This window comes from Sceloporus occidentalis, unplaced genomic scaffold, assembly GCF_023333645.1.
Source record: "Sceloporus occidentalis isolate IW3139 unplaced genomic scaffold, rSceOcc1.0.p SCAF_6, whole genome shotgun sequence".
NCBI lineage: Eukaryota > Metazoa > Chordata > Lepidosauria > Squamata > Phrynosomatidae > Sceloporus > Sceloporus occidentalis.
Genome location: NW_028316986.1, coordinates 31,551,525 through 31,677,512, shown reverse-complemented (window position 1 = coordinate 31,677,512; position 125,988 = coordinate 31,551,525). Strand labels below are relative to the sequence as shown.

General features: G+C 39.7%; 3 protein-coding genes across 6 annotated transcripts in view; 1 reads left to right on the top strand and 2 right to left on the bottom strand.

Annotated features, from left to right (window-relative positions):
- Window positions 1-4,367: 4,367 nt before the first annotated feature.
- On the top strand, window positions 4,368-73,341 carry UBR2 (ubiquitin protein ligase E3 component n-recognin 2). 4 transcript variants are annotated; one of them, XM_089529213.1, is made up of 47 exons: window positions 4,368-4,481; window positions 19,684-19,943; window positions 20,837-20,915; window positions 23,146-23,259; window positions 24,019-24,149; window positions 26,244-26,382; window positions 28,515-28,577; window positions 29,919-30,039; window positions 30,669-30,776; window positions 31,629-31,717; window positions 33,008-33,106; window positions 33,932-34,095; window positions 34,182-34,281; window positions 34,454-34,582; window positions 36,469-36,652; window positions 37,263-37,324; window positions 38,696-38,806; window positions 39,724-39,789; window positions 40,513-40,635; window positions 40,800-40,863; window positions 41,274-41,398; window positions 42,071-42,123; window positions 44,826-44,928; window positions 46,478-46,526; window positions 47,773-47,927; window positions 48,034-48,136; window positions 48,820-48,929; window positions 49,032-49,112; window positions 49,876-50,057; window positions 51,470-51,669; window positions 52,319-52,412; window positions 53,818-53,979; window positions 57,182-57,279; window positions 57,519-57,597; window positions 58,719-58,867; window positions 58,967-59,022; window positions 59,922-60,018; window positions 61,033-61,100; window positions 61,809-61,944; window positions 62,452-62,539; window positions 63,304-63,434; window positions 64,433-64,541; window positions 65,895-65,951; window positions 66,363-66,440; window positions 69,156-69,326; window positions 69,585-69,686; window positions 70,698-73,341. In XM_089529213.1, the coding sequence occupies exons 1-47, from the start codon at window positions 4,404-4,406 to the stop codon at window positions 70,837-70,839; spliced, it is 5,262 nt and encodes a 1,753-aa protein (XP_089385339.1). In that variant the 5' UTR covers window positions 4,368-4,403; the 3' UTR covers window positions 70,840-73,341. The 4 variants fall into 4 exon arrangements, with proteins under 4 accessions (XP_089385339.1, XP_089385337.1, XP_089385340.1 ...); XM_089529211.1 differs by having other exon boundaries at window positions 49,032-49,118; XM_089529214.1 differs by lacking the exon at window positions 33,008-33,106 and adding an exon at window positions 32,838-32,936.
- Window positions 73,342-79,837: 6,496 nt separating this feature from the next.
- Window positions 79,838-112,966, bottom strand: LOC149310571 (peripherin-2). Its single transcript, XM_089529210.1, has 3 exons — window positions 112,128-112,966; window positions 102,098-102,344; window positions 79,838-83,239 (listed from the first exon to the last, which is right to left on the bottom strand). Exons 1-3 carry the CDS (start codon window positions 112,706-112,708, stop codon window positions 83,006-83,008), a joined length of 1,062 nt encoding a protein of 353 aa, XP_089385336.1. The 5' UTR covers window positions 112,709-112,966; the 3' UTR covers window positions 79,838-83,005.
- An 11,896-nt stretch (window positions 112,967-124,862) lies between these two features.
- Window positions 124,863-125,988, bottom strand: part of LOC149310570 (tubulin-specific chaperone C-like) — a 3,843-nt gene continuing 2,717 nt past the window's right edge. Inside the window, exon 1 of the mRNA XM_089529209.1 lies at window positions 124,863-125,988. This exon is cut by the window's right edge and continues 2,717 nt beyond it. The gene's annotated coding sequence lies outside the window, so the exon portion shown is untranslated.

Sequence of the window (125,988 nt, the reverse complement as noted above, 5' to 3'; positions counted from 1 at the left end):
TCATACTCATGGGAGCTGTAAGACAAAACATCTGGAGAGACTTCTTATACATAAACAAATAAATGTGTTCAGTGGCTTATGTACACTTGATCAGCCTTCCCCACCATGATGAGATATGTTATATTTATAATTAAATTAACGTAGTTTTTCACAAATTTGAAACAATTCAATTTATTATATATATGTATGATATATGTGTATTTATATGTAAATCTGTGTTCTTTCTTGCCCTGTTTTTTTTAAAAACAACAACAACAAACAAATAGCCCCCCTACTATTATGGTGTCCCTAGAGAGACTTGCATGTCTACTTCACAGCGTATTTAAATAATAATGGCTTTTTAAAAGAAGGCAAATGTGGTTGAGGATTCATATGGTGTTCTTGTTAAACTGTCTCATCTGTTCTAAAGTCAAGTATGATTTATTATTGTTTCAACAGTTGTATTATGATTGTTTTACTAACGGATGTTGTTAGCTATCTTCAGGACCATCTACAGGAAAGGCAGGATATGAATAAATCAATATGCACCCCATTGCTTACAGCAACTACTGAAGCTTTGAAATTTTGTGTTAGTTTTGTTTTAGAAAGGGGAAGAATGGTATTTAGAGAAAAACTTCCCCAGATATCTGTCATTTCTGTTTGTGTAGAAAACAGACAGAAATTTTCTGGCAGTGCGTGTTTAATTTGTTTTGTGTCTTAATATATTCTACATTCATAAATATGTAAATTGTTTAGGATGCCTGTAACTTTTACCCTGCAGACAGTGCTTTTGTAAAACTAGGTGCCTATTTCTGAGAAATGGGTACACTGCTGCTCCCTACAGGATAAAGTGTCAAATAAAATTCACTTGCTATAACTTTTATGATTTAAAGAAACATTTTATTTTAAAGAAGTTTGTGCTGAAAAAAAGTAGAAATGCTGCTTTGGGGTCAATTCAAATTTGACGTAAAAAGGAGTTGAAAAAATATTGTAAAAACAACATTTTGTTGTAAATGTAGGGATGTGATACAAATGTAAGACTGCAATCTTGTATATACTTACCTAGAACCATAGTAGCCAGCATGGGTTCATCAAGAACGAATCTGTCAAACTAACATTATATCTGTATATCAGGTGACTAGTTTAGTAGATGATGGGAATGCTGTGGATGTCATTTACCTGGAATTTAGGAAAGTACTTGATCACGCATGTAGATTTCTCTACAAGTGAATGTGTCTTTACACAGGGACGGGATAAGAATGGGGTCATTCCCCTGTCCGTATCCCGTCCTTAACCCTGATGGCACAAAAGGCTTTCAAATTGGTGCGCTGATCCCGTCATTAAAGCGGCATTGTATTCACACAAACTTCTGTTAATACAAAATACTGGCCAATGTTGCTTAAATGATGGATTAATGGTAAGTTAATGATGAGATCGGTGCAACTTCATCACAAAGCCTTTAGCGCCATCAAAGTCATTCACCCTTTCCAGACAGGAGAAGTGCAAATGTGCTGTGAAAACCCTTCCCGCAATTACGCAGGAAGGATGGGACAGTGACAAGACAGGATGGGACATCCCTCATTTGGTAAAATCTCCTTTGACATATACACTCATCCTTCCATATTTGCAGGTTTGATATTTGCGGATTTGATTATTCATGGATTTGATAAATATGTTCTCTCTAGAAATATCTAGGTCCTCCAGCACAACTCTTTAACTAAAAGTTGCACTGAAAGACCTAGAGAATCCTAGAGAGAATACTCTACTAGGCATTTGTAGTTCTATGGTCAGTGTCTGTCGGACGTTGGTCACAGAGTTGCACTGGAGGACCTAGGGATTCCTAGAGAAGTGTCCTCTCAGGTAAAAACATGGAGTTTTTGTTATTTGCGTTTTTTCCATATTCACAGGGGTCTTGTGCCCCTTATCCTAGCGAATATGGAGGGAGAAATACTCATCTTTTCCTTCTTCTCCTATTCCTTTGAAACAAATCATATCCTCCAGTTTTTATATTCCTAGAGGAAAGTCCTGTTGAACTCAATAGAACATCTGAATCAACATGCAGAAGATGGAAACATTAAGTACTGTAATGTGACTGGAAAAATATATAATATTAAGTCATCAGAGAGGCTTGGTTGGCGTTGTCTCTGCTATCTTTTCATCCATAGGCAATAACCTTCCTATTTAAAGAGGTCTTCAGTCTTTAACTGGATAGAAGGGAGTATAGTTTACGTTTTATAAGAAAACTCATGTAATATGTTTCATGTGTTTTAATTAATTTAAATTAATATTTCAACATTTTAATCGGATTGATTAATCTTTAAAACCTTTGTTTTAGCTGTTTTAATATATACGTAAGCCATTTTGGGTATCATTTTGCTAGAAAGGCAATATATAAACCAAATGAATTAATGTGGCAAAGAGTTCTAAATATGAAAAAAAGAATGACAAAATGTTCTAAATGCAGTTTAAATTGCGAAGATGAAATCACGTGTTTTAGTGCCATCTTTTGAAATGGCACAATCTTGTTTGAGCATCAGCATAACAGATTTTGTCAGTCCGTGTTTTGAAGTTTTGCAATAATATATTAAGAACAAAAAGAAACCCTGTGCAGGAGGCAAAAGCATGGCACTCCTCAGAGAGATAAAATGCACAGGACAAAATTGTGCCAATAGTAAGATTTGAAAATTAAAAGGCAAGAGTAAAGCTGATTGCTTATTTCACCTGTTAAACCAACAGGACTTTAGATCAGCAGTTCTTAACCAGCGGTCCTTGGATGTCCGTGGGATGCTATGTCCTCATAGTGAGTCTATAAATGCTTTAAGAAATGCTATCAGCTTTTACAGATGAACGACTTTATCACATGTGGATACAGCTTTCTCACTACATCACGCTGATCCTGTCATGTCCATCAGTAAAGTAGAATTTAATTAACAGGATATTCCAATAATACCAAATGACGGGAAATAAGGAGACAATTCCACTTCATTTACGGGTTCAGTGTGATGTAATGAAAAAGCCTTTCGTGCGATCACTTTCCCTCGTGTTTTCTGGACGGGATAATGTTCGGATAAGAACGATTTAGTGCCAAAGTACTTGCTGTGATTACACGAGAAGCATGGGATAGGGACATCCCCAATGTGATAAAGTCCTAAGTCTATCCATCTGGCTTGCAGCCTTCCTCTCTTTCTACTGGCCTCTACCTTCCCCAGCATCATTGTCTTCCTAATGAGTTGTGGTTTCTTCTGATGCATCTGAAATGCAACAGCCCAAACACACTGCGCACCAGTCGTTCATGGTTCTGTTTCTGTTCCTGTCTCCCCTTTCTTTAGTCTCTTGTCTCTCCTTTACTGCTTAAAGCGCTTCTTCTGTTATCCATTGTTTCTTCTCTTTCTTTTTGGCCATAGATATGTCTTCCTGCATTTGTCCTTGATTATGTCCCGGCGGCTTCTGTCCATTGAAGTCATTGTTCTATTTTTCTCTCGACAGTAAAACCTCTGCCTTTTAATCTCTGTTTGCCGAAATCTATTGCAAATAAAAGATTCCCTAGTTTTTTTGTGGGTTTTGTCGGGCTTTGTGGCCATGTTCTGGAAGAGTTTATTCCTGACGTTTCGCCGGCAACCGTGGCTGGCATCTTCAGAGAAAGCTACAGACGCTGGAGAAACGTCGGGAAGAAACTCTTCCAGAACATGGCCACATAGCCTGAAAGACCCACAAAAACTATGGATGCCGGCCATGAAGGCCTTCGACATCCAAGTCACACTCTCTCAGCCTCAGAGGATGGCAGTGGCAAAATCTCCCTCAGAACAAATCTTGCCAAGAAAACCCTGCGATCTGTTTCACTTTAGGGTCTCCGTAAAGTCGGAAACGTCTTGAAGGCACACAATTATTATTATTATTATTATTATTATTATTAATAATAATAATAATAATAATATTTATACCTCACGCTTCAGCCCTAAAGGCTCTCAGAGCAGCTTATTATTATTATTATTATTATTATTAATTACATGGTTCCATTAGATTATTTTAGATTGTATATATTATCTTTTTAACTATGTTTTAAACCACAAAGTGGGCAAGGGCTTGAAAAAGGCACATTGGCAGCCACCACAAGTGTTTCAAAAACTCCACTGCGCATGCGCAGCCAGCCAACGTCGCCTCCTGGTTCAAATACTGGGGACACGTCACTCCACTGAAAGGCGCAGAGTCCTTCCCCCTCCGCGGGAGTGACTACACTTCCCAGGATGCTCGGCGCCGAACCAAGATGGCGCCCCTTCCGCTCAGGCCGTTAGCGGATAGGCGGAAGGAGTGCCCGACCGGAAGTGGGTTCTCCTGGCAGTGAAGCCACTTGGGCCCGCTTCCGGTTGTCACTTACTGGGCGAGAAGAAGAAGAGGAGGAGGAGGGAGGACTAAGCTGAGAGAAGATGGCGGCGGAGTTGGAGACGGAGGTCCAGGCTATTGACAGGAGCTTGCTGGAGTGTTCCGCTGAGGAGACCGCCTTGGTGAGGCTCTGCCTCTGCGGAAGAGAAGGCAGCGGGCGGTGGGAGAGTAGGAAGAGCGAAGGAACCATGGAGGCTGGAGGAGGAGGAGAGATGGGAAGCCTGCTCTCATTATGGAGGAGCTGGCTGGGCTTTGTTCGCTAGTTTTGTAACTGAGTCATTGGTCCCTTCAAAGGAATAACGAGAATAATGTCTGAGTCAGATTAGATAATAAGCCAAAGCTAACAAAATGAACTTCAACAGGGAGAAATGTAAGGTGCTGCACTTAGGGCAGAAAAATGAAATGCACAGATATAGGATGGGGGACACCTGGCTGAATGAAAGTACATGTGAAAGGGATCTGGGAGTCCAAGTAGACCACAAGTTGAACGTGAGTCAGTGTGATGGGGCAGCTAAAAAGGCCAATGTGATTCTAGGCTGCATCAATAGAAGTATAGTGTCTAGATCCAAGGAAGTAATAGTGCCACTGTATTCTGCTTTGGTCAGGCCCCACCTGGAATATTGTGTCCAGTTCTGGGCACCACAATTAAAAAAGGACATTGAGAAACTGGAGCGTGTCCAAAGGAGGGCAACTAAAATGGTGAAGGGTCTGGAAACCTTGCCCTATGAGGAACGACTCAGGGAGCTGGGGATGTTTAGCCTGGAGAAGAGAAGGTTAAGAGGTGATATGACAGCCCTGTTTAAATACTTGAAGGGATGTCATATTGAGGAGGGAGCAAGAGACTAGGACCTGGAGCAATGGATGCAAGCAACAGGAAAAGAGATTCCACCTCAACATTAGGAGGAACTTCCTGACAGTAAGGGCTGTTTGACCACAAACGAAATGGTGGAGTCTCCTTTCTTAGAGGTCTTTAAGCAGAGGCTGGATGGCCATCTGTCGGGGATGCTTTGATTGGGATTTCCTGCATGGCAGAATGGGGTTGGACTGGATGGTCCTTGCGGTCTCTTCCAACTCTATGATTCTATGAATTAGGCTGCATCCACACATAAACAACAGCCTGGTTTGGCACCACTTTAACTGGCGTGGCTCAGTGCTAAGGAACTCTGGGAACAGCACTTTGTTGTGGCACCAGGAAGGCTGGTGAAGGGTAGTTAGGATGACATCACTTTAACTTGTCTTGCTCAGTGTTACGGAATTCTGGGAACTGTAGTTTTAGTGAGACATTTAGCCTTCTCTGACAGGGAGTTCTGGTGCCATGACAAACTACAATTCCCAGGATCCCCTAGCACTGAGCCATGGTAGTTAAAGTGGTGTCAAAGTGGATTATTTCTGCAGTGCAGATGGAGCCTATGGTCCAAAACCCTCAGCAGAAATAATCCAGTTTGAGACCGCTTTAACTGCCCTGGTTCAGTGCTAGGGAATCCTGGTAATTGTGGTTTACTGTGGCACCAGAGCTCTCTAACAGAGAAGGCTAAATCTCTCACAAAACTACAGTTCCCAGAAACACTTAGCACTGAGCCAGGGTAGTTAAGGCGGTCTAAAGCTGGATTATTTCTGCATTGTGTTTTGGACCTATATCATTCTCAACTATCCTTCACCAACCTTTCTCTGTCAGAGAGCTCTAGTACCACAACAAACTATAATTCCCAGAATTCCATAGCACTGAGCAGTTAAAGTGGTGTCGAACTGGATTATTTCTTCAGTGCGGATACCGCCTTAACGATGTGAATATTTTGACAGGAGTCAGTAAATTATATCTGGCCAGATATAATAATTAATCATTATTATTCCTCTAGACGGGTTATAAAAAAAACAGTGTTTGGTTGTGAAAGCTGGAAAGTGAAGAAAGGTGATAGGAAAAAAATAAACTCATTATTAGTTAGCCATTATTCCTATTGACAGGTCACATAAACCAGTCCTGTCACAATATTACTGTACCCTCAGTTACAAAAATGATATTGGTTTAGGCATTAAACCTTTTATGTTGTACTATGCTAGTAAAATTAAGACTATTTTAAAAGCTTGGGGGGGGCGTAAAGCAAGCTTAGACTCGCTGCTATATATATATATATATATATATATACTATATATATCATATATATATATATATACTGTATATATGAGCCCTGGTGGCGCAGTGGTTAAATGCCTGTACTGCAGCCATTCACTCAAGACCACAAGGTTGCGAGTTCAAGACCAACAAAAGGGCCCAAGCTTGACTCAGGCTTGCATCCTTCTGAGGAGGGAGCTAAAATGAGTACCCAGACTGTTGGGGGCTAATTAGCTTACTTGCAAATTAGCTTACTTGCTGTTCACCGCTATGATCTCTGGAATAGCGGTATATAAATAAAATAAATTATTTATTATTATTATTATTATTATTATTATTATTATTATTATATACAATTGAGTGTAAAGACCTCTCTTTTCTATTTCTGCGAAAAGAAATATCAGCATTAAGAAAAACCTAAAATGATCTCTGGCATCAAAGTGTTCCATAGCATTGAGCCATGGCAGTTAAAATGATGTCAGACCGGATTATTTCTGCAGTGCGGGTGCTGCTTTATAGATGTGAATATTTTGACAGGAGTCAGTAAATTATGCCTGGCCAGATATAATAGTTAACCATTATTATTTAGACAGGTTATTTAAAAAACAACCAAACAGTGTTTGGTTGTGAAAGCTGGAAAGTGAAGAAAGCTGATAGGAAAAAACAATAAACTCATTTGAGATGCAGTGCTGGAGAAGAGTGCTGAGTAGACTGATAAAAAAGACCACTGAATGGGTCCTAGAGCAGTTCAAGCCCAAACTTTCCCTGGAAGCAAAGATGACTACTAAGTTTATCGTATTTTGAGGATATCATGAGAAGAAAGAACTCACTAGAAAAGTCTATAATGCTTGGAAAAGTAGAGGGCAATAGGAGAAGACGAAGACTGCATTCCCGATGGATAGTTTCAATCAAAGAGACCATGGCCCATGAATCTACAGGAGCTGAGCAGGGCTGTTAAGGATAGCGTGACTTGGAGGTCTGTCATTCATTGGGACACCATGGGTCGAAATCGATTTGAAGGCAGTTAACAACAACACATAGCTTTGGATATTCTGCTTGGCTCAGACAAAAGTGGAATGGTTTGTAAGCAAGAGAGTGAAACATCTGAATGAAGTGTTAAAATGGGATATGGGCCATCAGAAGTTATGATATAATAAAGCATGCTTGAGTTTCAGAAGAGGAGTTTTTAAATTTCATGGGGTTATGCAGCAGGCTTAAAGGGAAAATTATTCTAAAACAGGCCAGGAACAGCTAAAAAAAAACTACAGGATAACAAGATAACAAGAGATCCCTTGCAGTTGTATTGATTTCATATTGAGCAAAGAGTAGGTTTGTTATATGGACTGTGTAACCAGGCCAGGCTTCATTTCATCGCACGTATTCACTTGATATATGTAGCTTTGTGTTTAATTTTAAAATCTATCAGAAATAGATTCCCAAACAAAATTTGTACTTTCCTTTGTACTGTCAGGATTGCTTTTATTGCATGCTTATGTATGGCAGGGGTTGGACTCGATTGCCCTTGTGGTCTCTTCCATCTCTATGATCATGATTTATCTATGTAACTTATAAACATACAAATAACTTATACTGTGTTATCACTAGTGGGTCAGTTTTTATAAACAGGGTGTTGTGGTTTTAATTGAAACAGTGAATAGTCAGTGGCTTATAATGTTCTTCTAATTTTAAAGTAATCTTAGGAAATGTGAGATTTTGGTTTTTTCCATTATACCCCTACATTTGGCAGCTGGATCTTTATGTAAACAGAACTTCTGGGCACTGTTGAGTTTGTGCTTCAGGAGTCTAGTACTGGCAGATTGTTCAAGTGCAGTTTGCCCCTTCTGGGAATATTCTTTCAAGTCAATTCTTGATCAGACCTCCGTGTTCTAAAGTTGATCATCTGACCTGTCTTTGTTCATATGACCAACAATTAGGAAGCAGGTTTGTTAGTGATTTGGACTAGAGCCTCTTGGTAATTAGCTGTCTGCCTGAGGCTTGAAAGACTTCCTTCTGGACAAATAAGTTGCTAGGCCAACCGCTCAGGCAAAGTGCCAGATAGGCAGTCTAGTAAAGTTATGAACCTCTGCAAGGTGAAAACAGAATTCAGAATGACCTTAATAGATTAGAAAGCTGGGTCAAAGCTAACAAAATAAATTTCAACATGGAAAAATGTAAGATTAAGAGGTGATATGATGGCCCTGTTTAAATATCTGAAGGGATGTCATATTGAGGATGGAGCATGCTTGTTTTCTGCTGCTCCAGAGAATAGGACCCGGAACAATGGATGCAAGCTACAGGAAGAGAGATTCCATCTGAACATTAGGAGGAACTTCCTGACAGTAAAATGCTTTGATTGTGAGTTCCTGCATGGTAGGATGTTGGATTCGATGGCCCTTGTGGTCTCTTCCAACTCTGTGATTCTGTGTGAAGAGTGTACATATTAATATGATTGCTTTGAGGTTTTATGGATGTTTTTAATATACACATATATATGAATTAGACTTCATATGGACACTGTTTCTAACAACTTTCCCAAATGTGACCAATTTTGAAATTTGAGATTAATAGACACCCAGAAATATTGTGAGTACATGACATTTGAGTCAGATGTGTGTATATGGAGTTGGGGTCTAGTGATTTGAAATGCTGAGGAGGGAAGTTTCCATAACTTCTGGCCAGTTTCCTCACTGATCCCTGGCCTTAAACAGGCTGGGCAGAGGTGATGTGGAGAAACAGAGACATGGCGGGGATACCCCTCACCATCTGTTCTCACGGCTCTCATGTGCTGCAAAGCTGTTTGCAGAAATCCCCTGTGCTCCCACCATGAAAGGGGGCAGCTTTGGAGGAGAGGGAGAGTCATTGGCAAAGCCAAGACCTTTCTCCAATCCTGGGAGTCTTTGCCATATTAAGTCTTTCTTCATGCTTCCAAGGCAGTAAGAGAAATAAAGAGAAAGAAAAGGACTGGAGTGGCTGTAGTGAAGAAGTTGCAGAGCAACAGCAAACACATCCTACTGGAGTGATAGATAGGCAGAACAAGACTGGCCTTCTAGAGTTAGCTCCACCCATGTGGGGTCACCAGAAGGTCTCTCTCTTTACTTCCTGCCTATTGGAGTGAGTGGGAGGAGCATAACCCAAACTACAGGATGTGGGGGTCTTATCTACTGGGAAATATTTAACAGCCCAACTACTGATTATCTGTAGCATGTTGCACTTTCTCTCTCTATCTCTCTCAATCTATCTACATCAGGCATCGGCAACCTACGGCCCGCGGGCCGGATCTGGCCCGGGGAGGAGCCAGATCCGGCCCCCGCCTGGTCCTGCCACAGGCGCCGCCACTGCCAAGGACTTTGGGCCAGTTGGCAGCCTCCTCTGCCTCCTCCTCCTCTTCCTGCGCCTCTGTGCTCTCCTTCTCCGGGGCCGGAGGCACCTCTTGCGAGCCCTTGTTTGCTTGCAAGCCCTTGTTTGCGTGCGCGCACGCTTACAGGACTTGCAAAGAGCAGCTCCTTCTCTTCAGGGCGCCTGGCAGGGGCTGGCCAATAGAAAAATGGTGGGGGCGGGGCTGTTTCTAGCCCCACTCTGCCATTGGCCAGCCTCAATGAGGAAGAGAAACTTGTGAAGACCAGGAGGATGCGGAGGAGGAGGAGGACCTCTGGCCCAGAGGGAAGGGAAAGAAAGGGCCGTTTCCCAAACCCATTTGGCTCTGAAAATGAGCAAGAGGAGGAGGAGGAGGAGGAGGAGGAGGAGGAAGGTGCCATTTCCAATATGCATTTCCCCCTGGATTTAATTATATTCCCATGTATATTTCCCCCTGGATTTAATTATATTCCCATGTATATTTTCCCCTGGATTTAATTATATTCCCAAGTATATTTCTCCCTGGATTTAATTATATTCCCAAGTATATTTCCCCCTGGATTTAATTATATTCCCATGTATATTTCCCCCTGGATTTAATTATATTCCCAAGTATATTTCCCCCTGGATTTAATTATATTCCCAAGTATATTTCCCCCTGGATTTAATTATATTCCCATGTATATTTCCCCCTGGATTTAATTATATTCCCAAGTATATTTCCCCCTGGATTTAATTATATTCCCAAGTATATTTCCCCCTGGATTTAATTATATTCCCATGTATATTTCCCCCTGGATTTAATTATATTCCCAAGTATATTTCACCCAGGATTTAATTATATTCCCAAGTATATTTCCCCCTGGATTTAATTATATTCCTATGTATATTTCCCCCTGGATTTAATTATATTCCCATGTATATTTCCCCCTGGATTTAATTATATTCCCAAGTATATTTCCCCCTGGATTTAATTATATTCCCAAGTATATTTCCCCCTGGATTTAATTATATTCCCATGTATATTTCCCCCTGGATTTAATTATATTCCCATGTATATTTCCCCCTGGATTTAATTATATTCCCAAATATATTTCCCCCTGGATTTAATTATATTCCCAAGTATATTTCCCCCTGGATTTAATTATATTCCTATGTATATTTCCCCCTGGATTTAATTATATTCCCAAGTATATTTCCCCCTGGATTTAATTATATTCCCATGTATATTTCCCCCTGGATTTAATTATATTCCCAAGTATATTTCACCCAGGATTTAATTATATTCCCAAGTATATTTCCCCCTGGATTTAATTATATTCCTATGTATATTTCCCCCTGGATTTAATTATATTCCCATGTATATTTCCCCCTGGATTTAATTATATTCCCAAGTATATTTCCCCCTGGATTTAATTATATTCCCAAGTATATTTCCCCCTGGATTTAATTATATTCCCATGTATATTTCCCCCTGGATTTAATTATATTCCCATGTATATTTCCCCCTGGATTTAATTATTTTCCCATGTATATTTCCCCCTGGATTTAATTATATTCCCAAGTATATTTCCCCCTGGATTTAATTATATTCCCAAGTATATTTCCCCCTGGATTTAATTATATTCCCATGTATATTTCCCCCTGGATTTAATTATATTCCTATGTATATTTCCCCCTGGATTTAATTATATTCCCAAGTATATTTCCCCCTGGATTTAATTATATTCCCATGTATATTTTCCCCTGGATTTAATTATATTCCCATGTATATTTCCCCCTGGATTTAATTATATTCCCATGTATATTTCCCCCTGGATTTAATTATATTCCCAAGTATATTTCCCCCTGGATTTAATTATATTCCCATGTACATTTTCCCCTGGATTTAATTATATTCCCATGTATATTTCCCCCTGGATTTAATTATATTCCCAAGTATATTTTCCCCTGGATTTAATTATATTCCCAAGTATATTTCCCCCTGGATTTAATTATATTCCCATGTATATTTCCCCCTGGATTTAATTATATTCCCATGTATATTTCCCCCTGGATTTAATTATATTCCCAAGTATATTTCCCCCTGGATTTAATTATATTCCCAAGTATATTTCCCCCTGGATTTAATTATATTCCCATGTATATTTCCCCCTGGATTTAATTATATTCCCATGTATATTTCCCCCTGGATTTAATTATATTCCCAAGTATATTTCCCCCTGGATTTAATTATATTCCCATGTATATTTCCCCCTGGATTTAATTATATTCCCAAGTATATTTCCCCCTGGATTTAATTATATTCCCATGTATATTTTCCCCTTATCTATATATTTCCCCCTTATTTATTGATATCAGTCAGCTTTTGAGATATGGGCCCACTCTTTCTGAAGCCGAGAGAGTGTGACTTTCCAAATTGTCTTTCTGTGCGTTTTTTGTCCTTATAATGCTGCCTTGTTGTGACAATGATGGTGGTGGGGTTGATAGTGATATTGATATCAGCCAGCTTCTGAGGCACGGCCAATGCAAGTTGCTCTGATTTTTACAAACTCATGCGCAGTGAAGAAAAACCAAAGTCCCTTGACCAAGTACACACTTCTGAGAAGTATAGTTGGTGCAAGACACATGAAACCGAGGGCAAATCACTTCTTGTTAAACCAGCTTTACATTGTCAAATATGCATAGCCATGTGAACTCATGTTCAGTGTGAAACCCAAAGAGTTTGGTTATGCAGTAAGCCTCTGAAATAGGCAAGAGATTGCCATGTTAAGTAAAGCCATGTTCAATGCCCAAATGTGCTGTTTGGAATGGGGGAGGGGGGTTGGCCAAAAGGAAAGTACATTTCTGTCATCTGTCTAGGAATAATGCCCAAATGTCCTCTATTTTGATCATGGCTAAGAAACATGCATTTATATTAACATTTTTAAAAAAGCATCAATTTTTTTTGCATGTCCTCCATTTAAAAAAATGTGTCCTACATTTGAAAATGTTGTCCTATATTTATTTATTTATTTATTTATTTATTTATTTATTTATTTATTGGCTTCGGCCCCCCAGTTGTCTGAGGAACAGCCAGCCGGCTCCCGGGTCAAAAAGGTTGCCTACCCCTGATCTACATAATTCACATGTGCATAGATACCATTGAATATCATTTATATATGTAAAGCTATATTTGTTCACTGTATAGGCCAGGGGTAGGCAACCTTTTTGAGTCGGGGGCCAGGTTGCTGTCCCTCAGACAACTGGGGGGCCGAAGCCGGGGGTGGAGCTTCCACCCTCCGGGGCGGAGCCACATGCCAGGGTGGAGCTTCCACCAAAGCATCATCATCATCATCACCACTATCATTGTTACAGCAGACCTTTGTTACAGCACTTTGGAAAGAAAGTCACACTGTCTCTCCTTCATAAATAATAAAAATAATGAAATGAAATAAAAAGCAATAATAAAAATAATTAAATAAAAAAACACAAAGTGTTATATATTTTTAAAAATTAATGAAAAAAACCCAATGCAGACCTGAAATCACTCACCTTTCCACCTCCTCCCCCTCTTTCTCCTCCTCCTCTTTGTCATTGAGAGGGGATTTTGCACAAAGAACACCCAGGGCAAGTAATAATAATAATAATAATAATAATGAAGTTACAAGCAAGGAAATTACTAAAATGCAATTGAAAATAAACTGCAGCAAGCATGCACACTGTGTCAACCCAGAAAAGCCACAAGTTGGTGAGGGGGCATTTTGCAGAAAGAACACCCAGGGCAAGTAGTAGTAGTAGTAGTAATAATAATAATAATAATAATAATAAAGTTACAAGCAAGGAAATTACTAAAACGCAATTGAAAATAAACTGCAGCAAGCATGCCCACTGTGTCAACTTTTTTTACTTTTTTCAACTTTTTTCTTCTTCAACTGTTTTTACTTCAGCTCACCCCCTCCCCCAATGAACCTTACCAACCTCTCGCTGTGGCTGTGGCTGCAGCTGCCGCTCTGGCTCCCTTTCTCCCTGGCTCTGCACCCCTTCTGCTTCCTCCTCCTTTCCCTGCTCTTAGGGAGGAGGAGGAGGGCGGAGGGTGAGGTGGAGCCTGCTGCAGGCCCACTGCAGCCCCTGGAGCCCTGTTGGAGTGCTCCAGGGGCTGCACCGGGCCTCCTAGAGGGGTGCCGCCATTTTGTTTTTCAAAATGGCGGCCGAAGTATCGCGTGAGCTTTGCCATCCTGAGGTCACGCGAGACTTCAGCCGCCATTTTGAAAAACAAAATGGCGCCCGGAGCGGCAGAAAAACGGGGGCGATCGGCAGCAATCGGCGGCAGGACTGCGCAGGAGCTGGCAGGAAGGCCTTGGCGGGCCGGATCCGGCCCGCGGGCCGCAGGTTGCCAACCCCTGGTATAGGCATACTTATAGGAAATGTTAATAATTGCTAGTTATCTTTTTTCATTCAATGAACATACAACAAGTTACATTTTTCTTTTAATTTTATATCTTTGCCAGCTTGAATCAAAAGAAATGAAATGTTATTTATTCTACATTAGAATACAGTATCAGTTTGTAATTAATACTATTATGCATTCACCAAGGCCTGAAATAGATGGGCCAAGTGACACGGTTTCTTGCTGCCTTTGAGGTGTAGTGCTCGCGCCAGACCCGCATCATTGCTGAAGAACTGGGCCGAAAGGAGGACACATGCCCAGCCCCAGCGCGAACAATGCCACCATGGCTTCGCCACAGTTATTTCGGCCTGTTTTGGGCACAAATAAGCCTAATATTAATTGAGTGCAGTAAATAAGTATAGCTATTTAAATTTTGTTGCAAATGTATGATTATTAGATTATGAAAAATAATCATGCCTCTTCAGTTTAAAGTTAGATCCCATTTTAGTCTCTAAACAAAATAGATCCATTGAAATCAATGGGTTCACTTTAGTTGGGATTAAAATTGGATCTCCAATTGAAATCAACAGGTTTTCAGTTAGTGTTGATTTACAAGTCCCACTCACTTAAATAGGTGTGCTTTAGTTGAGATTTAAATTGGATATAACCATGATTTATCAATGTGCAACTGTGCATACAGTTAAAATCAAACAAGATTACAATTATAACATAGAATTTAGTTTTTCTTAGAGATTATTTATCACCATTTTTGAACTGATGAGTATGATTAGTCAAATCTGTTCCATATAACTTTGCATATAGATATCATAGACTTCTTAGTTTTAAGGAGTAGTTTACAGAAATGGTGGCTGTAGCTATAGGAAGCTGATTGCCCAAATGCTGTCCACTCACCACTCTGGTTCATGGAGGTGATTCTTTTGGAAAAACGCAGCAACAGCTTTATTATTATTATTATTATTATTATTATTATTATTTGTATCCTGCTCTTTTCCCAAAACTGAGACCCAGAGCAGCTCACAATATTAATATAATAATAATAATAAAAGTTTATTTTTATCCCGCTTTTACAACTTTGATCAAAGCGGTGTACAGATTTAGATAAAAAATACATCAAGATAAAACAGTTAAAACAGCATTTAAAAACAATCACAATAACAACAATAGGGTCAGCTGAGTGGGAGGAATCCATAACATTGGAAGGTCATCGACAGAGGGGGTAAAACATAAAGCTATTAAGCACTAATAGATAAATACTGTAAACGTAAATGCTTTTCTGCTAGCATGAAGAGAATAGGTAGTTCAGTCAGGGTTTTCAGGTGGCCCGGAATACATGTTTGCTGAATCTGTGTTACACTGACGAGTTGTTAAAAGGGATCCAGTTCATGACAGTTACTACAGTTGCCGTCGTATTTTTCAGTTTTACTGACTTTTTACTTCATTTAGCTTTTTGACCATAAGATAGCTTTTGAACACATTTTAAATTTGGCAAAATATCAGGTTCTTGAAGATCAGTAGATTAAGGGAATATTTGTGGTTTTACTAGTAACATTTAGTTTAACAGTAAAATTACAGTTGTCTTTTCATTGATGTCTGTTTTAGGATTAAAAACTAAATCAACAGTCCCAAGATTCCTTTTTTTTAAAAAAAAGAAGACTCATAGCATCATAGATACGTTGTGGAAAAGACCACAGGGGCCATCTAGGCCAACCCCCTACCATGCAGCAATACACAATCAAAGCACTCCCAACAGGTGGCCATGAAGTGTCTCTTTAAAAACCTCCAAAGAAAGAGACTCCACAACCTTACTTTGCGAGGCAGCGTCTCCCACTGTTGAACAGCTCTTACTGTCAGGAAGTCTTCCTAATGATTCCTGATGTTTTTTAAAAAGACCTTTTGAAACATTAAAAACATTACAACCATACAAACAAAACAGAGGGGGGAAAAGTAAAATTGACAAGCAAAAAGAAAAAACAAAAAGCAAAGATTCACGAGAAGCAAAAGAAATTGGTAACTGGCTAAAAGCAATTAATTTTGGTAGCTGATATTCTGCATTAAATTACCGGTACACGATACTATACTGCAAATATTTGAATTATGTGGCAACTGTGTATTTTGTTTTCTGATCACTTGAAAGAGCTGTATGATTTAACCAATCATTCAGAGGACTAAGTTTTCTTAGGTCTTTTTATAGTATGCATTGAATCTTATTTATTCTGAACAGATTATCAATCCGAGGAAACTGCCACAAAACGATGTATAGAAGAAAGTGTTAAAACATATTCTGTATTTAACCAGAGCATGCTTGCTACATGTATACAAATTAATGTTTATACTGAATTTCTTAGATCTAGTGAAATATGCCACTTGGTGATTCCTTGTTCACCTGGCTCTTGTTCGAAGTGCTTCCTCATATTAGTCAGAGGATAAAGACATGACAACTGTGTTTTCATTTTCCGGGCAAGCATCATGTTATCACAGAACCATGTCTTACTCAGTTAAAGCCAGATCTGTCAATTTGAATCCCCTTGTGGCAGTTTTCATGCTGCATATACCAGGACATATTTTTTTCTTCCTCTTGCCTTATTCTGGTTCATGTTGTGAGTCTTGTCTATACATGTCTAGAATAGTATGTATCAGGATAGTACACTGGTAACTAATATGGGCAAAACAGGACTATAAGAAGGGAAATGAACTGTCAATTTCAGCAGTTAATGGGCAAACATCACTGAAGTATTTAGAAGGGCGAGAAACACTGGAGCAAAAGCAAATTGATTACAGATTGAATCTCTCTCACCTGAAATGCTTGGGGCCTGAAGTGTTTGGGATTTTGGATTTTGTTTTAGATTTTGAAATTTCAATGTTTGCATATATGTATGTACATAATGAGATATCTTGGAGACAGGACCCAAATCTAAACACAAAATTCATTTTTATTTCATATACACCCCATACACACACTTGGAAGGTAATTTTATACAGAGTTTTAAAGAATTTTGTGTGCATTAGACAAAGTTTGTGTACATTGAAGCATCAGAAAGCAAAGGTGTCACTATCTCAGTCAACCATGAAAAAAACTTTGGTTTTTGGAGTATTTAGGATTTTGAAATTCCAGATAGGAGAGATTCAACCTGTATTTTTAATTGTACATTACTGTTATTGTAAATTTTCAATGTTGCTGATAATTTAATTACATAGTATTGTTAGTTTTTTGTATGATTTAGTTATCCTGTATCATTTTTAATGTGTAAACTGCCTTAACCCCCAGTTTAGAGGGGAAAGGCAGGATGATGATGATGATAACAATTCATTTGCTCTTTTAGCATTTAAAATGTCAAATGCAAAAAAGATGTTACGTTACGCTTATGAAATTATGTCATTGTTTGCATAAGCTGTACATAGTTGGCCCTCTTTATTGGCAGGCTAGCCATCTGCGACCAATGTGGTCACGCACACATTGCACCTCCATTGACATAATGGGACTTGAGGTCCTATGATATTTGATCTCTGTGGAGGAAGGAGGGGTCTGGAATAGAACTGCCATGGATACAGAGGGCTGATGGTATAACTATGGAAGTGCTAGTCTCAGTTTACATCCTGCTTTAAATGTCTCCCTCCTGCATAAGATAGCTTGGAAGGCAGACATTGATGTTTATCACACTATACTCTTAAAGTGCTACTATTCCACTTTGACTCCTCTAGCTGCCGCCTGTTGCATTCTGGGATTGGCAGTTTTAAGGAGGGGTATTTAGAATTCTCAGGCAGAGAAGTTCTCTGCCTGAGAATTCTAAATACCCCTCCTTAAAACTGTAAATCCCACAATGCAACAGGAGGCAGCTAGAGGAGTCAAAGTGGAATAGTAGCACTTTAAGAGTATAGTGTGATAAACATCATAGTGAATCTGGCCCCCATCCCCACCTGTACTTGAGGCTATTGGAGGTATTTTGAATAGGATTTTTTTTTTAAAAAAAATAGTTTCATAAACATTTTCCTCCTTGGGTAGAGACATGGGGTGTAGACCTCCAAGGTCCAGTGTGAAGTCAATTGGACCATGAGTGGTTGGCTAACCCATGAGAAGTTTGGTACAAATGGCAGAATATTAACGTTACCTGTACTTTCGTGCTAAATTAGTGACATTTCAAAGGTATTTGGATGGTGCACATTAGGAAAGAATTAAACTTGGGCTGTGAAAATTAAACTTTGCCTAGTGCTTATTCTCTTGGGTTTTTTTATTATTTTGTTTTGATGTGGACATTTGGCACATTTAGGGACACATCTTCAAAGTCCTGTGAGAGGTATGTGCGGACTCTAGACCTTGTGTGGTTGTCTACCACTTCAGAAGTTCTATAGAAGTAACAGAGTATTGCCATCAAATTTTGGCCAGGTTGTCTTCTTGTTGGTTGATGTTAGAGAGAAAAAAATAGGCCTCATCTTGATATAGAAAGTTAGTTCTTACATTCTCTTTTTTTATAATTCCATGATAGGCTTACCAGTTCTTTTTTTCTTCATTCCTTTATCTCTGAAAAGTACCTGAACAAAGTTAGAAGACCTCTCAAAAACATTTTCCTGTATTGTTAGTGGCACTGTTTTCTGCTTGTTTGCTTTTTGGAAAATAGGTCCCTCCAGCTTCCAAATTTCTTGTTAAACGCAGTTGTGCACTGCCTTTCACCTTTTTTTCTTGTTGTTATGCAAGGCACTGCATAAGTGCCAGAAGTCCCAACTGGGGTTATTTGGGGCCAGGCCTACTGAAGTTTATTCACTTGGTGTTCCTGGCAAGCCTTGAAAACCAACTTGCTCAGTCTTTATTGTTTAACCACTATAGTTTTGGTTTTTTTTTTAAAGTACAGTAGTAATTTTTTTATATCATGGTATCCTTTCACCCTAGTTCACTCCACATAGTTCTCCTCCCAACAACATTTCCCCCCACCAGCAATCCTGAAATTAGCAGTGTCAGTGAATTTCATTGAGGAAATTTTCAAAGTAGTAAAATGTCATTGACATGGGTCTTTTAAAATGTAAGCTTATTCCACTTACCAGAATAAATCATACTATTTAATAAGTATTATGAATTTATTTGTATGGCCTTCTGAAGTTTTTCTTTTTTGTAATCATTTTGGAGGCAAAAACTGGCATCAAATAATCCTACAACTAGTTGTGCATATCCAGGGGGTCTTTGAGCTTACCGGTATATTGACTGAATAACATACAGTGTCATGCCTAGGTCCAGGGCAGGGGAGAAGCAGAGATGCTATTAAAAGACACGGGGATTAACAACTCATTGAGCATACATGAGACCTTTAGGATGTTCAGAATACTTCTTTTGATTTTAAAACATTAAAATCAGTTGTAATATTTGAAGTATTGAATTATGCAGAAAACATTTCTGTAATTTAACTGGATTCTTTAAAAATGTTGGGTAGATATAAAATATTTTATTTTTGTAATCATGCTTTTAAAACTTTTTTTCTTAAAGAAATGGCTCCAAACCTCTGATCTTCCTAAAGAAATATACAAGCACCTAGCTTATTATGTACCCAAGATATACTGCAGGGGTCCTAATCCGGCCCCACAAAGAGAAGACATGCTGGCCCAACATGTTTTGCTGGGCCCAATGGAATGGTATCTATGTGGTGAAGATCCTACATTTGGCTTTCAGAAACTTGAGCAGTCAAACAAACCATCACATCTTTGTGGTCGGGTTTTCAAAGTTGGTGAACCAACATACTCTTGCAGGTAACCGTTCTGCATGATCATTTTTATTTATTTAAAATTATTTTTAGGTTGCCTTTAAAAGAAACTATTCAATAAAATAGTAATATTACAGGTATCATCATCCCAAAAGTATAGTATTTTTAAACTATCATATGCAGTAATATTGAAATAGTTTAGGCTCTGCATAATTAAAGTCAAATTAAAAGCAAAAACATTTGTAGAACGTTGCTGCAACACATCTGAATTTTATGTTCCAAATGGCTGGTAAATGGAAAAGAACCTCTGTTAATAATGCTATTTCTTAAAAAAATATAACTATTAACAAAAGTTAATGGAAAGGAAAGATTGATTTTTTCATTTCTCTTTTTATTTAAAGACAAGGCTATTAATAATAATAAATAAACATTTATTAAAAATTGTAAAGGTATATTTATTTATTTATTTATTTATTTATTTAGAGTATTTATACTCTCCTCTTGAGCCACAAAGGCTCTCAGAGTGGCTATCTTTTCTTATACATGGGCATCCCAGATTTTTATTTAAGAAGCATACTTTTCTTCCTTTAAATTTCATCAAGTTAACATTGCTAAGAGAAAGAAAGCATACATGGGTTAATTTAGTCTTTCATCCGAGAAAGCACCCAAATAGTATGCTTCTGAAATCAACATTAGCTGCCTAACTCTGAAATTCTGTCAGTTGTGTAGAAGAATCTTGTCAATCTTAGTGTTAAGAATGCTAGTGCCATTTGGGTGATAGAGTTTGAGTCCTCATCCTTGGTCCACAGGGGAGCAAGTAGTGTCTTGGATTGTGTCTATTACACTTTGTTGGTTTTCTCTTAAACTATTCCATTGTTTGGTATATTTGGTCACTGTATCATCATATGTTTTCTCTTCCATTTACTTCTCTCCTCACAGAGATTGTGCAGTCGACCCAACATGTGTATTATGCATGGAATGTTTTCTGGGAAGTGTTCACAGAGAACATCGATACAGGGTTAGTGACTTTGTGTTTTAATTAGCATCTCACTTGAGAATGGGTGAAATAAAATAGTATGGTTTTTGTCAGTTCTTTAATCTTGAACCTTTGCCTTCTTCCGATCTCACCTTCGCTCAAAAATGCATTTATTGTGGAGAGTTCGTTATAGTACAGTGGGCCCTCCCATTACATGGGGAATCCATTCCAGATCCCCCCGTGTAAGGGAAAATCTGCCTATGCTCGAGCCCTATAGGAAATAATGGGGCGCATGCATGTGGCAGCGCGCAGCTTCTGCGTAAGCAGGAAGCTGTGTAAAATGCATCTGCGCATGGCACGGGCACACTGTATATAGTAATACGTAGGAGGTATTCTGTTTGTATGAGCAGTCCTGAGTCTTTTTATTATTAGTGTTTATTTATATAGCACCATACGTTTTACATGGCACTTTATACACTTCTTTACTTTGATTAACTTTAAACATTAGAAGCGTCTGTTTAATGTAGAAGCAACATTTGAGTGGCAATTATGGATCTCTATAATGGCTGTTTGGTGCTTATTCTTGGTTGGCTGGGGAAGGGGGAAGCAGAGCTGTGCCTACAGGTTAAGAGGACTTTAATATAGTCTATGGTATGGCAGGTAGGTGAAAGACTACATGTGGAATACATTTCTGAATATAACTTTTTGCAAAAGTATAAAAAGGACAAACTTGGTATAATCCCATATTTCAGTGCCATGATGCCCCTTTCAATTCGACTATGAGGTTTATGAAGGTGGAGTGCAGGAACATGTATTTGATTATTTTAGTAGTAGACAATAAATGGAATATGTTTACCATGTTACAGAGCATTTACTTTGTGCTTACAAATTATTCAGCATTGTAATTTCAAACAAAAACTTAACAATAAATATGCTTGTAGTGCACATCAGTTGCTATTAATCATAGTGACTATAAATTCCTCCTGTGTCACAGACAGTGTGCACAATTGAACATTTGTTAAACGAAGATTCTTCATCCATCTGTACTTTACACAGAAAAACAAACAGTTTGATAAAGATGTTTTATCAATTAAATGGATAGCCTGAAGCTAGAACCATGTTTTGTTTTGTTTTTTAAAGGAGAAGAGTATCATACTTTTCCTCACTCTACTTTGTGTTTCTTCATTTTTGGTAAATACTCCTTAACAGTTCATGCTAAGGTACACAAACACATTCCAAACATATCAGTTAATTCCCTGTACACATAACCTAACCCATTCACAGAATTTCTAGATCTATGTACAGAGGTACCTACCTATCAGAAAAATTAGGCTTCAGAAAAGTCTTCCTATTTCTCCCCCAGGTGTACCCCTACCACTGCAATTAGGCTTTTAGAAGCTTTGTGTTAGTGCCAGTGGATAGCATTTTGCAGTCTAATTGTTACATAAAATGGGAAAATCCTATAACTAGTTCTGACCTGTGAGCCATAAGTTCTCCACCTTGTTTTAGGTCATGTTGATTCTGTTGTCTGCCTGACTAAAATAGAAGGCTGATTCTGTTTCCTGCAAGTAGAGGCTTGGAATGGCAATAGCTTTATGACATCTTTTCTTTTTTTTTAAAAAAAGAAGCAGGGCAGAATTAGAATTATATCCTGCTTAGTTTGAAGAAAAAGGAGAAACTTGCTTTACATAGTTCTTAGATCGCTTCTTTGGCCCCAGGGACAAGCCACCTTTCAGCCATTACAAAAAATCAGGTCTGGGAGTGAGAAATCTAAGGTATTGTTTTAGAAATGTTAAGGGGGTAAACAGACCGGCAAAATGCAGTGTCTTCCCGGGAACTTGGGGGCGTGGTGTATGCACGACACATGCCCCTAAGCCACAGGGAATACACCATGAAACCTCTCCACTGCCCACACAGCAGCAGTTTTTCGGTATGCGGCTCCACAGCGGCCCTAATCCGGCATTTTAGGCCCATCTGTTTCAGCCCTGAGTATAAATAAACAAATAAAGTTCCATCCTATAGTCTCTCCCCACTCTGAGTATAAGTTTGAGATCTGAAATATTACTTAAAAACCTTCTACACTAGTCATCTAACTTTCAGTGTGTGACATATGGGATGTTCCACGCTGAAACCTGAACTGTCTGTTAAGAGTTTTGTTTTGTTTTAGTATTTGATAGAGTATTCACTAGCCTTTGTGTAGAAACGATATCAATATGCATTTTCACTTATTAAGCAGACTTTTCTGTCTTAAGATTTTAAAATTATACTTTAGATGACAACATCTGGTGGTGGAGGTTTCTGTGATTGTGGTGACACAGAAGCTTGGAAAGAAGGTCCTTACTGCCAGAAGCATGAACATAACACTTCAGAAACTGAAGAACAAGAGGTAAAATAACAGTATGATGTGAGGAAACATAGAGAATAAGAATTGGCCTACTCATGTCACTGCAAACTTCATCTACTATTCAAAGCCTGAGAGTGAGAGGGATTTTATCAGGTTTGTTATTTCTCTAGGATGGGAACAGCTCATGCAAGATTAGATCTCCACTTCTAGAGGGGATCTTTTTTGCACCCTTGGAGAGGAGATCTTTTCTGCTCTATGCCCCCTGAGAGACCTTCTCAGAAGCTTTAGGACCGAAACTTTAGTTACAGTTTAAGTTTAGTTAGAAAAAAGATGTGTTCCAACATATCTTAGCATGAATTTTGCAGATGTAGGCATTTTTAAATTAATGAAAATTAAAAATAGTGGGGAATCCTCAGAAAAAATAAGATGACAAAAATGCCTTTGTAAGGTTGGTTTATTTTTTTTCCCATCCCTGTTTTCTTTTAATTTGTTTTTTCTTTTAATATTTATTCACATCTTACATTTTTTTACTTCTATAATGTGGCCTGTTTAATCTCAATTATTGCTGGGAGAAAAAAGATTGAAGGGGAATTAAGGTGAATATTGCATAAAATCCAGAGAATCTATTAGTTAAAATCAAGACACATTAATAGCGGTAGTTAATAAACATTAAAAATAACTTGTTTCACACCAACTATACTTGTGTAATGTTCAACAACATACTTTTACAGTTTCTTTGCTATAGCAAAGAAACTATATAATGTGGTCTTGCTGTAATATTTCCCCTCTGTTTTATTTTAGGATCCTCTTGTGCACTTGTCAGAAGATATGATAGCTAGAGTTTATAATATATTTGCTATCATGTTTCAGTATGCTGTAGATATATTAACATGGGAAAAAGAAAATGAGCTGCCACCAGGTTTAGAGACAGTGTAAGTATAATTTTTGTTTGGGCTTTTAAGATTGGCATGGACTTCTACATTAAGTTGCTAATTCACATCATGATGTTGTGTACAGCCTCACTGAAATAAAAAATGGGAAGCATTTTATTGTGTGCTGACCTCCTATAGATTTCAGTAGGACTCAGGTATTAATTTTTTCTAGATGGATGAGTAATTACATAGTGCGTGGGAACCAATTTTTACCTGTGCCCTCCTGCCTCGCAGATTTTACTCATCTATTTGGTTGCATTAAAAGTGATGTCATGCCATTTCTGGGTAACATTTTTGGCTGATTTCAAGTCTGAAAATGAAAGAGTCAAGGGGAGTTGGGATTCTGTGGGGTGAGAAAAGGTAATCACTATATTTGCAAGTGAGGCCTGAATACTCTAAAGGTACCAGATCCAGTCTGATCTGGGACCACCAATACCAGTTGCTGTAGGCTATATTTCAGAGGAAGATACTGGCAAAACCACCTTGGAGTATTCCTTGAAAGGAAGATTTTGGATATGATTAACCATTATTTATTGTGTCATCAATTGCAATAAACTGCTGAATTACCTGGTGTAGTAAATGTGGCTAATTTTGAACAAGCCAGCTTCAAACCCTTTTTTCTTAAGCTGGCTTGTTTGAATAACCACAAAGACGATCAAAATAAATAGTAAAGGACAAAAGGGGGAGAAAAGAAAAAGTTTCACCAATAAAATGTTAATGATAGATTTTGAGGATTTTGAGATTTGTCTCTTCTTCAAAAGCTTCCTAAAGAGCTGCAGAGGAAGACCTCATGTTCAGAAACATGAGCTAGAAGTGAAATGGTCCTACTTCAGGAAGCTTTTCAAACAAATGAAGTATTTCGCTTGATGCAGACACACTTCTCAAAATGTATCACTAACAGCTTTTTTCTTCAAATTAATTGTAGTTAGCATTAACTTTAGGGCTCTACAGACAGCACCTTTTCGTGCTGAATCATGGCCATGTGCGCCATGTGGAGTGGCACCCAACATCATGGTGTCCTGGGGCAGAGTCGGGGCGTGCGTCATCTGGTGATGCTCTGACTCCGCCCCCAGGCCAGCCTCAATTTCTAGTCTGAAGAGGACCTTTGTTTTATAATTGATATGGCTCAGGAAGCCATAGTTAATTGAAAGTGGAAGTTCAGATCTTCTCAGTCATGCAGGTTCAGGAGGGGTTCCAGTGCTGAATGCAGGTCTTGCTAAACTATGATTTTGCATTTTGTTCAAATACATCTTCAGACTTTGTTCTTTTTTGCAGCTCTGAATTGGGTAATTGTGTAATAGTAGCTGTGTAAGTGGGAGCTGAGGCAGATGGATTGTCAAGGCCACATAGTACAGTAATTGCAAGATAGATACAGATCAGTTACTTGCTTCCCAGTTGCACCTAACCGGCTACTTCTGGGAACAGGAAATTAGACTAAGTAGATCTTTGAAAATCCAGCAGATCATTTGGAAACTAAGGCCTTGTACAAACGGGCAGGAAGGGGCAGCGAGATGCCACCCCTTTCTACCCCAGATCGGTGCCATGGCACCGATCCAGCCTCTACAGAGCACAAAAGGAGCTGTTTTTTCCGGCTCTCTTTTGTGCCTGTGAAGAGGCACTACAGCTGCTGCTGGGCAGCTTGTTCACTGTCCTTTGGTGTGGCGCTGTTTGGGTGCTGCGTTAAAGGGACATCATCATTGCGCATGCCGCCTGAATGGCTGCGCGCCAAGCTGGCACCTGGGCTGCGTGGGGAGGGCTCTGAGTGTGGGAATGCTCAGCCCTCACCCTGCCCGTAGGATGGTGCTTTTTGCCCGTCTGTACTGGGCCTTAGTTTGGCAGAATTCTCACCTCAAAGAAAAATGCTAGGCATGTTTGTTCAGGATAAAACTTCAAATGACCTGTTCAGATAAAAAGCCAATAAAAATAATGATAGACTCCACTCATTATAGTGTATGCTAATGCAATTTATTCTCAAGATTCCTTCATGTTTTATTGCCCAATTCAGCATATAAAGATCCTAATATGCATAATAAAGTGATAACAACAATAGTTTGATTTAAATGACATTTATTATTTGTAATATTGTCTTCACAGCAAAAAGAGTGATACTTACTACTGCATGCTTTTTAATGATGAAGTTCACACATATGAACAGGTTATTTACACTCTCCAAAAAGCTGTCAATTGTACACAAAAGGAGGCCATTGGTTTTGCAACTACTGTGGACAGAGATGTAAGTATATTTTTAGACTTCTGTTAAAACTCTAAATACAAATGAGTTAAGACTGAGGTTTAAGTTAAGACCTTATATGATTGCTTTATTCCTTTGTGCTGATTGATCAGAAATAAAGGAGACTGGGCATTTTCCAAATAACATAGGAGCTAAACAGACTGGCTTGAAACGCTGGCATGGGGGAATGGTGCTTGGATAATGCATGCCCCCACGCTGGCTTCATGCTGCCTGCCTGACTGCAAGCCATCACAGAGCTCCTTTGGCATGGCGTTCAGATGATGCACACTAAAAGGAGCACCGGAAAGTGCCGCCATGGTGGCAAAGGCGTCTTTTTGCCGGCTCTAAAAGGAGCAGCACTTTGCCATTTCTTTTAGAGCTGGTAAAGTGCAGGATCTGGCCCGCAGTGTGCAGTTGCTGTGACCCGGATTCGGCACTGAAAGGGGAGGCGGGATGCTGCTCTATCAAGACAGTTTGTTTTGCCCCATAGTTCATCATCTTATATTCATTATGGTAATTAGCCTTCTTTACTTTTTTCCCATGAATAAATTTATTAAAGTGTAATTTGTTGTTGTTTTTTCTCCCTTGCTTTCCAAATAATGGTGTAAATGTAGGGGCATTAAGTGAATTTCTTTTTAGTTAATGCTTATTCAGCAGTAGATTGATAAGCCCTCATCTTTGTGTCTCTGGGAAAGCATTGTTCTCTTTAAAAACATAAGCACACTGATCCCCATCTAATGTTATTCATCAAGTTTTGCCTAGCCTCTGGTAATAGACAAAAGACGCATTCAAAAACAAAAGTGGGTCAGTTTCCCAGCTTTATAACAATTACTATTATAAAAGGCAGTGTGACCACTTTGCTCCTCTAAAAGTTGATGTTACAAAAAATGTGGCTATGACTAGACTACTGAAATTTGTTTAAAAGTGTTCGGAGGAAATTTCCTGGAACAGTAAATAAAAATAATAGCCAGTCTGCATTGTACAATCAGTATAGTGACGATCAATGTAACCTACACCAAGAAACACCTTTTTAGTGGTCATTCATCCTCCTTTTTTCACCAGATGAGTTGTCTGAACAATCTTACAAGACTGTATTAGGTTTATTTTTTTAAAAAATGGAAATGAGCTAATACTGTTTCTAAAACATTTGAATTACTTTAAGGAAAGAGTCTCTTGGTTTAAATGAAGTGGTGCCTATTTTAATTGATTTTTGTGTGCCTTTTTGAAGCTTCCTCGTTTCTTTATTTGCTGGTGTGAAAAGAACAGCTTTTCATCTCTTTTCACTCTCTGACACCCTCTGCTGAACTAACAACTGATAAATGAAAACATTAGCCCTCATGAATAATGTTACTGAAGATACTAGACACTGAACCAGAGATTGTTACCATAGAGTGAGAAGAGATTAAGGTTGTTGCTGTCCTTAGTTGCCATCCTTAGCTTTAATCGCTTAGGTTACTGTGCAGTACGATGGCATCATAGTGACACAATGATATCTGTTTCTTATGAGACTGGATAATTTAAAATACCTTAAGAGTTTCATAGTCCTGTTTTCTACAGGTTATATTTGCTGAATTTGTAATGATAGAACTTAAATGATAAAATATACTTGAAGCCTAGTTATTTCTTAGATTACAAAATTGTAGTACATAGCTGCACTGGATACGAACAGTCAAAGATATATATTTAACACACATTGTGTTAATAACACTGTAATTGCAGGTTGAATATCCCTTATCCTGAAATCCAAATTGCTCCAAAATCCAAAACTTTTTTTCATGGGTGGCTTAGATAGTGACACCTTTGCTTTCTGATGGTTCAGTGTACATAAGGTTTGTTTCATGCATAAGATTAGTTAAAATATTGTATAAAATTAACTTTAGGCTATGTTTATAAGGTGCATATGAAACATAAATGAATATAATTTAAAGGTATACAATGTAAGTGACTTAAGACTGCAGTTCTACACATATTTACCAAGGAATAAACCCCATTGAATTCAGTAGTGCTTACTCATGGGTAGACGTGTATAGAATGCAGTAATTTAATTATTTATTCAATGTCCCATTGAAAGGTAGTGCTTAAAGTTTTATTTGAATTTTTAATTTATTGCTAATAGTGATGTAATTGTGTAACAGGGACGTAGGTCAGTTCGCTATGGAGATTTCCAGTACTGTGACCAAGCCAAATCAGTGATAGTGGTAAGTTGACATTGCTTTATTTCCCATAGCTCAGTGATAAATTGCTATTCTATCATTCTAGCATATCTGTCTTTTATATATCTGAAGTAATGATGCATTCATTATAGAGTGATTTCATGCCTCTTGAGCGTCGTGATCCCTCCTTGTATTCCATTTCCTCCATTCATTTAAGCCTTAAAAATATACATTCTGTTCTCTAATAACAATGTGAAAAATGATCTTGCAGTCCACTCTGTGCATGATTGCCTTTGAATATGACATGGATATACACATAGCACAAACGATGAGCATTAGATCTTGATATGACTAACCAACACTTAAAAGATCTTTATTTGCTCCCTGTGTATTTTGGGGGACGCTTCAGGCTTATTTTCAAAACCTTTGGTGCTCAGACTGGAGTATTTGAAAAATTACTTTCTCCATATTAGCCTTTCTTCAGGTTAAAGTTTTTGGAAGTCTCATCTAGTTGTCCCTGTCACTTGGAGCAGATCTGGTGAAGATACAAGTTAGGACCTTCTCAGTGGTGGTGCCCTAGTTGAGAATGCCTTCCCCAAGGATATTTGTGTATGGCTGTTTTGTTACCTTTCTAGTGCCCTTTTGATTTCCCCAGATCTTAGCTCCCACTGGTACTGATTTAATTTATTGATGTTAACATCTCATTTTTATATTTGAGTTTTTAATTGATGATCATAAGTTGTTCTGGAAAACCCACTTCAAAGGGCAGAGTGATTCTGAATACTAAATGTATGGCTTGCAAATAATGTATGTTTATGTGTGTATGTGCCTTCAAGTCAGCTGTCATCTTATGATGACCCCATGAATTTCATAGGGTTTTCTTAAGCAAGGAATACTCAGAAGTGGTTTTGCCAGTTCTTTCCTTTGAAATATAACTTACGGCACCTGATGTCCGCTGGTCTCCCATCCAAGTACTAACGAGGACTGACCTTGCTTAGCTTCCAATATCTGGTGCCTATAGAGTGTTCAGGCCTTAGATAATGCACAGTAGTAAATAACTGCTTGGCACTGTCCTCTTTTACTGTTTCAGCTGCTTGCATGATGGAAGTCAAAGACTAACGTCTCCTTGGATTCAGCACATTTCTCTCCATTTATGTACCGTCAGTGCTATCGGTATACATCAGTTCACCTACACTCTGATAGTGTGTTGCTGCATTCATGTACCTCTATGAGTCCAAAAAGTAGAGAATAGTTGAACCTGAATATAATGTTGAACTTGCATTAAATATTCCGTAGGACATTCTCCATTGTAGAACTCTTACTGAAAATTGCTGTTCTTGCAAAACCTATTAATGGCTTTCCTTCTCCTCTTCTCCTTTTCTAAAGAGAAATACCAGTCGCCAGACTAAGCCTCTGAAGGTTCAAGTTATGCATTCATCTATTGTCGCACATCAGAGCTTTGGTTTGAAGCTTCTGACATGGCTGGGAAATATTATTGGATATTCAGGTATTGCTAATTTCAAACATATTGTTAACATGAAGGAAAACTTCTGTGATTGAAAGCAGAGAACCATGTTCCAGGGACAATGATAGGTTGTCCAGGATAACACCATTTTTTATTCCCTAATTTCAAAATCATTGTCTTGTGGACAAGATATCAATATCACAAAATATACTCAGGACAATTACAGGTCATGTTTACACAAACCTAAGGTCCAAATTATTTATGGTGTGTGTGATTCTCTGAACATATCGCCCCCTCCAAAAATAGCTGGAAGTATACAGTGGGACCTTGCTATTCATAGGTTTGCCCTCCGCAGATTTGAGCATCTGCAGATGGCAAGCTGAAATTGACTTAAATGATGGCACTTGCCATTTGGGATGCCAACGCCATTAGAGGCTATGGGACTTGAGGTCCCATGTTTTTTCATATCTGCCAGGGTGTATGTATCTGGAATGGCCTTTTAAGGCTGATGTTTAAATATAAAAGGTATAAGGTTGTATGCATGTACAGTATGTGTGTTCAAGTTGCCTATCTACTCATGGCAACCCAATTAATTTCATATGTACAACCTGGTTATTAAAGCAAACTCATTCCTCCTTTTCATCTTTGTGTTGCCTTTTGTTTTTAATTAGATGGCCTTCGAAGAATATTATGTCAAGTTGGCTTGCAGGAAGGACCAGAAGGAGAAAATTCTTCTCTTGTGGATAAACTGATGCTATCTGATTCCAAACTTTGGAAAGGTTGGTTATTGCTACTTACCTTTTTTCTTTAAAAAAAGGAAACTACAGTTCTGCACCTAGAAGCTCCTCCTCTTCCTCCCTGCTTGCTTAAATAGTCATGGATAAATAGCAGAGAATATAGCAGCTAGGAAGAGAGATGGCACAGAATTTAGATGCCCATAGCCTATTTCCATTTTGGTTTGTCTACTTCTGTTTTACTACAGATTTGAAAGAGGGCATCATAAAAAGACATGGTTCTTGGGAGATTATAAGAAGCCAGGCAAGGAATGGCATGGCATCCATATACGGCTAACACAACTGTTAACAAAACCAAGCATTTACAAGTCAAAATTGCTGGAGTAACAATGTTGTTTGCTTTGTAGTGCATGAAGTGCTGTGTTTCCTTTGGACTACACAGCAGTGCTTTTCTCTTTTGACAGTCTCCTGTAAGATATTTGTAAGATCCAATTTGTAATGAGCCCTCAAGGGGTTGCAGTTTGGGGTAAAACAGCTCTAAGACTAACAGGAAAGACACATTAGGTTGTAAGCCACTTTGCCCATACTATGACCTGTTTCTGAGAAAAGGCTATTGAGTACGTAGGCTATTGAAAAAGTTTCAGGCTTGTGTCTTATGGAAATAAGATTCGAAGCAGTTGCTTATAGAGCTTTTTTTAATGCCAGCACGCAACACTATGTAAGAGCGTCAAGGCCCATTTTGATATCAGTGACAGGTTCATGTGGTGGAAAAATTAGTCCTGGACTTGACAAAGTATTCTACCCCTTTTCTAAAGCTATTTAAAGTTTATTTCTGTGACAGACTTCTATCATATTACAGTTGATATTAATGTGTACTTTCTTTTTTTAAAAAAACAGGAGCTAGAAGTGTGTACCATCAGTTATTCATGAGCAGCTTACTTATGGATTTGAAGTACAAGAAACTTTTTGCTATCCGGTTTGCAAGAGTGAGTCATTTGTTTTTACATCTAATACAGCATATTGTAGAATGCAAATTCAAATATTTTCCGTGTTAGTGAGAGGTGGAATCCACAGAACTTAGGTTTCCACCATCACTGCCCAGAGACAGCCAGGAAGAACAATAAGGTCTTATGATAGCTAAAAAAGGCATAATTGATGTTGACATCATTGCGGAAGCCTTTTTCTATTGGAGCACTTTATGCACATTAGAATGTTTCAGATTAGATTCCAGAGTTTTGAGAATATAATTTGATATTGGAATATAGGTTCCTGTGTAATTAGGTCTCTTGGCTAAAATCATTTGGCACTCCAAATGAGCATTATGGTTTGAATCCAGTGTTGTATAAGTAGATACCCACTAGTGCACCAGAATGTTTTCCCCTCCCTACTGCAGCTCTTTACACTATTTTAAAATATGCTCCGGAAACTTTTCTAATTCTCCAGAGCAGATTTTAAGGATTCATGAGGGGCTGCTGGAGGAGGTGGAATCCAGCTTCCCTCCCAGTTCCATTGACAAAAGCAGTTCTGTCAACAGAAGGACAGTATTGGATTTCACTCTGTACTTTTTTTCTTGTATACCACGAGTTAGACCTTGTGGCCCTCTCAGTGTTGTTAAACATCCAACTATTGGCCATGTTAGCTAAAGCTGATGAAGAGTGGAATCTGACAACATATGGAGGGCCACAGATTTCCCAGTCCTGTTGGATAATTACAGTTGCAATAGATTACCATTTGGTAACTTTTTCTCAAAGCCAGTTAAAGTGAGAAGAGAACGAATGTATTTTAATTTTCTCTAATAACCATTGGTAGTCTTTTCAGTGCTTAAAAAAATGACCTGTAAATATTGGCTTAATCCAGTAACAATCAATACTTGTATCTTTCCTAATTAGCCATCACCCCTCCCCCTTTTTTTTACCCAAATAGCTCTTGCTACTTTAACTGTGCCTTATTATTGGCCTGTTAAAATTATAATTATACTGCAAGCTTTTTGTTCACTCTTTCTGTGCTAATGCAGTTCTTGCACAGGATTTCCCCACCACAAACATTACCTTTAGACAAAACATTCGGTCAGTGTGGGTTAGAGGTGAATTTCCCCTTGTTGTTTAGAATTATCGGCAGTTGCAGAGAGATTTTATGGAGGACGATCACGAGCGGCCAGTGTCGGTGACTGCTCTCTCTGTTCAGCTCTTCACTGTACCTACTCTGGTGAGTAGTGCTGCCCTTTTTTAAAAACTGATAGCTGGCACCCTTTGCCTTTTTTGCCTCCTTCTTAATAGAATTATGAGCGATTGCAGAATGATTATGTGAAAGATGACCACGACAGAGAGTTCTCAATTGCTGACCTCTCAGTACAGATATTCACAGTGCCTTCACTTGTAAGTACTTAAAATATTAAACGGAGCCCTCTGTTTGCTCTTGAATCCCATTTAGATCTCATGCAGATAATTTATTAATGTTTACACAGAAGTGTCAGAATGTTCAAAATCTTACAGATTAGGGTTACAAGGCTGGAGGAATAAAATAACTATTTAAAGTGACTAAGGGGCAAAACAAACCACCTGTTTGCGCTGCCATTTGGGTGGCTTCAGAGCACAGTGTGTTGGCGCCACACGCTCTGAAGCCATCCACATGTGGACTGGCTTCCAGCTATCTTGAGGGCATGGCGGTTACACGCTGCAAGCCCCCAACACACCAGGAAGCCACTGTGGGGCTGTGGAAGAGCTACTAAAGGCGGCTTTTTCACAACACAAAAATGGAGTGGTTGAAAACTACTTCTTTTGCAGCTGGCGCTGCAGCAGATTAAATATGGCCTGAAACACATAGGCAAAAAGCACCAGTTTTGGCTGCATTGGGAATGTGGCATTTAGATGACATATGCCCCAAACGTGGCCAGAAGCTGTGCTGACGTCACGTCAAGCAATAAGAACTGTTTATAATCCACTCCTTCTGGCGGCCAGGTCCAGAACCGCAGCAGCAGCCTGGATCAGGCCTGGGCCCATGCAGTTGCTGCAGACCCAGTGAAGTTGGTGCTGGCGGCATCCTGCCATACCCCTTTTGGCCCATTTCCATTCAAGAAGTTGTTATATCATGCCCATTAGACACATAATGGTCACTTTTTAAATTATTCCTCTATTGCTTGTGTCTTCTATTTTGGTTAGCATCAGACAATGAGATGATGTTTTAATTGTATTTTGACGTAGGCTCGAATGTTAATAATAGAAGAGAACCTTATGACTACTATCATCTCAACATTTATGGACCACTTACGACATCGAGATGTTCAGGGCAGGTTTCAGTTTGAACGGTATACTGCATTACAGGCTTTCAAATTTCGCCGAGTCCAAAGTCTTATTCTGGATTTAAAGTAAGTGCGTTTTAAATCAAGCAATCAAAATATTTCTACATAGGCACACATGAATTATTTTGCAAACTTGTTTCTCTTCTGTTTAGGTATGTATTGATAAGCAAGCCAGTTGACTGGTCAGATGATCTGAGAGAAAAATTTCTGGATGGGTTTGATGTCTTCTTGGAGTTACTGAAATGTATGCAGGTAAGTTTTTTTCTTAAAGGTACTGTATACTAGTGTTTGAATCCTTGCATGAGATTAGAGTGAGCAGTTCATAACTGTAGCCTGCAGTTACCCAGCACTAGGAGGCAACTGCTAGCTAGAATTTACTGACCTTGCCCTGATAGCATGTTTTGCTTGTTAACTGTGTTTCTAGGGTATGGATCCAATAACCCGTCAAGTAGGGCAGCATATTGAAATGGAACCAGAATGGGAAGCAGCATTCACCTTGCAGATGAAACTAACACATGTGATCGCAATGATGCAGGACTGGTGTGCTTTAGATGTAAGTTAAATCTCATTAAAATATGTTCATGTTTTGATTGAGTAGCTAAATTTTCTTAAGATTTATACATATATCAATAAAGCTAACGTATTTAAATATGGGGTCTCAAATACAGTACAGTATTTTTATGCATGAAAAATCAGAATTGATTGTTCTGTAAACTTTAAACTACACACCAATGTAAAGTTTAGGTGGTTACAATATTTCTTGAGAGGCAAAAGGAAAAGAGAGTATTTAACATCAGAAAAATTATTTGTTGCTGTCATTGACAGGTCAGCTGGAAAAACAGTTATTTGTATCCATTTGTTTCCCCTCTTCTTAGGGAAGGTTCTTAGATGCGTCAAAGAGATTTGGTGAGATTATGTATGCTAATTCTGTCTTCCACTGCCCCCTATGTGCTGTAAAGGATTGGGGGAGCTTTTGGAACAGCATTACAGTACATGGGAGTAGAGAAAGAAGGAAGGATTCCCCTGCTTTCCACTCTCAAAAGCTTTCCCTGGATTTTCCCCTGGCATTGGATGGCATAGAATCATAGAATCGTAGAGTTGGAAGAGACTGCCATTCAGCAAATCCCAATCAAAGCATACCCGACAGATGGCCATCCAGCCTTTGCTTAAAGACCTCCAAAGAAGAAGACTCCACTACACTCTGAGGGAATGTGTTCCACTGTCGAACAGCCCTTACTGTCAGGAAATTCCTCCTAATGTTCAGGTGGAATCTCTTTTCCTGCAGCTTGTATCCATTGCTCCAGGTCCTGTTCTCTGGAGCTAAGGAAAACAAGTTTGCACCCTCCTCAATATGACATCCCTTCAAATATATAAACAGGGCTATCATATCACCTCTTAACCTTCTTTTTTCCAGGCTAAACATCCCCAGCTCCCTAAGTCATTCCTCATAAGACATGGTTTCCAGACCCTTCACCATTTTAGTCACCCTCCTTTGGACACGTTCCAGTTTCTCAATTTCCATTTTGAATTGTGGTGCCCAGAACTAGACACAGTATTCCAGGTGGGGCCTGACCAAAGCAGAATATAGTGGCACTTTTACTTCTCTTGATATAGACACTATACTTTATTGATGCAGCCTAAAATTGCATTGGCCTTTTTTAGCTGCTGCATCACACTGTTGACTCATGTTCAATTTGTGGTCTACTTGGACTCCTAGATCACTTTCACATGTAGTCTCGTTCAGCCAGTTGTCCCCCATTGTATATCTGTGCATTTCATTTTTCTGCCCTAAGTGCAGTACCTTACATTTCTCTGTGTTGAATTTCATTTTGTTTGTTTTGGCCCAGCTTTCTAGTCTATTCAGGTCGTTTTGAATTTTGATCCTGTCCTCTGGAGTATTAGCTATTCCTTCTAATTTGGTGTCATCTGCAAATTTGATGAATATGCCCCTAATTCTGTCATCCAGGTCATTGATAAAGATGTTGAATAACACTGGCCCCAGGACAGAGCATGCAGTTTCCCATTTCAAAATAACTCCTTACAGATAAGAGAACAAACAGTTCTCTTTGTTCTTGGGCAGAGAGGAATTAAAGCCAGGAATGCAAACAGCTCCTCAAAGAGCACTTACTTGATTCTAGTTGACTTGTTTTACACTATGGGTATTTAGCTCTGAAGTGCTATAACATACTATGCAGAACTGTTGTAAATGTTTTGTTTCTCAGTCTTCCACAAGTTTTTGTGCAAACCATTCATGGAGCAGCACTAATGTGAATTTATTCTGCTTCTCTTTCTTTGACTCAACCCAGTAAGTTGGGAGAAGTTTTTATCTTGAAATGATTTCTCAGTTCATCTGTTTTGTGTAAAAATATGCTCCAAGTTTGTTAAAGTGTTTTGGATATTTGTCTTTGCAAAATTTTAACTGCTTTTCAAATTTTATAGGAAAAAGTGCTCATTGAAGCATACAAGAAATGTCTGACTACATTGATGCAGTGCCACAGTGGTTTTACTGATGGAGAGCAACCTATTGATCTCAACATGTGTGGACACTCAGTTGAGACTATTCGGTACTGTGTCTCTCAGGAAAAAGTTAGCATTCATCTTCCTGTGTCTCGTTTACTTGCAGGTAAGGACTGAATTGCTTGGTTGTATGCCGAGTTTTTTGGAGCAGTTCATGCAAGCCCAAGGTCCAGCCATTTAAATATTTTTTTCAAACTATTTGCATTTGGAATTTTGTCTTACGACTGCCATCATCATGTTTATTCCTTACTCAAGTGAACCTACTCTGAATATTTTTAAGGAGCATTGCAAAGATTATGGCATGAGTCTGTAAAGTGCCTAAACTATTTTGTAGATTCTGCTCAGAATATTTGAACAGACTTATTTTTTAATATAATGCATATTTTCTTTGGAATTGAACCACTTCATCAATATATTATGCCAAAGGGTAGTGATTGTTGTTCAAATAACTAGGATATCAAACTTTGTACAATACAGACCAAGCCAATTGTGTGTTTTGCCATAATAGACCTTGGCAAACTCCCTTTTTATATTAACAGACAAGCTGCAAAAATGTGAATTGGGTAGCAGGTCTTGAGTGGGTGTGGAGGCAGGCCTGTCTGCTCAGTCTCCTAGTAATCTCAGTGGGTCCTTCCCCCACTATTGATTATATTGTATGTAATAATAAATGCATATACTCTGTAATTTATTTTTGTTGTTTTTTGTTATTTATATAGGTTTGCATGTACTTCTCAGTAAAAGTGAAGTGGCATACAAATTTCCAGAACAGCTGCCAATGGTAGGTAATACTCAGTTTAATGTGTGTGTGTCTATGGTCCCATACACCACTTTGGAGGTGTGCTGTTTAAATGATGCATGCATACTAAGAGTCCAAAAGTTGCACCAAAGCTGCACTCCAGTCCTTAGTATTGGATTGTGGCTTTGGCATGGCTTCCGGACTCTTAGGACGCATGCATCATTTAAAGAGCATAACTCCAAAGTGACCTGAAGCAGCTTTATTTTGGCCTGTCTGTATGGGGCCTAAGATTGTGTTTTTTCTCCCCTGATAAAATTCCTTCAGATATGAAGAGAAATAGTAATACTAATAGTAATGGAGTACAATGATGTTTCAAACAATGTTGATTTTAGGAGAAATTATTTTGTCCTTTTTTTAAAATACTCAGCTTTGAAGCCATAGCTGCCACAATGCTTTTGAAGTAAACTAGTATTCAGTGCCTCACAGAGGCATTATGTGGGCATTATAATTGAAGTTCAGAAATTGTGAAGATGTATAGCTCACAGTGGCTAAGGTCCAGTGAAGCATTATGTTTTGCCATGGTTTATTGCCTTAAACCTGGGTAAGGTCTGAGCTATGTAATGAATTATACCAGTAGTATGATGTTACTTCATACTGATGAAGTAGCCTGTAGGGAGTGACCAGTGAGTTGTGTGTTGTGTACCTTCAAGTTGTTCCTGACCTGTGGCAACACTATCATGTGGTGCTTCTGGCAAGATTTGTTCCTCTGAGGCTGAGAGCATGTGACTTGTCAAAGGTCACCCAATGTGTTTCATGGCTGAGCTGAGGTTCGAACCCTGATTTCCAGAGTTGTAGTCCAACATTCAAACTACTATGCCATGTTGGCTCCTACAGTTTAACTGAACTGTAGTGTTATATTCTAGTAGAGACCGATTCCATGAAATTTATATTGAGGTGGGTATACATTTTGGAATGGGCGGGTGGTCAGCATTGGCACCTGAGCAACCTTTTTGGGCCACTGTGGTCAGTGCTGTAGGTTGAGATTTAAATTTCCCACCTTAGCTCAAGTGATCCTTATCAAAATATTTCTTTACTGCTAATAATGGTGGTGTGGATGTTCTTGCCCCTGCCACTCCCCTGATAAGGAAAAAAATGGGCATGGCACTTTGAGTGTCTATGAGCCAGAGCTTGAGCAGCTGACAGTTGTGTCTGTCATATATGAACAAAGGGTGCTAAAAGCTAAAGGATGCTAGACATTTAATTCTATAAGGAGAATAAATTATTTGAAACATGTTCCACTTTTTTTCAGAAGTGCTGTGAGATTTCATCCCATTCATGTGTCATTTTAAGTATTTATTTTAACATATACATAATATTTAAGGTTTTTTTCTGTTTTGTGTTCAATTAATGCAGAGTGAACTTAGTCCACCTATGCTAATAGAACATCCCCTACGATGTTTAGTTCTGTGTGCCCAGGTACATGCTGGTATGTGGAGGAGAAACGGCTTTTCGCTTGTTAACCAAGTAAGTGCAAAAATCTTGTGCGAAACTGAGATTCACAAGTCAGTTTGCGATACTCACCCTTTTAGAATTAATTGTCCTAGAACAATTAAGAATTCTCCTTTTCTCTTTCCTTATACACATTTACCAGGAAATGACTCATTAAATTAACAGTGCTCATTGCTGTCACCTGTATGCCAGTAAACAGGAATGATGACTTTCTAGAATTACATTAGGAGCTTCACTAATGGGAATTATGTAAACATTTTATTAGAATAAATTAATATATTTTAAAGAATCTTTATTTTAAAAGATGAGTTGGAAGTGTAAAGAAAAGGCCAGTATGGAGATGGTGACATCTGAAATCCATGAGCTACTGACAAATGAAATGTTAGTGCTGCAAGCTATACCATTTCATTAGATCACCCTTTGGCCTGTTACAGACTGCCAAAATAAAGCTGCTTCGGGTCTCTTTGGAGGTATGCTATTTAAATGAGGCATGCATCCTAAGAATCCGGAAGCTGCACCAAAGCTGCATTCCAGTGCTTAGGAATAGAGTGTGGCTTTGGCATGACCTCTGGACTCTTAGGACCCATGCATCATTTAAATAGCATACCTCCAAAGAGACCTGAAGCAGCTTTATTTTGGCAGTCTGTAACAGGCCATAGTTTTCAAAATAGTCCTGAAATAAAGCTTTATGTACATTCATACTGACATAGATTAATATGCTAATATATTACAACAACTCAATGCCTTCATCCTTATGGATCAGCTTGGCAGCAATATATCTGTATCTTTCCCAGTTGTTTTATTGGGCTTGTCAGACATGATGAACTAATCTTCCAACCACGGTATCATTCGGATATGATAAAAATTCTGTATGTTATTTGACATGTTTGGATAACCTCTTTATCAAATTATGATTTTTTTTCCTTGAACAGATATACTATTATCATAATGTGAAATGCAGAAGAGAAATGTTTGATAAAGACATAGTAATGCTTCAGGTAATATTGTTTTAATGCAATTTATGATTATACGTTTCCTATGAGCTCAGTTTGGTTGTATACCCTAAAACCATCACTAAGGTGATTGTCTTCTTTTTTCTTTCTTTTCTTTTCTTTCCCCCTTTTTCCCCATATATCCTGAGATTTTTACAAAAAAGAGTTGGGTGTTCAGGGACCTGAAGGTTTCCTATTCTAAATTGTTTGGATATGTGCATATTTTCCTTGTCTAGTTCTTGGAAATGAGACATAATGCTGCAGTCAAGCTTTTGTCCTCATTTGTATTCAAGAGATCCATTGTTATGTGTGACTTTTCCTCTTGTCATATGCCCATATTGAAGATAAATCTACTTGTACAGTTTGGAGGAAATGCCATTATTTTGTCAGCCTCCTAAGATAGCTGCAGTATTTGTGTTATGAAAAATCCATATACACGAAGATGTTCTAAACCATGGTTTAAAACATTTTAATCTTTGGAAAACATTTGTTTAGCTTGCTGTTTGTTTTTCCTAGCAAAGGTCAAAAAACATTTTTATCAGTTAAAACACAAATTTAAATATTAATAGACCAAATAATGCAATATATCCTGTTTCCAACACAAACATAATAAATTTTGTTTTGAAGAGCAGGTAGGTGACTTGTTTTTCTCTTGTCAGTACTATACTGAGAAGGACAGGATATAAACAAATAAATAAAAATAAATATATACATTTTATTTTTCTTTAGACAGGTGCATCCATGATGGATCCAAATCACTTTCTTATGATAATGCTGAGTCGTTTTGAACTTTATCAGATATTTAGTACTCCAGATTATGGCAAAAGATTCAGTTCTGAAAATTCTAATAAGGTATGTTATGAGCTCTTGAAAATTAAATCTCATGCCTTTAAAATGCATCAAATGAACTCAGTATATTGTAGTTGAGAGTTCTCATCTATAATTGCTGTATTAAGCGTTTGTTTTTTTAAAAAGTAGAGCATTTTGTTGAATATATGCATTTATTTTCCTTTCAGGATGTTGTTCAGCAAAATAATACACTTATTGAAGAAATGTTGTACCTAATTATAATAATTGTTGGTAAGTTTGTATTAATTTTGTATTGTGTGGGGTTGACAGTCCTTTTATCTGTGTAGCTTATTTGGCTTTATTTCTTTATGTTTGCTGTGGTTCGTTGCTTGACTGAAAGGGAGATTATTTGTTTTTCCTCTTTTTATTTTGTGGTATAATACCACTATTGTGAGATGTGGACACTGCACATGCCTCTTGTAGTATGAAAGTATGAATTCTCCCTACAGATGTTTAATATGATTGCTTGCATTTTCTTCTCCCATTCCATATGTAATTAATATTACATACTGAATATGTATGATACAGAATGGAGGATGACACAATTGACCACCCCATGTGCATTTATTCTGAGTTAAAAATGTAATATATGAATAATAAAATTGATTGAAGCTTTCTGTAACTATTGGTTTGTTTGGCAGGTGAGAGATTTATTCCTGGTGTTGGTCAGGTCAGCGCTACAGATGAAATCAAGCGGGAAATTATCCATCAGTTGAGCATCAGACCTATGGCGCACAGTGAATTAGTAAAAGCATTGCCAGAAGATGTGAGTTTTATTAGAAATAAATTCAAAATAATTTTAGAAGTTGCTAGAAGGCCTTTATGGAGGGTTGTGACCTACATGGGAAGCTGGGTTAGGGGTGGTGAGAAGTTTATTTTTGATAGCAAACAGTAAATAAAAATAGTTCTTTTGAGACATGACATTCTCTGAACAAGTGTGCTTTTTGTGATATTCTTAGACTCCTCCACCACACTATAGTCAGTATTTTGGAGTTTCCTCAGCAGCCTAAAGTTATTTTATCAGTGTTGAAACCCAGGCTCATTGGAGAAAGCTTATTCTGGTAATGAGCAATGAGGAAATGAAATATAGGAGAGGTTCAGAAACATGGGAGATAATAGCTTGTTTACATTCTGTGTTATCATGCTCTCTGAACAAATAGAACCAAGCTGCATTCTGTAACTGCTGCGAAATGTTGCATTCGAGGAAAGTAGGCAAATAGGACAGGGATTATAGTTCCTTGCTACTACTTCCCTACTTGTAATCAGAGTTAAGATAGAGGGCAGGTTCATAAGATTCTTGAACATGCTTATCTGTCTCAGTTTGATATATTTGATTATTTAGATATACAAATATTAGGTAATATATTAGTGCGGTGGTGGCTGGTCATATATGTATATGTAGTGATGCATGATTTCTGTTTCTTCCTGAATTTTTCAGGAAAACAAAGAGACTGGAATGGAAACTGTCATCGAAGCTGTGGCCAGTTTCAAGTAATGTACTTCTTGAAATGATTTTGTTAAATAATGCTCTTTGGTGCTGTTCTTAAAACTGCATTTTTCAAATAGTATGTACTATAACTTACCCTTTTACTGTCTCTATCACTCACAACATTGCCTAGTATATAGGAATCCAAGACTAAGATGTATTTGTCCACACTGTCTGAGAGAATTCTATTCACCAAATAAATTTTACCAAGAACAATGTACAATTGCTTGATTTAAGGATTTAAAAGCAAACCCTTTTCTTCAGTATTATATACACAATTATGTGAAAGAAAACATTATTTGGGATGAGTAGGCATGTTGGCATATTGTATCAAAAACAACAGTAGTACTTAAAGAGTAACAGATTTATTATAGTCGTATTCAGAAAGGATCTAAAGAACTGGATTGATCCTGTGAAAGTTTATACTAGAAATTTGTTCTTCCCAATTAGTGTAAAGGGTAGTAGTGCATTCATTTACAAATTTATTATGGGATAAGCATTTCTTGGTTGGAATCCATTCATGAGATACAACATGCATCTAGTAAAGTAGGCCAATGGGGAGAATTATAAGGCGTTCCAGATGTTGGGGTGCAATTACCAGTATTCCTTATCATTGATTATGCTTGCAGCTAAGTTTGCTGAGAGTTGCAATTCAGCAACAAATCAAGAGCTGCACATTGTCCATTCCTGAAGTAGACCCTAGTCTTCAATTGTGTACGTCTAGGATGAGGAAGCTATGTCACCCCCGCTTCTTTTCCTGTCCCTGGAATGAGAACAGAGCATTTTTAAGCATAGCACTATCCAGGTCTGGGGTGGAGCAGCAAGGACCAATATCATCCGGATTCCTGGTAGATTATCCCCAAGGGATTTTAACCTTTGACAGGAGGAAAAAATCACTATCCCTCGCTTATAACATAAAGTAGTCTGGAAGTTGCTAATAGATTTCTTTTACATGAAAATAAAACAAAGGGCAAGAGATTTTACAGCTCTTCATTGGTTTGATTATTGGTCAGAGTAGCAGCATCCGCCCTTTATGTGCTGCACCTTCCTGCACTGTCTATTAGAACACTGGGCATGAATTATTTTAGGGGTGCTATTATAGTCGGCCCTCTCTATCTGTGGGGGATCTGTTCCGGATCCCCTTGCAGATTCCAAAATCTGTGGATGCTCATGTCCTGTTATCCTCAATGGTGGTGCAGCCCCGCAGCTGCACCACTGTTGAGGACAATAGAACTTTGCTGCACTGGCCACCCGAAGCCCGCCTTGCTGCTCTCACCACGGCGAGTGGCAGGGGACTGCCTCCTCTTCCTCCTCCCTCCTCCTCTTCCTCTGCAGGCCCTTCCTTCTCCATCCTCCTTTTTCCCCCCGCCACTGCCCAAGTAGACCACAAGTTGAACATGAGTCAACAGTGTGATACGGCAGCTAACAAGGCCAATGCAATTTTAGGCTGCATCAGTAAAAGTATAGTATATAGATCAAGGGAAGTAAAAGTGCCACTCATTCTGCTTTGGTGAGGCCCACCTGGAATATTGTGCCCAGTTCTGGGCACCACGATTTAAAAAGGATGTTGAAAAACTGGAACGTGTCCAAAGGAGGGCGACTAAAATGGTGAAAGGTCTGGAAACCATGTCCTATGAGGAACGACTTAAGGAGCTGGGGATGTTTAGCCTGGAGAAGAGAAGGTTAAGAGGTGATATGATAGCCCTGTTTAAATACTTGAAGGGATGTCATACTGAGGAGGGAGCTGACTTGTTTTCTGTTGCTCCAGAGACTAGCACCCAGAGCAATGGATGCAAGCTACAGGAAAAGAGATTCCATCTCAATATTAGGAAGAACTTCCTGACAGTAAGGGCTGTTCAACAGTGGAACACACTCCCTCTGAGTGTAGTGGAGTCTCCTTCCTTGGAGGTCTTTAAGCAGAGGCTGGATGGCCATCTGTTGGGGATGCTTTGATTGAGAATTCCTGCATGGCAGGGGTTGGACTGGATGGCCCTTACAGTCTCTTCCAACTCTATGATTCTATACCTTTTCACCTCCACTGTCTCTTCCTGCTCTTCCTCCTTCCTCATCTTCCGCCTTATCCCCCTGCCTCCTCCTCTTCCTCCTCTATTTCTTACTGCCACTGCTACCTCCTCCTCCTCCTTCTCCTCTTTGTCCTCTGCCGCCACTCTCATGGGCTTGCCATAAGCTGATACTGGAATCCTCAGATGGCAAGTCCGCGAGTACAGAGGGCTTACTGTACTTCCTCTGGTAAACTGGTTAGAACAAGAATAGGCAAAGTGAAACTCCCCACAGCCCAGCCATTCTCTAGGGTGGTCCTTTCTCTGGGAAAGAAAGGTCAAATGCTTCTCTCAGAAGCTTCCAGAAGCAGCTGCTCATCTTTTAAATTGGTCTTACGTCCACTCTGTACTGTTTTAACATAAACAGTACCAGTTTGTAAACGCTAGAAGTGCACTTCCAGCCACTTCCAGTTTTTGTTTTGTTTCCATTTTTGGCAGTTTGTGTGTTTCACCCAGAGAGCCCTTGGGATACAGAATATCAAAGAACTTGCTGAAGTTGCCATCCTCCAGTCTAAAGAACAAGAATATTTCTGTGCCAGCCTCATCCTCAGATTTCAAAAGGCTTGTGATTTCATGCTCATGTAACTTTTGTAGAAGCAGCATTCTGTTATTAATGTGTAGATTCTACATTTTAATTTGTTTTCCAGAAAACCAGGATTAACAGGCAGAGGACTATATGAGTTGAAACCAGAATGTGCTAAAGACTTCAACTTATATTTTTATCATTTTTCAAGGGCTGAGCAGTCTAAGGTAATTATGGAAGATAATGAGATTATTCTTAATGATATGATTATAGTTGTTCACAAAATACATTTGTATTCAAGGAGCCAAATATCTGCTACATAATTCTAGGCTTTGGACCTCAAGCATTGAAATCTGTATAGACAGCAAATTATCTAGAATTCAGTACAATATTGCTGACAGTGACCGCAAAGCATCAGTGTCTTTTCTGTTTGGACAAAGGAATGATTGAGTGTTCCTGCATGGCAGGGGATTGGACTGGAAGACCCTTGTGGTCTCTTCTAACTACGATTCTATGGCCCGTTTCAGACAGACCTAAAAGTGCGCGCTCTGCACGTGCTAGGGTTAGAAAGGAGTGTCCTTTCCAGACATTGCCAACCCTAGCACACGCAGAGCACACACAAAATGGCAGCGGCCGTTCCACACGGCTGCCGACATCACGACTGCACTGCCTCCAAATGAGGCGGCGCAGACGTGACGTCCTTGTGCCGCGTGAGGGCGCTTAGAGTGCCCTTTACGTGGCGTAAGAAGGAGCTCCAAAATGGAGCTCCTTCTGGAGTTTGCGTCGCTGCCGTAGCCTTCAGACGGCTGCGCCAGTGGCGCAAAGGAGAAAGGGGCCAAGCGGCCCCTTTTTCCTCCTCCCTGCTGCTTGAAGCCCCAAGGACACCCCATCCAGGCCTGGAAAGCGGCGGATCAGGGCCTCGGAGGCTGCCGGTCTGGCAGCTGAGGCCCCGATACTGCGGGGAAAGGGGCGGGTGCAGGCCGCCCCAAACGGGCTGTCTGTAACCTGCTTATGATTCTATAAGTGTGTCCTAGTTTATATGCTAGCATCTGGGTTTATTCTACAACAGCAGAGTATCAGTTTTGTGAAAGAAAGAAAATTAATTTGGATGTGAGCTAAAATGTATAAATAGGAAGAGTGGTTTGGGATAGGGTCAAAAAATTGGAAGCAGGAATTCTTTGCATCTAGAGAATTGAAATAGAAGGGGAACTTAGGGGTTAATGAGCAACAAGTTCAAAGGAGCTGTATGTAGGGTTCAGAGCCATTCAGTTTCTTCATCAATTTAGAACTTTAAAAACAGAAAGACCACATGAAAATATCTACATATTTCCCCTAGTATTTGCACTTTACACAAGTTTCTAATATATACATTTTGCATACTGCTTTAAGGAACTGCAACTGGGTGTTTGGTTTAGGTTGTGCCACATTGCTATTACTAGAATCTGAAAGCAATGCCATGTATTGAAGTCAGCAACATCCGAAAAGCTAGCTGTAAATTGCGGTGCAAATTTAAATAAAAGAAAAATGAGTCCACTGATCAGTGTTTAATAAAGATGGAGGCATAAGACTGACGCAGCATAAATGCAGTGAGGAAACACTAAAAAGGAATGTGAATTGTTTGTGGTTATATGCTGTCAAGTTGACTTTTGACAACTCTGTGAAAAAGAACACTTGAAGAAATTCTGTTAAATGGTAGTGTTTTTTATTGTACAGAAATAATATGTTGCTTTTAGCATTTAGAACCCTAATTCTTCTCTCTTTTTTTAAAAAAATAAGGCTGAAGAAGCACAAAGAAAACTAAGACGACAAAATCGAGAAGATACAGGTAACAGTCTTGCCAGTTTCTGTGTATGTTCCCATAGTTTTTTCCCACCTGTTAATATGTATCCCTTGCTTTCAAGGATAATAATATGTATCCTTTGCTTTCAAGAATCAAATTAACTTAGGCCTAGTTAAAAGATTTTCAAGATTGCCAAGAAAAGGATACCCAAGAAAACTGCAAGAGCAGCTTGGGTTTTGTACAGATGATTTTGTACAGATGGTTTGAAATCTGCTTTCAAAACTCAACAACAATTTGCCTTGTTGAGGACACTGCAGCAAAGCCATAGAGAAGGCCCCAGCTTAGTTCTTTAAACCAGACTTGACAGTTTGTGACTCACAGAGCTGAACAGAGCTCAGCTTTATAGTTGCTTGTCTATCCTTCTGTCTCTGCAGGCCTAGGTAGACATATGCAACTTTTGACTCAACAGATCTCCTGTTATGTTGCCAGATATGGCCTTTGAATGGAGTTTGCCTAGGAGGGTCACAGTTTATGTCTGTTATAGTTGAATGAAACTTCTGTTGTCAGAGTCTGTACTTTTCTCAGCGTGTTCCAATTAGATGTCTTACAAATGCTTTGTATTCTTGTCAAAAAGTTTCAAATATATATATGCTTGTATTAAAGTATGTAAAAATGTTGCATGGAAAGGTTGATATTTAAAGTTTGTAGGAAAAAATTGTAGATCATAATGTTGAATGAACATACCTGGATCCTTTACTGTTCTAGCAATGTTTTGGTGATGAAAATCACATGAAGCTCCCATGTTGGTTGAGCAAGCAGTTTTGCATGCACTGTCAATAATATGGGATGTAGCAAGCCATGGATACTCCAATCCACAGAGGCCTAGCCCACTGATATGGCAGACCCACTCTAAAGGATGGTGCTTTTAAAGAACAAAATAACACTGATTTGTATTTGTCAATTGGAGAGTCCCAGGACAAGTTCTTAAATACAGTGGACCCTTGTTATATGCTGGAGTTTGGTTCCAAGATCCCCTGTGGATAACAAAATCCGTGGATGCTCAAGTCCCATTAAATATAATGACATAGCAAAATGGTGTCTCTTATAAAAAATGGAAAATCAAGGTTTGATATTTGAAATTTATACTTTTCTGGAACATTTTCAAACTGTGGATGCTTGAATCCGTGTATGAAAAATCCATTTATAAGAAGGGCCAACTGTATTCCATATTTGTTGTGGATGCTGTTAAATCATAGCCGTACAGTATTTCATATACTCCTTTCTGTTTCAGCACTCCCACCTCCTGTTCTACCTCCATTTTGCCCTCTGTTTGAAAGCCTGATTAATATTCTGCAGTGTGATGTTATGTTGTGCATTATGAGAACAATACTGCAGTGGGCAGTAGAGCACAATGGCTATGCCTGGTCAGAGTCCATGCTGCAAAGGGTGAGTTTAACCCTTTAGCTCTAGTTTGTTAATTTGCTCATGAATTTCAGCAAATTATACTGAATACATTTTAAAAGTATAAACTCTGAGGCTGATTTTTTCTTAGGTTCTGCATTTGATTGGAATGGCACTACAAGAAGAAAAACAGCACATTGAAAATGCTAGTGAAGATAATGTGATAACATTTACCTTCAGTCAGAAGATCTCAAGTAGGTTGATAGTTCTACACATATTTCAAACTTTCTTTTTGTTTTCTAACAAAACTCAGTAAGATGTCCAGTTTTTCTGTTTACTTGTCTTCTGAAAGAAGCTGTTTTTTTAAAAAAATGTTTGTTAAAGATGATATAAGATTGAACTTTGATAGAACAGTCAATTAATCAAATGCAAAAGAGACTTGCCTTAAACTTTAATGCTTCACTAGAAAAAAGCAAACAGAAAATTCTGAATAAGGTTTCAGCTTCTCTGTGTTCTGTGACTGAAGCATTAAGTGTTGTTTGATGCGCTAGCATTTTATAATTAAATTTACTGTCGAGTAGGCACTAATAGCCACTTGGAGACAAATATCTAAAATAGAAAATAGAACTATCCTTTCATAGTGTTTCAAACTGATCATAACTTTGTCAATCATGGAAGAAATGTGAATAAAAGGAAATGTCCTAATAGGTTGTTTGTAATGGCTTATAAGAGGGCAGCTTATCTTTATTTTTATTTTTTGCTGCACTTTTAAAGAAATTAGTACAGAGATAGTCTTTATGGAAAGGAAAAATGTCATGAAAGTAAATACCTTTTGGATCATTTTTCTCTCAGACAGATGTTAAGCTAGGAAGATGGAGTAAGTAAATATATTGGTGTGTATATAGTAAGTTGTTTTCTTTGTCTATGTTTGAATTAGGGCCTGGTGATGTACCTCGCAATTCTCCAAGCATATTAGCTATGCTAGAAACTTTGCAAAATGCACCCCATCTAGAAGTGCACAAAGACATGATCAGATGGATTCTAAAGGTAAATTGTGTTGCATTATATTAACATCTGTATGGATAATATAGTTTATTATATGGTATTTAAATGGCAAATAGTTTTATATGTATATATTTCTTGTAACAGGCTTTTAATGCTGTTAAGAAGCTCAGAGAGAGATCTTCTACAAGTCCTGTATCTGAGACAGAAGGAAACATTATGGAAGAGGTAAAAGTAAGGAAACTAAAACATACATAACTTGTGGATTAGGCAGTATAGATCAAAAAGAACATGAACACCTCACTTAAGAGATTCCAAATGTAAAGTGATAGACATGGCCTTTTATGAACATAATTTGGGACAGATTTTTCTAATGTGCATCTGGTATGTGTATCAAGTGGTATGACTAAGTACATATATGTTATGCAAGGAAGGTACAGTTTTGATCTCATTCCATACCAAGTAAAGCTTTTTTTGTTCTTGCTAGGATATTCAAGTGAAGCTGTTGTGTGCCTTAAAGCCATTTCCAATGTATGGTGATCCTATCATGGGATTTTCTTGGCAAGATTTCTTCAGAAGAGGTTTGCCATTGTCTTCCTCTGAGGCTGAGAGAGGGTGACTTGCCCAAGAACACCCAATAGGTTTCCATAGCCAAGCACGGCTTTGAACTCTTGTCTCCCAGAGTCGTAGTCTCAACACTCAAAACAGCTACACCATACTGGCTTTTTAAATGAAACAGTGGTGGATGGTTTTTCTTAAATTGTTCTTTGTTTTTCTCAGTTAGGCAATGTTCATATTAAATTATTTCATGCTGTGAAAGCATGTTTCACTTTGAGTGCCATGACTGTTAAGAAAGGGAGAGTGGCATGTACATTGTTGTATAGTGCTTGGCTTATTTGGTTTAACTGTTTTTTTATTTAATGCATATATTCGTTTTGCCACAGTTAAATGTATAGGTTGTGACTAACTATTTGTCTGTTTATATACTTAGTGCACCCGAGATAAAGAGAAGGCTGAAAGAAAGAGAAAAGCTGAGATTGCTAGACTGCGAAGAGAGAAGATCATGGCACAGATGTCTGAGATGCAACGACACTTCATTGATGAGAACAAAGAGCTTTTCCAACAAACTTTAGATGAACTTGAAACATCTACCTCCAGAGTGCATGATAATAGGTAAGATGAAAGTCACAAGAAGCTTTGAAAAACTGATGAGTGTCTTGCTGGTTTTCAAACAGGAAATCTTCACATCTTGTCATAGCTTTTTCCTCTGATGCCTGTATTCTTAATTTCTTTGTCTTGTATCCTATATAACTTTTTAGAGCAAAGATGAACATTGTTTGACCTTTCAGATATTGTCAGAGTTTAAATATTGTGAGCCCTAGCCAGTAGTGAGGGATGATACAATTTATAGACCAGCCTCTGAAGGGCCACAGGTTGCTTGGCCCTGCTAGTGAATGGTAGGGCCCCCATTCCCAAATATAGATTTCAGATCTAGCTGAAAGTCTTGTTTACAGAACAGTGGACAGTCTCTGTCTCTGTCTCTGTCTCTGTCTCTCTCTCTCTCTCTCTCTCTCTCTCTCACTCTCTCACACACACACACACACACACACACCCCATGCCATCCTGGAGTTGATCTTGAGATATGTAGAGGAAAATGGGAAAAGTCACATCTCCCCTCTCACACCCATTCCATCTGCTGGCTGTAGTCCTCTATAGTAAGTAATCCACCCATGAGATTTTCCTGGTGGTGAGAGGGAAGATTCGAACTATATTAGCTTTTTAAAAAGTTATTCTTTAACAAAGAAAAACTGTTCTAGAGTGATAGTTTTAATTGTGGCCACTATGTGGCACAATGCAGATCTTCTCAGATCTTCTGTAAGGCTCCTCTAGAATTGTATGCATGGCACATGCCAATTGTTAGTCAAATGAAGTTGTTTGAACTCACATATGTTTGAACTCCTGATTTCTTGTGGGAACACCTTCTCCCATATCATCCTTCCCGCACTCTTCGTTCTGCTGGGAAGAATCTGCTTCAACCAAAGAGGACTAGACTTTTGGCAGTGACCCAGCATTCCTTTTCAGCAGTTGCTCCTAGACTCTGGAAACGACCTGCCGGACGAGATCACTCAGATTACCACCTTGGAAACCTTTAAGAAGGCTATTAAGACGGAGCTCTTCTGGCAGGCCTTTCCAGATAGGTCCACCTCCATTTTCCTGCCTCCCCCCTCCCCCACTTCACTTGTCTCCTCTTTTCTCCATCCCCTTTTTCATCCTAACTGGACCCCTGCTATACACTTCTTTTTTACAGTTCTTCTATTGATTTTAACTGTGATTTTATACTATTGTTTTAATATCTCTCTGGTTTAATCTCTTTTTAGTATTACTATGTTTTTATACTGGGGGGGGGGGAAGGAATAGGGGTTTCTTAGAATTTTAACTGTATCTTGTTTTATTGTTGTAATCCGCTTGGATTCCAAGTGATTAAGCGGAATATAAATAAATATTATTATTATTAATACAGAGATCTATTGTTTTACTTTGGAAAATACTTCAGTGAAATACTTACTAATATCATTTGATTCTAGTCCTTCAGTTTCAGATACCAAGCTTATTGCCTTGGGTCCTGAACAGACAAAAGTGATTGAGCAAAGGCAAGTAGTTACCTGTATCTTATGCCAAGAAGAGCAGGAAGTTAAAATGGACAACAGAGCTATGGTCCTGGCAGCATTTGTGCAGAGATCAACAGTCTTGTCTAAAAATCGAAAGAAAGTGATTCCAGATCCTGGTAAGTAGCTATTATGGCATTACATATGCATCTTTGTCTTTATGTGCAATTTCAGGTTGGCTGCCTGGATTTCAAGTCTACAAGATTCTACCCTAAGATAATAACTAAGAGGTTTCTTTTGTTCATGGTATAATCATACTCAAGCTCTACAAGTAATATCATTGCTAGTTTAGTGCACTTGCCTGAAATCAGAGGTGAGCAATTTCTTAACATCTGTAGGCTTTATCCATCCTCCAGAAACTTGGAGGACCACAGCTGTCCTTCTATCCTCCACTGCAGAAATAAAAAAAATGGGGCATCTAATTGGGTAGGCACTTTGGTTTTGGAAAAAAGCAAACTGGTTGGTGAGGGGAGAGAGCAGGCAAATCACACCTCTGGGAGGGCACCTTTTTGGCCATTTGGGGCCAAAATATTTTAGGCTGAGGACTGAACATAGTCTGTGGGCCATGCTTTGCTCACACCTATCGTCAAACATTAGCATTTTACCAGTTCCTGAAAATAGTGTGTAGACACTATCATGGAGTACTAACCATGGCAGATAAATTTGCAAGTATAACTTGGACCTTATGAAAACATTTTTGAAGTATTCCTTTATTGTTAATCTGATTATATGAATTTCCATTTTAAATGTTTATATCTTTACATGCAGAAAAACATGATCCATTGTTCATGCATCCTGACTTGTCATGTGGTACGCACACTGGTAGCTGTGGACATATCATGCATGCCCACTGCTGGCAAAGGTAAATGACTTTTTCAGTTGTCTATCATATCATATGGTGCACTTAGCCAGGCAATAATGTTCAACCCATTCATGTAATTTATGATGTTAGTGGGTCCTTTCAGGAAAGATTATACAGTGGGCCCTCCACATTCACTGGTGCTAGGGGTGCAGGACCCCCAAGAAAGTGGGAAAACTGCAAATAAAAAAAACACTATTTTTTTAACCTGGGAGAACAAGTCTCTAGGAATCTCTAGATCCTCCAGCACATCTCTGTGGTCAGCATCTGCCAGAGATTGACCATAGAACCATGCTGGAGGACCTACAAATGCCAGGAGAAGTGTTTTCTCTAGTATTCTGTAGGTCTTCCAGCCAACTCTGTGGCCAATGTCCAGCAGAGTTGCTCTGGAGGACCTAGAGATTCCTAGAGAATGTATTAAGCAAATCTGCAAATAGTCAAATCTGCAAAAGTCAAAGCCACAAATGTGGAGGGCCAACGGTACTATGTTCATTCAACTTTTAAAAATTCTTGGTTGTATATTAGTTGTCTGATCATCGTTTGGTCCCATCCGCTTCTTTTAATGTACATTAATTACAAGATAATGTGGAGGTTAGGGTTGCTCTGGATAAAAAAAATACTGACATGGGTTAGAAAATAAATTTCAAGAAAAAAGAATTCTATATTTTGTAGAAAACTTTCAAAAAAATTTGCAATAGAAAGAAAACAGTTGAAAATATTTTTCTTCTGATTTAGAGAAAAAGAACATGAGAAATGAAGTGCATTTTTTTGTTATGTTAATCCTGCCAAGACAATATTGACCAGTTTTATTTATATTGAAGCAGTAGATAAGTTACAACAAGTTTCAATTGGTTAATTGTTTTCTGTCAGGCATATCTTTGAAAGAACAAGAAAAAATATTAGAATTAGTTTAATAAATTCCAACTAATTCTAATTTTCCTTTAATACAGGAAACGTGTTCTGTGTAGCCACTGAAACACTTCTAATGTGATGGTAGTTTAGGGTGAAAATACTTTTGTTTGCTTTAGGGTTTGTAACTTCTTTTTCTGTTTATTGTTCCCCCTCCCGCAAGTACAGTGATCCCTTCCCTTACACGAGGGATCCATTCCGAACCCCCCCCCCAATTCCGTGTATGCTCGAGCTGCCGCACGCCATAGCCACATTCCCCATTACTCTTTCCAGGGCACAGCACTGCGTTTTCCGGCGCAGGCACACTGTATGCATATAATCAAGCAAATTTTCTATATGTGCAATAGGTTGCCTAAAGCAGAAAACCTAACAAGTATATGATATATTGGTAAATGTGTGTTCTGCATTGTCTTGATGAAAGTAGTATGGTAATATTCAGTGGGGTTTCATGGAATGAGCTTTGCAAAATTAATTTAACACTTTCTGTTGCTCCCTGAAGGTACTTTGATGCAGTGCAAGCAAAAGAACAAAGACGACAACAAAGATTACGAGTCCACACGAGTTATGATGTAGAAAATGGTGAATTTCTTTGCCCCTTGTGTGAATGTTTAAGCAACACTGTTATTCCTCTGCTTCCTCCTCCAAGGAGTTTATATCCCAGGTTAGTTATTCTTGGTAAGCATCTCTGTTGATATGAAAGAAAACTTCTTACTTGAGTATTTCAGTGATCTAATGTATATAGTTTCAACAAATCAAAATACTATGCCTGTTGATGAAGTATTGCAGGGTCAGGTGTTTTGTGTACTTCAGATTACATCCTTCGTTCTGCACACTTGCAGGATTCAGTCAATCCTCTCTAAAAACAGGGAAGTCTAAATATTGTTATCACATTTGGATTTTTATCAAATAAAATATTTTATTTGGTTTTATGTTAATGAATAAAACTGAACAGTGAAATTGAACAGACTGTACTAACATAACTGCTCTCATAGTGCAATGGTAAGGAAATGGAAGTAAGAGAAGAGAAAATGAGAACTGAGGCAGGAGAAAAGCAGACAATCATTTGTTATGCAAAGGATGATTAGGAAATAAAGAGTGAAAATAAAAATACAAAAATGTTGCACAGGGAATGACACATTTAACAACGACATAATATGCAGTTGAAGCGTGGCACAAGGCAAGGGAATACGTAGCATTTCTATCACTTGCAAGTTAATATTCCCGGGGGTACATTCCCAGAGATGATAATTAGTTGATAATTAGTTCTGTGAGGCAGTTCACTTGGTTAGGGGCATTAAATGTTATTCAAAGTGGCATAAAGATATACATGTACACCTATATATAGGGTGGGTTTCTAGCAAAGCATGAAATGATGAAAGGAACAGCAGAAGGAGAGGAACATTAGCAACCCCTCCACCAATTTCGCATCAGCCAGAAAGTCTTGAATCAGCACTAGCCATTGGTAGGATGAAATACTGAAAGCAACTAATCATGTGGGATAGACAAGATAACTGTTACATGCATTTGTAACTGGTTGACCGGCCGAACCCAAAGGGTGCTCAACAGTGTCACCTTTCCATCCTGGAGAGAAGTGACCAGTGGGTTCCCACAGGGCTCTGTCCTGGGGCCAGTGTTATTCAACATCTTTATCAATAACCTGGATGGCAGAATTGGGAGCATACTTATCAAATTTGCAGATGACACCAAATTAGGAGGAATAGCTAATACTTCAGAGGACAGGATCAAAATTCAAAATGACCTGAATAGACATGAAAGCTGGGCCAAAGCTAACAAAATGAAATTCAACCCGGAGAAATGTAAGGTACTGCACTTAGGGCAGAAAAATAAAATGCACAGATATAGAATGGGGGACACCTGGCTGAATGAGACTACATGTCAAAGGGATCTTGAAGACCAAGTAGACCACAAGTTGAACATGAGTGAACAGTGCGATGCGGCAGCTAAAAAGGCCAATGCAATTTTAGGCTGCATCAATCAAAGTATAGTGTCTAGATCAAGAGAAGTTATAGTGCCACTGTATTCTGCTCTGGTCAGGCCCCACCTGGAATATTGTGCCCAGTTCTGGGCACCACAATTTAAAAAGGATGTTGAGAAACTGGAGCGTGTCCAAAGGAGGGCGACTAAAATGGTGAAGGGTCTGGAAACCATGCCCAAGAGGAACGACTGAGGGAGCTGGGGATGTTTAGCCTGGAGAAAAGAAGATTAAGAGGTGATATGATAGCCCTGTTTAAATATTTGAAGGGATGTCATATTGAGGAGGGAGCAAGTTTGTTTTCTGCTGCTCCAGAGAACAGGACCCGGAACAATGGATGCAAGCTACAGGAAAAGAGATTCCAGCTCCACATTAGGAGGAACTTCCTGACAGTAAGAGCTGTTCAGCAATGGAACAAACTCCCTTGGAGTGTAGTGGCGCCTTCTTCCTTGGAGGTCTTTAAGCAGAGACTGGTTAGCCATCTGTCGGGGATGCTTTGATTTGGATTTCCTGCATGGCAGGGGGTTGGACTGGATGGCCCTTGTGGTCTCTTCCAACTCTATGATTCTATGTGTAAAACATTTCTTTATACAAATATATTTTGTCCTCCAGTTAAGAAAGAATTTTATATTTCTCACAATACAGATGCTATGTTTTATCTTTTTTTGTCTTAGCAGTACATTTATAATGAACGTAAAATATAATTGAGATTTGTTTTATAAGGCTTTTCTGATTTTAACTTACGTTTGATTTGCCCTAGAAAAAGCTGCAAAGGGTTAGCAAGCTAGAGTCATACATATCAGGATCTTAGCGTTGATAGGTAAACATCAGTAATCATCTGCTTAACAGGTCAGAGAGCTGTATTAAGAGATTTGTTGTGACAGAGTAGAAACTGCCATACTCAAACTGTGTCATAGGGATTATCTATTGAATGCTGCCTTATACATTGTGGTCACAGAAATAACAATACTGTTTGCAGAAATTGAGGCTAAACTACCAGAGTCACTTCACTTGATCCATAGAGTTGTACTTAGTAATGATGCTGTTTCTGTTATAGCCAAAGCTCACATTCAGTACGTTTTATACCTGTGTTTTGTTGCAAGATGTGGGGAGAAAGATTTATAAAAGCTATAGGGGCCCCCATACACCAAGGACTTTTTCACACTACGTAGTTATAGCACTATGATTCCACTTTAATAGCAATGGCAACATCCTGTGGATTCATGGATTTGTCATTTGGCAGAGAATTCTTATTATCCTTCCCTAAACTGCAATCCCAGGATTCCATTCAATGTTGCAGTAGCTATTAAAATGGAATGATAGGACTATAACTGTTTTGTCTAAAAGGATCCCTAATGCCATCTGATTTCAGTGGCTAAACATGGTCAGGCTGGTTAATATTTGGATCCCTGAGGATACCAGGGATCTCAAGGTAGAATTAGAAGAGATTCCTATCTGAAATCCTGGAGAGCTCTGCCAGTCTGAGTTGTCAGTATCAGGCTAGATGTACAAATGTTCTGACTCACTATAAGGCAGTTTTCTCATACATTATTTTGTTTTAGTCCTTGCAACCAGTATTAACTCCATGTTGTGGAAGTAAATGTGTGCTGAGGCTCAAAATTACTTGGCTAAGTTCATACAAGAGCCCGTCAAGATTGGGACCAGAGGCTTCCTGAATTTCTAACTCTGTTCTGCATCAGTTCTCATGAACTGTTAGTCTTTTCCAACAAAGCTATTTTCATATCTTTACATGTTTGCTTTAACTTATACCATGGTTTCTACATGTAGTTCTTTTTCACATAGGCATATTTCAGTACTGTATATTGAGTACTGTATATAATGTATGTCTGTGTATGTTTGTTCTTGACAGATTAGATTTTTCAAGTCAACAGAATCTAGCTCAGTGGATTAAAACAATATCTCAGCAGATCAAAGCACTGCAAATTCTTCGAGATCAGGAGAGCACAGGTAAGTGTGAAATAACACTTACCTTCTCACTCACATTCTCAACATTGGTCAGGGCGGATGATGAAAAACTACTTTTTGTGTGGATAACAGGCATTTTTGTTTGAAATGTTTGCTGTAAATTAATAGTTGTTATATCTGTGAATAGAAAAGATTGAATCTTAAAAATGTTTGTAAACTTGCAAGCATGAGCAATACTTTTAACTTACAGTTAAAATAATATATTTTGGCTTATTCGTCAGGTAATCCCTCTTGCAGTAATTCAGACAGAATGGATGAGCTACAGCTACCTGAAGGGTTCAGACCAGAGTTCCAACCAAAGTATGTATTAGCTTTATTAATTAATTTTATATAGTAGGAGTCACTATTGGAAATAGATGGAATTTAGTGATTTAAAGAAGGCAGCTTCTTTGTCCATTGTCAGGTAACAAATATATTATTACACAGATAATGTACATATTTTGTCTGGCCATATAATCGTTTATATATTCTAGGCCATTACAGAAGCCAAGTGAATATACTTAGCCTCTGGGTTTCTCTCAGTTTTATAAGAAACAGTATCAAATTACTAACATATGTGTAAGGGGATTTTGTGATACTTTTAAAAAACGTGTAGATATATTTCAGCTGGATAAGCCAAAAATGTTGTGTTAGGAAATTTGAGTATTGGATGCACATTCATAAAAGCCAATACCCTGGAATTTTTTGTATATACATAAAAAAAGTGCTCATAGGTAGTTAAAAGTCTAGACCTTCTAAGTAAGAAGCTATTCATCATGGAAATAAGCTACCAATAGAGGAGTTTTAAAATAATAATATGGGTGGATGTTTTATGTAAAATGGGATCCCTGGTGGTACAGTAGTTAAATGCCGGTACTGCAGCCACAATGTTGTGAGTTCGTTCCCAGAGGGCTCTGGGTTGACTCAGCCTTCCATCCTTTTGTGGGTCAGCTTATTGCGAGCAATTGGACTAGAGATTGTAAACCACTTACAGAGTGCTGAGTTCACTATGAAGTGGTATAAAAATGTAAATGCTATTGCTATTTCTAAAATGAGGATGTTTTATTTAAGTTGATTAAATTACTATTCTACAAATACTGTATATTTGATTGCCCAAAGCATAGCACAGCCAAGATTACTTCAAGGAGTGATATGAGGTAACTGTTCTTCTTCTCTAACTATAAGTATTATCAATCAATGGATTACTTACTGTTTATTTCTGAGGCATTTACTTTCAAAAGTGAGTGATGGTTTGAAAAATGCATTAATAATAATGTCTGGTTAACACGTCATTTAAAAGGCTACATCATGCAAAATTGGAATAATTTATTTGACTGTTAGGCTATTAGACCAATTAACTCTATAGCTCCTAGCCAATGTCTGGCTTCTAAAATATGTTTTAAAGTTTGGAGATAATGTTATTTCTTGTTCATTTCTGCAAGGAATCCATATTCTGAAAGCATTAAAGAAATGCTGAAAACATTTGGCACTGCAACATATAAAGTGGGCCTGAAAGTTCATCCCAATGAAGAAGATCCACGTGTACCTATAATGTGCTGGGGCAGTTGTGCATATACAATACAAACAATAGGTGAGTTATTGCTTATTTAAATGTTGGAACTCACCCAAGGGTGAGCAATTTAAATGCTTTGTACATCTCCACTGAACTGCGACATTTTTCTTTCCACAGAACGGATTTTAACTGATGAAGAAAAACCATTATTTGGTCACTTATCTTGTAGACAGGTACTGTGTAAAAAAAACTTGTTTGATTTGCTGAGAAATAAATACATCTGATTGACTCATAACTTTTGTTTTGGCTCCCATATAATATTGGAAAGTAACTATTATGAGAAGGCTATCAAACATCATGCAATCATGCATCATGGTGAATTATTACAGTGGTCCCTCCACATTCGCTGGGGTTAGTGTTGAAGGACTCCCATGGATGTGGAAAAACTGAAAATAAAAACACACAATTCTTTTACCTGAGAGAACATCTCTAGGAATCTCCAGGTCCTCTAGTACAACTTTATGGTCAACATCTGCCAGATGTTGATCATAGAATCCAGTTACAGGACCTACAGATACCTAGAGAAGTATTTTCTCTAGGAACTTCTAGGTTCTCCAGCAAAATTCTATGGTCAACTTCTGGCAGAGTTGCGCTGGAGGACCTAGAGATTCCTACAGAGAACATATTACTCAAAACTGCAAATAATCAAATTTGCAAAAGTCAAAACCACAAATTCAGAGGGCCAACTGTACACTGTTTCTTAAGTGCTTACGTGAGAGTCCCCTGACATTATCTGTTAGCATTTATGACCCCCAGAATATCAATAATCCTTGGTAAGGTTGAGGGAAGTAGGGAAAGAGAAAACCTGCATTCCAGATGGATAGACTCAATCAAAGAAGTCATGGCCTTGTGTCTGCAAGGCCTGAGCAGGGCTGCTACTGATAGTTTGACTTGGAACTCTCTCATTCATGGGGTGGCCATAAGTCGAAGTTGACTTGAAGGCAGTTTATAACAATAGCAACAGAGGATTTTTTTTTACAGTTTAGTTTCCTTTAAAATATCATTAATTAATTAGAATTGTTTTGTTCTTTGTTCCATTTCTTTTTCTGACTGTAATTATGTTCTGTTTTAGGATGACTGCCTTACTTCATTAACAAGATTTGCAGCTGCACACTGGACAGTTTCTTCACTTTCAGCAGTACAGGGTCACTTTTGTATGCTTTTATCATGTAAGTTCAGAATCATGGGAACAACTAAAGAAGTTACAGGGAGAAATGATAAGCTGTGTGGAAATTCTTAAGTAACTTTTTGAATCTCCATTCAGACCTTTCCCCAAGACTTAGTCTTAGGACTTTGAGAGAGACACATATGCCCTGTAACAATAGCAATAGCAAGAACATTTCTATACCTTTTATCAGTGAACTAGCACTCTCTAAGCGGTAGCAAGTGGTATTTTCAATGCCTGGGAGCTGAAAGGTGGTGGAAATGACCTTCATGCCTCCTAAAGTGCATTTGGGGGCATTCTGGAGCATGCACATATATATAAAGGGGCACAAAAACAGTCTTGGAGGCCGCATGTGACTGCAGCCTATACTGTGCCCACTCTTCTTCTAAAGCAGGAGGGGACTGGGGCCATCCCCCCCCCCCCCCGCAACATTACATTGCTTCTTGATTTGTTTTCAACCTATTTTCAGCTGTTGTGAGGGATTAAACATTGTAGGGGAGTTTGGAGTCTGCAAGGGGCAAAGCTGAACTTGTTTGTTTTGGCCCCCAAAAACTGTGAATGTTTTGGGGAAAAATTGATGGGTGTGGGGTTTCAGGGGCTACAAAATGAATCCCATGTGTCACTTGCATCCCAGGGGCCACACTGTGCCCTTATGTGCTTAGATCTTACATGTTTAAATGGATGCAAGCTGCAGGAAAAGAGATTCCACCTCAACATTAGGAGGAACTTCCTGACAGTAAGGGCTGTTTGACAGTGGAACAAACTCCCTCGGAGTGTGGTGGAGTCTCCTTCCTTAGAGGTCTTCAAACAGAGGCTGGATGGCCATCTGTTGGGGATGCTTTGATTGTGATTTCCTGCATGGCAGGGGGTTGGACTGGATGGCCCTAGCGGTCTCTTCCAGCTCTATGATTCTATGATTCTAAATCTTTAAACTTAAGGTTTTCTGAGTTTTTCCTGGCATTAAATGTAGAACATTAACCTATCATTCTCAATAACAATTGTTTTGTTCTATATGCAGCACTGGTGCCTAGCGAACAAAGTAGGAATCGTACATGTATTCTTGATATTGACATGTTTCATTTACTAGTAAGTACTCTATGAATTCTATCAGCATTCCAGTTGCATATGCCATACTATGGAAAGAAATTGTAACATGCTAGAGATACATTAATAATTGAAAATAATCGAAAATAATTGAATAAATAAATAATAGCAAATAATAGAAAAGAGATTCCACCTAAACATGAGGAAGAACTTCCTAATATATATGCACACATGGGGGGAGGGGGCACAAAAACAGACCTGGGGGCCACATGTGGCTGCAGCTCATACTTTACCTAGTCCTCCTTTAAAGCAGGAGGGGGCTGGGGCCATTTTTTATCCTCACATTACGTTGCTCTCTGTGGAATGGGTTGCCTCAGAATGTGGTGGAGTCTCCTCCTTTGGAAGTTTTTAAACTGAGGCTGGATGGCCATTTGTCAGAAATGCATTCTTGCAGGGCAGGGGATTGGACTGGATGGCCCTTGTGATCTCTTCCAGCTCTGTGATTCTGTGATTCTAAGTTTTGAAAGTTATTTTTAGTGTGTTGGGGGAAAAAAACCTTGAAGGTTACAAGTCAGGTTTCACAGATGTGTGAAACTTTAGTTGTTGAATTAAGTAGCAGGTCATTCATATTGAGAATGGTCCATTTATTGCTTTTTGAAAGCTTGTTGGGAAGAATAACAGAATTTGATTAAATAGGACTGATGAACAAAAAAATGTTCTTTCTCATAAACATTTTCCTCTTATATGCAGGTATGCCTGGTGCTCTCTTTCCCTGCTGTACACTGTCAGGACTTTTCAGGAGTTAGTCTTGGTACTGGAGATCTTCATATCTTCCATCTTGTCACTATGGCACATATTGTACAAATAATACTTACCTTGTCCTCAGGTAAATATTCTGTAAAAATTAGATTGCCTTCTAAATACAGGCAGCCTAGGGAAGGGAAGCGAATTTATTAAGGGTAAAAAGGGATTTGTAATGTTGAAATCTTACATGCGTGGGAAAGTACAACCTGCCATTTTGAAGGAGAAACAAAAGGGGGGAAAGATGTATAGGTGCACTTGAGGGGGGGGGGGGAGAGCAGGCTGTGGAAAGTTTGAGGTTAGAAAATTGGCCCCTCATCTCCACATAGTTGCCCATCCCTGGTGGGGATGGTGGCCAACATAAGGGGTGGTTTTCTGTAGGATAGCATGTGTCTCTGGAAGTTGCATAACCATTGTATAAGATGTATAATTGAAACTACATTTTGTGAAACAAGACATTGCTGTGGTGAAATTTTTTTATTGATACAACTATGTTGAACAATTGTGGGCTATCAGGCTGTACCTGATGTGTCAGGTTTCATTTTCCAGAATCAAATCCAGTACAGCTTTTTTTTCCCTTGCATCTTTTCAGAAGAAAATGGCATGGATCAAGAAACCCCTGCTGGTGAAGAAGAATCAGTCTTAGCTTTGCATAAATCTCTTAGCCAATATACAGGAAGGTAAAGTGATAGCTTCTGGCTTAGCCACTAAATTCATTGCTCCCTTACCCCAGGTTAAGTATCTCTAGCATCTGATCAAAGGTAGGATGAAAAATGGGATTCCTTCTCTGCCTTACTGTGCAGCATGAATAACCATAGGTAACAAGAGGGTATTTACAAATATAATAAATTTGGAAAGGTTTACACAGTATATAATAAATCAAGGGAAATGAAAACATGCTGTAGAAAAATAAGCTTTAAGAACTATATAAGGAATATTACATGTGTGAGAAAATCAAATGTAATGATTACATTAAAATAAAATGTAGGAAAAATTAGATTAAATCATAAAATAACTCAACAATATGTAAAATTATCTACACAGACTTAGTCCTTCATAATCTCCAAACATGTCTCAAACATCTTATCTGGGAAAGCAGTTTGTGTACCGGGGGGGGGGGGGGGGGGGGCGGGGCGGGGCGGAATTGGCCTTTGTGAAATATAAGGGAAAGGGGATGAGTCTTACATAGCATAACAAATAATCATGTCTGTCCATCTGGTATACTGTGGTGTTAAACTTTCTCTTGGCCTGGGACTAAAAAGGCAGACCAGGAATTCATTCTTTGATTTTGAATCTACATTGGGCAATGAAAACATTGTTTCTTTGCTTAGTCTCTTGCTAATCAAATGAAATTCAAAATATATTAAAGATTTAGGACATCTTATAAAATGAAATTTCCTCCTTTTAGTTGCTGTTATAAAAAGTAATCTGATCTTACTTTTAGTGCCTTGAGAGAAATATCTTCTGGATGGCATCTGTGGAGAAGTATAAAAAATGGAATCATGCCTTTTCTGAGGTGCTCTGTAATGTTTTTCCACTATTTAAATGGAGTTCCAGTACCACCAGAACTGCAAGGTATTTGCTAATCACATCTGTTTGAATCCTAAGTACTGTTCTGTTAGAGACAGATCTTCTTTTATCCACAGAGAGATCCAACAGATGTGGAAGGAGGCAGTTGAACCTTCTAAGACTAGGAACTCAACTGGGGCCACTAGGGAGGAATGTGAAGACACTGATCAGATTATAGTTAACTTCATCATACCTTCCTTTAGGACTACAATCTTAATTTTAGGGCCTCAGCATTTTGAAATGGAGACAAAAACTGAACAGCAGAGGGTTCTGAAATGATATCCATTAGGTAGTGAGTTTGTGCATGGCCAAACAGCTCCCACATAAGACAATACAGACCCCGCAGATGCTCCTGAGACTGCAGAGGAGGGGTGGAGGTTGACTGATATCTGCTATTTTTCCTGCTTCCATTCTCTTCCACCTATATTAGCACCATCGCTGTAGTCAGCATCACTAGTTTCACTTTTCCAGGCAATGCAATCCCTGCAAAAGGCATTTTACTTTTCCATTCCTGTGAAATCCCTCTGCTACTTCTAGTGGCCTACAGAGAATGGAGCACTGAGTCCTTATATGAAGGTCCATTCTTGTATGTGGATGAAGGAGACATCCAAGTTATTGTCCAGCTTGTGTTGATGTCAACTTCAGTTTCTCTCTCTGATAATTTCCTTTTGGTTCATCAGTAGGAGAACCATGTGGGAGTGGTCCTGGGAGCCAGGGTCTATGCTAATACTATTCTTTGACTACCCTGTGAGCGTTGCCTTATCTGAATAGCAGCAGGAGATAACCCAATCCAGGGTCTCTTCTCCTCCTGCATATAAGAATGGATCTTCTTGGGAAGGACCCAGTATGCCATTTTTAGATATTTCTCCTTTACAAATCTTGAATAATGTTTTGTCATCTCTTGTTTGTAGATCACAGAGATATGTGCTCATTTTAAAAAAAATGTACGTAACTACACTAATCAATAATAATAATTCATAATTTATATGTTTTTAACTTCGCAGTCAGTGGAGCAAACCAGTTTGAACTCTTATGTAGCTATCTCTCCTTGCCAAACAACCTCACTTGCCTTTTCCAAGAGAACAGCAAAATTGCAAATACATTAGTAGAAAGGTAGGAATGATATTTATTATTCCATTTTAAATACCATATATACTCGGCTATAAGTTGACCTCATGTACAAGTCAACGGCAGGTTTTAGGGCCAAAATTGTGGATTTTGATATGACCATAGATGAGTTGAGGGTAAAACTTAGGTGCATGTAACAAAGGAGTTACATAAGCAAAGGGAAACTATGCCAAATAACTTCTAAAAGATGTATGTATGTATTTATACCCAGCTCTTTAGAAATGCTCTCAGAGTGGTTTACAAATTGTTAATTAGACAGCTCCCTGCCTGGGGCTTACAATCTAAAAAGACATGACACAAAAAGAGAAGGAAATGGCAGTGGGGGGAAAAGAGGATTAAGTCCAGTGGTTCTTTTCTCCCTCTGAGGCCAGGGCCATGGCAGATAGAATGGAGAGACCACTGGACTTAATCCTCTTCTGTCCAGAAATTCTGTCCAAATTCCAGCAGGCACACTGTTTGTGCTCATATTAAAGGCTGGATAGATGAGAGAACAGAGTGGGGGTCAGTGCTTCCAGGACGGATCATGCTTTTGCATTTCACCAGAGGATGGTTCCTTTTTAATAGATGACTTAAAGTACAATGCATAGATTGACCCGTGGATAATTTTTGGGTCAATTTTTTGACTAAAATTTCTAGACTTATACATGAGTAGGCACAGTATATAAATTTTAAATAAAACAAACCTTGCAGAGTTGAGTGGGTGGGATGTGCAGAAAATAGAAAATGAACAAACAAAGCATTAGTTAAGGTGTTTATAGCACCAAAGACTAATGTTTAAGCATTATGAACCACTTAATTGATAGTCATGTATTTTAGAATAGTGGGCTATATAATTATTGCTCACCTGCAGTGAACATTTCTGTAGTGTTGTGCCAGGTGTTACAGGCTGACCTATATGGCAGGGAGTTGGGCCTCATGGCCTTAAAGGTCTCTTCCAACTCTATGATTCTATGACCTGAATACACTGTGCCACATTGCAGTAGGGATTGGCAGCACTGATAGTTGAAGTCTCTGAATGTAGGAAACAACTACGCAAAGAAGGAGGGGTATGACTATACAATTTAATATTCTAGAATATTTTTTCATATATTGTACTAATGGTGACAGGCAACCATTACATATTTATATTGCAGTAAATGTCCCAAAATGAATGTTGAACAACCTATTTTTGAGAAATTTCTTAGTATTGAGAACCTTTGTATTAGTTTGGGTAGGATGCAGAATTATCTCTCTGAATACAAGCCAACCTGTAACTCTGGATCCAAGCTACTGAACCACATATTTTTTGCTTGGTTGCTACTGAGATGAAATCTAATCCTTTTTTTCTTCCTCCTACAGCTGGTGTAATAATGATGAAGTAAAAGGGTATCTGCAAGGTCAGAGACAAGCCATAAGGTGAGTGTGTCAACTGCTAATGTTTGTGGATTCCACTGAATAGCTGGTGAACATCTGGTGTTGGTTTGGATGGCAGTCTGTATGGGGTACCATTGGACATTCATGTGAAAGGAGGATACATATGATAACAAGGTTTTTCTGCTGACAAATACATGTAGACCTGTGGAGATTGTATATTTAATAAGAAATGCTCTTTTCAAAGACTTTTCATTGGCTTCACTTGAGCCTACAGGTAATAATATTGTACTTTAATAATAATATTGTGCTTTATATTGTGTTTTATGCAAAACAAAAATGTTAATATTACATTATAACTAACAATTAATTCAGTTTATTATTACAAGTTGTGATGTTTATCAATGGACACTTTACATGCAAGTCTGAAATTTTTTGTATCTGTTATCATTTTAGCTATCCACGAGAATCTAACAAATTAATAGACCTTCCTGATGATTACAGCTGCCTCATCAATCAAGCATCTAACTTTTCGTAAGTCATCTGATGCAGTTCATTATGACTTATTTCATTTTACTGGATTAATTTGGAAACTGGGTTACAGTACAGTGGTAGGGTACAAAATTTGTAAACTTTGTAGTCTTGGGTAGCAAGACTTTGAGCTATGCAAGGGATCTCAGCAAGGTGCTGCCAATGTATATAATACTGTCTTAGTGAACCAAATGATCTGTTTCAAGATAAAGCATCTATAGAAGTTGGAAATTTGGGAGCTATATTTACCTGAATCACCCAACCAGCATGGGAGATTCTGGGAACTGTAGTCCAAAAAATAACTTTTCCAAGCTTTGCAGCTTTGTGTTTAACCCTCACTGTAGTAGGCAAGGCATTTTAGGTTCACACTTGGTTGCAGAATTAACACAAAAATAAATCTATAAGGTAAGCATTATACAACGTCACTTCAAGAGTCTTAAATAATTTTCAGCTGCCTGCAGGCTATATTTTTAACAGACCAAAACCAACCAGGGCAAAAATTGTCTTAAGAAATCATAGAGTTGGAAGAAAAATCCAACCCCCTGCCACTGCAGGAGTCCACAACTAATGTATCCCTGAGAAGTGACTATCCAGACCAGGGCTTGGCAACCTACGGCCCGCGGGCAGGATCCGGCCTGGCAAGGCCTCGAGACCAGCCTCAGCCCGGTCCTGCCACCGATTGCCGCCCCCGCCACAGCTTGGCCGCCGCTCCGGGCACCCGCGGGGGCCTCACTGCCATCCTCCTCCTCCACCATGCATGGCTGCGTGGAGGAAGAAGAGGGCAGCAAGGTCTGGGGCGGAGGTGGAGGCGGCGCCTCCTGTACGCGGCCGCGCCAACTTCCCCGCCTCCCTGCGGCCTCCAGCTTCCCTCTAGGCCTCTGTGGAGGGCAGCCTCCGCGGAGGCCGAGAAGGAGCGCGTGGGACCACCGGCTTCCCTCTCGGCCTCCGTGGAGGTCAGCCTCCGCGGAGGCCAAGAAGGAGTGCGCGGGGCCTCTGGCTTCCCTCTCGGCCTCCGTGGAGGGCAGCCTCCGTGGAGGCCGAGAAGGAGCGTGCGGGGCTTCCGGCTTCCCTCTCGGCCGGGAAAGGGGGAGGCCTCCAGCGCTGGCAGTCCCTGCTGGCACTTTTGCCGGCCTCTGATGGGGCCTGGGACCCCGTTAGGGGCTGGGAAAGAGGGGGAGGCCTCCAGCGCTGGCCCGTCCCCGGAGGGTGGAAGCTCCGCCCCCGGCGTGTGGCACCGCCCCCGGAGGGTGGAAGCTCCACCCCCGGCACATGGCCCCGCCCTGGAGGGTGGAAGCTCCACCCCCCAGCTTCAGCCCCTCAGTTATCTGAGGGACAGCAACCCAGCCCCCAGCTCAAAAAGTTTGCCTACCCCTGATCCAGACTGTGTTTAACAGTCATGAAGCTGAAGGTATAATTAGCCTACTTCCCCCTGGAGGGTATTATCATAGATAACATGAAACTTTGGAGGAATTGTGGCACCCAGTTTCAGGGTGCTGCGACTTTGGACTGATGATGAGCCTGAAATTGTTTGGAGCACTCATAAGGTACTTGAGGTTCAACAGTTGGAAACAAGCAATGCATAGACAAGATGGTTGCCTTTCAGGAGATGTGGACTATGTTGTTTGAGCAACTTTGAAGATGATATATGCCAAGAATGGATATGTTGATGAACAGCTGATTCAGTTTAGTGTTAAATGCCCAGTCCTACCAAGTAAATCAGGAAAATGTAGCACAGAATTATGGTAGTGCTGTGTTGCTAAGACATCTTGTCCTCTTAGGGTGCAGTATTTTTTCTGGTCAGGCAGCCTGGTCCACCATGGGAAGCCCAACTTTATTACAGTGCAGTGACACAACTAGACGAACCAAAGTTCAATATTGGATAAAATATGGTTTTTTACAGTGCAGTGAACTGTTAAAAGGTCTCCTCATACAAAGGCCTCATACACATTGGCCCAGTTCAACAAAACAGGCCATAAGCCATGCATCCATTTTATCCATAGGAGAGTAGTAGTTCGAAAAACCAACAGGCAGTGCACCACATCTGTGAAATTTTCTTGTGAGAATCAGTGCAGCATCCAGGTATCATGATTGCATATAGAGCAGCTGACACAGAGCATGGAACATTTCCATCAGCAGTTTTAAAAAACAACAACTAATAATGCTATCAGTGTAAACAACTGTTTGTCTTTGAGGTGCATGTCTATTTTCTAATTTTTGAGTTCAAAACAAAGTTTATTTTCTTTTAGGTTGGAAATAATAGTGGCAGTATTTCTGGGTCATAGAAATTATATTGGTTACACATTTTGCAGAAAAGGAGGTCTGTCAACTACTCAAAATAAAATGTTCCATCTCATGAAAATGTTCTTTCTGGCTCTGGATGTTATAATTGCCCTTCTCATTAATACTTCTGTAGACACAAGGCATTTTTATCCCATGAAATAAATTTTCGAACTTCCATAGGGTCAGAAAATGTCCCAGAAGTCAGTCAGTGCAAGATTTTTTTAAAAAATCTGTTTGGATGAGAGTTAATCTTTGACAGTGTTTTAAAAGCTTGCATAGAGAGGAACCCTATATGATCTATAAGGCATTTCCATGCTTATTTACATCACACATAACTGAAAAAATTATTCCATGCAATTGGATCCAGTTACAGTGAAATTTCTTGTTAAATGCAGCATGATAGTAAATATTTCAACATGTTTCCTGTTTCTTACAAAGATGTCCGAAATCAGGTGGTGATAAAAGCAGAGCACCAACGTTATGCCTGGTGTGTGGGACAATGTTGTGTTCTCAAAGTTATTGCTGCCAGACAGAACTGGAAGGAGAAGATGTAGGAGCATGTACTGCACATACATATACCTGTGGATCTGGAGTGGGAATTTTTCTCAGGTGAGTACATAGGTGCATTTAATTAGGTAGCAACACTCTAAAATGAAATTACATTAATCCTTATGGATGGTCTTCACTCTGCTTCCCTCTCTTGTAATATTCCATTCACAAGGAAGCACAAGCTCTGTTGCAGTGAAACTACCACAGTCCTTCTGCCTATTCTGTGGGACAGACTTCAGGCACCACAAAATAACTGATAGAATTAGTGATGAAAGGACATTATGAATTTCAGTATGTTGCCTTGTGCTTGTTTTTCAGAGTACGTGAGTGTCAAGTGCTGTTCCTAGCTGGGAAAACCAAGGGCTGCTTCTATCCTCCTCCCTACCTTGATGACTATGGAGAGACAGATCAGGGACTGAGGTACTTTTTTCAGCCCTCCATTGTTGATTGTGGCCAAGGTGCACTAAGCCATTTTTGTTCTTATTAGCCAGTTAGGCTGACCACTGTCATCATGGCTTCAACACAACAAATGCATATATAAATTTCAGATCAAATATGGTATGGCTGGAGAAAGCCATGACAACCTTTGAAAAAAAACCCTAAGCACCAGTTAGGTCATTCCAATGAAATAAGTCCTATTTTGGCACCATAGAATGGAATTGGAGACTGTAGCCTCAAGTGTGGCAGCTTAGTGCACACACTGAAGCTCTTACAATAGGAGTGTCAAAGAAACTCTAGTCTGTATGCTGTAGATTTCAAGTATTTAATTTTATTGAAGTTAACTTGAAACGCTTACGTTATGGTACCATTATATGTAAACTTTAAACTGGGCAGGTCTTATGCTTGGCCTTTTAGGGTTAGAATCTGGGAAACCAGCTATCAACAGGCAACAAATTGGCAAGAAGAATGAAGCAGCAAGCTCTGCTGCGTGCATCTTAGTTGTTGATGGCTTACTTTGGACTCTCTCTCTCTCTCTCTGCACACATGCACACAGAGACAGAGAGAGAGATGTTAAAAGTGGTTCCCCAGATGCTGTCGGACTTCAGCTTTTGCGATTCCTCACATTGGCCTATATTGGCTAGAGCTGATGGGATCTTGAGTGCAAAAACATCTGGAGGAACACATTGTGACCTCTAATCTATGTAATCCTTACACAACAACCTTGTAAAGGTGCCTAATAGAGGAGATTGTGTATGATGGCAAGAAATAGTTGGTTGACAATATATATAAGGTGCATTTTGAATTGAGGGGTTTCCAGCTAGTAGCTTGTGTTTTTAGTCTCTGTGCTGCACCATCACTTAAGCATATGCATCTGTTGTCTACAGCAGTTATTTCACACCTATATTGTACAGGTATGGAAATATTAGCATTTGGAACTCCCAGATTCAGTTTTATGTGCTTAACTATTATTTCATTTACTTTTCTCCCCAGACGAGGGAATCCTTTACATCTGTGCAGAGAGCGATTTAAAAAGATTCAAAAACTTTGGCAACAGCACAGTATCACAGAGGAAATAGGACATGCACAAGAAGCAAATCAAACTTTAGTAGGCATTGACTGGCAACATTTATAACTTATTTTCTGAAGATTTGAACTTAATTATCATTTTGTAATCCAGCAAAATTCATCAAGCAAGCAGAGGATTAGAAAACAAAGGACTGAAATAATAAAGAGAAGATTATAGTTCCTTTAACTCGCTCCCCCCCCCCCCCACCATGTTCGTTTTGTACATTTCCTGGTTACCATAACCATGTGAACTTTTCTGTGTAGCAGATTTGATCAGTAATATTATTTGCACTGTGCTTCCTTCATACAGAATCTGTTGATTTCTAAAACTTAATCCAATGAATTTACATTTCTGGTATAAAAGTGGCAATCTCTTGGAATCTGGCTCAAATCTTTTTTGATAACTAAGAGAAGAGGAAAATCTCTGCTGAAATGGCAACTAGACCAAGCACAATGTTGAAGCAGCATATTTGCCCTTTTTTTAGTAAATCTGAGCCATTTTGCATTTTAATACAGTGGAGCCTCGGGTTACGAAAGTAATCCGTTCCGCGGCCGCTTTCGTAACCCGAACGGCTTTCGCAAGCCGAATCCCCATAGCCGCTAATGGGGAAAAGCCGCGATTTGGTGTAAAATCGCGGCAAAAAGCACCAAAAGTTTTTTCGGGACCCGAAAAAACGTTCGTAACCCGGATCAATAATTTCCAATTGGATTTTTTCGGGTCCCGAAAAATTCGTAACCCGGGTATTTCGTATCCCGAGGTTCCACTGTACTTAAAAAGTGCTCTAACTTTGGAATAGAACAGAACTGAAATAAGGGTGCAAAAATGTAGCAAGTGATGCATCTGTATGATCTCATAAGAACCCTCATTGTATCTAAAATAATTTTGTAACCTGCAGCCAGTCTAAGGGCTTTTTGCCTTTGTATTTTTTCTTGCTATATGAGAGAACACTTAATAAGGAAAATTAACAAAGATCTTTTTGAAGTTTTGCAATCTTTAGAAGTACTGTGTGGATTGTGCTAATGACATAGTGGGCAAAAAGACTTTGCTTTCCATGCTGTGATTGGTAGTCTTCAGTGTTTGAAAGTGTGACTTTTTTTAGAATGAGATGTTAAGTAAGTAACATCATTCATCAAAGGAATAATTTGAACTTTACTTTGATGTCAAATTTGAAGAGGCAGAGAATGACTGTTTTTTTAAAAAAAAACATGTTTGTCTACTTGCAACTTTCAGAACACACTTGCCTTTTGACACTTCTTAATTAAACCAAAAATGAATCCAGCAACAACAAAAGCGTGGTCATCCCCCCCCCCCCCAAAAAAAATTTTTTTTTGCAGATTTCCAGTTGCTAGGTTTTCTGGCTCTTAATTTCCTTTCCTTACATTACCAACTACATGACTTTGCACTTGGCTGGTGGTCTATGAGATGTTTGTCTATAGTATATTTTATAACTGCATAGATTTTGCATATGTGTGCCTGTGGTCAGTGAAATTTTTAAATGTACAAAGGGCCTCCAAAAAGACAATATAAAATAACTTGTTATACATTATTGAGAGCTTTCATTCTCTCTGCCTCCTTCCTAATATCATCCTTTTCTTTTGAAATACGGCTTAGACTATTGACTCTTTTTCATAGTTATATTGATCTATAAACTTAACTGGTTCAGATAAATCTTGGTTTTGTATTTCATCTTCTGCACAGAGAAGCCATCCCTTTAGCATCCAGTATACTTGCAATTTCTGTAAGTTCGGTTTTTAAAAACAACAACAATTTAATGTATTAGCTAGTGTTCCCAGTGTTTTCTACAGGCTCAGAATAGCTGCAATTGATATACATGATATACAAAACTTAGATCAGTTTGGCTCCTTTTTCTTAGGGCAATTTTTGGCAAGGCACACTTGTCAGCCAGATCAGTCTTCCTACATGTGTTAGTAGTTCTTGAGCCTCTCCTTTGCTATGAATGTCATGTAACTAGCAAAAAAACACTTGGTCTTCATTTTCCTTCTTTGGTTAAGTTGTAGATAAGACTATTTGCTGTGCATGTTACACTTACTGTACTACTTCTGCTCTAACACTGTTTTCTTTGAGGCTTTATAAACTTACTTTGGGAGGTATTGTAACAATACATTAGATTTTCTTTTATTCCCTCATGGGGCATAGGTACAAAAATGCAAAATAGAATCAGCTACCATTAAACTGACAGATTTCTGTGTAAAATAAATATTGAGAGAATAAGGTAATTTACTCCCTCAGGAACTGTAGTCCAAAATGGAAGTCAAATGGGTTGATGGAATTATGACTGTAAAACATTGGAAAGTATATAATTTACCCTGGCTTTCTGCAAGGTTGCTCTTTTTTCAACAATCCATTTTCTTCTGCCTTTTTTTTTTTCCTTTTGCATGTATTTATGTTCATTGTAGAAATGTTTATATAATGAGCTTTGAGTATCAGGGAATTCATACCTGTAATGACTTGGCTATAACTTTCATATCTGTGGACAACTTGTAAAAATTGAAATGTATCATATGTATAAAAAGTATAAGAATAAATGCTTTAGGTGTTGACATTCAATTGATGTTTGAATTGCTCACTTTTAAAAAATACTGCAGAGTGCCTGAACTTCGTTGTTTGTTTTGGGAAATGATCTGAAGTATCTCTGTTTCTCAGCCTAAACATCAAAAGATTTTAACCACTATCAGTCACTTCAAGCACAATGTCTTTACAAGCATAATAGATAATGTTGCAAAGAATCAAGATAATTTACATATTGTTTCTCTGCAATCTCTTATTTAACAATATGTATATAGTTGCAAACTTAAATTACTAAACTCACATAATGGGTTACTATTCCTTAAATTGTTTGTTTGTTCAACAAGATGATGCGGAAAAGTTGTTTGAAGAGGTCAGGCCAACCCCCTCTCTGCTGGATTCTGTTTAAAGCTGCCAAAGGAGAACTGGCTAATTGGGTGGTGGAAGCTGTAAATGTCTCTTTGAAAGAGGGCTACGTTTCAGTCTCTAAAAGAAGCAATTGCAAGACCTGAGTTGAAGAAACCTTCCTTGGATCCCATCTCTGTAAGTAACTGTTGACCAGTTTGTAATCTCCCCTTTGAAAGTAGTCTTCGAGTGAGTGGTCGAAACATAACTTCAGGTTTTCTTGGATGAAATGGATTACCAGGATCCATTCCAGTCAGAGTTCAAGCCTGGTTATGAGATAGATACAGCCTTAGTGGATGGCCTATACCAGAGGTTGGACAGGGGGAGTGTGTTTCTGTTGGTTCTCCTGGATGTTTCAGTGGCATTTTATACCATAGAGCATGGTATCCTGAGTCATTTGGTCAATATGGGACTTCGGACATTGCTTTGCTGCCATGCTTCCAGCCTTTATTGGCTGAACATGGTTCTGGGGGATTATTGTTCATGCCTTTTGGCAATTACAACATGATGTTCCACAAGAAACAATACTGTCCTCTAAGCTTTGTCACATGTATATGAAGCTGCTGGTGGAGGTCAGCTGGCATTTTGGGGTTTGGTGTTATCAGTATGCTGATGATACTCAGCTCTATCTTTCCTGTACAACTGATGCCAAGGAAGCTGTGGAAGTCCTGACTCATGAAATGGAAGGACTGGAAGCAGGTGAATAATGAGGCTCAATCCAGACAAAAAAAAAGTGCTGTTGATGAATAGGAAGACCAACCTGCAGTTAGGATCACAGCCTGTCCTGGGTGGAGTTGCACTACCTTTGAAGGATTAGCTTCTGAGTGTTCTTAGACCCAGCACTAGTGGTTCATGATTAGACTACTGTAATGTGCTGTACCTGGGGCTGCCCTTGAAAAGTGTTCAGAAACTGCAGTGCAAAATGCAGCACTGAGACTGAAGGTGGGTGTTCATATTAGAGACCATGCAACAGTGGTCTTACAAGAAATGCAGGGACTTCCAATTTGCTTCTGAGTTCAATTCAAGGTGCTGGTCTTGACCTACAAAGTCCTAAATGGCTTGGGGCCAGGATATTTGAAAGACCACCTCCTCCCATATGAGCCTGCCAAAAATTTGAGATCTTCATGAGAGGCCCTATTGTGAGTCCTCACACCTCATGAACTTATGTTGGCATGTTCTTGTAATAGGTTTTTCTCTGTAGCAACACCCCAACTCCTTAACCAAAAAAACTGGTGGAGAACTTATGGCATGCTTATTGCATACCTGTCCCATCTCTCCTGGCCAACTGATGTCATACCATCCTATTTCTCTCCCCTCCCTCCTTCCAACTGTCATCTTCTGGCCTAAGAGGGAGTGAAAGGACAGACCCAACGCCATCGGGCCTGAAGAGGAAGAGCCCTCTCCTCCCTCCTTCCAACTGTCATCTTCTGGCCTTAGAGGGAGTGAAAGGACAGGCCCAACGCCATCGGGCCCAGCCTCGATTGAGAAAAAGAGCCCTCCCTCCAGTCCCTCTGCCTTGGTCCAGGCCTCAGAGGGAGAGAAGAATGCTGGACCTGATCCCCTCCCCCCACCATTCCCTTCTCCTTTTGTGTCATGTCTTTTTAGATTGTAAGCCTGAGGGCAGGGAACTGTCTATTATCCCCTCTGTTGTAAGCCGCCGGGATTCCCAGTGTTTGAGTGGCATATAAATAAATCCTATTATTATTATTATTATTATTATTATTATTATTATGCAGAGATGACACATAAAATCAGAGATGACATGCAAAGCCATTTTTTGTGGCACGCTGAGGGCAGGGAAGAGGAAGAACATGCCTGTTCCTCTTCTCCCCCCCCCCTCAACCCTGGGACTTCAGCTGTCTCCAGAGAGGCGACTGTAGGCCTGGGAGGGCAAGGGGTAGAAGTCCCACCCCGGAAGTCCCGCCCATGGTTTGGCAGAAGTCCTGCTCCTGGAGGGCGGAAGTCCCACCTCAGAAGTCCCAGCCCCAGCGCTGGATAATACCCAATGCAGGAACACCTTTTAGTTTGGGCACTCAATCCCTAAAAGGTTCACCATCACTGGGCTAGCTTAATCTTTTTTAAGCTTTTCCTGGGCAGCCAAAACTTCTATTCTGCATGGTCTGTTTTAACTTTTAAAATTGTTTTTTGGGGTTGTTTTTAGATTGTTTTAAAAGTTTTTAGAGAGTATTTTAGTCTGACGTTGAATGCTTTCACAGCCAGTATCTGTAGTTTTTTGTGGGTTTTTTGACCTGTGAGGCCATGTTCTAGAAGAGTTTTATCCTGATGTTTTACCAGTACCTGTGGCTGGCATCTTCAGAGAATGCTGGCATGGAAGAGAGCAGGGTCTATATACTATACTGTTGTTTGAGGGGAAGTGATTTGCATGTTAACCTGTGTATTGTTCTGTTGTTGAATGGCAAGGTCTCAGGGTGTCAACTTAATTAATGACACATTGGTACAAAACACACTGCAGAAATATTCCAGTTCGAGACCACTTTAACTGTCCTGGCTCAATGCTAGGGAATTCTGGGAAATGTAGTTTTATGAGGCATTTAAGTCTTCTCTGTCAGAGAGAGCTCTGGGGCCACAATAAACTACAGTTCTCAGGATTCCTTAGCACTGAGCCAGGGCAGTTAAAGCTGTCTCAAACTGGATCATTTCTGCAGTGTGTTCTAGACAATTGTCTTTTGGGAAAACCCCTCATCCTGAATGGTTTTCATTTGCATTTGCTGGTGATTTTGGTGTTTTTCAGGACTTAAGGGTTTCTTCTTTCCTGTTGAAGTTGTCCAGGTGTTTATGGATTTCAATGGCATCCCTGTGCATTCTGACCTGATAGTTGTTGGCATGGTCCAGAATTGCAGGGATTTTAAACAGAATTTTATGCCCAGGATGGTTTATAATGTGTTCTGCTACTGCTGATTTTTCCGGCTGACTAAGTCTGCTGTGTTTCTCGCGTTCCTTGATTTGTGTTTGTACGCTGCATTTGGTGGTTCCTATGTAGATTGCATGGTATATGGTAAACTCCTGCGGCTGTGAGAGGGTCTCTCTGGTCCTTCGCTGAGTGCAGCATTTGCTGGATTTTCTTGGTTGGTTTGTAGACCATTTGGAGGCTGTCTTTCCTCACCATTTTCCCTATTCTCTCTGTGACTCCTTTGTTGTATAGTAAAAATATACCCTTTGGGTATATTTTTGTGTGTTTTTATAGGGTTTTTACATTTGAACTGTTTTAATTATTTTTTGTTCATTGCCTCAAGAACCCTTGAAGGAGGCAATACAGAAATAATAATAATAACAACAACAACAACAACTACAGCAACAATAATAAATGTTCATTTCAAACAGTGTCCTGCATGTATAAGCGAGCCAGTCATTATTAATAGGGCTTTTGAATATTGCAATGTTACCTCAGAAAATACTCTTTTCTGCAGAGCTGATCCACACATTCATTTGAAAGTTACAAGTAGTGCATATGCATGTGTGAACCAACTCATTGGTTGGATTCAAACAAGTTAGTTGCACCTGACTTCTCCTTTCATCGCTGTGAATAATTGTGATTTTATTCCCACTGAACCTGATGCAACTTACATGGTACTGAATTAGTCTAAATTTAATTCATTGTATGCATGTCATATTCCCATATTGTACAAAACTATTTTTACCCAACTTTTCTATCTGGCAAAGTAGTACTGTAACAGCAAATTATAATATTGTAAAAACTAGCTGGATAATCTTATCTCTGGACTTGAAAATAGATCTCCTCATTTCCTAACTTATTGCCTTGTTAGCTCCAATCTAACTAGTCCAGGCATTTATCTCCCAGTAGGGTGCTGTTAACATGTGATGTTCTATTTCTCTGGCCTTATCTCTTAACTAATTAACCTCTAATGCTCTTCTAAAGAGCCTTTTAAAAATCTCATGTGATCTTCTCAGGTCAATGTCAGCTTAATATGAGGAAAGTTAACAATAAAGTTCATTAAAGTGTAGTGTTTATGGAACTCCTTTTAAAAATTCTGTTTCATTGCTGTAAATTCTTCCAGTTACCAGTTCAATGGAGGTTACTCATAGCATGCAGGACCTGAAATAGCCTTCCCCTGCTAAGCAGTATATACATGGAGAAGCAACCATTGTCCGGTATTAGGTGTCCAGGATAGAGCGATGCATGAAGGTTAATCTTATAAATTGTATTAAGGTTACTTAGGAATAATTAGCTTTGAGGCAACCGTGTATACTCTCCCGCTCTTCATATGTTTCATCAAACATTCTGTGCCTTGAATTATTAACTTGATTTTTTCTAAATTTAAGATGAAGCCAATATGTTGCTATCTCTGCAGAACATCTGGATAAATGCAGTGGTCCCCATTGGCATGTATACACAGCAACCAAATGGGAGATGCTTGGCCTCAAGCCAACTATCCTTATATAAACAGGGAGAGCTGCACGATTACATGTGAGCAGGTGCTTTTAAAAAGGTCTGTTGCCTTAGGGATATCCATGCACAACTGTTTCACACATCAGTGTTACCCTACTGGCTGATTATGGGGTACCAGTTTTCAGGAGTCCAAAGGGGCTTGTGTCTAAAGCACTTGCTTGAATCAGCTCATATACAAACTCTTGGGTGTGTGCATCCATCACTATGAGTATCCTGGGCCCCAAAACAGTAGATTAATATTTGCTCCAGACTCCTGTGGTGGGTATGTGGGTATTGCATTTCTGAAGTTTGCGTGTTCAGTTCACTTTGGCCAGGTGATCTGGCTACAAATCAACAGCTTTATTAGTCTAAGAATTAATTACAGATATTTCTGGAGGATAGGTCCTGTCGACCAAGATCAGAAGTTGTAGGTTTCTGAGTATCATGGCCAAGATCCTGCAGTGGGAGATCTAGCTAGGGGCTGAGTAGATGGGTCAGGATAGCAAGGGCTGAACCCAGGCTATTTTGGTCCTGGTGTTCACCTGGGTCAGTTGCTGGGTTGGTGTGAGAACCGAGAAGACTCCCTTCACCATGTCTGATATGGAAAAGGAGGGCCTGGCTGCATCCACATGGCCAGGCACTTTGTTTCTACATCAGATGCAGCAATGAGAGGCTTCTCAGTACTAGCTATGGTGTGGCAAGGTAAGGAGCATTGGGTGGGGGGGGGGGAGTGTAAACAGCTGCAGTTTGCCATGCACTTTCCAGGAAACTTCATTACAAACCAGGGGTCAAATTGACCTGGGGTAAAGGTTTTCTATCCCAGGATCAGGCTGGATCAATATTGGGTCTATCAGGATCGAGCCTGATCCTGGCCCCAGAGTTTTGGCCTGCATCCTACACAAGGACATGGAGAACACAGGTCTTTTGACTAATGCGGACAACCCCTCAGAGACAATGCTACCCTTCTGGCTGTGTGACTATATCGAAGTGTACAACAATGATCTAAACTTCAGGGACCTTTGAAAAACCCCTGGGAGGTCCCAGAATATGCCTTCATGGATGTGTGTCTGGCTGTGGCTATATGGTAAGATACTTCTCAGTTGTCTTCTGCTCTCCACTGGCTACTGGGGCTTGGGGGGGATATCAGTGGCTGCATGAGGAAGAAAATTCCAATCTCCACAGTGATCAAAGACATACAGATATAAACTGATCTTAGGCCTACATATGTCAGGATTTACACGCTTCACACCACCAAAGTACCTTAAAGACACCTTCCGGGTGCTGTGCCAGCAGAAAACCGGCTTTTTGCTGCTTCTTTTTCGGGTGACTTCAAGGCGGATTGGGGGGGTGTTGTGTGATTGCCGTGGTCCCAATTCGCCTTCAGAATGGGCAGCTTAAAGCTTCCCCTTCAAGGCAGTCTATTTTGCTCCTTAATTAGCTTCAAGTGGCTGCATTGGATAGTTTGATATCTTGACCACTTGTTAACCTTCCCAACTTCCTCAACTGCAGTTCTGCCAAAAGTACAAGTTGGCAAACACTATTTTTTCAACTATGCAGAAAGTGCCTTACATCTAGATGCTGGGGGGAAAATGAAGTTAAGACTCAGTTCTAAATTGTTCTTGGACCAGAAGAATTTGTGAATAAAAGCTACACAATAACTGTAGGATCCAATAACACAAATAAAGAGGGGAGGCAAGCACTGTATTAAACATAATATATTTAAGATTTCCTTTTAACAAATACCTTTAAAATATACTTTTTGCAAATAGCTACATTCACACTTGCAAAATAGCACCTACAAACATAATTAGATTTCATTTACAGTATCACAAAAAAACTCTGTTTGATAGGATAAATAAATATTACCAAGTGCATGGTACAAACCAGACTCATGTCAATAGACCGTCATGAACTGGAATACCTTATATTACACAATAGTCCCTTCTTCCTCTCTTTGTTTAGGACCAATTTTTCTTTCCTTCTCAACTGGCAACTTTCTCCACTAGTTTAATTCTTTGCTGAGTTGGGACAGTTAAATAAAACTAGAGCCAGCTAAAATGTTTGCCTTTTCTTTTCCCACTGGAAGCAACACAATCCAGTGGTAAAGATCCCCCATGTTCAGAAGGAAGAGAAAACAAATTCCTTCCAAGGAACCATTTCCTGAACAGAAAGCAGTCCCTGTGTCCCAACACAAATCTGTTTCCACAGTCTTCATATCTGTAACTAATGAAGGTGTCTTGAGAGCAGCTGTGACAATGTGATTTTGTAAGTGAACCAAAGTATTTTGATATGGCAGTAAAATAATACAGTGTATGTTGTAAAATAAAACCACAGATAACAGAGACTGATTCCACCACCTATGTGAAGCAAGAGTCTGTCACACACTTCTAGGGTTGCAATACGTTTAGGTGTGATAAATTAACTTGTGGAACTTTATATAACTATAGATGCATCACATAGCACTGCACTCAGAGATCTCCCCAAATGGCGATTCAGAAATCAGTTAAATTTGTCCTTTGAGAATGTTCACCAAACCACCTCCCTTGCAGATCAAGGCTGTATCAACACTTTGGTTACGGACCTTACATATCTGTAATAGCTCAGCTGTTTAGTGTTTCTGCTATGTGCAAGAAATACACTCCCCCCCCCCCCTTTGTAAAATCTGCTTTCGAAATTGTTTTCTGTTGTGGAACACAGAAGTGCTGAATTCTTTTAGGAATTGATACCAATATTGTAAACATTTTCTATGCAGATAGCAAGAAAGGATTTGGAAACTGGTAAGACAACACATTTAATAGAAATGTCCTTTTTATTAAAGCCGAGAAAATCCTGTACAGTTCAAGGAACAATGCTCCAGAGCTTCCAGAGTCCTTGATAAGTTATCGCTTGACTGTCCTCTAAATGTCTAAGTAGCTGCAGAATCCTGTCATTTTATCTTCAATACTTACCTTTCTCTTCCTGTCAATATTCCCCAGCCTCCACTTATTGAGGCTATTGTAATGAACTCTTTGTTGATATTTCCTCCGAGCTGTTTTTTTAGACTGCTAAACTCAATCAGTGGCGATCAGCTCAGTCTTTCCTGGCTCCCTAATTCATTTCTTGACAACTTTAGTGCCATACCTCTTATTTCAAAGCTCTCTGCTTCTCTAGCTGTCATTATACTTCTGTATCTAGAAGGTCTGAAAACTAGATTCCAAATCTAGATTTCATATCTAGAAGCAATTATTTGTCTGCCTTAGTTTCCGATCTGCATGTATGATGCCATAGCTTAATGGAAGGATGCAATTAGAAGGTCTCCATTTTAGTTCCTGCCTTTTCCTGCTAAAAGCAACCCAAGTATCAAAGCTGGAAAAGGTCTTGAAGAGCTGTTGAAAGTCCCTAGCCTTAGAGGGACTACACACCAATTCAGTATAAGGCATCTTCATATGCAAACCATGTTTCAAAACATTTCCCCTTCATCCATATGAAAGTCCCTCCTCAATTAACATCTTTCACAGCTGCCTTCCTTGAGCCTTACTAGCCTGCTCTTTTATTTCCATAATACCACAGACACCCTGTTGCTGTGGACAGTTAAGTCTTTTTGACAAGGACTGTTCAAGAGCATCTAGGAATCTGACCGCGCTAGTTAAAAGTTTAAGAGTAGGCTTTTGCTTTCTCTTGGGAAAGGCTTATGGACAAATACACATAGTTGTGTACTATGTACATATAAATAAATATAAAATATAAGCTTCATATAGAACAATGATAAAAATCTCTTTACATACAAGTCATGTTCCCATATTTCATTTCAGCTTATAAAATTAAAGGGGAATTTGCTAAGATCGTCGCTTTCACAGCAATACATTCATGATGGGTATGTCTGGATTACAAAATGCATCAAGTCAACAAGGTCTTCCGTAGGCTGCAGAAAGTGTCAAGTTCAGTATTTCTTGCATTGCATCCAATTCACTGAATTAGTGTGTGGTCCTTTTGTTGCTAAGCAGCTTCTTTCTCAACATCTGGGAAGAACTGCAAAATCCAAATGTTGATTCAATTCCATTTTTTTCCTTGGGCAACCAAGCATTACCAGTTAGTTGCCGTGATTACTTTACAAGACAGAGCTTAGTTTTAATTTCCAATTTATTGTAGCAGGTCTAGTAAACAAGATACAGCAATAGCTACCATAATTACTGGGTATGACAGTACCCTGAACAGCTGCAGGCAACTAAGGCTATAGCTTATCTTGGTATTTGTTTGAATGAATGCTATCTTGCGTCTATAAAATCACAAGTTTATATTCAGTGCATAAACATTCCGTATAACTGTACTTTTTTGTACATTATTTGAACATGGTAGAAGCTTATTCTTCTGTAATGACTTTAAACCTTTGATTCTGTCCAAACTGAGGTTTCAAGGTGTATACCTTTCTAAGCATTTTTTTACCTTGTTTGACATCTTAAGATATTTTTTGCCCTACTAAGGTACCTGTTTTAAAGTATATTACATTTTCCAAATATAGTCATAAACTTTGGTATAAAAATAGTTAACTTTTAAACTTTCCCATTAAATTTCCAGTGAGAAGAGAGAAAAATACAAGACAGTACCAACCAGTCTCCCACATTCAATTTTTTAGGAAATCTTATTTCAGATGGGAATATAATGAGCCTAACGATGTTATCTGCTTCAAAAAATATGGTACTGTATTATACCATTTCCCATAGAAGTGACTGGCTGTCTCATGTACCTACTGTAAGGATGCCTCTATTATCCCAATGTGAACTATACAGTATTGGCCATATGTACAAAAATGATTGCTTGGTGTATACAAATGTATAGCTGTGATGGCTTACAACTTTTAAAAAGTGAATATTCACACATCCCAGTCTTTGGTAACAGTCTTGTTAGCCAAGATACTCAGCTGACAGTTGAGACTGCTTGGGTTTTTGCTCCTTCACCTTCTGCGCCTTCTGCAGTTGCATCCACTTGGTTCTTTTTACCCATATTTTTCAAATTTTCCAGGGTGGATTTGAAAGTGTCTTTCAGGTTTTTCTCCAGAACCCAACCTTCACTCTCACATTCTGGATCTTCTGGATTGGCAATGCTCTCCAGGGAGGTATGAAGCAGCCGCAATCCTATCATGACCAACATCTAGGGAGAATAAAGAATAGAGTCTAGATCAGCCTGACAGAGCACAGACTTCATACTCACCAACATTTCACAGATGAAAATAGACACACTAGTATCCACTAGCAGAGTGTGGTCAAGATGGACAACTATATTAGTGAAGAAGAACTAGGCCAGCAGCTTGGTTTTACTGAGAAAGGCAAGATTTCATTCCTTACACTTTTCTCCTACCCTGCTGGGTTAGTTGAGTGCAAACTACTTTTGCTCTTTGAACTCAGTTTGTAGCAATTGAAGTAAACTGAGGACAAAGGAGGAAAGTCAGCGAGGAGGGAGAAATTGGATCATTTAAAAAGCAGCTGAAAAAGATCAGGACAATTGGGAGGTATGAGACTTGTGTCATAAGGCAAGATCCTGTTGTTTATTTATACTGCTGAAATTATGCTGCCATAAGATATAGCAACTGCCTAAATTTAAAAAAAAGTTTTAAAAGTCCCAGATGTGGTACCATGAAGAATGATAGATGCCCATCAACCTGAAGCATAGTTTACTTTTCCAGATAAGTCACAAAAGAGCTGTCTCTCCTTGCAGTGCTACCCAAACCAAGTTAAAGTGCAGTATGTTAGTGTAAAGGATGCTATGTTAATGTAGTGCACCAGTATGATTTCAGCCACTGTGTATCCATATTTCCCATGCAACTGACACGTAAGATGCCTTCACATTCAAAATTTATGGCACTTTTTTTCAAAAATGATTTCTATACTTCTATTCAGAAAAATATCATCACAGCTTATGTATATTATGTACAACAGAAAACAACAAAACAGACTAGCGGGACATAGCAAATACTTGAAATTACTACTGATCAAAGTTAAATGAAGAAAGTGAAAAAGCAGAGTGCTGTTGTTGTTAACTGCCCTTGAGTCAATCCCAGCTCTTGGCGATCCTACAGTTGACACATCTTCAAGACCCCCCCTGTCACCCCTGCTCTGCTCAGATCCTGCAGGCTCAGGCCTATGCCTCTTTGATTGTGTCTAAACATCTGGCACACAGTCTTCCTCTCTTTCTACTGCCTTCTACCTAGCATCTTTGTCTTTTCTAATGACTCATGCCTTCTCATGATGTGGCCAAAGTATGAGAGCCTCAATTTAGTTATTCTGGCTTCCAGGGAGAGTTTGGGCTTGATTGGGTCTAGAACCCATTTATTTGTCTTCTTGGCCATCCACAGTATCATCAACTCTCTTTTCTATCACCACATATCAAATTAGTTTGTTTTCTTTCTATCAGCTTTCTTCAACATCGACCTCTCACAGTCGTACATGGTGATGAGGAATACAATGGCTTTGATGATCCTCATTTTAGTGTTCAAATTTATATCTTTCCACTTTAGGATCTTGTCCAATTCTTTCATCCCTTACCAATCCTAGTCTTCTTCTAATTTCGTGACTGCAGTCTCTATTCCAATCAATATTTGATCAAAGGTAGGGAACAATTTCACTATTTCAGTTTTCTTGTTATCTAGGATGAATTATTGTAGAATTCTTGTCGATCTTCCATGGCCAATTTTTTTTTTAATATGTTCAACATTAAGCCTACCTTAGCACTTTCTTCCTTGATCTTCTTCAGTAATTGCTTCAGGTCTTCATTGGCTTCTGCTTGTACAGTAGTATTGTATCGTCTGCATATGTAAGGTTGTTAATGCTCTTTCCTCCAATCTTCATTCCTCCTGCCTCTGTATCTAAGCTGCTCTGCATACAATTTTTTCTGCACAGAAACTGAATAAATAGCATGGTAGAATGCAGCCTTGCCTGACCCTTTTGCTGATTGGGAACCATTCTATTTCTCTGTATTCAGTTCTGATGGCAGCTTCTTGAGTACAGATTACACCTCAGGACAATCATGTATAGTGCACTCCCATTTCTTTGAGGCCATTCCTTTTGTGATCTATGTAGTCAAAGGTTTTGCTGTAGTCAATAAAACACATGTAGATTTTCTTTTGAAGTTTTTTACTTGCTCCAGTATCCATCATAAGTTTGTAATATGATCCCAATTGCCTATTCACTTCCTGACTCCATCTTGCACCTCTAGGATTTTTCATTCCATATCTGCTAGGAGTCATTGCTGCAGAATTTTGAGTATGATTTTGCTTGTGTGAGAAATTATTGCAGTGGCCCCACAGTTACCCCAATCTATTGCATCTCCTTTTTAAGCTATGGGAATGTATATTGATTGCATCCACTTTGTGAACCACTGCTTTGTTTTCCACATTTGTTGGCAAATTTTAGTTAAAGCTGGGCTTGATTCTGCCTCTGTGGCCTGTAGTAGTTCTATTGGTATGCCATCTGTTCCTTTATTCTTCCTTTAATACTCAGTAGCTGAATATTAAGAAAATATAAAAATAATGATCTCAGAAGATTTAAATAACTTTAAAAGTGATAATGAAGACATGCAAATTGTTAAAGATTTTCTTTTTCTTGGAGCAGTCATCAATCTATGTAGTGTCTTTAGCCATGAAAACAGAAGAAGACTAAGAACCAAAAGTGTAATCAAGAAGTAGAAGACTTGGATGGGCAACTATTGGGGAATTAGACAAGATCTCTCTATTTACACACCTTTCTTTATTTTTTACCTTTTCCCCCAATGTTAGGACTCAAAGTGCCTTGATCACAAGATCCTCAGATATAAGAACATACTGTTGAATATCAAAGTCATGGTCATGCATAACTTGGCATTTCTAGTGTTGGTGTGTAAATGTGAAAGTTGCACAATAAAGGAAGCTGAAAGGAAAAAAACTTATTTGGAATGTGGTGCTGAAAGAGAGTTTTACAGGTACCATTGACTGTCAAAATGACAAACAAATAGGTCCTAGAGTAAACCTAGCCTGGACTCTCAGTAGAAGCCAAAATGACTATGCTGAATCTATCATACTTTGAACATGTCAGGAGAAAACATGTTTTGTTTGAAAAGACAAAAAGGCTGGGAAAAGTTGAAGACAGATCACATTACATACAGATGGATTGATTCAATAAAGAAATGTATAGCTCTGAGTCTGCTAGACCTAAGCAAGGTTATTTAAAAAATAACAGGCTCTTTTGGAAATATCTCATCAATTGGGTTGTCATAAGTCAAAGCCAACCTAATGGCATCGAACAACAAGATAGAAATGCAACATTGGACTCAATGGCCAACTTCAGTTTTTAAAGGCCAATAAATCCACTTTTACCTTTTTACAAAAAGTCAGCACAGAATAGGCAACATGAACTTCCCAGAGCCTGGGGAAATGAATCAAATTAATTCATGACATCACCAATTCTTTAGTCTCTATAGCCTGTTAGATTATTTGATTTACTGTACATTATTAAATGGGTTGAGCTGCAATTCATCCCTTTGTATTCCTTTGTACTCTTCAGCTCACAAAGAGCTGAATACTTGGATACTTAAATGAAAAGTCATTGCATAATCACTCCATCCATTTCCTTTTCCCTTGGCTTCTTCCTTTCTCTCTCCATTCATCTCCCCATCACCACCATCCACCAAGGCAGTGTTTCCTCAATGTTGGTTCTCAAGAGGTTTTGGACTTCAGCTCCCAGAATTCCTGACCATTGACCAAGGTAGTTGGGGCTTCTGAGAATTGAAGTCCAAAACACTTGAAGGCCCAAAGTTTGGGAATTACTGCACCAAGGGTTTGGCTGAAGCTATTAATGAGTGGTTTTGGAACAGCTAGCTAAACTCATACCTTGCCATAGCTATATGTTGTTGTTGTTGTTGTTTTTAAAAAACAGTATATTCCTAACTAAATCCCATTGAGTTCAATTATGCCTACTCACATGTAAACAGATGCAGGACTGCTGCAATAATTTATTATGAGATTGTTTTTGTTAGGTAACAAGAAGAGGGAGTCAGGAGTTTTATTGCATGGCCACAGCAAGGCTACTTTTCCAAAGTAGGTGTTTTGGTTGTTTTAGCAATCAAGTGTTTTCCAGTTCCTTGGCTATTTCAATTCCTTTCTGAAATTTTATTTTGAAACATTTCTCATGTATCATGAGAAATAGCAAAATGAACATATAAAAATATTACTTCATTTCATTAGCCTAACAGTACAGATTAAGAGATTTAAATAAACAAATTTTAAGGTAAAATGGGTGCAGAAAATAGTTAAAATCACTGATTTTTTTTTTTTAACTGGACATGCCACAAATTAAATTTACAATCCCTGGCTCTTCTTTGCAAACATAATCTTTGCAGATCATGATGTCTGATTGTTAGCAGGAAAGCAGAGAGGATGCTGTGGTTCAGTAGTACATAAAAGTCTTCTGTATATGCTTAGAGGCACTCAAAATACTCCTGACTGAGAATTCTCCACGCTTGATTCACTCTCTAAACTTTGTAAACAACCACTTACTGATGCACTTCCAGTAGATCAACACCTTCTAACTGAAATAAACACATCATTAACAATCTTTATCAAAGGGTTTGAATGGTGAGTGAGCAGTTGTACATGTTGAAGAATAGGGTGGGAACAAAAAGAGAAATGGAAATTAATATGCTGTGAGATGTGATCCCAGGCTTTTCTCAACCTGACAGTTTCCAGACAAGTTGAACTCCCATCAGTCACAGCCAAAATTAAAGAGATGTGTAGTCTAAATGGGAAAAGGCCCAGGTTGAAGAAGGCAATTTTAAATTAACAAAAAGAGCACTTTTGAAGGAGTGGCAACCCTTCAACCTTCAGAGAGAATTCAATTTTATCTAAACCCCACTGTTTCTTTAGAAAACTAGAAACTTAAGTAAAGCATTAATTGATGTACTGGTAATGTTAAGAGCAATGAATTTATCTCCTTGTCTCTACCATTCAGCATCATTAAATTAATTTTGAAGCCTCCTGTTACAAGTTCTAGCCCTTCCATGGAAGAAAGTCCCATGCCCCTGGGGCTGTAACAGAGAAGGCCCTGCTTTAGGGGAAAGCCGGCTACTAGCCTTTTTGTAAGTTGAAATAAAACCTATAAGTAGGCTTGATCAAAAGAATTGAAGGCCTACAAGGCTGTATGGGAAGGGGACAATTAAGACCCAAGACATTTGGGATTAAAGACAGGAACCAGCATTTTACTGAGTCTAGAAATAGATAGGCCACTATAGTGATATATATCACTGACTGTGCTGGTTGACAGGTGGGTCACCATATCATGGACTAGTTTCAGAATATATATGAGTGAGAAGTACACCGCCCCGCCCCCCCAAAAAGAAGCTAAAACAGTTGCTATGTAAAATATCCGCTGCACTTCTATGATTCCACAGGAGTATATTGCATAATGTTTCAGATAGCAGGCAAAAAACAATCATGTTGACTATCTTAAGAAGGAATATCTATCTTGCCTTCCAAGTCTGGCTCTGCCTAGTGGCAATGTGACAAGATCTTTGATGGAGATCAACTTTTCTCTCTTTTTCTTTTAAGGAGATCTCCCTCCCATGATCACTGCCTTTTCTTGCTAACTTGTCCCAGGTAGCAGAGTGAAGGGGTTCACACAACCAGGGTGTGTAAAAGGCCTATTTCTGCATAGAAAGGAACTCCTCAGGCATATGCATGAAAACATAGTACACACAGAGAGAGGAGAACCTATGAAGGCTTTATGATCACCTAGGTTAGCAAGAGGCCCTGTAGATGGAGACAGAAGCAGAGGTGGATAGTACTTTGTCTTTCACACCAACTACTAGACCTTAGGTGCCAAATATTGGTAGTGGCACTCCACTTTTCACCCCTGAGTCCAGAGATACCTGTAACCTTTTGCCACTCTCACCACTGCCTTTGGACATCCACTGCCTAGAGACTGAGAAGCATGGTTGAGATCACTAAGCTGTTGGAGCATGAGGGAAGAGCAGAAAAAGGTGACATCTGTTTTCTTCTGCCCAAGAGAAGTGAGCCACCTGTGGCCCTTACACAGATCTTCCAACTATTTCCTGATTTACGTGAATGTGATATTCATCCTTAATTTCTTCACTGAGCAGCACAGCCAAAGGGGTGTGTGTGTGTGTGTGTGTGTGTGTGTGTGTGTGTGTAATATCAGTTAACAAAGCTCATTTTTGGAAGAATGTTGCATACCTACACAGACCCAACTTTTTCTCCTTGTCCTCTGTCTAGTTGCAAAGTTATTTTTAGCAGGACCACTATCAGGAGGATGGTAAAGGAAAACCAAAGAAGCAGACTTTCAGTGCAAGGTTGCAGCAGTGGGTCTTCAGAAAATAATTTAATGAGGTTTGAGGTGGAAAAAAATGAGATTCTACACTAGCTGATCCTACCATGGCTGTGTGTACCAGCCTACAACAGGCAAGGTAAACGGCAGCTGCCCACAGAATAACTTACTAAGTACAGTGGTGCCCCGGGTTACGAAATTAATTCGTTCCGCTGTCAATTTCGTAACCCGAAAGGCTTTCGCAAGCCGAATTCCCATAGGCGCTAATGGGGAAAAGCCGCGATTCCGTGTGAAATCGCGCCGAAAAGCACCAAAAGTTTTTTCGTAACCCGAAAAAACTTTCGTAACCCGGAACAATGTTTTCCAATGGGATTTTTTCGTATCCCGAAAATTTCGTAACCTGGGTATTTCGTATCCCGAGGTACCACTGTATGTCTAAACAGCAAAACAGATAAGAGGAGAGCAAATAACCCTACCTCACCAGCATGTTACAGAATAATGGATCTGTTGGCCATCAAAACTAAACTAGTAAGAAAAGTGGAGGCTGGAGGTGGGGGGGGGGGATCCTGGGTGCATTTTTTGGAGGAAGCTTTCAAGTGGTATCTAGAAAATTCAGTTTCCCTCTGCAAAACTGACCTAACCAGGGTGTTTGATTTTGCTTGTGCATATTGCTTGTTGTGAATAAAACATCTGCTATCAAACTGCTCTTCTTTCTGGTGTTATAGGTCCTATTCCTTCCATGTTATTTCTGCCTCTGGTACCAATTTTTATGATAAAGAAGTAATTCCTGGAAACACCTCTATTTTGTTAACTGAGGCAAGCCCATACCTTTGTACCAACTCCAGAAGCTCCAACTGATTCCAAATAAGGCAGCCAGATTTCTTATTAGTACATCATTCCTACTACATTTCAAACCAGTTTACAAACTGGTTTGAAGTTATTTAAATGATCCTTGTTCACACTTGAGCCAAATTGCTGTAGTGGTTTGGAGGGGGGGCATGAGCTAGACCCATTTAACCCGCTTCTTTTTTATATTCATTTTCCCCCACATCTTTTCTAAATCGATTCAGTGCAAGTGTGAACGGGATGCGGATCAAAATTGATTCTTTTTTATGATGTGATCAGATGATCGTCCACTGAAGAGGGTCCCTATGGAATTGAAGCATTGGTCAATGAGAATGAGAAATGGGTTATTTTACAACAAGAAAATGCGACCAGTGCAAATGCAGTGTGAACCACGCTCTGCTGTTGAACTGATCCATCGATTCAGATCACAAACCAAATTATTTGTAAGTGAGAATGAGGCCTAGGAGCGACCATATTACACCAATATTAAAAGCACTCCACTGGCTGCCAATTAGTTTCCAGGCAAAGTACAAAGTGTTGGTTATTACCTTTAAAGCCCTACATGGATTGGGTCCAAGTTATCTATAGGATTGCCTCCTCCTGTACAATCCATTTTGTATACTCAGGTCCTCTGGGAAATGTTTACTCCAACCAGCCAGGACTAGACTGGCAATAGTTTCCCAAAGGACTTTTTCATCTGCTGCCCCCAGACTGTGGAATGACCTGCTGGAGGTAATACAACAGCTGAAAATGTTGACTTATTTTAAAACAGCATTAAAGACATTTCTTTTCTGGCAGGTCTACCCAGTAATTTTTAAATCATGACCTTTTAACTGAGTGCATTTTATGAGTGCATTTTAATGATTATATACTGTTGTATTTTAATTGTGAGTTTATGTGTTTTTAACTGTGTTTTGTATTTTAACATGTAGTACTCTGTCTCAAGCCTTGAGGAGAGGTAGGAAAGAGATGATGATGATGATGATGATGATGATGATGATGATGATGATGATGATATCCTGTACTCCATCTAGAAAACAGAGCCAGGTGTGGAAGTCCCTGGCTGCTCTTGCACATCAGGGCAGACATATGGACCAAGAAACTTAAGTCCCTTAAATATTAGTACCCGTCAGCATTTGTGCTGGATCTTGTCCACAGAAGAAATATCTTACAACATGATTGGATAAAATGCACTATGCAAGCATGACCCATTTAAAATGGCTGCTTGCTGCCCTGGAACAGCCATTTTATGTTCAGAGCTGACTGGATTTCTTGGCAAGCCTGAGCGGACCATGGCCCCGTTCCACGTCTTGAGCCTGATTGGCCTCTATATGCCTCCTCTAATTATATCATCCACGGCTTTTCATTTAAGACACAGATTGAGATTGGCATGGTAAGCAAGATCGGCATGAGAATGATGCCATCTTCCCAAAGAGAAGTGCTTCTTAACAGACATGGTGATGTTGAGGCCTCCTGGAGAAAAATACTGCCCCCCAGCTATTCTCTTCTATTCTAGTAATCAGCACTTATGGCATCCACCAATAATAAACCTGTGCAGGTGAGGGCTGAATTTGGAGGTGGAGAACAAGGGAAACACATGGTCCTGCGGAGTGCTAAAGGATATACTCCAACTGTCCTGATTTGGGAGGGACAGTCCCAATTAATCCTCTGTCATCTCATTTTTTCAAATGCTTTTAAACTGTTCCAGTTTCTTGCTCCTCCTTCCTCTTTCTTCCCTTTATTTTCAGCTTCCTTCTAAAGCTGAGAACTAATTTCAGTGTACAAAAGTGGTTAGCACTCAACTCCATAAGAGTGAGAGGAGAAGAACGGTTGAACCTTGCCCTTCCCAGTAGGCTCAGGAAAAAGCAAACTGCCGCAGCCTCCCTGAGCTTGTTGCTTTCCTCCTTAATAATGTTTGACATCTTGACCACGCTCTGATGTTATATGGCTACATTGCTCCAGCTTTGAACTGTGAAATGCTGGAGTCTATGGCTAAAGCAATTTCCCCTTCTTTTGAATTATCCCACTGACAGTGTGCCCTCATTTCTTCCTTCCAACTGAGCTGAAACCAGCTGCTTCTCCAGGGCCCACATTTCATCTCCCTCCCTCTCTTTCCCATTAGTAAGCAGCAGTATTAGAGGCCCATCCTAGAGCTTGGCAACAGCCAGGCAGTGGGAGGATGCATATCTGTGCATGTGGAGTTATGCACACATGTAGGATCTCACCCTATGCCTCCACTGCCCTCAAATAGACTTAACTGGTGGGGAATCTTTAACTTTCCAGATTTTGCCTAAAATTCCTACCAACCTTAAGCAGCAGGGTCAATAATAATTTCTCCATACGAATTACCTGGGCTTGGAGATTTTTTATGGAGGCCCTTGTCTTAAGGCCCCTTATCCTCAGGATGACCCAGGAGTAGGGTTGCCATATCCCGCCGGGGGGCGGGACAATCCCGGTTTGGGAGGGGCCAACCCGGTCCCGGTCCGGTTTGGCGCCCAAACCGGGACGGCCCCGCCCACCGCAGCCACCTCAGGCCCCGCGGCGGCTCCAAGGCCTTGCTGAGGCCTAGGAAGGCTCTCCGCGGTTGGAGCTCCAGCCGCGGAGACGCTCCCTCCCGGGCCCCAGCGAGGCCTTCGAGGCGGCTCCGCGGTCGGAGCTCCAAGCACGGGGTCCTCCAAGGCCTCCGCAAGGCCAGGGAGGAGGAGGAGGCCGCTTCCCACCGCTGCGATTGCCGCGATGAGGAGCGGCCCCTGCCTCTTTCCCGGCCTGGGAGCCTGCTGAGGCTTCCTCCCAGGCCGGGAGGAGGAGCAGGCCACTTCCCCTTGCGGCGATCGCCACGATGAGGAGCAGCCTCCGCCTCTTTCCTGGCCTGGGAGCCGGCCTAGGCTTCCTCTCAGGCCGGGAGGAGGAGGAGGAAGCCTGGCACCGCGGCGATCGCCGCGATGCCAGGCTTCCCCTCGCCCTTCTCGGCCTGGGAGCCGGCCTAGGCTCCCTCCCAGGCCGGGAGGAGGAGGAGGAAGCCTGGCACCGCGGCGATCGCCACGATGCCAGGCTTCCCCCCGCCCTTCTCGGCCTGGGAGCCGGCCTAGGCTCCCTCCCAGGCTGGGAGGAGGAGGAGGAGGAAGCCTGGCACCGCGGCGATCGCCACGATGCCAGGCTTCCCCCCGCCCTTCTCGGCCTGGGAGCCGGCCTAGGCTCCCTCCCAGGCCGGGAGGAGGAGGAGGAGGACAAGGTTTAAAAATCTAGGACTTTTTTTTTTTAATTTCCTAGCCAGGAAATTAAAAAAAAAATGTCCTACATTTTCAAACCTTGTCCTACATTTGTCCCGGTTTCGAGGTCCTCCATTATGGCAACCCTACCCAGGAGAGGACCTTTCCAAAGGATTGCACCTAGGCTGTTGAAAGCCAGCATGGTATAGTGATTTGAGCACTGGACTATGACTCTGGAGACCAGGGTTCAAATCCTGTCCCAGCCATGGAATCATCCATTGGGTGATTCTGGGCTAGTCATACTCTTTCAGCCTCAGAGGATGATAATGACAAACCCCTCTGAACAAACTTGCTAAGAAAACCCCATGATAGCTTCACCTTAGGGTCACCATAAGTTCAAAATGACTTGAAGGCATAGTACAACAAAGCTGTTTGGGTCCCTCCCTGTTATCTTTCCATCAGCAAGCAAAACCATTTTAAACAAAATTTAAAGTAATTTTTGATAACTGATTGGCTGTTAAAGAAGAGCCTTTAATGGGTGGATGGTATACTTCGTATTTTTGAACATTGTTTTAAATTCAATTGCTCCATAATATAGTGACCTTTTGGGTATCTACTGTATTTGTATCTGTTTTTTAATCTTGTTCCAAACTACCTTTAGTCTACGTTTTTGAAAAATGTGTGTGTGTAACATAAAATAAAATATAAAAGCAAGCAAGAACAGGAGTTATTCCTGGGAAAAGAGTGGGATATAAATAAATAAATAAATAAATAAATAAATAAATAAATACCTACCTACCTACCTACCTACCTACCTACCTACCTAGAGGGCCAAAGGTTCATCAGCCTCCCTGGATGACTGGCTCCTTTGTAGATATTCATACACTGAATACAACATTTTTGTTACAAGTGCATTCAGCTGAATACATTTTAAAAAATCCTCTGATCAAGAACCTGGTGAGTCTGGCAGTGGTGTATTAGTAATATTTAGAATACAAGGCTTTACCAGGCTAGCCTCTGTAGCAATACTCTAATGGAAAGTTTATAAATGTGGTTAGGTTTTTTGCTCTATAACAATGTGCAGCATTATCCAGCTATAACAGGAAAAAGGTGGTGGTGTTTTTTTTTTGTTAAATCCACCCCCAAATTCTTTGGATTACAATAACAATACCCCATAACAATACATCATTTGCTTAGAATTCCTTTCTTCTCCAGTGGACGGCCACTGTGGGGAACTGAAGCTAAACTCAGAAGGAACTGGAGAGCCAGTGGGGAACATGGGCAGGTGATGTTTTGAATCATGTGCCGTCCAAAAAGTCCTGGGTCATCAACTCCATGAGACCAAGCTTCACTATATCACTGAAGGCCAGGCTTTCCATCGGATCAACTAAACACACTGACATCCCTATTCCTGAGGTTAGCACTAAATATTCAAAGCTCTTCAGAAGTGTTTGCACACCTGGAAATACTGGGACACCCCCAATTTCTTTTTCATTTGTGCAGGCAGAAAGCCTACCTAGAACTTCTTTTTCTTTGTTATCAAACAATCCGACAACATAGTCCTGAAGCTTCAATGTATTGTACAAAAATGGCTCCGTTGCCATCTCTGGACTAGGTATTCAGCATTCTCAAACCTGTATCTAGCTAACAAGGCCCATAAGCGTCGGAGTTGTTATCTGAGAGATTGGCATTACAAATTGCTTCTTCTCTCCGAGGGCATGGAAAAATGTAAAAGAAAGGTCAACCAAAGCAATGCTGATGGAAGTATTCTAGGACAGGAAGCCAACAAAACAAAACAAACATTTAACTTTTCCAAGCTCTGTTCTTACTTCTTGTCCCATTTGCTCACTTGGAAGGATATGATTGTACCTATGGTGTTTAGTTACGGTATGTCATCCAATGACCTTACTTTTTATGGTTACAATAAACAGCATGAAGAAAAGAGATTTAATGGGCAAATATTTCCCTACTGCTAGATGATCTCTATTTTAGAAGCCACCTTCTTATAATGCTTTTCTTCTTTTTTAAACATACATGCTTTTCTGCACTGAGATATAAAGGCTGCAACTGTTCAAACCTTTCCTGGCAAACAATGATCATGGGGGCCCCTTTGCACTACATGACTAGAACACTTTGGTACTATCACAGCTCCATACTATGGAAATCTGGGATTTGATGTCTCTTGCAGTATTTAAATTTCTCTCCTGAATAGCTGTAGTGCCTCAACATACTATAAATCCCAGGATGCCATAGAATGTAGACATGGCAGCAGAAGTGGTATGAAAACTGTTATGACTGGCAATATGAAATAACCTCTTTTCCCCCTTCACCACTCATCTTGTAATGCATTCTTTTATCGTTTGGAGTATCTATGGAGCTATTTTGCCTTGCTCAGCCATCAGTGGCCATTTATGATTGGAGAAAATGGGGGGAGAAATTTCACAGATGTGTACAAAATGTATACATGACATATCCTCCAACTGTCCCACTTTGGCAAGGACATTCCCAATTAATCTTCTGTCATCTCACCCTTTTGGCCGCTTTGAAAATGTCCCACTTTCTCTTCCTCCCACTTTCCCCCCTTGTCCTCAGTTTACTTCTGTTGGTGCAAAATGAGCTCAAAGCAAAAGTGGTTTGCATTCAATTAACTCAGTGTGGGAAGAGGGAGAGGGAGGATGTGGATGGAGTCTTGCACTTCCCAGTAAGCTGAAGCACAAGCAAACCACTGCAGTCTCTTGCAGTTCATCTGTTTGAAATAAATGTTGCCATCTCTATCATACTTCAAATGTTTTTATATGTTCCAGTTTTCAGTATATGCTCCTTATAACGTAATGAAAAAAAAACCTTACCTTTTGCTCCAGAAGATCCTGAACCCTCTATTATGGCACTAGATAGTTGTTCACATGTGTTCCACTGTGCTACCTGGTGTGGTGATGGCAGAGGCACATTGCTTGCTCTGAGGTCAGAAAGAGGCACCCAACCATATGATCGCTGCTCAGCACTTTGTTCTGACCTCAGAGTGAATGTTGTGCTGTGGTAGGTGACACAGGAGGATGCACATGCAAACAGCTGTTTGTTCATCAGAGAATGCCAGGTCAGCTCCAAAGCCAGAATACTTTGGGGTTTCCCCAGAATATTCTGGCCTCTGCACAACATTACCAACATTACCTCAATATCAAAGTGTTGCAAGTACAGGGTGACCAGATAACCTAACTGCAAAGGAGGACAAGGCACTGCAAAATGTAGGACTTTCAAGAAAAATGGAGGACACAACTGAATAAAAGCTAAAAAATACTAATATATAAATGTAAACTCCTTAGTCATGCTCAAAATGGAGCACATTTTGGAATTCCTCCTGGACAGAAGGCTGAAATGTAGGACAAGTCCTAGAAAAGAAGGATGTCTGGCCTGATCATAGAATCATAGAATTATAGAGTTGGAAGAGACCGCAAGGGACATCCAGTCCAACCCCCTGCCATGCAGGAAATCCAAATCAAAGCATCCCCGACAGATGGCCATCCAGCTAGAAAAATACCAACAGAGATACCTTGACTTTGTCATTAGTATGTCAATAAAGACTACAGCCTAAATCCAGCACTAGTCCAAAGTGGAATAGGAAACTTGGTAAATCAAACCAAAAGAAATTTGGTAAATCAAAATGTATGTAAATCCTGTTGATTAGGTGGATCTATTCTAGTTGGGATTAAATTTAGGCCTGTTTCATTCTAGGCAACATTTCAGGAATTAACATTCTATCCATGTCTTTTTGTGACTTTTAGTACAATTTTATCAGTGCAATATCTATTACAGATTTCACGTGTTATAAATGACCCCAGTGATGTTGATGAGTCCCACATTTTCAAGAGTAATCAATATCGGTAAGGACTTTATCACACGGGGAAAATTGGGAGTTTAAACAGTGAAAATCGCAATTAACATTTTCACATAACATTGCGACTAAAGTGCCATTATCCCAGGAATAAACAGGCAATAAACAGCAACAAATCATTCACAGGGAAATCCCATGAATGGTTTGTTGCTGTTAATTGCCTGTTTATTCCCAGGATAATGTCTCTTTAATCGCAATGTGTGTGAAAATGTTAATCAGGATTGCATGATTTTCACAAAATTTTTGCTATTTAAAGCCTGATTTTTCCCATGTGATAAAATCCTGGGTCATTTTGTTGTCTCAGTTACAGTAATAAAGTAAACAAAGTAGAATAAGCAAGGAAACAAAACTCATGTAACTGAAAGCAACTGAAATCTTTAAACAACCTAATGTTAAATTAGGTTGTCAATGTTTTAATTTTGCAAGAGTGAGTCAAGTCACTTTCTATGTTGCAGATGGATTGCCTATCTGAATTTAAAAACTGATTTTCTGATGGCCTGACCAAACATCAAAACAAGGGAAAGAATGTTAACTCTGTCTACTTCATGAACAAAAGAGGAGTAGTAGTAGTAGTAGTAGTATGTGCCTTCAAACAGTGGTTTGAGTGTTGGACTCCAGGAGACTAGGATTTGAATCCCTGCTCAGCCATGGAAACCCATTGGGTGACCTTAGGCAGGCCACACTGTATCCGTCTCAGAGGAAGACAGTGGCAACTGCTCCTCTGACCAAATCTTGTCAAGAAAAAGCTATGATAGGGTTGCTGTAGGGTCACCATAAGACAGAAATTATTTGAAGGCACATAGCAATAATGTGCCTTAAAGTTGTCTATTGACTTATGGTGATCCCATGAATTTCACAAGGTTTTCTTAGGCAAGGAATACTCACACGTGGCTTGCTATTGCCTTCTCCTGAATATGGTCCACAACACATGATATTCCTTGATGATCTCCTCTCCAAATACTAACTACCCTCCTTAGCTTCCATGATCAGATTGGATCTGGAACCTTCAAGGTATAAATGAAATACATGAAGGAACTCCATTGCAACGTATCTGCCCCATAGATACAATGTTAAGAACTTTGGCACAGAATGGAGGGATTGGTCTAGGCCCAGGGTAGCAATCATTTAGCCCTTCTGGTATTGTTGACTACAAGTCCCAGGATTTTTTACCACTGACTATACTGGCTAGGACAGCTAAGAGATACAGTCCAACATGCAGAGGGTGATATGATTTCCATTACTGTCCTAAACCAGTTGAAAACCCTAGGTTGAGTAGACCCATTGAATCAATGGGAACTTTGTAAATCAACAAGATAATTCCATTGATTCAGTGAGTTCACTAAGTTTGACTTTGGCCTTCAGTGTTTTCATGAACTATTTGCTATTTTATCTCATCATTTAAGTCTTAATACTTTTTCATTGTTGCCTTCTGATATTTTTTATTTGACTTTTAAAAACCCTTGCTTTTTATATTTATTGTTTTAATCTGTGTTTTTATACCATGCTTCAGAAATTTGTTTAAAATGGGAAAAAATAGAATACTGTATTCGTTTTTGAAACCAATATAAATACTGCAATACTTATATTGCAGTGGACAACTGTAAAAACCTTAAATGCATAAAGTGGCAATCCTATATCCACTGATTTGGAAATATGTCCTACCAGCACTGCCAGATTTTCAAAACAGCTATAATTGACATACGGGGTTTACTACCAGGAAACAGCTATTAACAAGTTTGTGTTCTACATAAATACAATATGAAAATATTGATTTCAGTTATCCTAGCTGTATATTTCTCTGTAAAATGAACATATTGCCCAGACTCATAAACTGCATTATTCACACATTTCTGTCTTTATGAAGGGCCCACACCCCAAAATATAAGATTTTCTTCCCTCTTGTTCGGTCTGTATAAGAAGAAAAGCTTTTCAATGCTAAAATAAGGAGGATCCCTTATCATAAAGGACACCTGCCAGCCTTATAATAAAGGATAAGCTTTCTGGCCTTCAACTAAGGATGCATCTACACTGCAGAATCAATGCAGTTTGACACTTCTTTAACTGCCATGGCTGAATGCTAGGGCTTACAGGATTTGTAGTTTTGTGAGATATTTAGCCTTCTCTATCCAAGAGCGCTGGTGCCACAACAAATTACAAATCCCAGGATTTCATAGGATGGAGGCATGACAGTTAAAGCAGTGTTAAACTGCATTAAATCTGCACTGTGGCAGTTTCCTAAGGGGCATCCCTTATATAAGTGATACCTGGCAACCCTATGTCCTATGGAACATGGTGGGATTTCCTTCTGAATAAATACAGTGAGAACTAGAAACTCTTCTTCTGGGCACATTTGAAGACAGGGTGGGGGATGTGTGGCCCTCTAGATGTGTCTGGAGTCCAACCCACAGCGTTCCTCAGCAGAAGCTAAGATGGTTAAAGTTGTTGGGAGTTGCGATCTGACTTTGCCCACTCTTGCTCTAAATTCTCAGAAAATGCATGGTTCTGCTCAAATACTATCATGCTGATTTTAGACAATCAATCAAAATAAATCCCATCAGGTCAAGAACTGCACTTCAGCATGCCTCTATTTTCTACTGTTGCAGTTGCTGTTTTAAATTCAGAAATAAATAACCATTTTTCTTAAACTTGGTGTTCTTCTGTATATTAATTCAAAAGAAGACAGGGTGAAGACTTGAGCTTTTGATGTAAAATACCCAAATAACAAAAGAAGTAGTTATTGGGAGTCATTAGCAGAACTAATTCTTTGCAAACAAAAATACCAACTGCCTAAATACACACACATATAAATAGACACAATTAAAATGCTACCTTCCAAAACTGGGACTCAGGGCGACTTACAAGATTCAAGACAGGTATAAAGACACAATGTTATAATGATAAATGATAAAATGATAATGATAAAACACAATTAAGCAAATTATAACATTAGAACATTACTGAATGAAAAAGCAATATAAAGCACATTATAAAGCAATATAGAGCTCCCAATATGAGCTCCTTTTTGAGCCAGTCAGTTGCCTAAATGAAAATGTCTTTCCCTGCTGGAGGAAAAAATTAGGAAAACTTAGCCTCCTTTGGGACGGAGTTCCACAGCCTAGGAGCTACTACCTAGAAGGCCATCTCTCACATACCAACCACATTTTGCAGGTTGGTCAAAAGCTATTCCTTAACAATACCTGGGCAATGATGTTTGCAGTATGTACAATTCTCAACAGTTTGTTATGTGGTTTAGGGGACTTGCCCAGGCTATTTGTTTAAAAGAATGCATGCTGATCATTTCGAAGCCACCTGCAAAGCAAGGGGCAGGAGCAGCAGTTGTTAAGTCACGGTGGTTGGAAATTGTGTTTATAACAGAAGCTGTGTTGGGACTTTTCTTGTACTATAACACCACTCCTTTTAGAACTGTACAGTACAGTCCTCTCCAGTTCAACTCAAAAGCAAGTTTCCATGTTCAGACAGTGGAGTTTGAATATAACTAAGTGAGTGTAGGATTGCAGTGTCACTGTTTTTAGTACTGTTGTTGTTGTGTGCCTTCAAGTTGTTTCTGACTTACGGTGACCCTAAGGTGGGGCTTTCTTGGCAAGATTTATTCAGGAGAGGTTTGTCATCGCCTTCCCCTGAGGCTGAGAGATTTTGACTTGCCCAAGGTCACCCAGTGGGTTTCATGGCCGAGCTGGGAGTCGAACCCTGGTCTCCAGTGTCATAATCCAACACTTAAACCACTATGCCATGGCACTATAATTATCTCTAAATGCAAATTCAGATGGTGATGCAAAATGAGATCACACCAGAATAAGACAGTAACTTGTATTTACTTGAGTTTGTAAACTAAAAGGAAACAGGTTCTTTTCAAGCACACTGTTTTATATGATTCAAGTCAGTTTTCAACATTTACTGAGTACTAAGGATTCCTGCTTCTCCTGTTTCACCTTCTAGTACCAAACATAACTGGGTCCATCCCCAACAGGCAGGAAACAAAAATGATTCAGGTAGGACATCAGCATATCTGGAGGAATCTCTGCAAAATTAGCTCAACAGATAGAGGAAAGTGGAGAAGACAGAATCTTGAACTTCCAATAAGCTAAGGCAAAAGAAAACTGTTGCAGCCTCTCCTAGCTCATGTGTTCTTCCTCATTAATAATGTTGGGCATCTTGACTATATACTGATGTTGTATGGCTATACGTGTCCTTGTTTTCATCTGTGAAATGTTGGAGGGCATGATAGAGCCCTATTAGGGGGCTATGTTGCAACCTCTTGTTGCAGTACCACATTCATTACTTGTGCCCTTCTGTGCCGAGGCCACTTTTGGAAGTAGGGTCTAATAAAAGGAGAAGAAACCATCCTGTCAGTGGTAGAATTCAAAGACATAGCCATGTTAGTATGTAAAATCAGTATGTAAAGAGATCTTATAGCACCTCTGAGACTAAAAGAAAGAAGTTGACAGCATGAGCTTTTGTAGACTTACATCTATTTCCTCACATGCATTTGGTGGAGTGGAAAGCCAGGGACTAACCTATGCAAATCATTCATGTGAGAGAATGTCAATTAAATGTCAAAATCCTGTGTGTGTGGAAGTGACGTGGCAAGTCCAGTTTTAGCAACAGTCATTGGGGGACAACGGCAGTAAGGAAGCTGTAGCCTGCAGGAAAGTGGATGAGTGTGGAAAACAGAGAGGCATCTGATGGTCAAGGTGCTACAAGATCTCTTTACATACTGATCCTACCAATGTGTTACCTCAAAAAGCCAGACAAAGAGGATGAAAACTCCCATGGAGCTCATCATGCCACTGTAGTACTTCAGCAGAGCCTCTCGGCAGCCCCGGTTCCACAAGTTGAGCTCTTCTGTTTGATAGTCATAGCTGTAGTGAGCCGAGTTGTTCGACACCTGATACTGGATGCAGGGTCGTGGGGAGCTTGGGTTGCAGCAGCTGAAGGGGACGCCATCCACCAAGTATCTTCCATCCACATTGCTTTTAATGCGGCTGTGAACAGGCAAAGCACAGTCAGTTACAATTTCATCAAGACTCTTGTTTCTCTACTTGAAAAGTTAAATCCACCAGGACAAATGGATTAAAACAAGATGTTTCCATAATGCTGGGCTCTCCAACTGACCTAGTTTGACAGGGACAGTTCTGATTAATCCTCTATCATCCCACTTTTTCATCTGCTTGTAAAAGTCCCAGGTTCTCTCTCCTCCTCTTTCCCTCTTTGCCTTCATCTTACTTTAATTGGTGCAAATCCATTTCAAAATGCAAAAGTAGTTTGCACTCAGTGAACCCAGCAACACAGAGAATAGAGGAGGGGTTGGAGGCCTTGCCATTTCTAACAGACTCAGGCAAAAGCAAACTGCCACAGCCTTTCCTAATTTGTGTGTGCTCTTCCTCATTAATAGTTTTGCCATCTTGAACACACCCTGATGTTTCCTAGCCACGGGTTCCAATTTTCATCTGTAAAATGTAGGGAAATGAAGTGAAAAATGTAGTGAAAGTTTCTAACATTGCAGAGAGACAATGAAAATCATTCTCAACTAAAACTCTTACATTTGCCCCCCCCCCTTTTTTTTTTTTTTTTTTTTTTTTTTTTGCATTCTCTAGACAATTTTGCCTGCTCCTTTTCTTTGGATGTCTAAACTGTATTTCTAAATGTTCACATGGAGTTTAAGTTACTGCAATACTTGAAAATTGGTGACTGAGGGACTGGAGGTGGTATTCTTATTACATATCCTCCAACCTTTTGCAGATGAAAACCAGGATACATGTGGGCAAGCGATATCAGAGTATAGCCAAGATGACAAATGATATGAATGAGGAAGAACTAAGGAGAGACTGGACCAGCTTTCCTTTGCCTGATCCTCCTGGGAATAGCAATGGCAATAGCAAGTACATAAAAGCAAGATTCCCTCTTCTCTTCTCCCATGCTTAGTGAGTTAACTGAGTGGAAACTACAGTACTTGCACAATGTGTCCAAGAGTTTTCTCTTTCCTTTTCACTGCATATCTAAACCATTCTCTTACTAGCAGCCCTGCATCTGAGTTGTGAAAAGGCTAGGATTTAAAAGTGTCGCGTCACTGGGTCCCACTATTTCAGACACAACCTGCCCCCCCCCCCTTCTGTACAATCTCTCACTACACACCCCATGCTCCCTAAAAACCTGCCCTAGAAGGTTGGGAAACTCTTTGAAGTATGGTTTCAGCATCAAGGAAGATGTGATGTGAGAGGGAAGAAAATCTTCTGTGCTTCTCTGATTCTATGTTATTCTGCTGGCACTGGCTTGAAAAGGAAGGCTATGTTGTTACTTAGTATGGATTAATAAAAAGCCATCGTTTCATGCTTAATAATGGTTATTTCACCAGTAAATCATCATGTGGGCAAGTCCTATTCACTACCCATCCTTTGCTGACATGCTAAAGAGACATTCATTTTTGTTAAGTGAGGCTGCAACACTTCATCAGACGGTGAAGATTGTGTAGCCTCCTCCCAAACACTGGTAAACTGTCACTGCCAGCAAAGTGAGGCAGCACAGCCAATGGTAAGGGATGATGGGAATTGGAGTCCAATAGCATTGATAAGGCCACACATTTTCCATTCCTGATTTAATCATAATTCTGAGAGGAAGCATTCTACTTTGGTTCTCACTTTGCATTACCAACAAACATGTCTGCAGTCATGGTGAAGGAAAGATAAAGACCCATCCAGATGATCATAAAACTGGCTTTGTACCATTTCAAAGCTTTGTTCTTGACCTACAAAGCCATAAAAAATAGGGGCTCTTTCACATCACATCATTCTAGTACTATGATTCCACTTTCAACATCCTATGGATTCCTAAAATTTGTAGTTTACAGAGGGGTACTTAGAATTGTCTACCAGAGAGCTTTAGTGCTTCTTGAAAGTAGCCCAGGGTGTAGCGTAGGATGTAGACTCACCAGGTAAAGAGGAATCATAGTGTAACTGTGTAGTGCAATAGGGTCCCAGGTAGGTTCTCTTTTCCTACATATCCACAACTGAACCCTATCCCCAAAGATTGTAAATTATTGGCCGTTCTGCAAACCATAGAATGCCATGGCAAAACAACTTCTAAAGTGATGGCACCTTCATGATGGGATTTCCCCCCAGCATGGCCTGAGAAGTATTTTGCATCAGATGATGTCTGCTTTTTTTAAAATTACTTCTGAATGTTTCAAATTATTTTGCATTTTTAAAAAATGTTTGGAAACTATTTAATATTGTATTGATGTGTAACATAATGCCAACTGCTCAGAAAGCGTAGCAAGTGCTATACAAGTACAATACATATAGACAAAAGTCCAGAGTAACTGTCCCAGAGGGAGCAATTACTTAAAATATTACATTAGGTGAGAACTGCAATACAAAATGAACTTCAGTTGTATACAAGTAGTATACTAGTACTACAAAAACATGCAAACTGCAGAGAACCTGTCCCTAGGGGGAGGGAATGTTTGTGGCTGCATCTGCACTGCAGAAATAATGCTTTGATACTGCTTTAGCTGTCATGGCTCTGGGGTCTGTAGTTTTGTGAGGTATCTATGAAATGTAGTTTTGTGAGATCTGTCAGAAAGCTCTGGTGCCACAACGAACTATAAATCTCAGAATCCCATAGCATTGAACCATGACAGTTAAACCTTTAAAGGTGGGGCCTTGAGAAATATCTTAATACACTTTTCATTCACAATAATATGGTATAGCAGTTGAAGTAGTTCAAGAGGAGTTTAATTTTTTTAAAAATTGTCCTAACTAGACAAACTTATTTAAATTTTTGTCCATGAGTTACCGCATCTCAAACAGACACCTGGAACTTTTTGTAAAACGTTTTTTTAATTAGAAAGGGATGTTTCAGCTGATCTGATTTAACATACAGGTTTTGTATAGATTTTTTGCAAGATATCTATAATCTAAACAAGCATTCACTTTATTTAAAAATAAAAAGGCTACTGTACCAAGTAGGCAAAAAGATAATCTAGTAACCTAAATAATATTACTACTACTACTACTTTATTAGTAGTAGAGGTAGTTCTTTTTACATGGCACTCTTGTTATGGAATAAAAGACATATCCCTCTCTATTTTCATCTACGCAATGGTGAGGTGGATTGGCATGCATCCTCATTACTGTTGAATATAGTTTTGAATTCATATTCAATATCTGAAACATTACCTAGTACAGCTTTTCCCAGTTGTACCCTCCAGATGTGTCAGCCAGCATGGCCACTGGCCATGTCATCCATCCATCACAGACTTCAGTTTAGGGAAGGCAGGACAAGCCTTACCTTTACTCCTGAAAATTGAAACTTCTCTTACTGATTTCCATATGATGAGCTAGATCAGGTTTGTAACACTACACAAATACACTAGTCTGTACTTTTGTATCATTATAAATACTGTACCATTTTGATTTCTATATCCCAGGTTGTACTAGGAAACCTTTGACATTTCATGACAGCAGGAGCATTTTCAAAGGACTCATCTGCAAATGATATGCCAGACTACTCTGAATGAAAAAAATATTAAGGTGAGCCTCAAGGCCTCATCTTTAAAGGTTTAACTGTTATGGCTCAGTGCTGTGGAATCTTGGGATTTGTAGTTTGTTATGGTTTATTGTGGTCTTGGGCACCACAGGTCAAAAAGGATGTTGAGAAACTGGAGTGTGACCAAAAGAGGGTGACTAAAATGTTGAAGGGTCTGGAAACCATGCCCTATGAGGAACAACTTAGGGAGCTGGGGATATTTAGCCTGGAGAAGAGAAGGTTAAGAGGTGATATAATAGCCCTGTTTAAATATTTGAAGGGATGTCATATTGAGGAGGGAACACGCTTGTTTTCTGCTGCTCCAGAGAACAGGACTTGGAACAACAGATGCAAGCCACAGGAAAAGAGATTCCACCTAAACATTAGGAGGAGCTTCCTGACAGTAAGGGCTGTTCGACAGTGAAACACACTCCTTCAGAGAGTGGTGGAGTCTCCTTCTTTGGAGGTCTTTAAACAGAGGCTGGATGGCCATCTGTCGGGGATGCTTTGATTGAGAGTTCCTGCATGGCAGGGGGTTGGACTGGATGGCCCTTGTGGTCCCTTCCAACTTTATGAGTCTATGGCATCAGAGCTCTCTGGCAAACAAGTCTTTTATTTTAATATACAGTAGGTCCTTGGTATCTGCTAGGGTTTGGTTCCAGAACCCTCTGTGGATACCAAAATTTGTGGAGTCCCACTAAATACAGTGGCATAGCAAAATGGTGTCACACACACACACACACACACACACACACACACACACAGAGAGAGAGAGAGAGAGAGAGAGAGAGAATTTTCAAGCTGTGGAGGGTGGAATTCGTGGATGCAGAATCCATGGATAAGGAGGGTTGACAGTATATGTCCAACTCTTGGTATGAACACTTAGGACTTGTGAAATTCTGTTTGTGGTTTAGGGAGTTTGTAGTTTAGGGAGGCCTAAGAGTTCTCTAGCTGAGAAGTCTAAATGGCACTCTCTAAATGCAAATCCCAGGATTCCACAGAACACAGAAGGTAACCAGAGCAGTTAAAGTGGAATAATAGTGCTATAACTTTGTAGTGTGATACATGATATGGAATTCCCACAGAATACCCACTGATGAAGAGCTCTTCAGCTTCATGGGAGTTATTGGAACAATAACTGTACCTAACAACAGGAACTTTGGAAGCTTCTCCCATCTAGTGCAGTATTATCAACTCTGGCTACTCTACTACTACTGTTAATATGTTGCCTTTTCCCAAGTTTGGGGCTCAAGGTGGTTTACAACAGATTAAAAACACGCAGGTAAAATCACAAAATACAAAAGTTAAAAAGTGATTAAAAAGTGACTAAACTATATAATAATAATAATAATAATAATAATAATAATATCATCCACAGATTCAACCATCCACAGCTTGAAAATATTCCTAAAAAATATAAATTCCAAAAAGCAAGCCTTGATTTTGCCATTTTATACAAGGGCACTCCATTTTACTGTACCACTGTATTTATTTTATTTTAGTTTAGTTTTATCCCACCTTTCTCCCAAAGTGGGACCCACTGGAACCAAACCCCAACCTATACCAATGTATAATAAAAAGTAAACCATTCACAAGAACATTACATGAGAAATAACAGATAGAAAATCCAGCACATTGTTGGGGGGGGGGGGCAGACCCTGTACACTCAGTCCACAAAGTCTTGTTGAAATAGAAAAGCCTTCACCTGCCTTACTCCCTACTCTCTTTCCACTTGTCTGACAAGAGAGTTCCAGAACCTGGGGTCAGCACTGAGAAGGCCCTCTCCTGTGTTCCCACCAGATGTACCTGCGAGGGTGGTATGACAGAGAGAAGGGCCTCCTCAGCAGATCTCAAAACACTGGCAAATTCATAAGAGAGGATGTGATCCTTCAAATAACCTGGACCTGAGCAGTATGGGGTTTTATCAAAACCAACAATTTAAATTGTACCCAGAAGGGGACCAGCAGTCAACGAAGCTGTTGCAACAGGGGAGTTGTGTGTTCCCTATGGGCAGCCCTAGTTAGCAATTTGACTGAAGCAATTTGGGCCAAGGGAAGTTTCCAAACATTCTTCAAAGGCATCCCCATGTACAGAACATTACAGTAATCTAACTAGGATGTAACTAAAGCACATATCACCTTGGCAAGATCTGACATCTAAAGGAATGGTAGCAGCTGGTGCGCAACCCTTAACTCTTGGAGGCAGCTGAAACCTGAGCTTCTAGGCCCAGAGTTGAATCCAGAAGCACACCAAACTGTCAACATGCATCCTAATGGGGAGCATAACCCCATCCAGCACAGTCTGAATCCCTATTCCCTTCCCTGCCTTTCACCGGACCAAGGGCACCTCCAACTTTTCTGGGTTAAGTTTCAATTTGTCTGCCCTTATCCAGTCCATTATTGATGGCAGGCACAAGTTTAGGACTGAAACAGCTTTCTTGGATTGTGGTGGAAAGGAATAGTAGAGTTGGGTGTCACCTGTATACTGATGGCACCAAACCCCAAAACTCTAGACAACCTCTCCCAGCAGTTTCATGAATTTGTTAAATAGCATGTGGGACAGAACTGAATCTTTAGAGACTCCTCAGGCCAGTGGGCATGTGGTCAAACAGAAGTCCGCCTTCTAGCAGCCACTTTCCTGGTATGATTCCTTTCTAGCCCTACCTAGAGAGTCAAGGTATTTACTGCTGGTCTCCCATCTAAATACCAGAACCAGGCCTGGCCCTGGTTAGCTTCCAAAATCAGACACATAATTCAGGGTGGCCATTCCCTATTTTGAAATACACCCACACTTTTAAACACAGCGTAATCTTGTTTTTCCTCTTATGCATTGCTCTGCCTTGGCTGGATTAAGATCAAGCTCACAAATCTTCAGATAATTCTAGCATGGTGAACATCTCATTAAGTTTTCTCAAATAGTTATTTATATCAAAGGGTTCTTCAACTTAAAGTGGTCCCGTTATTTTAACAAGTAAACACCTGGCATAACATCAGGGTTCAAAATATCATTACACAAACAAACTTGTTTTAATTATAACTGGCTAATTCAGGATTGTAAGATTCTAGCCAAAATCACCAACCAAAGAATGATTTTAAGAACATCCAAAGAAAATGATCAAAGCCAACCAAAAGCACTGTATAGTTTTTTTTAATGGAATGTGGTGTATACATTGGTGGAAAAAAGTCACCATTTGCTAATCTGAATATATTATTTTATATTATCTTTTTCTTAGGATATAAAATATAAAATTACATTAAAATTTACAATGCACATTTATCATTCTAAATGAAGCTGTACAGCTGTTTGTTTTCAAAGTACGCTAATATAAATATAGTGGAAAATATATGGCTTCATATTATGCAATAACGTCATATGAAAATCAACCTGCTTTGGTGTTTTGTTTTTTTCCCAATTTGAACCCCCATTTTTGCATGGGATTTCCCCTGTGTGATAAACACCTAACACCAGAATCCTATACATGTCTGCCCAGAAGTAGGTACCATATAATTCAGTGAGGCTTAATCTAAAGTAAGTGGCTATACATTTGAAACCTGGCGTTATCTGGATTGAGGCCTTAGTGGCTGTCATATTCTAGACCAGTGCTTCCCAAGCTATCTGACATGGAGGATGAGCAATTATTTTTTCCCACTGTGTCAAGGAATGGTACCATAAGCCATTTAACGACAACTGTTTCTCTCTTTCCTGGAAATTCAACATTTAAAAAACCTGACTTTTGTCTATTTGAGATCAGTGTCATCTTTCAGTTACTTCCATGTCATTTTTTCCCCATAAGTAGAAGTATTTAGTGGCTGGTTAATGATTTTATTGCGATAGAGTACTAATTTAAGCACTTTTAAAAATGCAGGGTGTACAAAGATTAAATTAAGACTGAAATTGACTAAATATTTGGTTTTTATATAAATAGGCCATAACCACACTGTGTTGAGATGTAATACTGTTATAATACAACAGTTAAACAGGCGAGTCTACAACATAAGTTGTCTGCAATTAAACAGGAAACAGAGTTGAAAAGACCATGTTAAAACAAAAACCACTAAGAAACAGGTTGAGATTTTAAGTAGCAACAAACATGTTCACTGAGCTCCTGAGAATTTCAAGTTTTAAAGTACACATTAAAAATATTTCTTCCCATCAATACTATACACCCAAACTGTCAGGTACTTACACATTTTGCAAATTACACTGATTGATCTATGTAATAATGGGGGTGGAAGTTACTTCCATGTCATAGAATCATAGAGTTGGAAGAGACCACAAGGGCCATCCAGTCCAACCTCCTGCCATGCAGGAACTCTCAATCAAAGCATACCCAACAGCATCAGTACTGTTTCTAAGACACAACATAGTGTAGTGACCAGGAAAGGTTTTAATTGTTTTGCTGGAAATATATCCGCATTAGCAAATGTGGTTTATGGAGTCTTGCCAGAAACAATCCCCAAGCAGCTGATTTTTCACAAACTCGGTTGAAACGAACAGTCCTGTTATGTCTGGTGAGCTATGATGAATCATTTTAGGTTTTTTTTTAAACCAAGTTATTAGACTGATATTTAATTATTACATTAAAACTCAGATCGAAGAGCAAGTTATACAAAAATAGTTGACACAGCAAAGGATTGTCAACTTTGCCTCCCTTCTTTGCAATAGGGCTTTAATGGGGGGAAACAACTTGAAAAATGCTGTTTCATATTTAATTTCAAAACCTTCTTAGATTATCTCAAGTGATGAGCTACATTCTTGTGCTAGAATGCCTGGGAGCTCTTTAATTTCCATTCATTCACTAATTATCCTTTGACAGCTCTCTTAATCTCTCTGTTTCCAGCTCAGCACAAGGTAGGGACCATGCTAATCACTTGAGAAGCTAAGAGAAGTATTTTCTTCCCCTTCTAATTCATGCAATTAAAACAGTATAAAGAGTCAGAGAGAAAGCTAATTGTTGCTAGACCCAGATATTTATTCAATTTATCTCTTCATGGAAAGGGGTGAGGCATAGATGTGTTCTCTTTACAGTCATAATTTAATTATGGGATAAAACATATTAAAAGAAGACCAGAAAAGCAAGCCATCATGCTGTAACATGCTGAAATGGCGTGCCATGGTAAGGCCAACAAAAACAACAATTTCACAATTATGAGATAAATAAAATGCTAGAAGAAGCTGCTTGTTTTGGTTTTATGGAGTAAACTGAAACAGGGATTGCATTTTACCAAGCACACATACATTTGGTAGAGCACTCTAATTCCATCTGTCCAACCAGCCAAGAATAACTACAGAGTAGCTTAACTGAGGTCACTATCAATGTCAGAACACAAATGAGCAGGAAGGTCTTCTGCAACCTCTGTAGAAATGAATGGGAGCTGTGTAAGATCATTTCATTTCAATGGACCAAAATCCAACCCATTGTAGACCCATTAAGATGATGAGTGGAACTTGTTAGTTGCAATATGAATTTTAATCAATGTCAGTGCATCTGTGTTAGGTAAGACTAGCATTGGATTTAGCCCTCTGAGCTTGGTACTTCCTGCTGGATTATGTTCTTTTTCTGTCTCCCAGTTAGGAAAAAAGCAGGCATGGATGGCCATGTTAACAAAAGCAGAATTGGGACATCTAAATGGGTGAACCAAACGCAAAGTGGCAGTGAAAGGGAATACTTTTAAGATAGTTATTAGTTACTATAGGAATACTGCTATGGAGTTTCATTCAATGATTAGACTAATGTTTGAGAACTTGAAATGCCACTCTCCATGGTTATGGTGATAGCCCAGTTATAGCCCTAGAATTATTTAGTTTTACTTCTACTTTACATCTGCAGTTGAACTTACTTTTTAAAAGTGTGAATTACAGAAAAATAATAGATGAATAAACACTTAGTTGGGTGGAGGGGTTTACTTATTCAGACATTCATAAAATTAAGTATTCCGTTTATATAGAACCAGAAAAGAGGAAGACCAAATTACATATAGATTCAATCAAGGAAGCTACAGGTGCCCTGAGTTTGGAAGACCTGAGCAGGGCTATTGATGACAGGATATCTTGGAGGTCACCCATTCATAGGGTCGCCATAAGTCAAAGTCAACTTGATGGCAATTAACAATAACAACAAACATAAGAGGCATAAAATGGATTTAGTTGGTAGTGCTGCACATGATACGGATGGCTGATGACAAGAGAAGTTCAACTGCAAACATAGGAGAGCACAAAATGCATTCCACTGAAGTACTTACTCTTTCACTTCTTTGGAGCTAAAATCCAAGTATCTGTTGCTGATCCACTGAATCTCAAACCAGTCTCTGAAACCGTTGTTTCCACAGCATTTGAACTCCATCTGGAGCAAATCAATTGTTTTCTTCATGAAACACCTTCCTGGAGTATCTGTATCACGATAAAATTTCATTCCACTTTTTAGCCCTTGCGCTAGCGTACTTTCCAGAGAACCCCTCAACAGGAAGCAAATGAGAGCGACAAAAAAGATGAAGACATTGAAAAATACACACACCAATAGATAAAGTTTCACAAGAGGCTTCCACTTTGCAAATTTAGCAGGATCCAGAGAATCATAGCATATCTTGCCTGCAAGTGCATTGAATGCACAGACTAATACACCCACCAATATCAAGGAATTGGGCACAAAGTGGCTTTCAGAGTTGTCCATCACCTCACTTCGCTTCCTGAGTTCAATTTTCAGGAACAATCCCATTGAGAAAACAACGATCCCTGCAAACACTGACAACCAGTTCATGAGCCATAGTCCTTGCGCTAGTTTTACCCTTTTCTTCTGGTTGAACTTGACTTTCATCACTGCCATGTTCGTGATGCTGAATGCACCAAGACTCCACAAAAATTAATCCTTTTTTTGGTAAAGGGAACAAGCGCAGGAAGAACTCTCACCATTCAGGCCTTGAAGATTCCAAATAGAGTAGCTCTGGCTGAGCCATTGTTTGACTCTTCCATCTTGCCGAGTCTGAAGTTGAAGCTTTGTAATCAAAACTGAAACGTTTCAAAGAAGTGGAAAAAATATTATTGGCAAATGGGATGCGCAACTATTTCTGGTGGTCCCTTCTATGCAAAGGAATAGAAGCTTCAAAGTTGCAAATGATTAAAGCTGGATCCACAATACGTCATTCTAATACTAATTAGTGTAATCCAATTTAGAGAAATCTCTGCCAGCAGATGAGCAGTGGAAATAATCCCTCATTTTACTATTTAGTGGGTTTGGACCTTCACATGATGCATTGCAGTGCATTACAAATGGAAACCAAGATATAAAAAGAGGACTAGGTACTTTTTGACAGGAAACTGGAGACTAGTTAAAAAGTACATGAAAGACATTGTTATACACTGACTACAAATTGTTCCAAGCCACTAAGACCATAGCCTTTTTTTCCAGTGTCACTCACCTTGAATGACATCCTCTGGCTAATGTGTTTTCAGGGGTGGAATTAAGGTCATGTTTTAAGTGAACTGAAATCTAAATCTGAGGAAGCCCAGCAAACAAAATTTTCACAACTGGAAGTACAATAAAGCAGTCTTGAAGCTATATCAACCATGGCCATTTTTTGCATCCAAAACTAGTCTCCGTCATGAGCTGCTTATGGTTAATCACACTGGGCCAATAGTGGCACAGGGCTTGGTGAGGGTTTAAGAAACAAAACCTTTTATGCAATGTAACACCAATGAAGGATGTAGTTGTCCCACCAACTAAGGAGGGAATCTCTACTACAACGTCATAGCTTTAGAAAGAAGAGTACTTTTTGTAGATCTTGAGAATCTTAGTAGGGTATTCTGAGAGCAAATAAACAAACAAACAAACAAACAAACAAACCACAGAGTAGGGTATGGCAGTACTTGCCAATGTTCATATTTTGTTGAGAAGTGGGGGAGGGGATGAAACAATGCATAAGACATGTTGTTTCTTTCTACCATGCCTCAGTACTAAGGAAGTGTTTTAAGTGAACTGTTTTAAGTCAATGTACCTAGTGCAATGATGATTTTAAGAAATGCAGAGGGGAGGTGGGAGATGTCACATCATCTTGTACACATTCAGCTTCTTGTGCTCACTCTACAGGAAGAGCTATCAGAAACAGAAAGTTATAAAACAGTACCAAGTCCTAAGATACGTCTGAGTACTTTAATTGGTAAAAAAGAGAATACACCAATTTCATTACATGGTTGATTGTAAGAGGAACAGTCCTCCCGATTAGCCTCACATCCTCATGGACAGATGTTGTTAATTGCCCATGAGTTGGCCTTGACTCATAGCAGCCCAGTGGATGAGACATCTCCAAGACTCCCTGCCCTCTACTGCTCTGCTTAGGTCCTGTAGATTCAGGCCTGTGGCCTCCCTGATTGAGTCTATCCATCTGGTGTGGAGTCTTCCTCTCTTTCTACTGCCTTCTACCTTTCCTAGCATTATTGTCTTTTCTAGTGAGTCATGTCTTTTCATGATGTGGCCAAAGTACAACAGCTTCAGTTTAGTCCAGGGAGAGTTCTGGTTTAATCTGTTTAATCACTCATTTGTCTTTTTGGCTGTCCATGGTATCTTCAGCACTCTTCTCCAGCACAACATCTAAAAATGAGTTTTTCTTTCTTTCAGATTTCTTCACTGTACAGCTGTCACATCTGCACATGGTGATAAAGAATATAATGGTTTGGACAATTCTAACTTTTGCGCTCAGTTTAGAATCTTGTCTAGTTTTTTCATGGCTGCCCTTCCCATTCCTAGTCTTCTTATGATTTCTTGACTGCAGTCTCTGTTCTGTCCTGATTAACGTTTGATCCAAGGTGCAGGAACTCTTTTACTATTTTGATTTCCCCATTGTTTAGGCTGAATTTATGTAGATCCTCGATGGACATTATTTTTCTTTTATGTTCAGCAGTAAGCCTGCCTTTGCACGTTTTCCTTTAACCTTCCTTAATAATTGTTCCATGCCTGTGATGTTTTCCACTAGTAGTATGGTGTGATCTGCATATCTTAGATCAGTGATGGCGAACCTTTTTAAGGTCGTGTGCCGGGGGCAGTGCTTCTACCCCCAGGATGGGGGCTGGGTGCCAGGGCGGGGCTTCTGCCCTCCAGGGGCGGGGCTTCCACCCCCTTTTCAGAGGGAGGGAGCCTCTGGCTCCTCCCCCGGCATTTGCCGGCCCCTGAGGGTCCCTTCTGGGGCCGTCAGAGGCCGGCAAAAGGGCTGTGGAGGACGGTGCGCTGTCCTCCGGCCTTTGCCGGCCCCTGAGGGTTCCTCCTGGGGCCGTCAGAGGCCGGCAGAAGGGCAGTGGAGGATGGCGCGCTGTCCTCCTGCCTTTGCTGACCCCTGAGGTTCCCTCCTGGGGCCGTCAGAGGCCGGCAAAAGGACCGTGGAGGACGGCGTGCTGTCCTCCAGCCTTTGCCAGCCCCTGAGGGTCCCTCCTGGGGCCGTCAAGATGCCGGCAAAAGGGCCCTCGCCCTTTCTTTGCTCACCGCGAAAGGGCTCCAAGGGCTCCGCGGCGTGCAAAGGGGAGCCGGGAGGAGGAGGAGGCTGGGCACGCATCCCAGCCCCCTTCTCCTTGGCCTTCGCTCCTCGCGAAAGGGCTCCATGGAGCCCTTTCGAGCGGAGCAAAGGGAAGCCGGGAGGGAAGAGGGCTGGGAGAAGGAGACAGATGCGCAGGCACCTCTGTCTCCTCCTCCCAGGCGCCATTTTCTGGCTTCCTGCTGTCTCAAGAGAGACAGCGGGAGGCCCGAAAATGGTAGGGAGGAGGCGGACCGTTCCGCCTTTTCCCTCACCCGTGCCTGGTGAAATCACGCTGCGTACCACCCGTGGCACGTGTGCAATGCGTTCGCCATCACAGTCTTAGATTGTTGATGTTCCTTCCTCCTATCTTCACTCCCCTATCTTCTGAGTTCATAACTGCTCTTCGAATGACATTTTCTGTGTACAAATTGAACAGATAGGGTGATAGGATGCAGCCTTGCCTGACTCCTTTGCCAGTTGAGAACCATTCTGTTTCTCCATATCTTGTTCTAACAGTAGCCTCTTGTCATAAGTACAGATTTCCCATCAGTACTATTAAATGTAGTGGCACTCCCATGTCTTTAAGAGTGCTCCATAGCTTTTAATGGCCTATGCAGTTAAAGGCTTTGCTGTAGTCTATGAAGCACATGCTGATTTCCCCCTGGAATTCCTTGGTTCACTCTATTAACCATTTATTTCATTTGACAAGGAAACATGGTGAACATTAAAGCTGTAGATGAACATCTCTCTACATCACCTTGTGGCTAATGAGAACGTTGCAAGCAATACCAAATTAGTGGGACAGCAACATCTATTTGATAAATGAATGTACAAATGCTACATATTGGCTTTTGCTTTCTATTATCATGGGTGTTAAAAAAATGCTTCTGAGACATTTTCCCAGCGATTGTCATTATTACAGTCTGTCCAGTTCAAAATGATAATTAATTTGGGATAGAAATCATTTTATCTGATATAAAAATAACCCATACTGATAGATTATTTTTAAAAAATTAAATTAAGAAACTGCTGTCATTGCAATGGCAAGCAGAGGTCAGGTTCATACATAACAAACACAGCACAGAGGACACAGAGACTGTGCTGACAGTTCCTGTACATATGTACAATGAAGACCAACATTTTGTTGAGGGGCTAAAATATATATATTTAAAAAAAACCCAAAGATAATGCCTTCATTAGGATCACTACAGTGTTACAAAAGTGGCACAAACTTTTGGACTCCTAAGAACATTTCATTTGACATGGTACAAAACTTAAGAGACTGAGAAGAAACAAGACACTTCAATTATTTCAATTATTTGAAAAGCAGATCTAATACTGTTGTACCTCCAATGGTTTTTAAGGAGAAGATACCCATAGATACCCAACATAAATGAATGTGCAAATACCATCACTCTGTGGATTAATCACTGTATGGAATCGTTATTACATTTTGCCTTCTGCTGCTTCACACAGACAAACAGAACTGGTCACATTTGCCCCAGGATTAATCCACGACGATATTAAAATCTGATAATTCTATACTCATAGAATTATGAGCAAAAAATTAAGAATGTACCAGATGGGTTTCTGTTTTGGAGAGCTTCTGAAGATAATATTATGGAGCCCCTTAATGGCAAACAGGGCCACCTTAACTTTTTATTATTAAATGATTGTTCCTACTTCAGCACATTGCTTATTTTGTTCTCCTGTGATGTCAGAATCTGCAGAGAACTGTGAATTCCATCAATAAGGCAATCTGACATGTGATATACAGCTGAACTTCATCTGATGGGCTGTAAAACTCGATGATAGATGACATCAATCATAATCATCGTCATCATTCTATATTTTTTATCTGCTTCTCGCTATGGAGGGGTTGGAAACAACAGCAGATTAAAAATATGACAGATTGTGGACACATATCACCAGTTGAAAACATATAATACCAGATTAAAAAACTATATAAAACCAAAACATATTAAAAACAATCAATTCAGATCTTGAACACATTATTTAAAAATAATCTGGATAGGCCTGCCAAGAGACTGGTCTTTACTATTGTTCTGACTGCAGGTAGCATATCCAACTGCTGATTCTCTTCTAGCATGTCATTCTACAGTCTTGGACAACCAAAGAATATGTCCCCTGGGTTACAGTTGTCAGCTTCATTTTGGTTCACTGAAATAAATGTCCTCCAGAGGACCTGAGTATATGAGATATAGCAGAAGGCAATTCGGTAGGTAACCTGGATCCAAATCATGTAGGGCTTTAAAAGTAACAAGTAACACTTTGTACCTTGCCCAGAAACCAATTGGCAGCCAGTGGAGTGGGTTTAATGTTGGTGTAAAATGATCCGTCTTAGATGTGCCAGTAACCAATCTGGCTGCTATATTTTGAACTAAGTGGCATTTCCAGATTTGGTGCAGAGGTAGCCCAACATACAGCACATTGCAGAATTCAAGGTTACCAGTTCATGCATTACCATCTTCAGATCATCCAACTCTGAGGGGTGCAGATAGAATAAAAGTCAAAGCTGATGGCAAGCACTCATGGCTGTCACATCTATCTGGGCTGTCATTTGAAGTGACAGATCCAGAAGCATTCTCAAGATGCAAACACAAGTCTTTCAGGGAGAGTGTAATACCATCCAGGACTGGTTACTGTTGTCACTGTGTGCCTTCAAGTTCTTTCTGACTTATGGTGAGCCTAAGGTGAACCTATCATGGGTGACACACCTCTAAAACCAGGTTAGGACTTTTGACAATAAGCACCTCCATCTTGTCTGTTTTCAGCTTGGTTTTCTTTTTCATCCAGCCCATTACCTCCTCCATGCAGTCTTTCAGAGGAGACACACTATTCTTAGCTGATGCTATTTTTAAAGGCATAGACAAAAATGACAACAGACAACAGACCCATGCCTCCAGAAATCTCTCCTATTGGTTAATGTAAATGTTAAACACCATTGGGGATACAATGGTATCTTGTAGTGTGCCATATAACTCCTTTTTTGAGGATTATATATCCTTAAACACCACCGTCTAGAACAATGGTTCTCAACCTTCCTAATACTGCGACCCTTTAATATAGTTCCTCATGTTGTGGTGACCCCCAACCATAAAATTATTTTCGTCTCGGTTCCTAAGACCACTGGAAATATGTGTTTTCCTATGGTCTTAGGCGACCCCTGTGAAAGGATCATTCGACCCCCAAACAGGTCATGACCTACAGGTTGAGAACTGCTGATCTATAACCTACCTAAGAGATAAGACTGGAATCACTGAAACAGCACCTCCCAAATTCCCAAGCACCTTGGGTATTCCAAAAAGATACCATATTCAAAGATACTGAACACTGTTTTATAAGCACCAGCAAGGGACACATTCCCTTGTCAATGCTCAGGTGAAGGTCAATCCTAGTGGTCTCAACTACATAACCTGCTCTGAAGCTGATTTGGAAAACCTGTGTCATTCAATACTCTTGGAACTGAAAGGCAACTGCCCTCTCTATCATCTTGTCTCCCCCAAGGAATATTTGATACTGGTCTATAATTTTTAAACCCAGGGGATCTCTTTTAATAAGTAGTCATACCACTCCTTTTAAACAAGATGGAAAACTTCCCTCCACGACAGGTGCATTAATAACATATTGTAACAGTCATCTAACAGCATCTTCTTCTTGAACAACCAGAGACAAGAGGTCAGGTTTGTTAGTCAGACGGCAGGGAATTATCAAATGAACAATTTTTAAGTCACTGTGGGAGCCTTTGCAGCTGAAGAGTGGGCTACAAATACTCTAAATAAGTTGTCCTCCTTAATCACCAGCTTGTCCACATCTGTGTTACTCACCAACTGAAACTATTACAGTGTAATCCTACTCATGGAGTTACTGAATACTTCATTGTTAGCTGCTGCTATAATGACATCTAAATCAGCTCTTATTTAAGAGACATTTATCTTGAGTAAATTGTTGAAGGGTCTGGAAACCATGCCCTATGAGGAACGACTTAGGGAGCTGGAGATATTTAGCCTGGAGAAGAGGAGGTTAAGAGGTGATATGATAGCCCTGTTAAAATATTTGAAGGGATGTCATATTCAGGAGTCAGCAAGCTTGTTTTCTGCTGCTCCAGAGAACAGGACCTGGAACTGCAGGAAAAGAGATTCCACCTCAACATTAGGAGGAACTTCCTGACATTAAGGGCTGTTCGACAGTGGATCACACTCCTTCCTCTGAGTGTAGTGGAATCTCTTTCCCTGGAGGTCTTTAAACAGAGGTTTGATGGCCATCCAAACATGCTCTCATTTCCCCAATTCTGAAAAAACCTTCTCTTGACCCCTCCTCTTTGTCTAGCTATCGTCCAATTTCTCTTCTCCCCTTTCTTTCTAAGGTTTTGGAATGGGTTGTTTATTCACGCTGTCTCAAGTTTCTTGAAACCAACTCCATCCTTGATCCCTATCAGTCTGGTTTCCGCCCAAGGCATTCCACAGAGACAGCTCTCACTAAGATCTCGAATGACCTTTTACAGGCCAAGGCTAATGGCCTTTACTCTGTTCTCATTCTTCTCGATTTGTCTGCAGCCTTCGACACTGTTGATCACTGTCTCCTAATTGACATACTCTCTGACCTTGGGTTCTCAGACTCTGTTCTCGACTGGTTTAGATCTTACTTGTCTGGCAGATCTTTTGCAGTGGTTGCAGGGGGCCAGACTTCTTCTCCTGCTCCCTTATCTGTTGGAGTTCCCCAGGGCTCTGTTCTGGGTCCCCTTCTGTTTTCTCTCTACACACTGTCCTTAGGAAAACTCATCAGCTCTTTTGGTTTTTCCTACCATCTGTATGCTGATGACACCCAGCTGTATCTTTCTGCCCCTGACCTTTCTCCAAGGCTTGAACAGCAAGTTTCGTCTTGCCTCACAGCTGTCTCGCAGTGGATGTGCCATCGGCGTTTGAAGCTCAACATGTCCAAGACGGAGCTTCTTGTCTTTCCTCCTAAGCCCACCCTTCAACACTCCTTTTCTGTCTCTGTGGACAACATTTCCATTCAACCAGTCCAGCAAGCCCGCAGTCTTGGTTTTATCTTTGATTCTTCTCTGTCGTGTATCCCTCAGATCCAGACCACAGCCAAGGCTTGTAGATTCTTTTTGTACAATATTGCCAAAATCCGACCATATCTCTCCGCCTCTACTGCCAAGATCCTGGTCCATGCCCTAGTGATCTCACGACTTGATTACTGTAATGTCCTCCTGGCTGGACTTCCTCTTTCTCACCTCCGTCCTTTAATCTCTGCCCAGCATTCAGCTGCACGCATTATTGCTTCCACCCACCGCTCTGACCACATCTCTCCTGTGTTGGCATCCCTTCACTGGCTCCCTCTCCCTTTCCGCATTCAGTATAAGCTCCTGCTGTCGACATTCAAAGCCTTCCATGGACTGGCCCCTCCTTACTTATCAGACCTTCTTTCTCCTCACCTTCCCACTCGGGCCCTCCGTTCTGGTAGTCAAGGGTTCCTGTCTCAGCCCAGGATTTCCTCTGCCCCATCCCGGATTCGTCCCTTTTCACTTGCTGCCCCTCACTCCTGGAACCTTCTTCCTCCACAAGCAAGAGTCATCACTTCTTTAACCAGCTTCAAAACGGAGTTGAAAACCATCCTGTTCAGAGAAGCCTTCCCAGACATCGCATAATTGTCGCTTACTATCTGATGTTCTGTTGTTGACTGTTTATTGATCCATTTCCTGTATTGCTATGTACTGTATATGTATTATCCTACTTGTGAGTATGTATTTTCCCTGGATAATGATTAACCTTCCATTTTGAAGCCAAGCCCTCCCTCCTGTCCATCTGCCTTGGTCCAGGCCTCGGAGGTTGAGAGGAACTGCTGGACCTCTTACCCTTTCCCGTCACCACTCCCTTCTCCTTCTGTGTCATGTCTTTTTAGATTGTAAGCCTGAGGACAGGGAACCGTCTAACTAAAAAGATTGCATGTACAGCGCTGTGTAAATTTACAGCGCTTCATAAATAAAGGTTAAGAATAATAATAATTGAGAGTTCCTGCATGGCAGGGAGTTGGCCCTTGTGGTCTCTTCCAACTCTTACAATAATATGATTCTATGTGTAGTGACTGTTAAAAGCATCACAGCGAACTGCTTAAGGCTCTAGGATCTGATTCAAGGGAGATGTTGGAGACGCGTTCTGGATGGGCCCTATTGGGCACTGTCGTTACGCGCAAGGGGCGGCGCTTCCTGATGCGCCTTGCCCCTCGCATGTAATGAGGGCGTCAAAATGGTGGCGCCCTATACAGATGGACACTGCCATTTTGAAGTGATGGACGCCTAGTGTCTGCACGTCTTAGCGCCCTTGTGACGCCGCAAGGGCACCATTGGTGCCTTGCGACATCACAACGGCGCCGCAAGAATCCGCTTTTTGCGGGTTCTTCTTGCTGCGTTGGGGAACTGCATTTGGGCAGTCTGTAAAGCGCCCAAGTTAGACTTCTACTACCCAGAATAATTTGGTTGGATGGAAATTTGCAGACACAAATTCCTTTCTTTGCTGTACATATTTCCACCTTGTAGGAATGATGTTCTCTGCATGGTCTTTTCAGATTTGAGTTTTCTGTCACCTGCATTCCAGTCGCCATACTTCTAATTTCGGGTCCCTGAGGTTTTCTGTATACCAAGGAGTTCAATTAGTAATTCATTGTAGAGGATGTTTGGGAGTGATCAGTAGCCCCAGTTGGGCCTTGACTCCATCTTCTAACCGTAGCTTCAACAGGATTGTCAGTTATACCAGCCATAAAACCCTCTTTGTGGAATCCTGAAAGGTCCATTAGTCTTCAAGGGTGAACCAAATTAATAGCTCCACCACCCCTGCAGGGACAGGATCTGAATCCCCCCCTTAGCCATGGAAACCTATTGGCTGACCTTGGGCAAGTCACATTCTCTCAGCCTCAGATGAAGGTAAAGGCAAACCTCCTCTGAACAAATTTTGCCAAAAAACAAAACAAAAAAACCCCCAACCCTTGACAAGGGCAGCTGTCCTGAGATCAGAGATGGAATGCCCAGAAAGATGGAAATGTTCTACAACTGGTTCCCATTCCTAATAACTGATTTATGTCCATTTATCCTCTGGCACAGAGACTGCCCTGTTTGCCTAATTTAGGCAGCATCTGCAATACAGAAATAATCCAGGTTGACAGCACTTTAACTGCCATTGCTCCATGCTATGGAATTCTGGGAGTTTGCTGTGGCACTGAGCTTTCTGACAGAGGCAACTAAATGTCTCACAAAACTACAGTTCCCAGAACTCCACAGCATGGAGCCATAGCAGTTAAGGTAGTGTCAACCTGAATTATTTCTGCTGTGCGGATGCAGCCAAAGTGATGAAGGATGGCATAGATCACTTTAGAAGATGAACAAGTACTTCTAATATTGTGAATGGTGATTAGTTCTTGTGATGGCATTTCCCAAGTAGGTGTGTGGGCAGAGCTGGCATCTGGGTTTGTGGCAAGGTCTTTTATCCATCTTCCCATCTGTGTCATGCACCTTTCTGTGAGCAACTATTTTGAGATTGGGAGGTTGTTTGTAAATAGAGGCTTGCCACAAAGTCTCTGAAAGGGTATTATTGCCCAAAATAGGTTGTACAACAGTGATGGTAGTTCCCAATAGTCTCACCTGGAAGCTATATTTGATCACTGGTGGAGTTCTGTCATTTCCTGCCTTCTGTTCAGGATATTATAATTCACAGACATATTACGTGATAATCTGGCAGCTGAAGCAAAGAATATGAAATGGACTAGATATAAAGAACTGGGCAGAATGACCTAAGGAAACACAAATCTTGTATTGGTCCATGATCCAGAGACAAAGGGGTTTATCACACGTAAGGAATTTCTCTTAATTTCAAATGTCAAGAAAGTGGGGCCAGAACACATTCACGTAAAGTCGCTAGTTTAGTGAAATTACGTGAATGCTCATTGCATTTGAACTGGCTCCCCATTGCCCAAAAATAGCATGCCATTGCCCGAATTTGCATGAGGCAGTCTATCACACAATAACATGAAACCCCATGATTGTGCTCGGACTGACTTCCCATTGCCCAAATTTGTGTGTGGCGGTCTATCCCGCAATAACGTTAAACCCCATGATTTTGTTCAGATTGCCATTGGATTAAACTTCCAATTTCCCTTGTCTGATAAACTCCAAAGGTGGTTGATGCAATTTCTTGCTGGAGTTCATGGTGGGAGACTTAAAAATAGGCAATGAAACAAAAGGCAGAATCTAAGTTAAAACCTTGAAAGTCAGACTAAACTAACTGGGCATGGTTTTGTCAGAGGAACAAGGGGGAAATTGTCTTGAATGCAATTCTTATGTATTAACAGATGCACTGATTCCTAATGAAAGGCAAAAACCGCTAGTAAAGATGTTCAGCAAGTTACAAATCACTGAGTACCCTTTTCATGCTCATCGCTTTTAATCTGAGGCCAGAATCCTGTTCGGACATCCTGTCAGGATGGTTTTATGTTTTATACACTTTTAAAGAATTGTCCATTAACCCCTCAAGCAAGGAGTCCCCTATCTTCCTGTCCTTCCAGCTTGAAGACTGATCTGGTGGGTAATACTCTAGCCCACAACCTAGATTAGTTTACAATGCTCCACAGAGAAACAACTACAGTGGGCCCTTAGTATCCACTGGGATATGGTTCCAGGGCAGCAATAGCAATAGCCCTTTACATTTCTATACTGCTTCATAGTGAATTGAGCTCTAAGCAGTTTACAATCTGTAAGCCAATTGACCCTAACAAGCTGGGTACTCATTTTACCAACCTAAAAAAGGATGGATGCCCAAGTTTCATTAAACAGAATGGCTTAGTAAAATGGTGTGTCATATATAAAATGGCAAAATCAAGGTTTGCTTTAGGAGTTTATGTATTTTTAAAAATATTTTCAAACCATGGATGGATGAATCTGTGGATACAAAGGGCCAACTGTATATTCAGGCACTACCCTCCCAGCCTCGCTTCTAGCATGGCTGAACAGTTTCAGAAACTCAGCTCCACTTAATTCTGTTGGGACCAGCCACTATTCTCCTATGCTGTATAAAGGGGAATCGCTTTTTCAATCTGTTTTTCCTACTCTAATGTTGCCATTTTAGAAAAAGCTACATTTGGCAAAACTAGTCCTTCTGTGCAACTCTCTAAAGGGCAGAGGTGTTTGTCAGGATGTAGATCTAACAACAATCCAACAACCTCCAAGGAATTATTTTGATTCACATTGCTATTTAAAGCAGGGCAAATGCACCACTTTCTCCCTCCCACTCTCTGAATCCTGCAGCCCTGTTCCAATCAATAATACAAGAGAGATGAAGAAAGGGAAAAAGACGCAGCATATTTGAGAACCACTTTAAAATTAATTACGAATATTTTGTTCTAAGCTAGCTATCCATTATCCTTATACTCAATGCTGGAACAGACATTTAAAAAACCAAATCTGAAATGGGATTTTTAATATAAGGGGTAAGATTTCATCAGCAGCTTAGGAAGTCAATAAGTTTTGAAGGATTTCACAATAAATACTAAAACAAAAGACACACAGGTTAGGAATGGCATGACAAGTTTGCATCCAGTGAATACTAACAATATCAAATATTGCAGTGCATTCTTAGAAAGGCCAGCAAAACTGGCTGCCTCAAAGAGGCTGAGAAAGATCTTATTTCTTAAGAAGATTAAGTTAGTTTCATCCAAGATTACATTTGAAAAACAAAGGGGACACTATTCCAAAACCTTGAAATGATCAGACATGTGTATGCTGTATGGAAATATATGAGACACGGCGTGAAGTTCTGCATCTTGTCACTGTAAACATAGTCTCTTATAAAAAGTGTAACAGAAAATGTAACAACAATCAACACAACCTAGCCAAAGTTCAGCAATTTTAAAGTCTTATTAATTTCAATGGAACAATTAAGCAGGGACTTAACTTTTCCCAGTTTAAATCAAAATGCTGATTTTTTGAAGGACTGACCAATGCAACTTCACACTTTTTGTTTAGTCATATAGCTTTATAACACTCCAGGTACAACGTAACAGAAATTACAATCAATCAAATGAAGTGTGTTTAGTTACCAGAATACAGTCTTCAAAGCTCCATGAATGACATGGTGATATTTGCAGAGGTGAACTAAAGCATACCAACACATTATATACCCATGTATCAACTTTTGGGGATATTTTGCAAAAAGGTTTTGTAGAATTGACTACACTAACAGTATTGCAAGGCACTGGACTGAGGATATCTGAAACAAAATTCAAAACCCATGTAAGGTTTTCTCCATCTGCAAAGCATAAATTTGAACTGTTTTAAAGATAAGGTGATCAGCTGAAGGCATGTGGTTTCCAACACTATTAGACTGATCTGTACTTCTGTCAAATTGTTATCCATTACACATACTGTCAACGTATGTTTATATACGTTTACACAATGTGGTGTCAATTGGCCTTGTGAAAGGTTCAGTTCTGCTCCTCTTTAACTGGCTCAAACAATTTACAGAGGGAAAGCCACCAGCTAGTGCATTTTAAACTTCATACTTTGGAGTGATAATAGTGTAGTACCTTT

What these genes read in the sequence shown, in the direction of transcription:
- LOC149310571 (XM_089529210.1), bottom strand. Translation starts at nt 112,708, where the DNA reads ATGGCAGTGATGAAAGTCAAGTTCAACCAGAAGAAAAGGGTAAAACTA. An exon ending in AGCTCCAAAGAAGTGAAAGA is followed by an intron (nt 102,345 to 112,127) that starts GTAAGTACTTCA and finishes GCCTGTTCACAG; the next exon opens with CCGCATTAAAAGCAATGTGG. An exon ending in TCTTTGTCTGGCTTTTTGAG is followed by an intron (nt 83,240 to 102,097) that starts GTAACACATTGG and finishes TATTCTCCCTAG; the next exon opens with ATGTTGGTCATGATAGGATT.
- UBR2 (XM_089529211.1), top strand. Translation starts at nt 4,404, where the DNA reads ATGGCGGCGGAGTTGGAGACGGAGGTCCAGGCTATTGACAGGAGCTTG. An exon ending in TTCCAGAACAGCTGCCAATG is followed by an intron (nt 37,325 to 38,695) that starts GTAGGTAATACT and finishes CAATTAATGCAG; the next exon opens with AGTGAACTTAGTCCACCTAT. An exon ending in CAAGGGCTGAGCAGTCTAAG is followed by an intron (nt 44,929 to 46,477) that starts GTAATTATGGAA and finishes TAAAAAAATAAG; the next exon opens with GCTGAAGAAGCACAAAGAAA.